At 38.4% G+C, this 105,266-nt stretch overlaps 4 protein-coding genes across 7 annotated transcripts; 3 read left to right on the top strand and 1 right to left on the bottom strand.

Annotated features, from left to right (window-relative positions):
• Positions 1–8,970: 8,970 nt before the first annotated feature.
• LOC103514161 (flavin-containing monooxygenase FMO GS-OX4-like) lies at positions 8,971–13,916 on the top strand. Of its 4 annotated transcripts, XM_026827206.1 has the most exons (4): positions 8,971–9,129; positions 9,852–10,018; positions 11,636–11,799; positions 13,131–13,916. In XM_026827206.1, the coding sequence occupies exons 3-4, from the start codon at positions 11,743–11,745 to the stop codon at positions 13,464–13,466; spliced, it is 393 nt and encodes a 130-aa protein (XP_026683007.1). In that variant the 5' UTR covers positions 8,971–9,129; positions 9,852–10,018; positions 11,636–11,742; the 3' UTR covers positions 13,467–13,916. The 4 variants fall into 4 exon arrangements, with proteins under 4 accessions (XP_026683007.1, XP_026683006.1, XP_026683004.1 ...); XM_026827205.1 differs by lacking the exon at positions 9,852–10,018; XM_026827203.1 differs by lacking the exon at positions 11,636–11,799.
• A 25,251-nt stretch (positions 13,917–39,167) lies between these two features.
• Positions 39,168–71,040, top strand: LOC103514160 (senecionine N-oxygenase-like). Its single transcript, XM_026827208.1, has 11 exons — positions 39,168–39,592; positions 43,808–43,873; positions 48,622–48,697; positions 49,347–49,468; positions 50,111–50,351; positions 50,768–50,775; positions 52,013–52,081; positions 52,454–52,631; positions 53,523–53,673; positions 53,959–54,122; positions 70,644–71,040. The coding sequence occupies exons 1-11, from the start codon at positions 39,372–39,374 to the stop codon at positions 70,965–70,967; spliced, it is 1,620 nt and encodes a 539-aa protein (XP_026683009.1). The 5' UTR covers positions 39,168–39,371; the 3' UTR covers positions 70,968–71,040.
• LOC113469466 (flavin-containing monooxygenase FMO GS-OX1-like) lies at positions 41,920–42,852 on the top strand. Its single transcript, XM_026827207.1, has 2 exons — positions 41,920–42,171; positions 42,547–42,852. Exons 1-2 carry the CDS (start codon positions 42,165–42,167, stop codon positions 42,723–42,725), a joined length of 186 nt encoding a protein of 61 aa, XP_026683008.1. The 5' UTR covers positions 41,920–42,164; the 3' UTR covers positions 42,726–42,852.
• Positions 71,041–73,166: 2,126 nt separating the features above from the next.
• On the bottom strand, positions 73,167–78,683 carry LOC103514159 (receptor-type tyrosine-protein phosphatase H-like; the record flags this gene model as incomplete). The annotated part of the gene is made up of 6 exons (XM_008479026.3): positions 73,167–73,550; positions 73,909–73,981; positions 74,747–74,882; positions 75,851–75,996; positions 76,420–76,470; positions 78,610–78,683. Coding segments are annotated over 6 exons (596 nt in total), but the record flags the coding sequence as incomplete, so codon positions are not given.
• Between the last annotated feature and the right edge of the window lie 26,583 nt (positions 78,684–105,266).

The following is a 105,266-nucleotide window of genomic DNA, read 5'->3' as shown; positions in this document are numbered from 1 at the left end:
ATTGTTTCCAACGTTCTCGGAAATCCACTCTCAAAATTTCTAAAGGTGCCTCCACACTACAGTCGACATCGCCTGAAAGCCTGAAACCCATATAAAGTAGGTAAAATGGAAGGGTTTTGGTGGAACGAAAAGACAGTTTATACTGTGGGCGTAGCCTCTGATCAACAACTTATCTTAACATAAACTTAACAGATCATCTCCTAGTACTAAAGTACTAAACTGTTTTAAGCCGACCGTACAAATCTCTAAATAAAGCACTACCCTTATACTTATCTCCTCTTCATCATCTCCTAGTCCCCTAGTACTAAACTGTTTTAGGCCGACCGTACAAATCTCTAAATAAAGCACTACCCTTATACTTATCTCCTCTTCACTTCCCCAGGTCCAATACTACATCAAAGTTTTGCTCGGCGAAATCTCCCTGCCGGACCGAGGGGCCATGATGGACGAACTCGAAGCCGAACTGAAAGACAAACAGACGCGCGGACTGAAGAGGAAACACTATCACGTCCTAGGCGAAAACATGGAGAAGTATATTAACGATCTGACCGCCCTCTGTGGCGGCACGGTCAGGATACCTCGGGCGGTGATTGATATTTATCATCACTCGGGACGGGAGAGGAAGAAGTTTAACTTCAAGAGATACAGGAACTTTGTGTATACGATCCTGGATGATGATCACTTTGAAGTGTACGAACGGGAAGAGTCGCAACTTTGAGGGGAAAGTTGCAACTTGAAAGACAAGTGTATACGATCCTGGATGATGATCACTTTGAAGTGTACGAACGGGAAGAGTCGCAACTTTGAGGGGAAAGTTGCAACTTGAAAGACAACTTTGAAACTTTAAAGTGTAGTCATACTCTACGATTAAGTACTTAGTACTTACCTTTTATTTCTGAACAAAAATAAAACACTGCGGCCAGTGACGTAGGTACCTACCTATAGGTTCTCGTATAAACTTGATGAAACTTGAAAGACAAGTTTGAAAATTTAAAGTATAGTCATAATCTACAATTAAGTACTTACCTCTTATTTCTGAACAAAAATAAAACACTGCGGCCAGTGACGTACCTATAGGTACTCGTTTAAACTTGATGAAACTTGAAAGGCAAGTTGAAACTTTGGTGTGTAGTCATCGATTATGTACTTACCTTTTATTTTCCTCGTAATTGAATACGACATTTCGCCATAGCCTGTGACTAGGTACTTGATTTTTTAAGAACTTCTGTACTTAGTACTTACACACTTTTAAACTTGTTTTCCGACAAATCTGATATTTTGGCTGTGCATACTTTCCTCAAGATAGTGACTCAATACTTAGGTAATATGGTTAATCCAGATGGATTCAGAAACCATGATTTCTGCCTCAAATGGTGCTTTCAAAATTGCTTTACAAAGTACCTGGACTAATTTGAATACATACCTCCTACCTAAACTAAGTGGATGATTTTATACCCAAGTAGATGATAGTAATTTATTTTGTTAAGGTGCTACTTATCTTTCTAGATGTACTTATAAGTTTACTTGTAGGTAATTTAACAATCTTAACCTGTAACGCTGTGAAACCGTTTAGAGATTTGTATCAAAAGTTCGCGTAGAGAGAAAACAGGTACAATATTATTTCCTAAATGTTCGCTAAATAATTAAATATTAATATTTAATTTAATATTTATTAATTTATTATGCTGTTAAAATACAAAGATTAATATATTATTTTCCTATTTTTGCTATTAAATACTTGTTTTATTCACAATCCACCTATTGTATTTCCATACCTCGGCTGGGATTGAACCCACGCCCTCCTGTTTACCAGGCGAGCGCCTTGACCACTATACCACCGAGGTAGTGTTTACCAGGCGAGCGCCTTGACCACTATACCACCGAGGTAGTAGCTAAAGTAGGTTCTTAGGTAATATGGTTAATCCAGATGGATTCAGAAACCATGATTTCTGCCTCAAATGGTGCTTTCAAAATTGCTTTACAAAGTACCTGGACTAATTTGAATACATACCTCCTACCTAAACTAAGTGGATGATTTTATACCCAAGTAGATGATAGTAATTTATTTTGTTAAGGTGCTACTTATCTTTCTAGATGTACTTAAGTTTACATGTAGGTAATTGTAACAATCTTAACCTGTAAAGCTGTGAAACCGTTTAGAGATTTGTATCAAGAGTTCGCGCGTAGAGAGAAAACAGGTACAATATTATTTCCTAAATGTTCGCTAAATAATTAAATATTAATATTTAATTTAATATTTATTAATTTATTATGCTGTTAAAATACAAAGATTAATATATTATTTTCCTATTTTTGCTATTAAATACTTGTTTTATTCACAATCCACCTATTGTATTACCTACATACATAATGTACCTATATAATTATAAAGGCCGGACCATATTTACGGGGACTCTCGGCCCCCCTCGACAAAATCTTGGCTACAGACCTGATGGCTAAAGGGGACCGATTACTATTAGCTGAAGTATATTGAGTTGACAAGGCTATGTCTTTTAGACCTCTAATTGACCTAACGTGTTTTTTTTTTTTTTTTTTTTAATAAACTTTTTGAGCACTTACTCTCGGGTTCTGCCTCGCGTGATTCAATCTTCTGACCAGCCAGCCTAGTTAGCTTAGTTGGTAGTGCGTCTGCCTTGTAAGCGCTAGGCCGCGGGTTCGATTCCCGCACGGGGCGGATTTTATCCTGATGGGATAATGTTCGTTCTCAGAACGGCTGGCTTTCTTCTATCCTGTCTTCCTTCTCTCTTCGATTTCGGGACGATAAGACCATAGCAGTTACAGTTCCCTCTGTCAAATCTCTTAAAAAAAAAAAAAAAAAAAAAATCTTCTGACCTTTTCTAGGTCTCTCTATTCACATCTATTCACATCTCGTGACTAAATTTGCAATAAAACACATGTTAGGGGAAAAATCACCGGGAGAAATCATCGCAACGGGGGAAAAATCATCCAATTATTTGTACCTACTTTTTTTTTACAATTACCTATAATCCCTTAGTTAAGCCGTCCATCCAAGTTTTGAACGATAAAGCTTGGCTCACATTGGCTAGGCCTGTTCGACCTATAGGGCGGGCGATTCAATATCAGGTAGACCTGATAGTGTATGACAGTGAATGGCCGGCCTAGGTCTATCAGACCACCGAAACGTATGTGGTGGAAAAAGCTTCCGACTTTTAGGTCTCTCAGACAGTCTGAATCTACTTAGGTAGATAGGGTAAGAGTACCATTTATTCGCCCACCTAAAAAATGTACCAGTTATTGGCCCACCTGCCCACATTTATTTTTCTAATTTTTGTTTTTATGACTACAATTTTTGAATAGCACTGGTTCGATAGCATCTTTAAGCCCTTTCTTTTGATGAAATTGGATCTTGAAAAAGTTCGTCCAGTTCAGACTTATGTGGCGTATGGTAGGTACAGTTGGGCCAATACCTAAATGGTACGTTTTTTAGGTGGGCGAATAAATGGTACACTTACCCTAGATAGGTAGGTATAAGTAATTTTATTTTAAGAATGGCCTTTCTTCTCTGATAAATCAATCGATGAAATGCGTCGTTTTTTTATTCCAAATGAACCCACACATCATGGCAAATCAAAGTCCGATTCCGATTTGTTAGAAATTCTAGATTCATCCCTAGGTACTGATAAAGGTTACGATTCGGTAAATTGTATTGTAGTTTTTGATCTCTAAAGGCACGCGTAAAACATTCGATCATTATGATGTAATAATCATGATCGTATCAGGCATTTGATAATGTGATTCGGCAATTATAGATCAACTTACATCATAGTCATATACTATGTAGAAATACATATCTACCTATAGTAAAAAGGATTGTTCTCGAATTTTTAATCGCATCACACACTAGATTATACTAGAATTGTACCTAGCTACATAAAACATGAACCTAGGTTATTTACTTGAGAATTGTAAACAAAGGGATGAGGTATAAAGTTTTTATCAAGGTCTATTTACTTCGGAAAACATAAAATTTAATAATGTAGTCATAAATAGGTACCTACCGATTTGTAATATTGACAGTGGAGAAAAGTGTAGAAATAGGTAGGTATCTAGGTGCTAATGTAGGGTAACAATACGTAATAATGTAGGGTAACTATTCATGTTGTTCATTAATAGGCTCTTGACCTGGTAAACAATAGATACATAGGTAGGTATTACAGTATTCTTATGAAATAATTATTGTGTATATACCTCTATACCTACATATATTATGTTTTATGACCTTAAAATTTCTGGACAAATCTTTTATTTTTGTTCGTTAAATTATGTTAGTCAATCTTGTATATTCCTCAACCCCAAAGAGGCCGTTTACCACCATAACGTCAAAGCGCCTGTCTGCGATTCGAATCCCAGCAATGGCAAGTAAACGTCCCTTCACTCTACGTGCTCTCGGCTCCACTCTGTTTTAATCCTCAGAGCCCACTTGTCCTTCGGAAAAAAATCGTGTCGTGTGTAGTGGGAACACCCTCATTTAAATTACATACATTGCCTACAGGACATGCGAAAAATATCGTGTGAAACTCACAAAGGGTAACGGGGTCAAAATTGGGCATCACACCCTTAATTCCACTAAAATAGTTAGTTTGGGCTTTTTGATAACAACTTCTTCGAGTCAAGAGGTTACGAGTTACGCCGTAATAATTCGCTTTCCATCCCCTCCAGGTATTCCTAAGTCACCACTCGGAACGCGTCAAAACTCTGCGCTTTCCGCAAAACGCCGTCATGAAACCCGATATCGCCGAACTTACTCCGACCGGGGTTCGATTCCAGGACGGCAGCTATGAACAAGTTGACATCGCTTTCCATCCCCTCCAGGTATTCCTAAGTCACCACTCGGAACGCGTCAAAACTCTGCGCTTTCCGCAAAACGCCGTCATGAAACCCGACATCGCCGAACTTACTCCGACCGGGGTTCGATTCCAGGACGGTAGCTATGAACAAGTTGACATCATCCTGTACTGCACAGGTAGGTCGGAAATTTGGTCCTCGAATTCTGGCACGTTTGAATCTTGTCACACTAGTCACTGATTTACATATTTTTAGTCATTTTATGTGTCCAATGGTTGAGATTTCTAGGTATTTAGATTTACCAAAAGGTTAGTTAGCAGATAGACGTTCTAAAATAATATTGTTTCTAAGTGCATGATGAAAAGCCCTGTGTTGGCTGTGTGAAAAATGTGAATAGAACAGTTATAGTTGTTTAAAAGTAGTTAATAGCCAATAACAAAATAATCTTTACTAGAAAATTGTTAGGATTGGATATAACTTACGATATTGTATGGCCTAAGTTAGTACAAAGCATGCTCCTTTTGGAGATTTCCGTACTAAAACTAACTTACGATATTGTATGGCCTAAGTTAGTACAAAGCATGCTCCTTTTGGAGATTTCCGTACTAAAACTGAATCTGGATCATCCATTCATCCATTGTAGGGTTTGTGGAGTTTGCTGTTAATTCCTCTTTTGCTACAAAACGCATGAAATTTTTGAGAGACTGTGGTGAAAATAATAGTCCGTGTTGTGTTTTGTCCTTCTGATTCCAGCTGGTACTTCCATAGCCCTTTGTTGGCTCACACCTCATAGATGACTGAAGGCCCTGTGTTGGCTAGATCCTGTCTAAGTCCGTTTTTAAGTCGTTTTCACGTATAATTTTTCTTTCAAATCAGTTTTGACTGAAGAATTTTCAAAAAAGAGTTTTAAAGAGTTGTCTTAAGAGACAATAATGTGGACGGTTTAAAAAACTGTATTTCTTTGAAGTAAATTTAGTTTTGTAACTCGCCGGGATTCGAACCCCGAATCTGCGCAACAAGCGAGGACTTCTGCTGATAGAATATGCAAGGTAACCTTTGAGTTTTAAATTTAGTCGGACCTACAAGAAAAGATAAAACATTATTAGTATTGGGTTTTAGGATTTGACTGAAGGGAAAGAATCAAAGAATGAGCTATAGTATGTAAAAGAAGAATACTTATCCCTGTAAAAACATGGTAAAGAGTCCAGGAAACGAAGAGTTTTTGCTAGACAAAATGTATTCCGAGATTTTTTTTTTTATTTATTTATTTTCCAAAAAACATTACAAATCATAGATTTTCAATGTAAAAATACACGAGCGACGAAGCCAATCACGTATTTTTTTAAGGAGAAACTCACAACTGCTTCAGGATTTTGGAATATTGGAGGAATTTGAGGGACTTCTTAATTTCTGTATGTGAATCTTTGAGGATGGTACTTAAGTTGACTGTAGGAGACCCAAATGTTTTAATTCGTAGATCCTGGAGCAAGGTACATTCCGTGAAAATGTGTTTGATAGTGAGTGATGGTCCACAGGAAGACAGGAACATTCCTGTGGCTGCTGTCTTGTGATGAGATGTACACCGCGTGTCAGGTTTGTGTGACCAATTCTGACTCTGGCTAATGCTGTTTCCAGTATTCTCTTCTTATTGAAACCAGTTTTCCACTCTTGAGGGCAGGATTTGATTTGTAACAGTTTGTTTCCCGGTTCTTGACGCCATTCTTGAGCCCATTGTTCAATTACTTTCTTTTTTACTACCATTTGAATGTCAATAGTTTGAATGATGGAAGGAAAAACTCACAACTGCTTCAGGATTTTGGAATATTGGAGGAATTTGAGCGACTTCTTAATTTCTGTTTGGGAATCTTTGAGGATGGTACTTAAGTTGACTGTAGGAGACCCAAATGTTTTAATTCCTAGATGCTGGAGCAAGGTACATTCCGTGAAAATGTGTTTGATCGTGAGTGCTTGTCCACAGGAACATTCCGGTGGCTGCTGTCTTGTGATGAGATGTACGTGTGTCAGGTTTGTGTGAACAATTCAAACTCTGGCTAATGCTGTTTCCAGTATTCTCTTCTTATTGAAAGCAGTTTTCCACTCTTGAGGGCAGGATTTGATTTGTGACAGTTTGTTTCCCGGTTCTTGACGCCTTTCTTGAGCCCATTGTTCAATTACTTTCTTTTTTACTACCATTTGAATGCCAATAGTTTGAATGATGAGTAACACAGGAGCGCTTGAACTTTGAACAGTTTGTTTCGCTAGTAAGTCTACCTCTTCGTTACCAGCAATGCCGGAGTGTCCAGGGCACCAAAGAAACTCAACTAGTATTTCATATTGGGATTTTAAAATAAATATATCGTTCTGAATGTATGAGACTAACTGGTGCTTCATACATTTCGCAGCTATAGCCTGTATAGCGCTCTTGCAATCGAAGATTTAGTGTCCAGGGCACCAAAGAAACTCAACTAGTATTTCATATTGGGATTTTAAAATAAATATATCGTTCTGAATGTATGAGACTAACTGATGCTTCATACATTTCGCAGCTATAGCCTGTATAGCGCTCTTGCAGTCGGAGATTATTAGGATCTTATGAGTTCTTATACAGGGTGTTTCAATGATGTATTGTAAACCTCTTTGGATTGCAGCAAGCTCACAAGAGAAAATAGATGAAATATTGAGCATTTTGTATCCCACTCTGATATATTCTTATATGGAATGATAAAAAAAAAAAAAATCCCACCGAGGAAATTCCGATAGGGTATACCTAAAAAACTGATTACACAAAATTCAACTGATTGGCCATAAGGAGTGCGAAAATTAGCTGACTGACCATAAGGCAATATACATTATTAGGATCTTATGAGTTCTTATACAGGGTGTTTCAATGATGTATTGTAAACTTCTGTGGATTGCAGCAAGCTCACAAGAGAAGATAGATGAAATATTGAGCATTTTGTATCCCACTCTGATATTCTTACATAAAAAAAATTCCCACCGAAGAAATTTCGAGATTTTGGTATACATTAGATGTAGGATTCTAGGGGATAGTGTCTTGAACAAGTTTCAACGAATTTTTTTTTGCAGATAACGGCACCAGAAGTGCTTCCGATATTTTGGTATACATTAGATGTAGGATTCTAGGGGATAGTGTCTTGAACAAGTTTCAACGAATATTTTTGCAGATAACGGCACCAGAAGTGCGTAAGTCTCTTTTTCATTTTTTTCCCAAGTTTTTTGCAATTATCGCAAAAATCGGGAGAAAAAATAGAATAAAATAGTTCAGAACAAAATTCTGTACAAAGTTGTTCCTCTTATAGGTACATAATGTTTACTTTGAAATTTACCTAGCAACATACGTAATATTCACTTTTTTTACGAGGAATATGATGGTGTAACAGTTAAGGAGTTATGGGTTCGACACAAATTGATTGATTTGAAAAATTTCCATTACCTACTTCATATGTAATATGTTTATGTATATTATTAGGTATTATGATGTAATCGCCTAGGTAAATATTATTTATTTTCATCATCTCTAGTCCTCATCAAAAATGGAACAAAGAAATAGACACATTATTATTTTATTTGAAGGAGAAATTTTAATTTGGGGCGATAAGCTTTGATTGACTTCACCTCTTGTCTTAGGAGTGGAAAAGTTTTATCACGCTCAAAGGTGATAATGATAAGTGATAAATTATTCATATATCTAGGTTGGTACCATTGAAAAAATATGTATAAACAAAAAACTGATGTGAACATCACACGATTTTCCACTCTTTCTAGTACATTCTGAAACTGCAAGAAAAATCGAAAATTTTCGCACGGTACCGAACAGGGATAACTACATAAATATGTAACGTAGTGGGAGTTAGGTAAGTAGGGTAAGTGTACCATTTATTCGCCCACCTAAAAAACGTACCATTTATTGGCCCACCTGTACCATACGCCACGCCCACCTGTACCATACGCCACATAAGTCTGAGCTCGACGAACTTTTTCAAGATCCAATTTTATCAAAAGAAAGGGCTTTGTGACAAGCAAAAAAAAAAAAAAAAAAAAATGTGTTGTATATTCTGTAACTATGTATAACTTTTTACCACCAAATTAAAGCGGTCCCAACATACTCAAAATTCCTGATCCTTCCATAGGTTTTCCTAAGTCATCACATCAGTGTAGCGTTCAAACATCAAATAGGCGATTCCGTTGTTCAGAAACCTGATATCAAGCGACTCCTACAAGACAGTGTTGTATTTCAAGACGATACCTCGCACCCATTTGACTCCATTATTTACTGTACAGGTAAGTCACAACTGGCATTCCACCCGCAAAAAAGAAACATTATTTAACTTTCCCCAATAAACAAATGAAATAACCCCTTTCAAATAAAAATGAGACCCTTAAAAAGTAAAAAATCTATAGACGCGAAAAATCGAAGACCAGAACACTAACCACTAACTAAGAGGCACTAAGTTCGAATTATGGTCAGGAACGTAAATTTGTTTTACCAGGACCAACTAACTTGAAGTTACTTAATTTAGGTATTTACCTGCCTAAATTTCACCAAAAAAAATATTAATTAATGCACATGTTTGGCCTCATACCTAACTTTGATCATGTACCTAACTTACCTTTTTTCAAACTTATTAAAAAAAAAAAAAAAAAAAAAAAAAAAAATTAACGTCCTCCAAAAAGTAAATGAAAAAAAAAAACCCTCCAAATAAAAATGAGGTAAAAAGGATCTCTAAAAATACCATCTGTAGACTAGAAAAATTGAACACTGAAACACTAACCGTTGATCGAGAGTTCGAGTTTTAGTCAGGAATGTAAATTTGTTTTACCAGGACCAAATAACTGAAGTTACCTAATTTCGGTATTTACCTGCCTAAATTTCACCAAAAAAATATTAATTAATGCACATGTTTGGCCTCATACCTAACTTTGATCATGTAACTTACCTTTTTTCAAAATTATTAAAAAAAAAAAAACTCTTAAAAAATATTGGCTGTCACACTCGCTTTCAGGCTACCTCTTTGAATTTCCATTTTTAACTCCGTCCTGCGAGATCTCAATCGAGGAGCACCGATTTCTAACTCCACTTTACAAGCACACCATCAACATAGTTCACACCACGATGGCTTTCATAGGAATGCCCTACTTGGCGTTCACAATACCACTGTTTGACTTGCAAGTAAGTGGCGGCGTTGTGGCCCAGAAAACAGGTTCACACCACGATGGCTTTCATAGGAATGCCCTACTTGGCGTTCACAATACCACTGTTTGACTTGCAAGTAAGTGGCGGCGTTGTGGTTTAGAAAACAACTTGCACGGGAATGATTCACTAGCACGGTTTGCTTTAAAGGGTTATGCGGGTTTATACTAGCACGTTGTGCATCAAAGGGTTAAACGGGGTTTTTTGTTTCTGGAATGTTTGTAAATATTTTATTAAGCATTCAGTCAGCATTCAAAACATTTTACTGATTTGGTGCAAAGTCACCCGGGCAGGTGCAAAGTCACCTCAGATGACGGTACCTATTTTATTTTATTTACTTTATTTTATTTCTTCATTCTTCCCTATTTATTTTACCTGTTTATTTTATTTTTCATTTTCTTCTGGAATGTTGTTCATATTTTCTTGGGATTGTTGTAAATACCTATTTTTTCTGATTTCCAGACAAAATAATGTACCGAGGTAGGTACACGGTTATGTGTCTACGTAGATAGCTCAATGGACATGAATAATAATTTTATTTTTTCTGAATTTCAATAATATGCACCTGTAAGTTTAATTTTATGTTACCTATTACACTTTCTAACTTTGCATTTTTCTCCTTTTAAGTCTATTCACACAAAGGTATTATAATTATGAATACCCTCTGTGGTTTATTGGTTTATGGTAATAATGGTTACTCTTTTGCTATCTTTTCTTCTTTCAGATTTTTCTTCTTCTTTTTTTTCTTTCTTTTCTTTTTTTAATGTAGCTATGCGCCTTTTCCAGTAAATGTGGTAATTTACCCCTACACAGCGTCAATACTTTATGCATTTACCCAGACGTAGCGTAAACATCCTTCAATCAAACCTAGCGCACCCATACGCAGTGTAAGCAAGGTCTGGGTGCGGGTTTATACTAGCACGTTGTGCATCAAAGGGTTAAACGGGGTTTTTTGTTTCTGGAATGTTTGTAAATATTTTATTTAGGTACCTATTTTATTTTATTTACTTTATTTTATTTCTTCATTCTTCCCTATTTATTTTACCTGTTTATTTTATTTTTCATTTTCTTCTGGAATGTTGTTCATATTTTCTTGGGATTGTTGTAAATACCTATTTTTTCTGATTTCCAGACAAAATAATGTACCGAGGTAGGTACACGGTTATGTGTCTACGTAGATAGCTCAATGGACATGAATAATAATTTTATTTTTTCTGAATTTCAATAATATGCACCTGTAAGTTTAATTTTATGTTACCTATTACACTTTCTAACTTTGCATTTTTCTCCTTTTAAGTCTATTCACACAAAGGTATTATAATTATGAATACCCTCTGTGGTTTATTGGTTTATGGTAATAATGGTTACTCTTTTGCTATCTTTTCTTCTTTCAGATTTTTCTTCTTCTTTTTTTTCTTTCTTTTCTTTTTTTAATGTAGCTATGCGCCTTTTCCAGTAAATGTGGTAATTTACCCCTACACAGCGTCAATACTTTATGCATTTACCCAGACGTAGCGTAAACATCCTTCAATCAAACCTAGCGCACCCATACGCAGTGTAAGCAAGGTCTGGGGCCCCGCCCCTTGTGTGTTGCAGGGTATAATTACCACGTCGGGTTCCTAACGCCATCTTGCGAGTTGCATGTGGACGACGGTGTGGTGGGGCCGTTGTATAAAGACCTGGTCAATATTAACACTCCCTCCATGGCCGTCATAGGGGTTCCAACACAAACGATTATTTTCCGATTGTTTGATTTGGAGGTAGTACAATGTCCTCCTAGCTGAGAAATACATGAAAGAACTACAAGATCTTGACGAATATGTTGATAAAGTACACAATAAAATCAACGCAACTCATTTGAAATTCACTCAACTCTTTGATAAGCTCTCCTACAGCATGAGTAAGTTTAAAGGTTTAAAGTTTTACTTATTTGAGGCTTGTGCTTTTTTATACTGCTCGAGTAGCGCTAGATTCGTAGAAGCTCAACCCATATTTAGGACTGTTGCCCCTACACGTAAGCCTCAGAGTAGGCCTTTTGTGTTGGAGGTAATAGAGCTAGGTCGCGTCTTCAATTCCCGCCCGGGGCGAACATTATCCCATACAGATAAGGTGCGTTTTCGGAACGACTGGCTTTTTCCTATCCTGTCTTCCTCCTCTCTGATTTCGGGACAACACCTACATTGTTACAGTTCCCTCTATCAAACCTTTAATGGCCAATGCCAATCTTAGCACGGTGTCAAGAGTTAGCACGGTGTCAAGGGTTTTCTTTGACGAACCCATTTGATTTAAACAAGCCAGTATGTCTTGCACTCTGGATTAACTGAAAACTCTCTGCGCTAAGATCGAGCATTACATTACATGCCTCGGTGATGTAGTGGTTAAGGCGCTCGCCTGGTAAACAGGAGGGCGTGGGTTCAATCCCAGCCGAGGTATGGAATTTTATCCTCAATATAATTTGAGAATTTGACCACAATAATAGTAGTAGCCTACTGCTGGAGTAAAGGGACTTTTCAGTCCTATACGAGCAGTATAAATAAGCACTATTATTATTATTATCCGATCCTGTTTCTATCTTTGATTCCTGGATGATCAGAGAGTTCTCTCAGTCAAAACTCTTTGGTCATATGCCTCACTTCATTACTTAGAAAAGAGGAAAAGGAAAAAGCATGCTAAGTAGAACACTAAGGTCTAGTTAAGACTTATCAACACCTTGTAAGTTCTAGAATGTAGCAGTCCTTTTTTTTTAATTATCATTTTTTTAATTTTCTTTAACCTTTTTCTAAAATCAAGGATTTCCTAGAATTCAAATTGTTTCCAACGTTCTCGGAAATCCACTCTCAAAATTTCTAAAGGTGCCTCCACACTACAGTCGACATCGCCTGAAACCCATATAAAGTAGGTAAAATGGAAGGGTTTTGGTGGAACGAAAAGACAGTTTATAGTGTGGACGTAGCCTCTGATCAACAACTTATCTTAACATAAACTTAACAGATCATCTCCTAGTACTAAAGTACTAAACTGTTTTAAGCCGACCGTACAAATCTCTAAATAAAGCACTACCCTTATACTTATCTCCTCTTCATCTCCCCAGGTCCAATACTACATCAAAGTTTTGCTCGGCGAAATCTCCCTGCCGGACCGAGGGGCCATGATGGACGAACTCGAAGCCGAACTGAAAGACAAACAGACGCGCGGACTGAAGAGGAAACACTATCACGTCCTAGGCGAAAACATGGAGAAGTATATTAACGATCTGACCGCCCTCTGTGGCGGCACGGTCAGGATACCTCGGGCGGTGATTGATATTTATCATCACTCGGGACGGGAGAGGAAGAAGTTTAACTTCAAGAGATACAGGAACTTTGTGTATACGATCCTGGATGATGATCACTTTGAAGTGTACGAACGGGAAGAGTCGCAACTTTGAGGGGAAAGTTGCAACTTGAAAGACAAGTTTGAAACTTTAAAGTGTAGTCATACTCTACGATTAAGTACTTAGTACTTACCTTTTATTTCTGAACAAAAATAAAACACTGCGTAGGTACCTATAGGTTCTCGTATAAACTTGATGAAACTTGAAAGAGAAGTTTGAAAATTTAAAGAGTAGTCATAATCTACGATTAAGTACTTACCTCTTATTTCTGAACAAAAATAAAACACTGCGGCCAGTGACGTACCTATAGGTACTCGTATAAACTTGATGAAACTTGAAAGTCAAGTTGAAACTTTGGTGTGTAGTCATCGATTAAGTACTTAGGTACCTTTTATTTTCCTCGTAATTGAATACGACATTTCGCCATAGCCTGTGACTAGGTACTTGATTTTTTAAGTACTTCCGTACTTAGTACTTACACGCTTTTAAACTTGTTTTCCGACAAATCTGATATTTTGGCTGTGCATACTTTCCTTAGGCCCGGACCCCTAGGTGAAACGAATCAGCATTTTCCCGAAAAGGAAAATAAAATACGAGTGCCCAATTCAGCTAAAACTGACCTAACGCTCATGTTCCTTTCGGAATCTGATAAGATTTACCCTCTTCTGAAGACCAAATCCCATGTTTCAGAAAACATCATCTTGGATTTTCCACTCAAGCTCAAAACGTCTGAAAGACCCAGGTCTCCCAGACCGCGGTTTGGGAGACCGTCGTAACGTATGTGGCGGAAATTGCTTCAGACTCCAGTATGTCAGACTGTCTGAGCGTGAGTGGTGGGGATTACAGGCGCCACATATAGTGGTTGAACTAAATCCCGTATTTCCCTTTACAAGAGGGGAAATGGGCTTCAAGCAAGGGGAAATCGTGTCAGATTCCGAAAGGAAAATACGGCTCTAGTTTTCTTGTGCTGTAAAAAGTTGTTTCGAGGAGCCTATTCTTTGAGTCCCTATCTCCGGGTAGCCTGAGAACGACCCTGGACTAGGCCCATCATCTGTCACTTCTGTTGATAATTATCAGAGCGGAATCTTATAAATATGGGAGCCATCCCTCCGGGCTGCCATCAGTTTACAAAGAGACAGCACCTGAGCAACTACAAGTAAAAAGAGCAGAAAAGAAATAAATAAAGAGAAGAGAGACAGTTTAGAACTCCAAAAACTTGAAAATTCCTTGATTTGAATAACGAAGTGATACCTAAAATAATAAAAAGCTTCTGGTGTAATTTATTTTTGTTAAAAAATTTAGTGATCCAGTCAACTTTTGGTGGTGCACCTCCTCTATTTTTCATACCAGGTTTGTACTAAATTTTAATTACCTACAGGTTGGGTTTTAATACTTCACACTCGTCTTGTAATTTTTAAACCAGAGAAAACAAAATCCATTTCTCCTCTCGTAAAATTTTAAACGCGACACTACGCGACGAGATATTTCTCGTCGCGTTGCGCGTCGTGCATTTCTAGTCCAATAGATTCGAGTCAACGACGAGCAACGTCGTGACGTGCCTAAGTTGTGTGGAAAGGTCAAAACATAGTGGACGGCCTTGGATTTATATCGATTGACCACCGTCGACTGTGTGTGGAGTTGTGGACACACCTTTACGTATCCAATGGAGCTGAGTTCTAACGCGTCCTTTTTCTCTCCCTCAGACTCCTCCAGTTTTCTAGTCAACCTCAACAATGGTCCAGGACAAAACATCCCCCACCCTTCACATTGGCGTCATTGGCGGTGGTGCTGGCGGCTTAACCGCCACCAAACGACTGACAGAACCCGGTAGCGGCTTTACATGTACGACATTCGAACAGACCGACAATGTTGGCGGAACTTGGGTGTACACAGAACAAACAGGGCGAGATCAATACGGTCTGCCAGTACACAGCAGCATGTACAAGAGCTTGAAGTAAGTCTGTTTGGCGGTTTGCGGAACGGCTGATGTTTTTTTCTCTTGAATTTGTTGCAAGGCAGAAATTTAGCCACTGCGTCCAGTGCTTTTGATGCCAGTTGAATTCTAATACGGATTTACAGTTTCATCTTAAACGTTGAAAGATTAGGTGTATTTTGATATTTTCATTTCTGGAAAACTGACCAACTGATCACTGTTCCATTCTGTTTCTATTAGGGCAGAGGTCAAGTTTCCAGTGGTCAGTTTCCCGAAAGGAAACGCCGCCACTGCTCACTACATACCTATGTATAAAGAACAAGTATTGTCCTCTCAAGAAGGTTAGGTTAACCCCCATGAAATTTACTCTGTGTTTCTGCTCTGTAGTTAATTGTTTTGAGTTGAAATAACCAAATAAATGATGTCTATGCCAGCCTAGTTAGCTTAGTTGGTAGTGCGTCTGCCTTGTAAGCGCTAGGCCACGGGTTCGATTCCCGCCCGGGGAGGTTTTTATCCTGATGGGATAATGTTCGTTCTCGGCTTTCTCCTATCCTGTCTTCCTTCTCTCTTCGATTTCGGGACGATAAGACCATAGCAGTTACAGTTCCCTCTGTCAAACCTCTTTAAAAAAAAAAAAAAAAATGAGTGTTGTGTCCGGGTTATAATCCCGGGTCTCCATTTGACATAGGTCAATATAGTTCTCAAATGGTGATGCGTAATGTCCGCCACTCAAGCTCAGACAGTCTGACGGACCCAGGTCTCAAGCTTTTTCCGCCACGTTAAACGGTCTGATAGACCGCGCTCTGTGAGACCAGATCTGCCAGGCAGTCTGAACGCGAGTGGCGGGCATAACACACGGACAGTGTAAATTTTATTTATTTTTTTCTACATGCAGGTATTTCTTTAATAATATAGCTTCTTTATTAATACTGAGATTGATTGTTTCTAATTTTTTTTTTTTTTTTTTTTTTTTTTTTTTTTTTTTTTTTTTTTTTTCTTTTCTCTCTCTTGAATTTGTGGCAAGGCAGAAATGTAGCCACTGCGTCCAGTGATTTTGATGTCAGTTGAATTCTAATACGGATTTACAGTTTCATCTTAAACGTTGAAAGATTAGGTGTATTTTCATATTTTCATTTCTGGAAAACTGACCACTGATCACTGTTACATTCTGTTTCTATTAGGGCAGAGGTCAATTTTCCAGTGGTCAGTTTCCCGAAAGGAAACGCCGCCACTGCTCACTACATACCTATGTATAAAGAACAAGTATTGTTCTCTCAAGAAGGTTAGGTTAACCCCCATGAAATTTACTCTGTGTTTCTGCTCTGTAGTTTATTCTTTTGAGTTGAAAGAACCAAATAAATGATGTCTATGCCAGCCTAGTTAGCTTAGTTGGTAGTGCGCCTGCCTTGTAAGCGCTAGGCCGCGGGTTCGATTCTCGCCCGGGGATAGAGTTTTTGATCAAGAGATAGCTTTCGGAAAACATTTCAATACAATAGGTAGTAGATATTAGGATATTAGATATCTTTAAGTAGGTAAGGGTTTAGAAGTAGAGGTACATGTACAAATATGATACAGTGAAAAAAAAAAAAAAAAAAAAAAAAAAAAAAAAAAAAAAAAAAGGGCGCACACAAAAATTTTTTAAAAAAAAAAAAAAAAAAAAAAAAAAATGATGTCTATCCGAGACTGAGGGAAAGCAACGATTACCCAGGTGGCCAAGCGCAGTGTTGTGTCCGGGTTATAATCCCGGGTCTCCATTTGACATAGGTCAATATACCTAGTTCTCACATGGTGATGCGTAATCCCCGCCACTCGAGCTTAGACAGTCTGACGGACCCAGGTCTCAAGCTTTTTCCGCCACGTTAAACGGTCTGATAGACCGCGCTCTGTGACACCAGGTCTGCCAGGCAGTCTGAACGCGAGTGCCGGGCACAACACACGGACAGTGTAAATTTTATTTTTTATTTATTTTTCTCTACATGCAGGTATTTCTTTAATAATAGCTTCTTTATTAATATTGAGATTGTAATACTCATTTATTCATTCATTTCATTTAATCCCGCAGACTCAATTTCATTTATTCTTGGCATGAGGTTGAAATTTCCTGGCAGAGGTCGCAAATGTTGTGATGACAAATTATCACATTATTCTCTCCCATGATGTCAGCGAAATTAATATTGCCTCATCAATTTGATTGATTTGCAAATTAACTTTTACATTAGTATGTTTTATACCTACCTATCTAAAGGTAATATTAGGTAGGTACCTACCTATAATCTATTCTTTTTTATTATCTCTACTCCTTGTCAAAAAAGCAAAATTGAAGGAGAAAATTTAATTTGGGGTGATAAGGATTGATTTCACCTCGAGTGGTAGTCGTGAAAAAGCTTCATTATGATTTTTTTATCATGACATGTTCATAGGTGATAAAATTAGAGGATTAAAATCACACGACTTTCTGTTACCTACAACACATCACGGAACCACAAGAAAATATTAACGAAAAATTCGCAGTTTGGAAAAAATAACTATAATTTGTATGAATGCCTAAAAACTTCAAAATTATGCAATGTGCCAAGCACAAAATAAGCTTATCCAATGTCTAAACTTCATTCGAAGTAAATTAGTGAAGTTCTTTCCGGATTTTTTCCACGATTCAAAGTAGCTTATACCTAATTTATTATGAAAGTTATCTAACTACCTATTATGAAAGTTATCTAACTATGAAAGTTACCTGGGTATTTTTCTCTTTTCTAACATTTCATATTTTGCCTTTTTTCAGGACCAACTTGCCCAAGGAGATCATGGAACTTTCTGGCTATCATCACAAAGGTCATCCGGACAAATCCTACATTGCCGCCAACGATGTACTGGAATATTTGAATGACTTTGCCGACAATTTCAACCTGAGGAAGTACATAAAGGTAACTAAGCTCGTGTAGTCTGTGCCGTAGCATGCCCATCCCGTCGGGACGATAAGGCCATAGCAGTTACAGTTCCCTCTGTCAAACCTCTAAAAAAAAAAAAAAATCTGACCTTTTCTAGGTCTCTATTCACATCTCGTGACTAAATTTGCAATAAAACACATGTTAGGGGAAAAATCACCGGGGGAAAATCATCGCAACGGGGGAAAAATCATCCAATTACATATATAATCCCTTAGTTAAGCCGTCCATCCAAGTTTTGTACGATGAAGCTTGGCTCACATTGGCCCTATAATCCCTTAGTTAAGCCGTCCATCCAAGTTTTGAACGATAAAGCTTGGCTCACATTGGCTAGGCCTGTTCGACCTATAGGGCGGGCGATTCAATATCAGGTAGACCTGATAGTGTATGACAGTGAATGGCCGGCCTAGGTCTATCAGACCACCGAAACGTATGTGGTGGAAAAAGCTTCCGACTTTTAGGTCTCTGAGACAGTCTGAATCTACTTAGGTAAATAGGGTAAGTGTACCATTTATTCGCCCACCCAAAAAATGTACCAGTTATTGGCCCAAACCCCCAATATGTAAGTGTACCATTTATTCGCCCACCTAAAAAACGTACCATTTATTGGCCCACCTGCCCACATTTATTTTTCTAATTTTTGTTTTTATGACTACAATTTTTGAATAGCACTGGTTCGATAGCATCTTTAAGCCCTTTCTTTTGATGAAATTGGATCTTGAAAAAGTTCGTCCAGTTCAGACTTATGTGGCGTATGGTACAGGTGGGCCAATACCTAAAGGGTACGTTTTTTAGGTGGGCGAATAAATGGTACACTTACCCTAGATAGGTAGGTATAAGTAATTTTATTTGAGGAATGGCCTTTCTTCTCTGATAAATCAATCGATGAAATGCGTTGTTTTTTATTCCTAATGAACCCACACATCATGGCAACTCAAAGTCCGATTTGTTAGAAATTCTAGATTCATCCCTACTGATAAAGGTTACGATTCGGTAAATTGTATTGTAGTTTTTGATCTCTAAAGGCACGCGTAAAACATTCGAACATTATGATGTAATAATCATGATCGTATCAGGCATTTGATAATGTGATTCGGCAATATTATAGATCAACTTACATCATAGTCATATACTACGGATAAAATGCGTACTACTAACTTCTAGTCTATTGGTAAATGCTAAATTGTTTATTCAAATTAATTTGATCCCAAGGGCTAGGTAAACCTAGACCCTTGACAAATGGAGTGTGCCTGAAGGCATATTGATGTGTTCCAATCCGCTCCACCCCAAAATTTCGTCTGTTAAGGCTGGGTGAGATTAACGACGACCACTTAAACTATGATTGTCAGACAGTCCTTTAGTTCTGTCAGACCGCCGCTCCGCGCCGGAACGTGTGTGGCGGAAGGAGCCTCCGACTTCTATGTCTCCCAGGTGATCTTAAGACTGAAGTCGGAAGGTTTTTACGCCACACACGTTTCGTCACAACGGCGGTTTGACAGACAAATCTGTCTAAAAGTCGGAGCTTGAGTAGCTGACATTAGAACTTTAGTGAAACAAAAATCGCCAACTTTTAATTACCAATTTAAGTAAAAAAAAAAAAATCTGGTGTGAACATCACACGACTTTCCTTATCCTAATAAATGATGCTTATTATTTGGGTGTTCTTGTTCTTATACCCTAAAATTTTATAATATCTCTAACCGTTTAGTCGGTATAGCTGAAAACCGCCAAAAAAACGGTCGAAAACGGTCAAAATACCGCCAACCGCAGCACCTATCTCAACCAAATTTGTGTTGCATCCTTGTCACTTTTGTGAACTACATACCAAATTTCAAGTTTCTAGCTCATACCGTTCCCGAGATATTGTTAAATTACAACAAAAACCGCCAAAAAGCGATAAAATTCCGCCAACCGTTGCACCGATCCTAACCAAAAGTTTCGTGTCGCATCTTTTGTCACATTTGACATCTACATACCAAATTTCAAGTCTCTAGCTCTTACTGTTCTCGAGATATTTTGTTTACAGACAGACACACACACGGACCAAAATGGCTGAAACTTTGGATTTAGGCTCTAGGGACCTCAAAACGTGTTTTGGCACTAAAAACTGACCATTGAAAATTTGACCCGATTACATTACTTTCCTTCCTATAGAATAAGGAAAGTAAAAAGGATTGTTCTCGAATTTTTAATCGCATCACACACTAGATTATACTAGAATTGCTACATCATCATCATTGTACATATCTACATAAAACATGAACCTAGGTTATTTACTTAAGAATTGTAAACAAAGGGATGAGGTATAAAGTTTTTATCAAGGTCTATTTACTTCGGAAAACATAAATAATGTAGTCATAAATAGGTACCTACCGATTTGTAATACTGACAGCGGAGAAAAGTGTAGAAATACATATGTATCTAGGTGCTAATGTAGGGTAACAATACATATTACCTATTTATGTTGTTCATTAATAGGCTCTTGAACTGGTAAACAATAGATACATAGGTATTAGGTATTGCAATATTCTTATACCTAATATAAGATTATGTACCTACCTACCTCTATACCTACCTACATATAAAAAATTGCTTTACAAAGTACCTGGACTAATTTGAATACATACCTCCTACCTAAACTAAGTGGATGATTTTATACCCAAGTAGATGATAATAATTTATTTTGTTAAGGTGCTACTTATCTTTCTAGATGTACTTAAGTTTACATGTAGGTAATTGTAACAATCTTAACCTGTAAAGCTGTGAAACCGTTTAGAGATTTGTATCAAGAGTTCGCGCGTAGAGAGAAAACAGGTACAATAACCTTAAAATTTCTAGACAAATCTTTTATTTTTGTTCATTATGTTAGTCAATCTTGTATATTCCTCAACCCCAAAGAGGCCGTTTAACACCATAACGTCAAAGCGCCTGTATGCGGTTCGAATCCCAGCAACGGCATATAAACGTTCCTTCACTGTACGTGCTCTCGGCTCCACTCTGTTTTTATCCTCAGAGCCCACTTGTCGTTCGGAAAAAAATCGTGTCGTGTGTAGTGGGAACACTCTCATTTAAGTTACATACATTGCCTACAGGACATGCGAAAAAATCGTGTCGTGTGTAGTGGGAACACTCTCATTTAAGGTACATACATTGCCTACAGGACATGCGAAAAAATCGTGTGAAACTCACAAAGGGTAAACGGGGTCTTGATTGTCAAAATTAGGCATCACGCCCTTAATCCCATTAAATTAAAATAGTTATTTTGGGCTTTTTATAAAAACTTCTTCAAGTTAGAAGTTACGCCGTAATAATTCATCAATCACCATACATTCTAATCTTGCCGAAATACCTTACACCTTTCACACTACATTTTGCTGATAAATTCCAGTGAACCCAAACACTAATCATAAAATCAATACTGGTACGATCACAGCCGAACACAGGATTTATCCGGTGCCATCTACCTAGGCCCGGACCCCTAGGTGAAACGAATCAGCATTTTCCCGAAAAGGAAAATAAAATACGAGTGCCCAATTCAGCTAAAACTGACCTAACGCTCATGTTCCTTTCGGAATCTGATAAGATTTACCCTCTTCTGAAGACCAAATCCCATGTTTCAGAAAACATCATCTTGGATTTTCCACTCAAGCTCAAAACGTCTGAAAGACCCAGGTCTCCCAGACCGCGGTTTGGGAGACCGTCGTAACGTATGTGGCGGAAATTGCTTCAGACTCCAGTATGTCAGACTGTCTGAGCGTGAGTGGTGGGGATTACAGGCGCCACATATAGTGGTTGAACTAAATCCCGTATTTCCCTTTACAAGAGGGGAAATGGGCTTCAAGCAAGGGGAAATCGTGTCAGATTCCGAAAGGAAAATACGGCTCTAGTTTTCTTGTGCTGTAAAAAGTTGTTTCGAGGAGCCTATTCTTTGAGTCCCTATCTCCGGGTAGCCTGAGAACGACCCTGGACTAGGCCCATCATCTGTCACTTCTGTTGATAATTATCAGAGCGGAATCTTATAAATATGGGAGCCATCCCTCCGGGCTGCCATCAGTTTACAAAGAGACAGCACCTGAGCAACTACAAGTAAAAAGAGCAGAAACGAAATAGATAAAGAGAAAAGAGACAGTTTAGAATTCCGAAAACTTGAATATTCCTTGATTCGAATAACGAAGTGATACCTAAAATAATAAAAAGCTTCTGGTGTAATATTTATTTTTGTTAAAAAGTTTAGTGATCCAGTCAACTTTTGGTGGTGCACCTCCTCCATTTTTCATACCAGGTTTGTACTAAATTTTAATTACAGATTGGGTTTTCATCCTTCACACTCGTCTTGTAATTTTTAAACCAGAGAAAACAAAATCCATTTCTCCTCTCGTAAAATTTTAAACGCGACAGCGACACTACGCGACGAGATATTTCTCGCGTACGCGTCGTGCATTTCTAGTCCAATAGATTCGAGTCAACGACGAGCAACGTCGTGACGTGCCTAAGTTGTGTCGAAAGGTCAAAACATAGTGGACGGCCGTCAATTTATATCGATTGATGACCGTCGACTATGTGTGGAGTTGTGGACACACTTTTACGTATCCAATGGAGCTGAGTTCTAACGCGTCCTTTTTCTCTCCTCCAGACTCCTCCAGTTTTCTAGTCAACCTCAAGATTTCATACGTCCAATTTCGTGTGGAAAAGTCTTTGTCGAGCACATTTTTAGCCAAATATTGTGGAGATAACCACCAACCCGATTTAAAGGTACGAGTATCTAGCTCATTATGGGATCAAATACTTACCAAAACTCTGGTAAACTCTCTGGATCTTGACGTCTTCAAATTTCGATTCCAGGTTATACCTACCACTATCCTTTCCTTCACGAATCCTGCGGCATCAAAGTGGCAAGAATACTTATCCCTGTAAAAACATGGTAAAAAGCAACATTTGAGAGTGTACGAAATTGAAAAAAATATCTCCGAGGGCTATAACAAAAAGATGTTATTTTATAGGGGACTCAAAGGATGTGCGGATTTCATACGTCCAATTTCGTGTGGAAAAGTCTTTGTCAAGCACATTTTTAGCCAAATATTGTGGAGATAACCACCAACCCGAGATTTCATACGTCCAATTTCGTGTGGAAAAGTCTTTGTCGAGCACATTTTTAGCCAAATATTGTGGAGATAACCACCAACCCGATTTATAGGTACGAGTATCTAGCTAACTATGGGATCAAATACTTACCAAAACTCTGGTAAACTCTCTGGATAACCAACCCGATTTATAGGTACGAGTATCTAGCTAATTATGGGATCAAATACTTACCAAAACTCTGGTAAACTCTCTGGATCTTGACGTGTTCAATTTTCGATTCCAGGTTATACCTACCACTATCCTTTCCTTCACGAATCCTGCGGCATCAAAGTGGTTAACAAGAACGTACAACCCCTCTACAAACATTTGATCAATATTGAACATCCCTCCATGTGTATCATCGGTATCCCAAGGGACACTGTCGGGTTCTACTTGTTTGATTTACAGGTGAGTTACACCATCAGTGAATATGTTGCACTTGCACCATCGGTTAATCAGTTACACCATCACATTAACTAGTTATCGGGTTCTACTTGTTTGATTTACAGGTGAGTTACACCATCAGTGAATATGTTGCACTTGCACCATCGGTTAATGAGTTACACCATCATTGAACGAGTTACACCATCACATTAACTAGTGGTTTCAACAGTAAACTGTAGTGAACCTTTCGTAAAAAGAACTAATAGGAGGCCCTGGTTCTACTTGTTTGATTTACAGGTGAGTTACACCATCAGTGAATATGTTGCACTTGCACCATCGGTTAATGAGTTACACCATCACATTAACTAGTGGTTTCAACAGTAAACTGTAGTGAACCTTTCATAAAAAGAACTAATAGGAGGCCCCATTGTAACTGAGTGGTTCTACTTGTTTGATTTACAGGTGAGTTACACCATCAGTGAATATGTTGCACTTGCACCATCGGTTAATGAGTTACACCATCACATAACTAGTGGTTTCAACAGTAAACTATAGTGAACCTTTCATAAAAAGAACTAATAGGAGGACCCATTGTAACTGAGCAAAGAGTACGTGCCCTCTAGATATTATCTGCCAAATTTGATGAGGATAAGATACACTGTTCTAGAGTTATGGCGAAATAAACAGATAAACTGAATGAAAAAATGTTGAGATGAAACTTACACTCAGTTGGTTCAACAACTTACGGAACCTTCCGCAAGATCCGAGAAGTCCTCAACTTATCCTCGGTCAATTATCACATTATTCTCTCCCATGATGTCAGCGAAATTAATATTGCCTCATCAATTTGATTGATTTGCAAATTAACTTTTACATTAGCATGTTTTATACCTACCTATCTATCAAGTCAATATTAGGTACCTACCTATAATCTATTCTTTTTTATTATCTCTATTCCTTGTCAAAAAAGCAAAATTGAAGGAGAAATTTTAATTTGGGGTGATAAGGATTGATTTCACCTCGTGTGGTAGTCGTGAAAAATCTTCATTATGATTTTATCATGACATGTTCATAGGTGGTAAAATTAGAGGATTAAAATCACACGACTTTCTGTTACCTACAACACATCACAAAACTACAAGAAAATATTAACGAAAGTTTGGAAAGAATAACTATAATTTGTATGAATGCCTGAAAACTTTAAGATTATGCAATGTGCCAAGCACAAAATAAGCTTATCCATAATATCCATTATCTAAACATTCTAAACTTCATTCGAAGTAAATTACCTAGTAAAGTTCTTTCCGGACACGATTCAAAGTAGGTAGGTAGCTTATAATTTATTATAAAAGTTATCTATCTAACTACCTATTATTTTCTGGGTATTTTTCTCTTTTCTATCATTTCATCTTTTGCCTTTTTCCAGGACCAACTAATAATAATAATAATAATAATAATAATAATAATAATAATAATAAAGAAGCTATACAGATTCTAGCTTCACTTTTATGGTGTCATGACCTTTACGGTTCATATAACGACCTGAACTGGCAATCCGAAAGGTGTTTATTTTCCACACGCCAGTACCCATTGTTCCCCAAATAACTCTCCTTTCAAGGTCCCCCAATATTTTCTCAGAATTCTGCCTCAACATTATCTCGCGTCCAATCACCATACATTCTAATCTTGCCGAAATACCTTACACCTTTCACACTACATTTTGCTGATAAATTCCAGTGAACCCAAACACTAAAATCATAAAATCAATACTGGTACGATCACAGCCGAACACAGGATTTATCCGGTGCCATCTAGTCATCCGGACAAATCCTACATTGCCGCCAACGATGTACTGGAATATTTGAATGACTTTGCCGACAATTTCAACCTGAGGAAGTACATTAAGGTAACTAAGCTCGTGTAGTCTGTGCCGTAGCATGCCCATCCCATAATACCTATATCCCTCAACAGACGAGTAGATGAGTCAGAAGAGATACAATACTTCCCTTCGGTGCTGGGTCAAAACAAGAACACCTAAAAGTAACTGCTATATTGAACTCGTATGATGGGCTGTGTCATAGCATGCCCAACCGTAGTATGTCCCTCATCAAATGGGAAAGACGAGACACAATAATTCCCATAAAAATATTGGGTCAACAGGTCAACTGAACAACATTAGAAAGTAACCCTTTAAAATGTTTGCAATCGAAATACAAAACTTAGCTCCACCTTAGTCCATTTTAGGAAAATAAAATTTACGTTTGATTTCACAGTTCCGACATCATGTGAACTAGGTACGTCAAACCAATCAATGGCAACAAGTGGGAAGTTCAAGTTAGAGATCTCATCAACCAGAAAACAGTCACCTACATATTTGACGGCGTTATCATTTGCATTGGGTAAGATTTTTGTTTCAAAACTTTTCACAGGACTGCCACAATCCCTGTGACATGCGATAGAATAAAAAAATCCCTGATGCTACATCGATTAGAAAAAATCCCTGTCACAGAAAACAGTCACCTACATATTTGACGGCGTTATCATTTGCATTGGGTAAGATTTTGGTTTCAAAACTTTTCACAGGACTGCCACAATCACTGTGACATGCGATAGAAGAAAAAAATCCCTGCTACATCGGTTAGAAAAAATCCCTGTCACATGCGACAGTAGAAAGAAATCCCTGCCACATGCAACAGTAGAAAAAAAAATCCCTGCCACATGCAACAGTAGAAAAAAAAATCCCTGCCACATGCAACATTAGAAAAAAAATCCCTGCCACATGCAACATTAGAAAAAAAAATCCCTGCCACATACGACAGTAGAACTCTATCTCCATTATTCTGTTTTCTTAATATTTTCTTATCGTATACTAAAAATCCCTGCTACATCGGTTAGAAAAAATCCCTGTCACATGCGACAGTAGAAAGAAATCCCTGCCACATGCAACAGTAGAAAAAAAATCCTTGTCACATGAGACAGTAGAAAAAAAATGCCTGCCACATGCGACAGTAGAAAAAAATCCCTGCCACATGCAACAGTAGAAAAAATAAGGGTAATAGAAAGTAAAAAATCCCTGCCACATGAGACAGTAGAAAAAAAAAATGCCTGCCACATGCGACAGTAGAAAGAAATTCTGTTTTCTTAATATTTTCTTCTCGTATGTTGTTTGTAAAGAAGTATTGTTGCAAGGAGCGGCCCATTCTTTAAGCCCCTGTCCTCGGGTTTGCTTTGACCAGCCCTGGATGGGGCCCACCAGTCGTCATTCCTGTTGATAATACTAGAGCGGAATCTTATAAATATGGGAGCCATCCCTTCGTGCTTGCATTAGTTTACAAAGAGATCACGACTAAGCAACTACAAGTAAAAATAGTCTACAGTAATCCCGTGTATCCAGATTTCAAAGGCAAGGATGTGTGTCAGATCCCTATCATGCACAGTCACGACTATCGAACCCCCGAACCCTTTGCTGGAAAGCGAGCTGTGGTCGTCGGTAGCGGACCTTCCGGTCTGGACATTACCCATGATATCGCTACCAAAGCCACTACAGTAAGTATCTGAGACTTCTTTTTAAAGAGGTTTGACAGAGGGGACTATAACAACAGAGATTTTACTGTCCCAAAATCAAAAAGAGGAGGTCAGGATAAGAGAAAGCCAGCTATTCCGAGGACGAATCTTATGTTATAGCGCACTCCAGCTTCAGCAGACGCCCGTAAGTATCTGAGACTTCTTTTTAAAGAGGTTTGACAGAGGGGACTATAACAACAGAGATTTTACTGTCCCAAAATCAAAAAGAGGAGCTCAGGATAAGAGAAAGCCAGCTATTCCGAGGACGAACCTTATGTTATAGCGCACTCCAGCTTCAGCAGACGCCTTCAACCGGGTAATGATGGGCTTTTATGCCTCGCCTTTTCGTTGGAGTTTCAACCTCCTCAGTTATCCTGAAGATGCTGAGCGCACCCCGAAAAAAGCCTACGTCAAGACTTGTTGTCCCTGATTCCCGCCACTAAAGCTCCTGTCTGACAAATCCAGGTCTGACACAGAGTCTGAGTGTGAGTGATCTTTCAGACAGTCAGATAGACATAGATATGAAGCTTTTCCCCGCCACACACATTCTGACTGGGCCTGACAGCCACCCGTCCATGAAAACAGTCACCTACATATTTGACGGCGTTATCATTTGCATTGGGTAAGATTTTGGTTTCAAAACTTTTCACAGGACTGCCACAATCCCTGTGACATGCGATAGAAGAAAAAATCCCTGCTACATCGATTAGAAAAAATCCCTGTCACATGCGACAGTAGAAAGAAATCCCTGCCTCATGCAACAGTAGAAAAAAAAAATCCCTGCCACATGCGACAGTAGAAAAAAGTCCCTGCCACATACGACGGTAGAACTCTATTCTGTTTTCTTAATATTTTCTTCTCGTGTGTCTTTGCAGAAACTACAGTAAAGGCTCACACCTCATAGATGACTGAAGGCCCTGTGTTGGCTAGATCCTGTCTAAGTCCGTTTTTAAGTCGTTTTCACGTATAATTTTTCCTTCAAATCAGTTTTGACTGAAGAATTTTCAAAAAAGAGTTTTAAAGAGTTGTCTCAAGAGGCAATAATGTGGATGGTTTAAAAAAACTGAATTCTTTGAAGTAAATTTAGTTTTGTAACTCGCCGGGATTCGAACCCCGAATCTGCGCGACAAGCGAGGACTTCTGCTAATAGAATATGCAAGGTAACCTTTGAGTTTTAAATTTAGTCGTACCTACAAGAAAAGATAAAACATCATCATTTGACTGAAGGGAAAGAATCAGAGAATGAGCTATAGTATGTAGAAGAAGAATACTTCTTATCCCTGTAAAAACATGGTAAAAAGCAACATTTGAGAGTGTACGAAAGTGAAAAAATAGGTATCTCTGAGGGCTATAGCAAAAAGATGTTATTTTATAATGGGACTCAAAGGATGTGCGAATTTCATACGCAACAAGCGAGGACTTCTGCTGATAGAATATGCAAGGTAACCTTTGAGTTTTAAATTTAGTCGGACCTACAAGAAAAGATAAAACATCATTATTATTATTATTGGGTTTTAGGATTTGACTGGAGGGAAAGAATCAGAGAATGAGCTAAAGTATGTAGAAGAAGAATACTTATCCCTGAAAAACATGGTAAAAAGCTACATTTGAGAGTGTACGAAATTGACAAAATATCTCTGAGGGCTATAAAAAAAGATGTTATTTTATAGGGGACTCAAAGGATGTGCGGATTTCATACGTCCAATTTCGTGTGGAAAAGTCTTTGTCGAGCACATTTTTAGCCTAATATTGTGGAGATAACCACCAACCCGATTTATAGGTACGAGTATCTAGCATTTTAGCTAATTATGGGATCAAATACTTACCAAAACTCTGGTAAACTCTCTGGATCCGTTGGAGTTTCAACCTCCTCAGTTATCCTGAAGATGCTGAGCGCACCCCGAAAAAAGCCTACATCAAGACTTGTTGTCCCTGATTCCGGCCACTAAAGCTCCTGTCTGACAAATCCAGGTCTGACACAGAGTCTGAGTGTGAGTGAGTGAAAAATCTTGATACCTAGATCTTTCAGACAGTCGGACAGACATAAATATGAAGCTTTTCCCCGCCACACACATTCTGACTGGGCCTGACAGCCACCCGTCCACAAATACCAACCAAGGTAAACGTTATCCTAACTTTCCATCCCCTCCAGGTATTCCTAAGTCACCACTCCGAACGCGTCAAAACTCTGCGCTTTCCGCAAAACGCCGTTATGAAACCCGATATCGCCGAACTTACTCCGACCGGGGTTCGATTCCAGGACGGCAGCTATGAAGAAGTTGATATCGTTCTGTACTGCACAGGTAGGTCGGAAATTTGGTTCTCAAATTCTGGCACGTTTGAATCTTGTCACACTAGTCACTGCTTTACATGGATGAGTTCTAATAATTCCAGTGAACCCAAACACTAATCAATACTGACACGGTCAGAGCTGATCACAAAGTTTATCCGGTGCTTTTTGTCCAGGCCGGTAACATAGTCTACAGGGGGACTGGAATCAGCATTTTTCCAACAAAGAAAATAAAATAAATTCTTGAATTATGAAAATTGAAATCTGGATTGAGAGGCTGACGAAAAGCGCCGACCCCGTCTGAATAAGGGAAAAAAGCAAGGAAAAAGAAGATTGAAATACATATTTAAATTAATCCGAAGGGAAGCACTTAGTAGGTACCACAAGAGTTCTGCTTTGCCACAAATAGGTAATTTATACTTTAATTTTGATTGAGGAAAATAAAATACCCACTTTTGCTCAAAAAGATCTAGAATATTCTTGTTTGTAAAGAAGTATTGTTGCAAGGAGCGGCCCATTCTTTAAGCCCCTGTCCTCGGGTTTGCTTTGACCATCCCTGGATGGGGCCCACCAGTCGTCATTCCTGTTGATAATACTAGAGCGGAATCTTATAAATATGGGAGCCATCCCTCCGGGCTGCCTCCGCAAGTTTGTTCAGAACAGTTTCTAAATTTTTCAACAAGTCATTCTCATCAGTACCAGATACAAAAATATCATTATAACTAGTTATTTCAACAGTAAACTGTAGTGAACCTTTCATAAAAAGAACTAATAGGAGGCCCCATTGTAACTGAGCAAAGAGTATGTGCCCTCTAGATATTATCTGCCAAATTAGATGAGGATAAGATACACTGTTCTAGAGTTATGGCGAAATAAACAGATAAACTAAATGAAAAAATGTTGAGATGAAACTTACAACTTACGGTACCTTCGCACGATCCGAGAAGTCCTCAACTTATCCTCCGTCTTCTCTATTTCAGGTCCGCTTCTTCCTCCAACTCATGCAAGGACATGTCACCCTGCCGTCCAAAGCGGAAATGTTGGCCGACACCGAGCAAGACGTCCGTGATCGCCTCAGTGAAGGTCAAAACCACAACGCCCATGAAACTGGCAACTCAGTTGGTTCAACAACTTACGGTACCTTCCGCAAGATCCGAGAAGTCCTCAACTTATCCTCCGTCCTCTCTGTTTCAGGTCCGCTTCTTCCTCCAACTCATGCAAGGACACGTCACCCTGCCGTCCAAAGCGGAAATGTTGGCCGACACCGAGCAAGACGTCCGTGGTCGCCTCAGGGAAGGTCAAAACCCCAACGCCTTCCACATCATGGGTCAACGGTCAGAGAAGTACTTGAACTCCCTGTGTTCTATGATGCGGGATGAGAGCCCTGTACCGCCCGTACTTCTGAAGATCTACTTCGAAAGTTTCGCCCGGTGTTCTGAGGACTTCACTGAGTTCAGAAAGGACAAATACAAGATTATCAACGAGAAGGCGTTTGTGAGGGATCCTGGTGCTGCCAAGTAAAGTGGGGAAGCGAGGGTGTCGAGTTTGGTGCTTTCGAGAAGCGCCTGAACCAGTGTTTCTTCCGTGAAGAACATTGTCTTCCGGGAAGAACATTGTAAAGGCGTTTGTGAGGGATCCTGGTGCTGCCAAGTAAAGTGGGGAAGCGAGGGTGTCGAGTCTGGTGCTTTCGAGAAGCGCCTGAACCAGTGTTTCTTCCGTGAAGAACATTGTCAGGACAAGTACAAGATTATCAACGAGAAGGCGTTTGTGAGGGATCCTGGTGCTGCCAAGTAAAGTGGGGAAGCGAGGGTGTCGAGTCTCGTGCTTTCGAGAAGCGCCTGAACCAGTGTTTCTTCCGTGAAGAACATTGTCTTCCGTGAAGAACATTGTATTCTGTGAAGAACATTGTCTTCCGTGAAGAACATTGTCTTCCGTGAAGAACATTGTCAATGCAACTAGGAGAGTGGTTTTTGAGCGTTGCACTGTTCGCAATGAGGTTGCTGAAACATTTCTTTACCACCATTCCTTTCCCATTGTATCCTGCGCGTTCAATTGACGCCCTTTTTCTTATCCACTATTTTCCTATATCAGGTAATTCAGGGGAGAGTGGTTTTTGAGCGTTGCACTGTTCGCAATGAGGTTGCTGAAACATTTCTTTACCACCATTCCTTTCCCATTGTATCCTGCGCACTCAATTGACGCCCTTTTTCTTATCCACTATTTTCCTATATCAGGTAATTCAGGTGTCAGGTGATGTGTTTGTCTCGTACAGTTACATTTTACAATGCAATTAATTTAGACATGTACATTGTACATACTTGGCAAAAGAAAAAAAAATCAACATTATTTAGGTACCTACCAATGTTATTTATTTAGTACCAACCTATAAAATATGAGAAAAAAAAAAAAAAAAAAAAAAAAAAAAAAATCAACATTATTTAGGTGCCTACCAATGTTATTTATTTTAGTACCAACCTATAAAATAAGAGTTAGGACTTCCATTGTAAATGTTGTAAATATTTTGTTAATAAATATTCCCAAAATACAGAAAAATAAATTACTACCTACATATAAACGAAGTTTTTTCTTTGTTATTTTCAGTAATCCTAGGTAGGTTTACGTAAAACATGAGTGACGTTAATTGGGCTCCCATATTTCTAAATTCGGTCTAATGAATGATCATGGATTATTTTTTGTGGTGAAGTAATAGCCTCTTACATCTTTGTGGGTATCACAGTATTACAAGTCATTTACTTCATAATCATATTTATCATCGCCCGTTTCTTTGCCTAATAGGTCATGCCGCCACTGGTCGCTACTCGATAAAGTAGCTACTCAATTGTCTCACGAGGCCGAGGGCACCCCGAGTTTCAAACACAGAGCCGAAAAAACTTCGAACCCGGGACCTCCCTATGATGCGGGATGAGAGCCCTGTACCGCCCGTACTTCTGAAGATCTACTTCGAAAGTTTCGCCCGGTGTTCTGAGGACTTCACTGAATTCAGAAAGGACAAGTACAAGATTATCAACGAGAGGGCGTTTGTGAGGGATCCTGGTGCTGCCAAGTAAAGTGGGGAAGCGAGGGTGTCGAGTCTGGTGCTTCTGGTGCTTTCGAGAAGCGCCTGAACCAATGTCTTCCGGGAAGAACGTTGTCTTCCGGGAAGAACATTGTATTCCGTGAAGAACATTGTCTTCCGTGAAGAACATTGTCAATGCAACTAGGAGAGTGGTTTTGAGCGTTGCACTGTCCGCAATGAGGTTGCTGAAACATTTCTTTACCACCATTCCTTTCCCATTGTATCCTGCGCATTCAATTGACGCCCATTTTCTTATCCACTATTTTCCTATATCAGGTAATTCAGATGTCAGGTGATGTGTTTGTCTGGTACAGTTACATTTTACAATGCAATTAATTTAGACATGTACATACTTGGCAAAAAAAAAAAATCAACAATATTTAGGTGCCTACCAATGTTATTTATTTTAGTACCAACCTATAAAATATGAGTTAGGACTTCAATTGTAAAAATGTTGTAAATATTTTGTTAATAAATATTTCCAAAATATAGAAAAATAAATTATTACCTACATATAAACGAAGTTTTTCTTTGTTATTTTCAGTAATCCTAGGTAGGTTTACATAAAACATGAGTGACGTTAATTGGGCTCCCATGTTTGTTAATAAATATTTCCAAAATATAGAAAAATAAATTATTACCTACATATAAACGAAGTTTTTCTTTGTTATTTTCAGTAATCCTATAGGTAGGTTTACGTAAAACATGAGTGACGTTAATTGGGCTCCCATATTTCTAAGTTCGGTCTAATGAATGATCATGGATTATTTGTGGTGAAGTAATAGCCTCTTACATCTTTGTGGGTATCACAGTATTTCAAGTCATTTACTTCATCATTATAATTATCATCGCCCGTTTCTTTGCCTAATAGGTCATGCCGCCACTGTTCATACTCGATAAAGTAGCTACTCAATTGTCTCACGAGACCGAGGGCACCCCGAGCTTCAAACACGGAGCCGAAAAAACTTCGAACCCGGGACCACCGGAGTGCAAGCCTAGTGTGATACTCACTCGGGCACGGAGGCTTACTAAGTTTGATGAATACTTAGGTAGGTACTAGGTATAGTTACCTGAAAGGAAGGGCCATAGAATGGCGAGCCGTCCGGTGTTCGTGAGAGCAGTTCGCTTGTGTATGGTGTGGCCGAGTGTGATACCCACTCGGCCACTTAGCTTGCAGGTCGGTCTAATGTCTAAAGCGTCAAATCGACTGAAACCGTACACTTGCCTAGACAACATAAATTCACCTCGATCGATCGACCGTCGATCCCGATTTATCAGTAATATACATTTTGCTGATGAGTTCTAATAATTCCAGTGAACCCAAACACTAATCAATACTGACACGGTCAGAGCTGATCACAAAGTTTATCCGGTGCTTGTCCAGGCCGGTAACATAGTCTACAGGGGGACTGTGGAATCAGCATTTTTCCAACAAAGAAAATAAAATAAATTCTTGAATTATGGAAATCTAAATCTGGATTGAGAGGCTGACGAAAAGCGCCGACCCCGTCCTAAAGCGTCAAATCGACTGAAACCGTACACTTGCCTAGACAACATAAATTCACCTCGATCGATCGACCGTCGATCCCGATTTATCAGCAATACATTTTGCTGATGAGTTCTAATAATTCCAGTGAACCCAAACACTAATCAATACTGACACGGTCAGAGCTGATCACAAAGTTTATCCGGTGCTTTTTGCCCAGGCCGGTAACATAGTCTACAGGGGGACTGGAATCAGCATTTTTCCAACAAAGAAAATAAAATAAATTCTTGAAGTATGAAAATTGAAATCTGGATTGAGAGGCTGACGAAAAGCGCCGACCCCGTTTGAAAAAGGGAAAAAAGCAAGGAAGAAGAAGATTGAAATACCTACCTACATATTTAAATTAATCCGAAGGGAAGCACTTAGTAGGTACCACAAGAGTTCTGCTTTGCCACAAATAATTTATACACTAATTTTGATTGAGGAAAATAAAATACCCACTTTTGCTCAAAAAGATCTAGAATATTCTTGTTTGTAAAGAAGTATTGTTGCAAGGAGCGGCCCATTCTTTAAGCCCCTGTCCTCGGGTTTGCTTTGACCAGCCCTGGATGGGGCCAACCAGTCGTCATTCCTGTTGATAATACTAGAGCGGAATCTTATAAATATGGGAGCCATCCCTTCGGGGTTGCATTAGTTTACAAAGAGATCACGACTAAGCAACTACAAGTAAAAATAGTTAAAAAGAGCAACTACGACAAATTAAAAAGAGTTTATCTACATTAAATTTGTAAAAAACACAGATTTTTCTGGAATAGAGAATTCGGAAATAAATAAAATAAAGAAAAAAGAGACAGTTTAAAATTCGAGAAATTTAGAAATCCCTTTATTGAAAAGACCTGAAATAAAAAGTGTATCGCTTTAAATATGAACTGTAACTTTTAATTTGAACTGTAACCTTTAATTATAGCGAGCTGTGGTCGTCGGTAGTGGACCTTCGGGTCTGGACATTACCCATGATATATCAACCGAAGCTACCACAGTAAGTGCCCATCTCAGATTTTATAATAAAACGATAGCAAAAAGGAAGAAGTTTGACAAAGGTACCTAATTGTAACAATGGAGGCCTTATCATTCCGAAAACCAAAAGAAAAGGTTATATAGCAGGATATCCTTAACCTGTGTCCACACCAACGTCGATCGATGTCAACTAAACCGTCCACACTGTCTCGACAACATAGTTTCACTTCGTCGATCGACGGACGTTGACCATGTGTGGACACACCTCTAGAACACAGCCGTTCCGAGAACGAACTTTATATTATAGCGTACCCCAGCTCCAGTATAGTAGATTTCCTTTAAGGGGTCATTGTGGTCGTCGGTAGTGGACCTTCGGGTCTGGACATTACCCATGATATCTCAACCGAAGCTACCACAGTAAGTGCCTATCTCAGATTTTATAATAAAACGATAACAAAAAGGAAGAAGTTTGACAAAGGTAATTGTAACAATGGAGCCCTTATCATCTCGAATTCCAAAAGAACTTTATATTATTATAGCGTACCACAGCTCCAGTATAGTAGATGTCCTTTAAGGGGTCATGATTAACTTTTATGCCTCGCCTTTTAGTAGGAATTTCAACCAACTTCTCAGCTGTCCTCACGAGGCGGAGAGCAAACTGAAAAAGCCAGCAGTGCCTAGCGCCTACTTTACCAAAAGGTTAGTTAGCAGATAGACGTTCTAAAATAATATTGTTTCTAAGTGCATGATGAAAAGCCCTGTGTTGGCTGTGTGAAAAGTGTGAATAGAACAGTTTTAGTTGTTAAAAAGTAGTTAATAGCCAATAACAAAATAATATTTCAAGGTTATACCATTGGTGAGTATCTCAAGAACCGTTTATATTAGCGTAAAATCAACCATCCCGAATAAAATAGGTATTGTTTAGCACAAAATTCTCTACAGAAATAATTCTATGCTTTTCTCATAGAAGCTTCCATTACCCCGAAAAATGCGTACGATGTGTATACGAAATTTTTAAACTTTAAATTTTTCCTATGCTTTTTTACGATGAATATTATGGTGTAACTTCGAACTCCATCCGACTGACAGTTAAGGAATTACGGGTTCGACACAAATTTATTGATTGATTTGAAAAATTTCCATTACCTACTACATAATTATGTATGTACTCGTAGGTACCTATATTATTAGGTATTACCTATGATTCAATCGCCTAGGTAAGTGTTATTAAATTTATTTCCATCATCTAGAATTCTAGATCTACTCCTCATCAGGAGTGGAACAAAGAAATAGGACACATTGTTTTTGTTTAAATTTCGAAGGAGAAATTTTAATTTGGGGCGATAAGCTCTGATTGATTTCACCTCGTGTCTTAGTAGTGGAAAAGTTTTATCACGCTCATACCTAGGTGATAAGCGATAATGATTATTTAGGTAGGTAGGTACCATTAAAGAAATAAGTATATAAACAAAAAATCTGGTGTGAACATCACATGACTTCCTACTCTTTCTAGTACATTCTGGAACCGCAAGAAAAAAAATTAAAATTTTCGCTTGATCTTGAAATTTGTTGCGACGACAAATTTCAAGATCAAGCAAGAAAGTTTTAGATAACACTTCAGTCGATAATTTAAGACCGTTTTTAGCGTCTCCTGTGTTAAGCTACGCCGAGAAAGGCCAATAAATGGATGGGTGACTTAAACATTATATTGGAAATAAAGGGAAAACGGGCTCTAGTCTTGATTTTAAATCATTACCTGAAAGTAAAGTCAACAAATCAAATCAAGAATAATAATAAACTGAATATTAAACTAATTAGGTAGGTACATAAGTACTGATTTTCCCTAATCACGATCGAATAAACTACGGGCTGAAAAATTCCCGGAGGGACGGGCCCAGCTTGTTTGGAATTTAGGGACCGTTCCAGGGAAAGTTACATGCATTTCCCGATATTCAAAATGTGAACTCAATCCAAAACATTCTTTCTCATTTCCTACCTACCTACAATGTAGGTAGGTAGGAAATGAGTAGGTAACTACATTGTAGGTAGGTATATTAGATTCTCTTTACGTAATATAATAGATAGAAGAAAGAAAAAATAGCACACTCTGAACCCGACATTTATGCATGCATGACTAGGTATTTATCATGTACCTAGGTTACATTTTCTGATGTAACCTCGTGTAACGCTCAGGGTAACATGATAAGAAACTTACTACCTACCTAGGTACGAGTATATACATGAAAAGGAAGAAACTCAATAGGAAAAGATTAGGTAGAAACTTAATATTATGAAAAGATTAGACATCACTTAACACTTAACCTAAATGTTCCGTTGGGTACCTACTACAAACATGGATAAAATTGTAAACATGGATAAAATTATTAGGTATTGTTGTCATGACAAAGGTAGGTCTTATTTGTATGAATGCCTGAAAACTTAAAGATTATGCAATGTGCCAAGCACAAAACATAAGCTTCTAGCTTCATTGGAACCTCCTAGTGAAATTAGACAGCGTCATGGATGGTTCTTTTCTGCTTAATGCTGTTCAATTATTTCGAGGCATCGAAGTAGCTTAGGAAGGTTATCCTACCTATTATTTTCTAGATGTATTTTTCTTTTTTCTATTATTTCTTTTTACCTTTTCCTAGGACCAACTTACCCAAGGAGATCATGGAACTTTCCGGCTATCATCACAAATGTAATCCGGACAAATTCGAGAGTTTCGCCCGGCGTTGTGAGGACTTTACCGCGTTCAGGAAGGACAAGTACACGATTATCAATGAGAAGGTGTTTGTAAGGGTGCCCGGTGCTGCCAAGTATCCAAGTAAATGAAGCATCTGATGTCCATCTTTCATATGATGTCCATCCTTTCCCCATCCGTGGCACAAGCTCTGCTTATACGGATGGGTATAGGTACCTACCATTTATAAAAATTCAGTATGTTCTGAGTGTTATATTGAAAAATAATAAATAGAAACTTAATATTATTTCAAATTGAAGTTTTCTCACTTGAGTGGCAGAGATTACTTTATTTCTGGATGTACCTCCATTGGACTCGAAACTTGCAGCAGTGTCATTTGCAACTTTTTAGGGGTTACCTACCTTAGTTTATACCTATGATTATTTATTTGTTTTAGTATTTAACATTTAAGTTAAGATCTCAATTGTAAATGTTGTAAATATTTTGTTCAGTAATACTTAAATAATAATAATGTTAAAATTATGACCTATATAAAGTGTTTCTCCTTCTATTTTCAGTAGGATGCATACACCAAGGTAAACGTTATCCTAACTTTCCATCCCCTCCAGGTATTCCTAAGTCACCACTCGGAACGCGTCAAAACTCTGCGCTTTCCGCGAAACGCCGTCATGAAACCCGATATCGCCGAACTTACTCCGACCGGGGTTCGATTCCAGGACGGTAGTTATGAACAAGTTGACATCATCCTGTACTGCACAGGTAGGTCGGAAATTTGGTCCTCGAATTCTGGCACGTTTGAATCTTGTCACACTAGTCACTGATTTACATATTTTTAGTCATTTTATGTGTCCAATGGTTGAGATTTCTAGGTATTTAGATTTACCAAAAGGTTAGTTAGCAGATAGACGTTCTAAAATAATATTGTTTCTAAGTGCATGATTAAAAGCCCTGTGTTGGCTGTGTAAAAAGTGTGAATAGAACAGTTATAGTTGTTAAAAAGTAGTTAATAGCCAATAGCAAAATAATCTTTACTAGAAAATTGTTAGGATTGGATATAACTTACGATATTGTATGGCCTAAGTTAGTAGAAAGCATGCTCCTTTTGGAGATTTCCGTACTATAACTGAATCTGGATCATCCATTCATCCATTGTAGGGTTTGTGGAGTTTGCTATTAATTCCTCTTTTGCTACAAAACGCATGAAATTTTTGAGAGACTAGAGACAGTTTAAAATTCGAGAAATTTAGAAATCCCTTTAGTGAAAAGACCTGAAATAAAAAGTGTTTCGCTTTAAATATGAACTGTAACTTTTAATTTGAACTGTAACCTTTAATTATTAAAATTTAAACTCCAATTTGTTATTTTTTGTACATTTAAAATTTTTGGTTTTAAAATCAAATTTTGGTACTGCACCTCCACCAGTTTTCTAGTCATCCTCAAAAATGGTCCAGGACAAATCATCCCCCATCCTTCACATTGGTGTCATAGGCGGTGGTCCTGGCGGCTTAACCGCCACCAAACGACTGACAGAACCCGGTAGCGGGTTCACATGTACGACATTTGAACAGTCAGACAATGTGGGCGGAACTTGGGTGTACACAGAAAACACGGGGCGAGATCAATTTGGTCTGCCAGTACACAGCAGCATGTACAAGAACTTGAGGTAAGTAAGATGTTTTTGGCGATGTGCAGAACGACCTAGAGTTTAATCCCTGGATCTACGTACACTTTACAGTAGTCTAAGAAGCAAAGCGTTTTTGCCAGACAAAAATAATGGCGTAGTCTGATATTTTGGTACAGACCAAGGGGATAGTGTCCTGAATAAGGGGTTATAAAGTTTCAACTAATATCTTTGCCTTGGGTGTACACAGAAAACACGGGGCGAGATCAATTTGGTCTGCCAGTACACAGCAGCATGTACAAGAACTTGAGGTAAGTAAGATGATTTTGGCGGTGCGCAGAACAACAGATACTTTTTACCTAGAGCTAATAACCCCTGAATCTTTTCAGTAGTCCAGGAAACGAAGAGTTTTTGCTAGACGAAATGTATTCCGAGATTTTTTACTTATTTATTTATTTATTTTCCAAAAAACATTACAAATCATAAGATTTTCAAAGTAAAAATACACGAGCGGCGAAGCCAATTACGTATTTTTTTAAGGAGAAACTCACAACTGCTTCAGGATTTTGGAATATTGGAGGGTCTTCTTAATTTCTGTTTGGGAATCTTTGAGGATGGTACTTAAATTGACTGTAGGAGACCCAAATGTTTTAATTCGTACCTAGATGCTGGAGCAAGGCACATTCCGTGAAAATGTGTTTGATAGTGAGTGCTTGTCCACAGGAAGACAGGAACATTCCGGTGGCTGCTGTCTTGTGATGAGATGTAGGTACGTGTGTCAGGTTTGTGTGAACAATTCAGACTCTGGCTAATGCTGTTTCCAGTATTCTCTTCTTATTGAAAGCAGTTTTCCACTCTTGAGGGCAGGATTTGATTTGTAACAGTTTGTTTCACGGTTCTTCCGTACCCCAGCTCCAGTATAGTAGATGTCCTTTAAGGGGTCATGATTAACTTTTATGCCTCGCCTTTTAGTAGGAATTTCAACCAACTCCTCAGCTGTCCTCACGAGGCGGAGAGCAAACTGAAAAAGCCAGCAGTGCCTAGTGCCTACTTGTTGTTCAGACGGTCACAGTTCTTCAGTGATCTATCAAGAAATGATGTATTCAACTAGCGATACTACCGCAGTTGGTTATCGAAATGAAGTTCTAGTAGGTTAGTGATAATACTATGTACCTTGTACCTATATGAATTTATTTTCGATTTGTATTTTTCTCCGCGCCTACTTGTTGTTCAGAAGGTCACAGTACTTCAGTGATCTATCAAGAAATGATGTATTCAACTAGCGATACTACCGCAGCTGGTTGTCGAACTGAACTTATCAGTAGTTTACATAATATTATGTTCCTTGTACTTATACGAATTTATTTTCGATTTATATTTTTCTCCTTTTTTTCCAGGTATTTGCGCCTACTTGTTGTTCAGAAGGTCACAGTACTTCAGTGATCTATCAAGAAATGATGTATTCAACTAGCGATACTACCGCAGCTGGTTATCGAAATGAAGTTCTAAGTAGGTTAGATAAAATACTATGTACCTTGTACCTAGGTATATGACTTTATTTTCGATTTATATTTTTCTCCTTTTTTTCCAGGTATTCCTCAGTCACCACTCAGAACACGTCAAAAAGCTCCGCTTTCCAAACAACGTCGTCAAGAAGCCAGATATCGCCGAACTTACTCCGACCGGGGTTCGATTCCAGGACGGTAGTTATGAACAAGTTGATATCATTCTGTACTGCACAGGTAGGTCGGAAATTTAGTAATCAAAAAGTTCTAGAATGTTTGAATCTTGTCACTTTGATTTTAGTAGCTTTATTTTCTTTATTATGTTTGATTGAAAACTCGATAACAGATATCGCCGAACTTACTCCGACCGGGGTTCGATTCCAGGACGGTAGTTATGAACAAGTTGACATCATCCTGTACTGCACAGGTAGGTTGGAAATTTAGTAATCAAAAAGTTCTAGAATGTTTGAATCTTGTCACTTTGATTTTACTAGTAGCTTCATTTTCTGTATTATGTTTGATTGAAAACTCGATAACCAACTATTAGTAGTTAGGTGATGAAAAGTCCTGTGTTGACTGAGTAAATACAGGGTAAAAATAGAAGAAAAAGAAGTTTTATCCAAATTTGAAATTGGAAATTGAATTGGTAAGATTAGATGCAAGATTGGATGATCCATAAGTTAGTACAAAGCATGGCTCCTTTTGGAGATTTTCGTACTCACTGTAACGAGATCATCCATTCATTCGAGGTTTTTTTTGAATTTGCTTTTCATTCCTCTTTTGCTATAAAAGTCCGTGTTATGTTTTGTCCTTCTGATTACAGCTGGTACTTCCATAGCCCTTTGTTGGCTCACACCTCATAGATGACTGATGGCCCTGTGTTGGCTAGATCCTGTCTAAGTCCGTTTTTAAGTCGCTTTCGCTTAAAATCAAATTTTCGCTCAAATCAGTTTTGACTGAAGAAATTTTTGAAAATGGTTTCAAAGAGTTGTCCCACATGGACAGTTTGAAAAATTGTTTTTCTATGAGACAGAAATTTTAGTTTTGCTAATCGCCGGGATTCGAACCCCGAATCTGCGCTACGAGCTTACCCATCAGCTGAATAGAATATGCAAGGTAACCATTGAGATTTAAATTTAGTTGGCCTGACTGAAAAAGATTTTTTTATTTATAGTTATTAGACTGAAAAAGATTAATCTGGGTTTTGGATTTGACTGAAAGGGAAAAAATCGGAGAACAACCTATGTACTTATATGGAAGATTGTATGTATGTACGAACACATACATACAAAAGTAACCAAAATAGGATTCTACCCGGGTAGAAACCGTATAAAAGAGACATTTATTATTAAGTAGATGGCGCAAAAGTCGTAAAACCCATCTATCTATTCGGTTTATAGCTATCTAGCCCCAGGGGGGTCAAATACCTACTTACCAAAGCTAACCATGGGTAAGCTCTCTGGATCTCAGTATCTTCATTTTCGGTTTCAGGCTACACCTATCGCTATCCATTCCTTCATGAATCCTGTGGCATCAAAGTAGTCAACAAGAACGTACAACCCCTCTACAAACATTTGATCAACATTGAACATCCCTCCATGTGTATCATCGGTATCCCTGGAGACACTGTTGTATTCTACATGTTTGATTTACAGGTGAGTTCTACATGACTTTGTTGCACCATTAGTTGAATTCAATAGTGGTTTCAGTGAGCTGTAGTGAATCATTCATAAAAATCTGGTGTTAACATCACAAGACTCTGTATTGTATCAATCAATGCCCTTCTGCTACCAAATCTAATTACGGTATTCCTGGAGACACTGTTGTATTCTACATGTTTGATTTACAGGTGAGTTCTACATGACTTAGTTGCACCATTAGTGAATTCAATCGTGGTTTCAGTGAGCTGTATTGAACAATTCATAAAAATCTGGTGTTAACATCTCAAGACTTTGTATTGCATCAATCAATGCCCTTCTGCTACCAAATTTAATTGAAATCGGACCAACCTTTCGGGAGTTATGGGAACTCCAAAGACCCGATTGTGTCCGAAAATTCATCAGTTTTTTCCCTTATGGGTAAAACTTTTCGCCACAGTTCATCAAAAGTGGACGAACCGTTCGAGAGTTGGAGTGAAACACACAGGCGAAAAAAATCGTAAAGCAACTTACCCATTTCGTTCGTTCAGCAATTTTGGTATCTTCCGTGCAGTGGAGAGAATCCTGCGTTGTTTTTTCCCTTATGGGTAAAACTTTTCGCCACAGTTCATCAAAAGTGGACGAACCGTTCGAGAGTTGGAGTGAAACACACAGGCGAAAGAAATCGTAAAGCAACTTACCCATTTCGTTCGTGCAATTATGGGTAAAACTTTTCGCCACAGTTCATCAAAAGTGGACGAACCGTTCGAGAGTTGGAGTGAAACACACAGGCGAAAAAAATCGTACAGCAACTTACCCATTTCGTTCGTTCAGTGGAGAGAATCCTGCGCTCCAGATGTTCTGTTCCGTTGTCAGTTATCATGAATAAAAATTGTCATGATCATGACAAAGATAGGACTCTTAATTGTATGAATGCCTGAAAACTTAAAGATTATGCAATGTGCCAAGCACAAAACAAAAGTTAGGAGGTAGGTAGATGTAAGTCATTGTAGGTATCTTGAATATTCTTGAATCATCATGGATGGCTCTTTATATTTTCTAGGTGTATTTTCTTTCTATTATTAATTCATTATTCATCTTTTACCTTATTTCAGAACCAACTTACCCAAGGAGATCATGGAACTTTCCGGCTATCATCACAAATGTAATCCGGACAAGACAAAAATTAGAAAAATAAATGTGGGCAGGTGGGCCAATAAATGGTACGTTTTTTAGGTGGGCGAATAAATGGTACACTTACCCTTGTAGAAATTTCGGAAATAATTATGCTTAAATAGGTACATACATAAATATATTGTATCCACTGTGGGTTAATGCTCACTCTTTTTTCAACACTCCTTACCCACCTTTTTGGACATTAGGGACCGTTCCAAGGATGGTTCCATCCATTTCCAGATTTCCAAAATGTGAACCTATTCCAAAATAATATAGGTAGGTACTTATGTACTTTCTCCTACCTACATTGTAGGTAAAGGTTCTCTATAAGTAATGTAATAGAAAGTAATGAAAAAAATAGCACACTCTAAACCCGACATTTATGCATGCATGACTATTTATCATGTTTCATGTACCTACATACCTAGGTTACATTTTCTGACGTAACCTCGTGTCAGGGTAACATGATAAGAACCTTACTACCTAGGTACCTACATGAAAAGGAAGAAACTCAATAGGAAAAGATTAGGAATAGGAAGAAACTTGTTATAATATGAAAAGATTAGACATCACTTACGCAGATGTTCTGTTCCGTTGTCATGAATAAATAATTTTATTGTCATGATCATGACAAAGATGGGACTCTTATTTGTATGAATGCCTGAAAACTTAAAGATTATGCAATGTGCCAAGCACAAAACAAAAAGTTAGCAGGTATACGTTGTAAGTCATTGTAGGTAGGTTTCTTGAATCATCATGGATGGCTCTTTCTGTTAAATGCTGTTCAATTATTTCCAGGCAGTGAAGTAGCTTCGAGACATTATCCTATCTATTATTATTTTCTAGGTGTATTTTCTTTCTATCATTGGTAATGAAAAAAATAGCACACTCTAAACCCGACATTTATGCATGCATGACTATTTATCATGTTTCATGTACCTATACGTACATACCTACGTACATAGGTACCTAGATCATGTGTGACATGAAGCCTACCACAAATCGCTTTTCGGAGGTTTCATGTCTCACATGAATCCTACCGTATTTGAAAAAAATGTTTTGATCCGACTGTAACAACAACGCTTAAGGTTCATGTAGGACATGAATCCTACCGTTAGAGCGATTCTGATGAAATTGATTCTGTACGCAAAAGGTTTTAATTAGAGGACGCAAAAGTCGTAAAACCCATCTTATCTATTCCGTTTATAGCTATCTAGCCCCAGGGGGGTCAAATACCTACTTACCAAAGCCAACCATGGGTAAGCTCTCTGGATCTCAGTATCTTGATTTTCGGTTTCAGGCTACACTTATCGCTATCCTTTCCTTCATGAATCCTGTGGTATCAAAGTGGTCAACAAAAACGTACAACCCCTCTACAAACATTTGATCAACATTGAACATCCCTCCATGTGTATCATCGGTATCCCTGGTGACACTGTTGTATTCTACATGTTTGATTTACAGGTGAGTTCTACATGACTTAGTTGAATCCTGTGGTATCAAAGTGGTCAACAAAAACGTACAACCCCTCTACAAACATTTGATCAACATTGATCATCCCTCCATGTGTATCATCGGTATTCCTGGAGACACTGTTGTATTCTACATGTTTGATTTACAGGTGAGTTATAAATAGGTACATGGACTTGTATACCATTGGTGAATTAACTAATGGTTTCAGTGAGCTGTACTGAACGGTTTATAAAAATCTGGTGTAAACATCACAAGACTTCGTATTGCATCAATCCTACATTACCGCCAACGATGTGCTGGGATATTTGAATGACTTTGCCGACAATTTCAACCTGAGGAAGTACATAAAGGTATGTAACCTACAGATAGGTACCTAAAATCCAAATAGGTTGAACGTGATGTGACGTAACGTGCTGGTAGTGTGGCTGTCCTGAACGAAATTACCTCCAATCTTTATGGGAAAACTTTGACTTCCCGTGACGTGACGTGACATACCGTGACAGTAGAGTGTTTCTACATTAATGGTCAATTTTATTCTAATTCGTAGTAATGCAACAATAAATTGCTACATAAAGCTGTGTCCTGCCAGCCTAGTTAGCTTAGTTGGTAGTGCGTCTGCCTTGTAAGCGCTAGGCCGCGGGTTCGATTCCCGCCCGGGGCGGGTTTTATCCTGATGGGATGATGTTCGTTCTCGGAACGGCTGGCTTTCTCCTATCCTGTCTTCCTTCTCTCTTCGATTTTGGGACCATAAGACCATAGCAGTTACAGTTCCCTCTGTCAAACCCTCTAAAAAAAAAAACTTTTAGTAAATTTTAACATAGGTATTTTCAAAATTTCAAATACAACACATTTTGATTTTTGACCCACGCCTCCCTGGCTATCGTTTCTAGCGAGGCAATACCCATTCATTTCAGTTCAAGTATCCCCCACACTATCCTTATCCTTTCCAATCCTTACACATCCTTCGTCTTATCCTTAATCCTTATGGTTTGTTTACACGTGTAAATTTTCCTTAATGGTCTCCTGGTTCTCCTTGGTGGGCGCTTTAATCTGTTATCAGCGCATGAAAAGAAAATGGAACGCGACCTCACCGACCCCAGTGGAGACCTTAATCCTTATGGTTTGTTTACACGTGTAAATTTTCCTTAATGGTCTCCTGGTTCTCCTTGGTGGGCGCTTTCATCTGTTATCAGCGCATGAAAAGAAAATGGAATGCGACCTCACCGACCCCAGTGGATGGTAATGTACATAGTTACTAGAAATAGAAGAAGGAGTAGAAAAAAGAGGAGAAGAAAAGGAGGATGTGGAGTAGAGTAAGAAGACAGAGAAGTAAAAGAAAGAGAAGGAGATGGAGAAGGAGGAGGAGGAGAAGAAGAAGGAGAAGAAGGATATGATGAAGGAGAAGAAGATTTGGAAAAACTGTGCACCTCTTGAAATATTCATGTCAAAAGTCAAAAGTCGAAAGAAATCTTGAAGTTGGAAGAAAAGTCATATATAGAAATATTCATGTCAAAAGTCAAAAGTCGAAAGAAATCTTGAAGTTGGAAGAAAAGTCATATATATGTACATCATATACTTTGTTACTTTGACTACAATTTGTGTACAAAAGAATGTATGGTATTTTACCTACTGTGGGTCGTAGACTTTTATAATAAACCAATTTGCTGGTTCCTGTATTTGTAACTTAGCTTGTAGGTAATAGGTATTATCTACAAAACTGGAATATGTACCATAAAACCTTTAGTATCTCTTAAAATGTCTAGGGAAATGAGTTAGTCAAAAGGGTCAATCCTGTACTCTTACTACACCAAACTTAGCTACCAAGATATACCATACCATTTCATGGTAAAGATGTAAAGAAGGAACACCCTGTATATAAAATCTTAATGAACTTTGATTTCATTATACAGCTCACATGAGAAGTTTGCTTCACTGATCCATACATTATGTACGAGGATATAATATATATGTAGGTACATACATATGTACGAGATCCATACCTACATAATATACGGAAATTTTCTCAGGTAAAAACTCTTCCATAAATCTCAACATTATACACAAGTCATTTAAAATGTACATAAATTAGAAAAACTCGTCTTTTCTTTGCTCTGAAAATAACAAAAGAACTTTATCTTGACAGAAGAACAGCACACATGTAGGTAGATAGTTCAGGGTGAAATACCGTGAGGTATAGGTACTTTGATAATTCTTTAATTTTTGTTTCTCTTATAATTATTATGTGTTTTGAGGGAATTTTATGGGGGTAGATTATGTGAAAGTCCCACAAAGGGACTACAATTCTTATTCCGACAGTCCAAAAAAAGAGCAAAACATACTATGCCTACCATAATTACATTCATATAAAATCCCGAAAAAGCCAAACAAATTAGGTAGGTACATAGGTACTGATTTTCTCTAATCACTACGGGCTAAAAAAATTCCCGGAGGGACGGACCCTGCTTGTTGTTTATTTTCGCAGCAATAAAACAACTGGTTAGCAGGCTAGTTTTCTATGTTGTAGCATGTCTAGTATAGTAGGTATGTCCATCATCAGATGGGCAAGAAGAGGCAGTAGAAGACACTGTACGGATCGAATTCCAGACTCCTACCCTAACTGCGGGAATGCTGGACACGATGTCCACCATGTTTTCAAATGTCCCTCGGATCAAACTCAACTCGACCCGACATCACTGTGGACAGACCCCGTCAGTGCGGTAGCCTTCCTGGGTAAGAAAATGGAATGCGACCTCACCGACCCCAGTGGATGGTAATATACATAGTTACTAGAAATAGAAGAAGGAGTAGAAAAAAGAGGAGGAGAAGAAGGAGGATGTGGAGTAGAGTAAGAAGGCAGAGAAGTAAAAGAAAGAGAAGGAGATGAAGGAGGAGGAGGAGGAGAAGAAGAAGAAGAAAAAGAAGAAGGATATGATGAAGGAGAAGAAGATTTGGAAAAACTGTGCACTTCTTGAAATATTCATGTCAAAAGTCGAAAGAAATCTTGAAGTTGCAAGAAAAGTCATATATGTATATGTACCTACATCATATACTTTGTTACTTTGACTACAGTTTGTGTACCAAAGAATGTATGGTATTTTACCTACTGGGTCGTAGACTTTTGTAATAAACCAATTTGCTGGTTCCTATATTTGTAACTTAGCTTATAGGTAATAGGTAGGTATCTACAAAACTGGAATATGTACCATAAAACTTTTAGTATCTCGTATCTCTTAAAATGTCTAGGAAAATAAGTTAGTCAATAGGGTCAATCCTGTACTCTTTACATTACCGCCAACGATGTGCTGGAATATTTGAATGACTTTGCCGACAATTTCAACCTGAGGAAGTACATAAAGGTATGTAACCTCTGCAGATACGACTTCCCGTGACGTGACGTGACATACCGTGACAGTAGAGTGTTTCTACATTAATGGTCAATTTTATTCTAATTCGTAGTAATGCAACAATAAAATTGCTACATAAAGCTGTGTCCAAACTCTATGTTGTCGAGGTAGTGTACCTACGGTTTCGGTCGACGTTGCGTTGATCAACGGGGTCGACTATGTGTGGACACATCTATGGACACCTATGGACTATGTCAGATGGAGAAGAGACACAATATTTCGCACTTAAAATAATGTGCTGAATCAAGGAGTATTCATACAAAGGAGTAATCAAGGAGTATTCATACCAAGGAGTAATCAAGGAGTATACATATCAAGGAGTACACATCATTTCCGTTTGATTTCAAAACCTCTTTTTTTTTTTTTTTTTTTTTTAAAAAAAAAGCTGTGTCCAAACTCTGTCTTGTCGAGGTAGTGAAGGTACCTACGGTTTCGGTCGACGTTGCGTTGATCAACGGGGTCGACTATGTGTGGACACATCTATGGACACCTAAGGACTGTGTCAGATGAAGAAGAGACACAATATTTCGCACTTAAAATAATGTGCTGTATCAAGGAGTATTCATACCAAGGAGTATACATCATTTCCGTTTGATTTCAGTTCCGCCATTACGTAAACTATGTCAAACCAATCGACAACAACAAGTGGAAAGTTCAAGTTAGAGATCTCATTCACCAGAAAACAGTCAACTATATTTTCGACGGTGTTATGATTTGCATCGGGTAAGATTTTGCTTAAAGCTGATTGAGAGGCCGACGACAAACGCCGACCCCATCTGAACATGGGAAAAGGCGAAGAAGAAGATTTTGCTTTCAATACTTTTTAAACTTTTGAACAGGTTTGACAGAGGGAACTATAACTGTTAAGGTCTTATCGTAATCGAAGAGAGAAGGAAGACAGGATAGGCAGTAGAGTGTTTCTACATTAATGGTCAATTTTATTCTAATTCGTAGTAATGCAACAATTGCTACATAAAGCTGTGTCCAAACTCTGTCTTGTCGAGGTAGTGTACCTACGGTTTCACTCGAAATCGCGTCGATCAACGGGGTCGACTATAATATGTGGACAGTGTGGACACATCTATGGACACCTAAGGACTGTGTCAGATGGAGAAGAGAGAAGAGACACAATATTTCGCACTTAAAATAATGTGCTGTATCAAGGAGTATTCATACCAAGGAGTAATCAAGGAGTATACATATCAAGGAGGAAGACAGGATAGGAGAAAGCCAGCCGTTCCGAGAACGAACATTATCCGATCAGGATAAAATCCGCCCCGGGCGGGGAAACCCGCGGCCTAGCGCTTGCGAGGCAGACGCACTACCAACCAATCTAACTAGGCTTACCTATATTATATCTTCCAGAAACTACAGTAATCCCGTATATCCAGATTTCAAAGGCAAGGATGTGTGTCAGATCCCTATCATGCACAGTCACGAGTATCGAACCCCCGAACCTTTTGCTGGAAAGCGAGCTGTGGTCGTCGGTAGTGGACCTTCGGGTCTGGACATTACCCATGATATCTCAACCGAAGCTACCACAGTAAGTGCCTATCTCAGATTTGATAATAAAACGATAACAAAAAGGAAGAAGTTTGACAAAGGTAGGTAATTGTAACAATGGAGGCCTTATCATCTCGAAATCCAAAAGAAAAGGCTAGCTGTATATTCTTAACCTGTGTCCACACCAACGTCGATCGTTGTCAACTAAACCGTCCACACTGTCTCGACAACATAGTTTCACCTCGTCGATCGACGGCCGTTGACTATGTGTGGACACACCTCTAGAACACAGCGGTTCCGAGAACGAACTTTATATTATAGCGTACCCTGTTAAGGTCTTATCGTCCCGAAATCTAAGAGAGAAGCAAGACAGGATAGGAGAAAGCCAGCCGTTTCGAGAACGAACATTATCCGATCAGGATAAAATCAGCCCCAGGCGGGAAAACCCGCGGCCTAGCGCTTGCGAGGCAGACGCACTACCAACCAATCTAAACTAGGCTTACCTATATTATCTTCCAGAAACTACAGTAATCCCGTGTCCTTCTGATTACAGCTGGTACTTCCATAGCCCTTTGTTGGCTCACACCTCATAGATGACTGATGGCCCTGTGTTGGCTAGATCCTGTCTAAGTCCGTTTTTAAGTCGCTTTCGCTTAAAATCAAATTTTCGCTCAAATCAGTTTTGACTGAAGAAATTTTTGAAAATGGTTTCAAAGAGTTGTCCCACATGGACAGTTTGAAAAATTGTTTTTCTATGAGACAGAAATTTTAGTTTTGTTAATCGCCGGGATTCGAACCCCGAATCTGCGCTACGAGCTTACCCATCAGCTGAATAGAATATGCAAGGTAACCATTGAGATTTAAATTTAGTTGGCCTGACTGAAAAAGATTTTTTTTATTTATACTTATTAGACTGAAAAAGAATAATCTGGGTTTTGGATTTGACTGAAGGGGAAAAAATCGGAGAACAACCTATGTAGGTAGGTACTTATGGAAGATTGTACTTATGTATCTACGAACACATACATACAAAAGTAACCAAAATAGGATTACCTATACCCAGGTAGAAACCGTATAAGAGGGACGTTATTAACCTTTTGCGGACAGATTCATGTGTCACATGAAATCATGGTTCCGCCATTATGGTAGGAGAAATATAATTTAAATCTGGCGATACGGTAGGATTCATGTCCAGCATGAAGCTACAGATTTACTCGATACGGTCGGCTTGATTTTTACAGATAGGAGGCGTTACGGTAGGACGTGCTTAGGAACTTGTGTATCTGTTGTTGAAAAGTCCTGTGTTGACTGAGTAAATACAGGGTAAAAATAGAAGAAAAAGAAGTTTTATCCAAATTTGAAATTGGAAATTGAATTGGTAAGATTAGATGCAAGATTGGATGATCCATAAGTTAGTACAAAGCATGCTCCTTTTGGAGATTTTCGTACTCACTGTAACGAGATCATCCATTCATTCGAGGTTTTTTTTGAATTTGCTTTTCATTCCTCTTTTGCTATAAAAGTCCGTGTTATGTTTTGTCCTTCTGATTACAGCTGGTACTTCCATAGCCCTTTGTTGGCTCACACCTCATAGATGACTGATGGCCCTGTGTTGGCTAGATCCTGTCTAAGTCCGTTTTTAAGTCGCTTTCGCTTATAATCAAATTTTCGCTCAAATCAGTTTTGACTGAAGAAATTTTTGAAAATGGTTTCAAAGAGTTGTCCCACACGGACAGTTTGAAAAATTGTTTTTCTATGAGACAGAAATTTTAGTTTTGTCATCAAACAGAGAACGGACACGTATATTTTCGACGGCATACTGATATGCACAGGGTAAGAACATAGAAGTTGTATGTTTAGGTAGGTAGGTACTCATTATACTACCTGACCACAGCACAGGATTCAAACCTGGTACCTTGAGGTACTTTGGACCGCTTTCGGGGGGACAGTCTCGTTTGGAGCCGCTGCAGCTGGTTTTGCTATCACAGATTAATGTTGAAAGGTACTTTAGATTTCACCTGTAAAGATGCAGATGCATGAAAAATGTCCAAACCCTGTACATACCAAACATGCCTACATAGTAGGTACATATTATTTACTGCTTTAAAAAAATATAGACCTGACCATTCAAACCAGTAAAGACATAATTGGACCAAGTTCCAACTCGAACATAAATCAAACAAATAAATCTTATTTATCTTTCAGGAACTACAATCATCCCATCTATCCAGAATTCAAAGGCAAGGATATGTGTCAGATCCCTATCCTGCACAGTCGTGACTATCGAACCCCCGAACCTTTCGCTGGGAAGCAAGCTGTGGTCGTCGGTAGTGGTCAATCAGGATTGGACATAACGTTGGATATCGCGACTAGAGCCTCTACGGTAAGTATTAATAATATTGAAGTTTATTCTTATATCACATTAACAATAAAATGTTCTTTTGGAATAAATCCCTTTAAGTACTAGAGTACTTTTAGGGAATTCTTCTTAATTATTTTTCTTCTTAAATTTTCTTCATCTTCTTTATTAGTTCATTCTTAAGTTTCATTTATATTTCATTGTTTCTTGATAGATAGAATTCTTTTATTTTTAATTTCATTTTCTTTTCATTTCCAATTTCTTTAAGTTCGTCTGGTAATTCGTTTAATAATTTAGGTATTTGATGTTCGAAAGTTGATGCTCCATAATTGTTTCTAATGTTGGGCATGATGTATTAATTGCCTCGGTAGCGCCATGGGCCAAAGGGTTTGCCCAAGAGTCTAGGTGGGCAAGGCTTTGTCTAGGTATTCTGAAAGTACTCCACCATGCGCCAGTTGAAAATCCCTTCATTGTGAAGTTAAGCAACTATGCGCGTTCATAGTACCTGGGGAATCGCGTTCTGCTGTGTTCTCAGCTCCACTCAGGCTGGGTGAGGTTAAATTGAGGAGGCGGGTAGCTTGTTGCCGAATGGCGGGTAAAACCCTCGTCACGAGGCTAAATCCCTCCCCTGTAGGTACTTTCGTTTACATGCAGTTTGTACCTTGTAGCTACAAAACCATTACTTTCAGGTTGGACCAATGGTAAGCAAGAAGGAGCAAATTCAAATCCCAATTGACTTTGAAACGGATATTTTTTATGTCCATTCATAAGAAATTTGCTAATGTTCAGATAGGGAGGTAGGACTTTATTGTTAAAACTCCTACAATTGTGTAAATAAATATGTATCTTTAAAAAAAAAAATAAAAATAAGAAATTTGTCCTCACAGACGGTATAGGTACTTTATTTTCTTCCAGGTATTTCTAAGTCATCATTCGGAACGCGTCACAAGTCTCTGCCTTCCAAACAACGTCGTCTTGAAGCCAGATGTCGCCGAACTTACTCCGACCGGGGTTCGATTCCAGGACGGTAGCTATGAACAAGTTGATATCATTCTGTGCTGCACAGGTAGGCCCAAACATTACCTATCTTTACTGATGGCAATTTGTAATGGAAAAATAAGTTGAATCAGCCCTAAAGGGAATTTAGCTAAAAATTACTTCGCAGATTGCCAGGAGCTGTTGAGACCTCGGAACTCCAGTGTAGTGTAAATCCTGATACTTCACTGCCAACATAGATTTATCTCGTCGATCGACGGCCGGTCGACTGTGTTTGGACACTCTTAACTGTTGATGTTTCTTTGAAGAGCCCCTATTGGCCATGCTGGTCAACCGTCTTTATTTTCTGTTTTAGGTTACACCAACCACTATCCTTTCCTTCACGAATCCTGTGGGATAAAAGTGGTCAACAAGAACGTCCAACCCCTCTACAAACATACCATCAACATTGAGCATCCTACTATGTTCATCCTTGGCGTCCCTAGACATACACTGCTGTTTAACTTATTTGATTTACAGGTAAGTTTCACCATCGAAGAATTCATTAAGGTGTGTCCAAACATAGTCGACCGGCAGTTGATCGATGTCGATCGACCATCGATTCACAATAAATTCACATCGATCGACGGCCGTCGACTATGTGGACACACCTTTAGAAATTACTCATTCAATATGAGTTCAATTATCAGGAGTCTTTCAGGGTGCTTGTATTCTGGGTTACACTCACCTGAGTGAGAGTGAAGACAGAAGAATCAGGAGTAATCAGTCGAACAATCGAGGGCTGAGTGCAAAATTTTAACTGCCCAGGGTGAATAGTAAAAAAGTTAAAAGGGTGACCTGGGACTTTATGAACACCGTGTATGTTCCACATTGGTTCAGTGGTAACGGGGGCACGGTTGGTTCGACAAAAATTTGTACTCGTTTTTCGATTGCAAATATTTCAACGGGTTACTTTCTGGTGTTCTCGTGTTGACCCAGCACCTAAATGGGAAGTATTGTGTCTCTTCTCGCCCATCTGTTGAGAGGCATACTACGGGATGGGCATACGCATGCTACGACACAGGCCACAAGCGTCTAATGTAGCAGTTGTTCCATTGCTACGAAATAAAAAACGGCGGTGGAACACTCATCTTAAAAAAAAGGCGTATAGAAGCCCGGCCCTGTGGCTGAGTAATAATGAGCACTGGTTGGGGTTTTACATTAATACTTACTCCATTTACATACTCGTAGTGCTTGTATTCTAGGTCTCTAGGACACACCCATACACAAAAAAGCCCATTCTGAGGCTTAGTTGTAGGGGCAAATAGACCCAAAAGATGGGATAAGCTTACAATAATTTACTTTATTTACTCCATTTCCGTGATACAAATCTCCAACCTTGAAACGAACCCTGAAACCGTACACTGCCTCCACAACATAGACTCACCTCTTCACCTCGTTGATAGACCATCGATCCATGGCGCGGCGTCGCCTATGAGTGCACACAACTTTAGGGTACGTCCACACTATATCAATCGACATCGATGGGAAATCTCTATGAAGTATATTTGGGTACAACCAAAGGCCTTTGGTGAGTGGGTGATATCGATGGCGATAAACTATAGTGTGGTGTTTTAAAGGAGCAATAAGACTAGGAAGTCTCTATAGTAGGGATCATTCTTTACATTTCGGGTAGACTATTGGTCCTTGGAATGTGGATTTTGAATGTAAACTGACCCATGTCACTGTATATTCACTTCATTATACAATCCTACTGTCACAAAGGGAGCAACTACTACCATTGTAATGAAGCGTGGTAATCGAGTGACCATATGCTTAAAATCTGCGTACATTTCGTCTTCTCAAGCGAAATTCGGTATCTGTAAAATTTCAAACAATCACTAACTGATTTCGATAGTGCGCTTTAAACATATAAATAGGGGAGCCGAGACCGAGATGTCAGTCAGATAACCGATTTCAATTTGGCACCAATAGGTGCTTAAATTAATTTGAAAGATTCCTCCACAACATAGACTCACCTCTTCACCTCGTTGATAGACCATCGATCCATGGCGCGGCGTCGCCTATGTGTGGACACAACTTTAGGATACGTCCACAATATATCAATCGACATCGATGGGAAATCTCTAGGAAGTATATTTGGGTACAACCAAAGGCCTTTGGTGAGTGGGTGATATCGATGGCGATTGACCATAGTGTGGTTTTTTAAAGGAGAAATGAGACTAGGAAGTCTCTAGTAGGGATCATTCTTTACATTTCGGGTAGACTATTGGGCCTTGGAATGTGCATTTTGGATGTAAACTGACCCATGTCACTGTATATTCACTTCATTATACAATTCCTACTGTCACAAAGGGAGCAACTACTACCATTGTAATGAAGCGTGGTAATCGAGTGACCATATGCTTAAAATTTGCGTACATTTCGTCTTCTCAAGCGAAATTCGGTATCTGTAAAATTTCAAACAATCATTAACTGATTTCGATAGTGCGCTTTAAACATATAAATAGGGGAGCCGGGACCGAGATGTCAGTCGGATAACCGATTTCAATTTGGCACCAATAGGTGCTTAAATAATTTTGAAAGATCTTCTAATCCTTGAAGATCAAAAAAGGAAGAAAAGATTAGTAGGTACAATTAACTAAAATTAGTTATTATTTTTTGTGTCTTTTTTGGTGTTTAATATATACCTAGTACCTACGTACATAGGAGAATTGTAGAGAAATCCGTGCACATTAATATTTTCAAAACGTAATGTAAGTCTTCTAATGTCATCGTTAGTATGCCTTCTTATCCTTGAGCAATTTTAATCGCCTTTTTTCGTTCGCCCTTCTCCGGCCTGCACCAATCAAAAAACGGCCGCCAAATTGTAGAGAAATCCGTGCACTTTCATATTTTCAAACGTAATGTAAGTCTTCTAATGTCATCGTTAGTATGCCTTCTTATCCTTGAGTAATTTTAATCGCGTTCGCCCTTCGCCGGCCTGCACCAATCAAAAAAGGGCCTCCGCAATCCTCCAGGCCCAACATAACATGGTTCAAAACGGGACATCCTCCACCCTTCACATTGGTGTTATAGGCAGCGGCCCTGGCGGCCTAACCGCCACCAAACGACTGACGGAGGCCGGTAACGGTTTCACATGTACGACATTTGAACAGGCGGATAACATCGGCGGCACTTGGCTTTACACAGAACACATTGGGTGTGATCAATATGGTCTGCCAGTACACAGCAGCATGTACAAGAGCTTGAAGTAAGTGATGTTTGGCGGTGTGCAGAACGTCAGATTATTTTGGATAGAGATAGTAAAATCTGAAATGTGTTACTAAGGGGTGTGAATATTACACAACAAGCCCACCCTGAAGCTTAAGTGTAGGGTGTTTGGCGGTGTGCAGAACGTCAGATTATTTTGGATAGAGATAGTAAAATCTGAAATGTGTTACTAAGGGGTGTGAATATTACACAAAAAGCCCACCCTGAGGCTTAGGTGTAGGGGCAAACAGCCCTAAAGGATGGGTTAAGCTTCTACGAATCTAGGGGTGTAAAGAACTTGCACGCTCGAAATTGAATGCATTTGGGTTGTTTTCTGTACTGCTTTAACTTCAAATGAATGGGAAAAAGGTCGAAGTAAGCAAAAGCAATAGGTAAGTGATGTTTGGCGGTGTGCAGAACGTCAGATTATTTTGGATAGAGATAGTAAAATCTGAAATGTGTTACTAAGGGGTGTGAATATACACAAAAATCCCACCCTGAGACTTAGGTGTAGGGGCAGACAGCCCTAAAGGATGGGTTAAGCTTCTACGAATCCAAATCCAGGGCTGTAAAGAACTTGCATGCTCGAAATTAAATGCATTTGGGTTGTTTTCTGTACTGCTTTAACTTCAAATGAATGGGAAAAAGGTCGAAGTAAGCAAGCAATAGACAAGTGAAATACAAAAGTTACCTTCGGGTCAACCTTAAAACGTGTGTGACGCTCCTTAGGCCAGCCACTTACTATCAGGTAGACCTAACAGGCGAACCTGATCAGGCGTAACTGTCAGTGAGTGGCCGGCCTTAAGAAAGTACCGAGTTAGATAGGTAACCCGCGAAAGTCGATGTATATTACTTTCTTTTTTTTTGTATTTTTCTCCTCCAGAACCAACTTACCCAAAGACTTGATGGAGCTGTGCGGCTATGGTCACAAAGGAAACGCCGACAAATCCTACATAGGAGCCAAAGATGTTCTCGAGTATTTGAATGACTTTGCCGACAATTTTGGTCTCAGGAATTATATTAAAGTAAGTGCCCTCCTATATTATATTCAAGTAGGTAAGTGACCTTACTTACGTGTGCCAAAACTTACGACAGTGGGGATATACAGATGACGACACCTACGAATGCGGAGATATTCAAATCCAAGCCAACCTTCTCGCCTGTGATCTTCTCGAACATGCATGCACCCGAGATGATTTGGCCTAAGCTAACTAGAGAGCGGTCCACTTAGCTTTGTTCTGGAAGAATGAGGTTTGATTATGGTGACACTGTTTTGGACACGGGAAGTAAGAAATAAGTTTTTTTTTTTTTTTGAGTTAGGTATACTTAGGAGCACGATAATTCTTTGTTTGTAGATACTTATACCTACTTAATATTATTATACCCTAACTACTGTGGTAATTTTCAACTTTCTGGTATCCACACCAACTTGAATAAGATCGCCATAGGAGGGAAATTCCATAATACTTCTAAAAAGAATATGCTATCCTAGAAAAAGGTAGACAATACCTAATCAATTCCGATATTAAATAGGTAACTAATAAGTTTATCAGTCTATTAAAACAGAAGTATCTACTGTGCATGTGCCTAAATTTACTTACTAGGTAGGAGGTACTTACTACCTACATAGGTGATTTGAAATTAAAACTTACAAACAAAAATATGGGCATTTGGCGATTTTCTTCTTCCCTCGAAAATCTTCATCATAAAAAGTTAAGACATTCACGTCTTATTAGGAACTTATGCATAAATTAATGACACACTCTTAAAATTAGAAAGAGTCCAATTTTTATGGACATGTGGAGTTGCGGACGTATACCTACTTTTCAGACCAAAACCCACAGGTTCCCCATGGAAATTAAGCGCCCCACCAAGTCAAAATAGAGATACTATACGCCACAGAGAAAGTAGCCGTTTTTAAGGATATACCATCAAATTGTGCTGGTATCTCGAGGAAATTTCGAGGATTTCTTAAACGCTACTCATGCATCAGCTCTATGATAGTGGTCATCTATGACAGCGATTCCTGAATGTAGCTCATTTTCGAAGATCATTTGAAAAAAAAAATCCTAAAGTTCACTTGAGATAAATTTTATTATTGAAGTTCCTTTGGATAAAATCTTGAAGATCATTTGGGAGTAATTTTTGAAGGTAACTTGATGCTTTCAAGGTCATCTATCTCTTTCTGAAAGTCATTTGAGGCTTTCAAGGTCACATATCTCTTTTTGAAGGTCACTTGATGCTGTCAAGGTCACCACTCTGAAGGTCATTTGAGAGGTCAATGTCCCCAGGTCTATCGTGACGTCACCATACTGTCCATGTCACTGGGGGTGTTGTTGTTGAATTCGGCAGTTCTGTCTTGAAATGGAGGAGTGTCTTCCTTGCTAGGAGTGCTGGGTGAGGAGTCACCTGAAAACGAACGGAATTCGAAGTTAGGTCTGTTGTTGGTGGAACAAGATCAATATTGTGAAATTTGCGATTAAATCTTCATTTATGAATTTCAAATCTTCAAACATCACTCTATTTTTATTACCTATGTGAGTAAAATATACCTCAGCAGTTGCTGAATTGGGGTCTTGGCCTTGAGCTTTGGCATATAGGTATTTCAAATGGGAAGAACTTAAACATACTTCATGTATAATGGTTATATTCATAGGTAGGTGTTCTTTGTATGTTTTATCTGATATGCACAGGGTAAGAACATAGAAGTTGTATGTTTAGGTAGGTACTCATTATACTACCTGACCACAGCACAGGATTCAAACCTGTTACCTTGAGGTACTTTGGCCCGCTTTCGGGGGGACAGTCTCGTTTGGAGCCGCTGCAGCTGGTTTTGCTGGTTAGATTAATGTTGGAAGGTACTTTAGATTTCACCTGTACAAGGTACTTTGGACCGCTTTCGGGGGGACAGTCTCGTTTGGAGCCGCTGCAGCTGGTTTTGCTATCACAGATTAATGTTGAAAGGTACTCTGGATTTCACCTGTACGGATGCAGATGCATGAAAAATGTCCAAAACCGTGTACATACCAACATGCCTACATATTATTTACCGCTTTAAAAAAATATAGAGCTGACCCTTCAAACCAGTAAAGACATAATTGGACCAAGTTCCAACTCGAACATAAATCAAACAAATGCTTTAAAAAAATATAGACCTGACCCTTCAAACCAGTAAAGACATAATTGGACCAAGTTCCAACTCGAACATAAATCAAACAAATAAAAATCTTATTTATCTTTCAGGAACTACAATCATCCCATCTATCCAGAATTCAAAGGCAAGGATATGTGTCAGATCCCTATCCTGCACAGTCGTGACTATCGAACCCCCGAACCTTTCGCTGGGAAGCAAGCTGTGGTCGTCGGTAGTGGTCAATCAGGATTGGACATAACGTTGGATATCGCGACTACTGGGAAGCAAGCTGTGGTCGTCGGTAGTGGTCAATCAGGATTGGACATAACGTTGGATATCGCGACTAGAGCCTCTACGGTAAGTATTAATAATATTGAAGTTTATTTTATATCACATTAACAATAAAATGTTCTTTTGGAATAAATCCCTTTAAGTACCTACTAGAGTACTTTTAGGGAATTCTTCTTAATTATTTTTCTTCTTAAATTTTCTTCATCTTCTTTATTAGTTCATTCTTAAGTTTCATTTATATTTCATTGTTTCTTGATAGATAGAATTCTTTTATTTTTAATTTCATTTTCTTTTCATTTCCAATTTCTTTAAGTTCGTCTGGTAATTCGTTTAATAATTTAGGTATTTGATGTTCGAAAGTTGATGCTCCATAATTGTTTCTAATGTTGGGCATGATGTATTAATTGCCTCGGTAGCGCCATGGGCCAAAGGGTTTGCCCAAGAGTCTAGGTGGGCAAGGCTTTGTCTAGGTATTCTGAAAGTACTCCACCATGCGCCAGTTGAAAATCCCTTCATTGTGAAGTTAAGCAACTATGCGCGTTCATAGTACCTGGGGAATCGCGTTCTGCTGTGTTCTCAGCTCCACTCAGGCTGGGTGAGGTTAAATTGAGGAGGCGGGTAGCTTGTTGCCGAATGGCGGGTAAAACCCTCGTCACGAGGCTAAATCCCTCCCCTGTAGGTACTTTCGTTTACATGCAGTTTGTACCTTGTAGCTACAAAACCATTACTTTCAGGTTGGACCAATGGTAAGCAAGAAGGAGCAAATTCAAATCCCAATTGACTTTGAAACGGATATTTTTTATGTCCATTCATAAGAAATTTGCTAATGTTCAGATAGGGAGGTAGGACTTTATTGTTAAAACTCCTACAATTGTGTAAATAAATATGTATCTTTAAAAAAAAAAATAAAAATAAGAAATTTGTCCTCACAGACGGTATAGGTACTTTATTTTCTTCCAGGTATTTCTAAGTCATCATTCGGAACGCGTCACAAGTCTCTGCCTTCCAAACAACGTCGTCTTGAAGCCAGATGTCGCCGAACTTACTCCGACCGGGGTTCGATTCCAGGACGGTAGCTATGAACAAGTTGATATCATTCTGTGCTGCACAGGTAGGCCCAAACATTACCTATCTTTACTGATGGCAATTTGTAATGGAAAAATAAGTTGAATCAGCCCTAAAGGGAATTTAGCTAAAAATTGCTTCGCAGATTGCCAGGAGCTGTTAAGACCTCGGAACTCCAGTGTAGTGTAAATCCTGATACCTGTTTCTCCCCTTCAACGATTGATCGCACGTTCTAGTTAGAAAGCAGGAAAATAGCCTCTAATATATGCGTGCTCTTAAGGTGTGTCACACATAGTCGACTGGCCGTCGATCGATGTCGACTGAACCGTCCACACTGCCTCGACAACATAGATTCACCTCGTCGATCGACGGCCGGTCGACTGTGTTTGGACACACCTTGACCGTTGATGTTTCTTTGAAGAGCCCCTATTGGCCACATCCATGCTGGTTAACCGTGTTTAGGTATTTTCTGTTTCAGGTTACAGCAACCACTATCCTTTCCTTCACGAATCCTGTGGGATAAAAGTGGTCAACAAGAACGTCCAGCCCCTCTACAAACATACGATCAACATTGAACATCCTACTATGTTCATCCTTGGCGTCCCTAGACATACACTACTCTTCAACTTATTTGATTTACAGGTAAGTTTCACCATCGAAGAATTCATTGGTGTGTCCAAACATAGTCGACCGGCAGTTGATCGGTGTCGATCGACCATCGATTCAGAATAAATTCACATCGATCGACGGCCGCCGACTATGTGTGGACACACCTTGTGGACCATGCAAAATTCAGTATGTTCTGAGTGTTATATTGAAAAATAATAAATAGAAACTTAATATTATTTCAAATTGAAGTTTTCTCACTTGAGTGGCATAGATTACTTTATTTCTGGATGTACAACCCGGTGATTACCTCCATTGGACTCGAAACTTGCAGCAGTGTCGTTTGCAACTTTTTAGGGGTTACCAACCTTAGTTGTTATGAATATTTGTTTTAGTATTTAACATTTAAGTTAAGATCTCCATTGTATATGTTGTAAATATTTTGTTCAGTAATAAATAAAAATAATTTTAAAACCATGACCTATAAAAAGTGTTTCTCCTTCTATTTTCAGTAGGATGCATACATCTTAGACATTAGTCATTCAATAAGGGTTCAATTATCAGCCGTTTTTCAGTTTGCTTGTATTCTGGGTTACACTCACCTGAGTGTGTGTGAGAGAGAGAGAGAGAAAGAGAGAGAGAAGACAGAAGAGTCAGGAGTAATCAGCAGAAGGCTTAGAAGCCCGGCCCTGCGACCGAGTGACAATGAGCACTGATCCACGTTTTATATTCATACTTACTCCATTCCCATAGTGCTTGTATTCTGGGATACACCCATACGCAAAAAGCCCACTCTGAGGCTTAGGTGTAAGGGCAAATAGCCCCAAAAGATGCGTTGAGCTTGCAAGAATCTACTTCATTTCCATGATACGATTCTGGGATACACCCATACACAAAAAGTCCACTTTGAGGCTTAGGTGTAGGGGCAAATAGACCCAAAAGATGGGATAAGCTTACAAGAATTCACTCCGTTTCCGTGATACAAATTTCCAACCTTAAAACGAACTGTAGCTAGATATCAGGTCATTAAAGAAAATACTTGTAGTCAATCACACAATGCACGTCATTTTTTATGCAGTCTGTAGATTAGCTGTACTCACTCGTACCTAATATTTCTGTTAAGATGTTAAGTTGTGTTCAGACAGTCGACGCTGTCGATTGACGTAAACTGAAACCGTACACTGCCTCCACAACATAGACTCACCTCTTCACCTCGTTGATAGACCATCGATCCATGGCGCGGCGTCGCCTATGTGTGGACACAACTTTAGGGTACGTCCACACTATATCAATCGACATCGATGGGAAATCTCTAAGAAGTATATTTGGGTACAACCAAAGGCCTTTGGTGAGTGGGTGATATCGATGGCGATTGACCATAGTGTAGTTTTTTAAAGGAGCAATAAGACTAGGACGTCTCTAGTAGTATCGCGACTAGAGCCTCTACGGTAAGTACTAATTGCCTCGGTAGCGCCATGGGCCAAAGGGTTTGCCCAAGAGTCTAGGTGGGCAAGACTTTGTCTAGGTATTCTGAAAGTGCTCCACCATGCGCCAGTTGAAAATCCCTTCATTGTGAAGTTAAGCAACTATATGCGCGTTCATAGTACCTGGGGAATCGCGTTCTGCTGGGTTCTCAGCTCCACTCAGGCTGGGTGAGGTTAAATTGAGGAGGCGGGTAGCTTGTTGCCGAATGGCGGGTAAAACCTCCGTCACGAGACTCACGAGACTAAATCCCTGCCCTGTAGGTACTTTCGTTTACATGCAGTTTGTACCTTGTAACTACAAAACCAGGTTTCAGGTTAAGCAAGAAGGAGCAAATTCAAATCCCAATTCACTTTGAAACGGATATTTTTTATGTTTATTCATAAGAAATTTACTAATGTTCAAATAGGGAGGTAGGACTTTATTGTTAAAACTCCTTCAATTGTGTAAATAAATGTCTTAAAAAATAAATGAAAATAAGAAATTTGTCCTCACAGACGGTAGGTACTTTATAGGGTGCCCTCTCACATTATACTGGGCCAGCCACTCACTATCAGGTAGACCTGACAGGTACGACTGAAAAGGTCCGCATGTCAGGTCTACCTGATAGTGATACTAGTGAGTGGCCTTAGGGTGCCCCCTCACACTGGACTCACCTGCAGTGCACCACGGAGAGTTGAGAGGTGGGCGTAGAGTTTCTGACTAGATGACAAAAGTTGACCAGGACATCAGGACCTCCGGGGATGCTGAAATCCTGCCAGTCGTGCAGATGAAAGTGCTTCACCTCTAGAACTTCACTATCCTGGAAATTAACAACAGGAAATTTCACGTCACAAATCTTTGAACTTTTTCATTTAGAACGACAGGAAAAGATTGAATTTTCTACCGTTTTAAGTTACTTTTTCGGAGTTTTGACCTCAGATTTGGATTTTTCACAACCTTCTACGCAGGAATCGACCTTTTATTTATAATTTTTACCCAAATGCAACTGCTCCCCGCTCCATTGGTTTCTCTTTCCCATTCCAACTTACCCTGGTTATCCTCAGGTGGGTACAAGTATGATGGGAGCCCACCTCCTGCTCTGTGCATCCCACTCGGATATTGTTGAACACAAAATACTCATTGACGCGGTCCGGAAAGTATTTCTCGCATTTGACTCGTCCCTTCTCCACGAACGAACAGAGCATGACGATTTTAACCACCTGGTGCTGCAAGACCATGGTCCAGAAATCGGCCACGGTGTCAGCTTTGGGCCCCTGGGCTGCGATGTACTCGGCCTCGTTTGAGAACCCCTGGCGAGAGAAGAAGAATGAAATTAGACGGCTGACCACTTGTTTTTTTTTATGTTGAATTCAGAAAATGTGAAATTCTCCTAAAAGGAAAAAACACGTATGTATAGGTAAGTTCTTTCAAGGAAGCTAGGGACAGACCGCTTCCGTTCTTCAAAAAGAGTAACACAGGATTTCACGGGATAACATGAGAAAGCTTTGAGTACCAAAAGAACTTCTTTAGTCCTTTTTCTAATATCCCACTAGCAGATATCCGGAGCGAAGAGACGGATTTCGGCTAATATCCTATCGGTAAGAAAGTACTTTTGGTGATGTTAGAAGCAGTTATTCATCTTTCTTCACGTGGCTGAGATAAAAGGCTGACCATGGTCCAGAAATCGGCCACGGTGTCAGCTTTGGGCCCCTGGGCCGCGATGTACTCGGCCTCGTTTGAGAACCCCTGGCGAGAGAAGAAGAATGAAATTAGATGGCTGACCACTTGTTTTTTTTATGTTGGATTCGGAAAATGTGAAATTCTCCTAAAAGGAAAAAACACGTATGTACAAGTTCTTTCAAGGAAGCTAGGGAAAGACCGCTTCCGTTCTTCAAAAAGGGTAGCACAGGATTTCACGGGATAACATGAGAAAGCTTTGAGTACCAAAAGAACTTCTTTAGTCCTATTTCTAATATCCCACTAGCAGATATCCGGAGCGAAGAGACGGATTTCGGCTAGTATCCTATAGGTAAGAAAGTCCGTGTGGTGATGCTAGAAGCAGTTATTCATCTTTCTTCACGCGGCTGAGATAAAAGGCTGAAAAAATTCGACTTAGTCAGGAATTAAAATCCGAACCTCCAGCTTTCAGGCCTAGATACACTCTGAGGAGGTTACTTGCCTACAAAAATTACATAATGTTGTACCTACCCCATTATTAATTGAATTTTGTCATGGTGTGTAACTGAAACCAGAGTCAATGTGGGACTTTATGAATCATGTGAATTTCATGGATCACATTATATTATTCAGTATTAAGTAAGGATTTAGTACCTGATGATTTCACTTGAAATGAATGCAAGGAGCTCATTTCCGTTTCAAGATGAACTTGGTTTTGATCAGGGGTGTGGGGGGTATTGACTGAGAAAGGTTTTTATTTATAGCAAAGCTATAATACTTTTGAGTCGTTTTTTCGTAATCAAAAATGGGATTTTTCAATTGTTTACAATGAGCCTATTTTATACTAAAGACCAGGAATTAAAATCCGAACCTCCAGCTTTCAGGCCTAGATACACTCTGAGGAGGTTACTTGCCTACAAAAATTACATAATGTTGTACCCATTGTGAATTGAAGTACGCCATGGTGTGTAATTGAAACCAGAGTCAATGTGGGACTTCATGAATCATGGATCACATTATTCAGTATTAAGTAAGGATTTAGTACCTGGTGATTTCACTTGAAATGAATGCAAGGAGCTCATTTCCGTTTCAAGATGAACTTGGTTTTGATCAGGGGTGTGGGGGGGTATTGACTGAGAAAGGTGTTTATAGCAAAGCTATAATACTTTTGAGTCGTATTGTTTACAATGAGCATATTTTATACTAAAGACAAAAAAAATATGACCTACACGTTTCTTTCATAATTTTATGACAAAGTACCTACACCTAAAGAAGATCAGTATTGAAGTATTCACGGATGACAAGAAATTTCAATAAAGAAGATTTTATGAAATGTGATTCTTTTGATTTTCATGCTATGTATATAAGGAATCAGCTTGAGCATGACAGTCTTATTTTCTTAGAAATTAATAAAATTAAGTAAAAGGACTTTATCTATCTCTTTGGGTTAATTCCACTTCCCAGTTGATGAGTAGGTATTAGTCTCCCTATTACAAAGAATATGGTACCAGTATGGTAGACATGAAGTACCCAGGTAGCAATCGCGATTCTTTGAGTCGAATATTTGAAAAGAATCGAGTCGTGGTATTCGAATATTCAAAAAGAGTCGAATATCCCATCCCTAACTTTCTGGTAAAAGACCCTATAGTTCATCCAGATCAATGTGACAGCAATGAGTCATCAACCCAAAATTAAGGAACCAAGATTGCAGGAAATCCTTACATTGTTGCAATTCAGGTAAAGGTCTATTTTTGATAAACTCTCTCTTCTAAAATTCAGAGGTAGCTCTAAGTTCAGAGGTTTGATTCCAGAGCAGGCAAGGTGGATATCGCCCAGCCTGACTTTGTTTCACTGTCGGAGGAAGCACTGTGCAATATACCTTCCCCTTTTAAAGATTCTCTACCATTGCACATGTGACATGTTTGGCAACAATGTCTGTTTTTTGCTGTCACACTGATCTGGACACACTGTAGTCTCCCTATTACAAAGAATATGGTACCAGTATGGTAGACATGAAGTACCCAGGTACCTAGGTACGCCAGGGATTTTAATCTTATCAAGCGGTATTGGATTACCTAGTATTAATTTTAATAGAACGGTTCCCTCTGCTCTATTTACGGGTATGAACTCATAAGTCATCACTCGTAGTATTAATAGATCTATTAACGCTTGATATTATTGAAATGGGAACTGTAGAGGGAACTGTTTCATTGGTTCTTTATGTTGGAGTAAAAAAATGGTGTGTTGGAGTAAAAAAACTGGTGTGAACATCACACGACTTTCATTGTCTCATCGGATTTTTTGCAATATCTAGAACTGTGCCAGAAAAAGTTAAAAAGAATCTGATATGAACATCACACGACATTTATTGTTCTACATAAGTTGTACATTTATGTAGTTGTAGGTATTGGATTTTTTGCAATCTCGAATTGTGTCAGAAAAAGTGGTCGAAATACCGCCAACTGCCAAAATGCGGTCAATATGACAATTGAATTCCGAAGAATAATTATTTATCATCATACTGTAGGCAAATAGGCTTACCTATCTAGCTTGGAATTTAATTTATTATGACAAAGCATAGTGAAGATCGTTGGAAATAAGGAATTGAGAAATAAACACATCATCTTTGTTCTTATCTCATCAAATTATTCATCTTCGAGATAATTTTGATGATTAAGATTTCGGAAAAAAAAAAAAAAAAATGGGACAAAGATTCCTATCGATTGAGAAAGATATTTTTATGGGATGCCTCATTTTTCGAGAAATATTTTTATGAGATGGCTCACTTTTGTACTTTTTCTTAGGAAAAACGATTGACATAAATCTCAGGATTAGGAAGATACGTTTTACCCATCTATGGGTATCCGCCTTAGTTCCTCTAATGCTGACGAGTTTTGATAAATTTCTAATGACTCACAAGAAGTAGTCAGGCAGGAGTTGCGTAAATGTGAGTAAAGACTCTAAAGAGTGAACACTGAACAAACTGAACATTATCTTGGGGAAGTTTTCCCTAAGGGCCTGTTAATCTATTTAACGGACTGTTAGAGATCCGCGATTAATGTTAATCAGCTGGATACTCGTATATTGCTAGTTGCCTTTATTCGCTTCCTTCTAAGAACTCACTATGGACTATAGAGTGGGTACCTAGTACTAGTCGTCTCCGTGGCCTAGTGGGTAGCAGCTAGGCTTGTTCCTCTAATGCTGACGAGTTTTGATAAATTTCTAATGACTCACAAGAAGTAGTCAGGCAGGAGTTGCGTAAATGTGAGTAAAGACTGAAAGACTCTGAAGAGTGAACACTGAACAAACTGAACATTATCTTGGGGAAGTTTTCCCTAAGGGCCTGTTAATCTATTTAACGGACTGTTAGAGATCCGCGATGTTAATCAGCTGATACTCGTATATTGCTGGTTGTCTTTATTTGCTTCCTTCTAAGAACTCACTATGGTAGCTAATACTAGTCACCTCCTTGGCATAAGTAGTGGGTATCACCAAGGCTTGCACGCCGGAAGCCCCGGGTTCGATTCCCGGCGAGGTCGAAGTGTTTTAGGCTCTGTGCTTGGAGTTCAGGATGCACTTAGCCTCGTGATAACAATCGAGTAGCATTTTAGTGGCGGCATTACCATCAGCGTAAAAAGATTATTGAAATATGGTAATTGATTGGAAAGGAGGCACTTAGTAATACTGTGATATCTACAAAAGTTGTGAAAAGGCCCCAAATGTTTCATGTTTCATGATTGTTTCATGGTATCTAGGTAGGTATAAGGTACATAGGTACATACATAGGTACCCACTTGTTTTTCTCCAATTTCAATTGGAATATTCCATAAAGATACCCTCTATTAAAGCTATTAAAAAAAAAATAAAAAAGTACAAAGGCACGCTTGACCGCTGGAGGTCCCGGGTTCGATTCCCGGCGAGGTCGAAGTGTTTTAGGCTCTGTGCTTGGAGTTCAGGGTGCACTCAGCCTCGTAATTACAATATTGGGTAGCTTCTTCGATCGAGTAGCGAGTAGTAGCGACATTAACATTGTAAAAAGATTATTGAAATGTGGAAATTGATTGGAAAGGAGGCACTTAGTAATACTGTGATATCTACAAAAGTTGTGAAAAGGCCCCAAATGTTTCATGTTTCATGGTATCTTGGTAGGTACATAGGTATAGGTACCTACTTGTTTTTCTTCAATTTCAATTGGAATATTCCATAAAGATACCCTCTATTAAAGCTATTAAAAAAATAAAAAAGTACAAAGGCAGGGCCTGTGTCGTAGCATGCCCATCCCGTAGTATGCCTCAGACCATTTAGTTTATGCATAGGTGTAAATGGGTTTTTTACTGTGGTAATTTTAGAAGGTTTTTTTTTGTGGTGAGGGGGAAATCTTCAAAAAGACGCCCAGTGGGATTGATATCCGGATACCGGGACATTCAGACCCACTAAAACCCAACCTCTCCCTCATCCCATTAGGGCCCTGGAACCAGATATATTGGACATTACTTCAGGGCTTTAGATCGATTTTAGAAGTGGCGTATAAAGGTATGTCCATACATAGTCGTCCATCGATGTCGACTGAACCGTCCAAACCGCCTCGACAACATACGTGTAGATTACCTAGATTCCATCGATCGATGTCGATCCTCGGCCGATCGACTATGTTTGGACACACCTTAATGCTCCAAAATTTTCGGAGTCTGGCCCACAGTGCAAGTGGAAAATGTGTGCACAGTGACTTTGCCGACAATTTTGGTCTCAGGAATTATATTAAAGTAAGTGCCCTCCTATATTATATTCAAGTAGGTAAGTGACCTTACTTACGCGTGTGCCAATACACCAATACTCTAACTTACGACAGTAAGGATATACAGATGACGACACCTACGAATGCGGAGATATTCAAATCCAAGACCACCTTCTCACCTGTGATCTTCTCGAACATGCATGCGCCCGAGATGATCTGGCCTAAGCTAACTAGAGAGCGGTCCACGTAGCTTGGTTCTGGAAGATTGAGATTTGATTATGGTGACACTGTTTCGGACACGGGAAGTAAGAAGTAAGTATGTAAGTGTCCTATCCGTGGACAATTTTGGTCTCAGGAATTATATTAAAGTAAGTGCCCTCCTATATTATATTCAAGTAGGTAAGTGACCTTACTTACGTGTGCCAATACACCAATACTCTAACTTACGACAGTGGGGATATACAGATGACGACACCTAAGAATCCGGAGATATTCAAATCCAAGCCCACCTTCTCGCCTGTGATCTTCTCGAACATGCATGCACCCGAGATGATTTGGCCTAAGCTAACTAGGGAGCGGTCCACTTAGCTTTGTTCTGGAAGAATGAGATTTGATTATGGTGACACTGTTTCGGACACGGGAAGTAAGAAGTAAGTATGTAAGTGTCATGTCCGTTTCCGCCTCTTCCAACAACTCATGCAAGGGCACATCACTCTGCCGTCCAAAGAGGAAATGCTGGCCGACACCAAACAAGAAGTCCTAGCTCACCTCAACGAAGGCCAAAACCCCGAACCCTCATCCCTTCTGTGTCTCTCAGGTCCGCCTCTTCCAACAACTCATGCAAGGGCACATCACTCTGCCGTCCAAAGAGGAAATGTTGGCCGACACCAAACAAGAAGTCCTAGCGCACCTCAACGAAGGCCAAAACCCGAACACCTTCCACATCATAGGTCACCGATCTGAGAATTTTCTGAACTCCATAATTTCCATGATGCGGGACGAAAGCCCGTTACCACCTGTCCTGCTGAAGGTGTACTTCGACAGCTATGGGCAACTTACTGAGGACTTCATTGGGTTTAGGAACAACAAGTACCAGATTTTCAACGACCAGGCGTACGTTAGGACTGGTCCTGTGACTTAAAGCTTTTTTTTCTACACTACTGAGGTTGGTTGTCCACGTCTGCCTGCCTTACAAGCGCTAGGCCGCGGGCTCGATTCCCGCCCGGGGCGGATTTGGAGGACTTCATTGGGTTTAGGAACAACAAGTACCAGATTTTCAACGACCAGGCGTACGTTAGGACTGGTCCTGTGACTTAAAGCTTTTTTCTACACTACTGAGGTTGGTTGTCCACGTCTGCCTGCCATACAAGCGCTAGGCCGCGGGCTCGATTCCCGCCCGGGGCGGATTTGGACAACCAATCACAGTAGTTTTTTTTCTATTTATTTATTTAAAAAAGATGTTTGGTAGAGAGAACTGTAACGGTAAGGTCTTGTCGTCCCGAAGAGAGAGGGGAGACAGGATAGGAGAAAGCCAGCCTTTCCGAGAACGAACATTATCCTGGTAGAGAGAACTGTAACGGTAAGGTCTTGTCGTCCCGAAGAGAGAGGGGAGACAGGATAGGAGAAAGCCAGCCTTTCCGAGAACGAAAATTATCCTTCAGGATAAAATCCGCCCCGGGCGGGAATCGAACCCGCGGTCTAGCGCTTACAAGGCAGACGCGCTACCGACCAAGCTGGCTCATCATTCGTATAAGATGTATGTAATCGGTACCTTGATACTTACATAACTTAAGTAGATCAGAATTAAAATGGGTAATAGAAAATTATGTACATAAGTAGATGTATAGAGGAGAAAGCCAGCCTTTCCGAGAACGAACATTATCCTTCAGGATAAAATCCGCCCCGGGCGGGAATCGAACTTGCGGTCTAGCGCTTACAAGGCAGACGCGCTACCAACCAAGCTGGCTCATCATTCGTAAAAGATGTATGTAAAGGGTACCTTGATACTTACTTAACTTAAGTAGATCAGAATTAAAATGGGTAATAGAAAATTATGTACATAAGTAGATGTATAGGTCTATTAAAAACACAATAAAATTAAAAATATTTTAATTTTAATTAATTATACACACATAAATAAATACATACCCTACTTATAAGATAAAATACCTGTAGAAATTTGAAGAATAAGGGTTATTTTTTTCTTTTTAGTTAGGTATACTTAGGAGCACGATAATTCTTTGTTTGTAGATACTTATACCTACTTAATATTATTATACCCTAAGTACTGTGGTAATTTTCAACTTTCTGGTATCCACACCAACTTGAATAAGATCGCAATAGGAGGGAAATTCCATAATACTTCTAAAAAGAATATGCTATCCTAGAAATAGGTAGACAGTACCTAATCAATTCCGATATTAAATAGGTAACTAATAAGTTTATCAGTCTATTAAAACAGAAGTAGGTATCTAATGTGCATTTGCCTAAATTTACTTACTAGGTAGGAGGTACTTACTACCTACATGGGTGATTTGAAATTAAAACTTACAAACAAAAATATAGGCATTTGGCGATTTTCTTCTTCCCTCGAAAATCTTCATCATAAAAAGTTAAGACATTCACGTCTTATTAGGAACTTATGCATAAATTAATGACACACTCTTAAAATTAGTAAGAGTCCAATTTTTATGGACATGTGGAGTTGCAGGCGTATACTTTTCAGACCAAAACCCACAGGTTCCCCATGGAAATTAAGCGCCCCACCAAGTCAAAATAGAGATACTATACGCCACAGAGAAAGTAGCCGTTTTTAAGGATATACCATCAAATTGTGCTGGTATCTCGAGGAAATTTCGAGGATTTCTTAAACGCTACTCATGCATCAGCTCTATGATAATGGTCATCTATGACAGCGATTCCTGAATGTAGCTCATTTTCGAAGATCATTTGAAAAAAAAAATCCTAAAGTTCACTTGAGATAAATTTTATTATTGAAGTTCCTTTGGATTAATTCTTGAAGATCATTTGGGAGTAATTTTTGAGCTACTCATGCATCAGCTCTATGATAATGGTCATCTATGACAGCGATTCCTGAATGTAGCTCATTTTCGAAGATCATTTGAAAAAAAAATCCTAAAGTTCACTTGAGATAAATTTTATTATTGAAGTTCCTTTGGAGATAAATTTTATTATTGAAGTTCTTGAAGATCATTTGGGAGTAATTTTTGAATTTTAAGGATATACCATCAAATTGTGCTGGTATCTCGAGGAAATTTCGAGGATTTCTTAAACGCTACTCATGCATCAGCTCTATGATAGTGGTCATCTATGACAGCGATTCCTGAATGTAGCTCATTTTCGAAGATCATTTGAAAAAAAATCCTAAAGTTCACTTGAGATAAATTTTATTATTGAAGTTCCTTTGAATAAAATCTTGAAGATCATTTGGGAGTAATTTTTGAAGGTAACTTGATGCTTTCAAGGTCATCTATCTCTTTCTGAAGGTCATCTGAAGCTATCAAGGTCACATATCTCTTTTTGAAGGTCACTTGATGCTGTCATGGTCACCACTTTGAAGGTCATTTGAGAGGTCAATGTCCCCAGGTCTATCGTGACGTCACCATACTGTCCATGTCACTGGGGGTGTTGTTGTTGAATTCGGCAGTTCTGTTTTGAAATGGAGGAGTGTCGTCCTTGCTAGGAGTGCTGGGTGAGGAGTCACCTGAAAACGAACGGAATTCGAAGTTAGGTCTGTTGTTGGTAGAACAAGATCAATATTGTGAAATTTGCGATTAAATCTTCATTTATGAATTTCAAATCTTCAAAAATCACTTTATTTTTATTACCTATGTGAGTAAAAATATTCCCGATCTTTTTTTTTTTATCTTCTTATTTAGTTCTCCCACTTCGACACTCCACCTTTATATCCGAGGAGACTCTCTCCTGATGTGAATCTTTGATGAGCTCCTCGGATACACATGCTGTCTGCTCACATGATAGCTATCGTCACTCTTGCCCGAGACCAGCCCACGCTATGGTCGGGCCCAGAGGAGTTTTGATAACACTCTCTTTCGACTTACCACTTTTGAGTTTCAATGTGTCCGAGCTTTCCAAAGCACTGGCTATGCTTTGATACAGATACACGTATTGAGCCTGTGAATGAGAAAAGCAAAACGAAAATTAGTGAAATTAAAAGAAAATTGAACTTCGGAATCACAATGCGGAGTGCACAATGCGGACCTGTTTTGACAATTAAAAACTCCTTTTCAGGTCATTCAAAATTCTCCCATTAATTAAAATTTAATCAAGTCATTGGTGATTAAGTCTCATTAAGTCATTGGTGAAAGACGTATTGAGCCTGTGAATGAGAAAAGCAAAACGAAAATTAGTGAAATTAAAAGAAAATTGAACTTCGGAATCACAATGCGGAGTGCAAAGCTGCCGCCCTGATTAGCGCTAGGTTGCGGGTTCGAGTTTCGCCAGGGGCGAACTTATCCTAGACAGACAAAGTTCGTTCTCGGAATCGCTGACTTTCTCCTATCCTGTCTTCCTCTCCTCTTTTCGGGCTTTCGGGTTTAGGTGCGATAAGACCGCCTCCATTGTTCAAATGTCCTTCATCAAACCTCTTAAAATCGAAAGTGAAGCATGTAGGTAAAGTTTCTTTGAGGAACAGGCCCAGAGATTTTTTAAAGCTTAATTTTTAACTTAACATTTTATCAAATTCATGGTGAATTTCACCTATGACTTAATGAGAGATTTTACTAATGGGAGAATTTTTGATAATCCAAAATGAGTTTTAAATTATATTAAAAAAAACTCCTGTTTTGACAATTAAAAACTCCTTTTCGGGTCATTCAAAATTCTCCCATTAATTAAATCCCTCATTAAGTCATTGGTGAAATCCACCAACAATCTTACCTCTGATTGGACCATATGGGCGCGCTGTTCTCGCAAATCCAGCACTGTGCGGAAGATGTTGAGCTTTCTGTTATGCTGAAGACACTGGAGTAGGAGATCACAGGCGATGTACGTTCCCGTTCTCCCAACTCCGGCACTGAAATCAGATTGAAAATAATATTATAATACAACGGACATTTTATCGTCAAGAAATTGAAAATAATACATAATAGCGCTTATTTATACAGCTCCAATGGAACTAAAAGAGAAAAGTACCTTTACCCTAGAAGTTTACTACTACATTATTGTGTTCAAACTTCAAATTCTCAAATTAAAATGATAAAATTCCATACGTCTGTTGGGATTGAACCAACGCTAACACACCTACCTGTTCCAGGCGAGAGTCTTGACCACTACACCACCAAGACAGGTTTATGTTTAAATATCTGTGTTTTTCCAATTTTCCGTTTCAACAATCGCTGAGAAAATTAGTTGGATTTGGAAACTTGATATGAAAATGAGTTAAATGACAAGCGGGGTGCCCTCACATTATACTGGGCCAGCCACTCACTATCAGGTAGACCTGACAGGTACGACTGAAAAGGTCCGCATGTCAGGTCTAGGGCAAATCCAGCACTGTGCGGAAGATGTTGAGCTTTCTGTTGTGCTGAAGACACTGGAGTAGGAGATCACAGGCGATGTACGTTCCCGTCCTCCCAACTCCGGCACTGAAATCAGATTGAAAATAAGATTATAATACAACGGACATTTTATCGTCAAGAAATTGAAAATAATACATAATAGCGCTTATTTATACTGCTCCAATGGAACTAAGAGAGAAACCCTAGAAGTTTACTACTACATTGTGTTCAAACTTCAAATTATGTTTAAATATCTGTGTTTTTCCAATTTTCCGTTTCAACAATCGCTGAGAAAATTAGTTGGATTTGGAAACATGATATGAAAATGAGTTAAATGACAAGCGGGGTGCCCTCACATTATACTGGGCCAGCCACTCACTATCAGGTAGACCTGACAGGTACGACTGAAAAGGTCCGCATGTCAGGTCTACCTGATAGTGATACTAGTGAGTGGCCTTAGGGTGCCCCCTCACACTGGACTCACCTGCAGTGCACCACGGAGAGTTGAGAGGTGGGCGTAGAGTTTCTGACTAGATGACAAAAGTTGACCAGGACATCAGGACCTCCGGGGATGCTGAAATCCTGCCAGTCGTGCAGATGAAAGTGCTTCACCTCTAGAACTTCACTATCCTGGAAATTAACAACAGGAAATTTCACGTCACAAATCTTTGAACTTTTTCATTTAGAACGACAGGAAAAGATTGAATTTTCTACCGTTTTAAGTTACTTTTTCGGAGTTTTGACCTCAGATTTGGATTTTTCACAACCTTCTACGCAGGAAGCGACCTTTTATTTATAATTTTTACCCAAGAATTTTTTTTTTTTAAAATATTCAAACAAGGTTTTTTTTATTTACATATGTTTAAAACTGTTAACTAACACCTATGAATTATATAGACTCTTCTTTATATCCAGTAAAGCGACTTTTGGCTCTCGTCCATATTCTGCAGATGATAAACAAGGGGGTGTATATGGTCCTCATTCTATACTGAATTGAAAACTGCTCCATGACTCATTCCAATCTGTGTTCTCTCTGCCGAATTCCAACTTTACCCTGGTTATCCTCAGGTGGTACAAGGTTATGATGGGAGCCCACCTCCTGCTCTGTGCCATCCCACCCGGATAATTGTTTGAAGCACAAAATACTCAATTGACGCGGTTGCGGAAAAGTATTTCTCGCATTTGACTCGTCGTCCCTTCTCCACGAACGAACAGAGCATGGACGATTTTAAGCACCTGGTTGCTGCAAGACCCATGGTCGCAGAAATCGGGCCACGGGTGTCAGCTTTGGGGCCCTGGGCGGCGCGATGTACCTCGGCGGCCCTCATTTTGAGAAACCCCTGGGCGAGAGAAGAAGAATGAAATTAGATGGCTGACCACTTGTTTTTTTTTATGTTGGATTCAGAAAATGTGAAATTCTCCTAAAAGGAAAAAAACACGTATGTATAAGTTCTTTCAAGGAAGCTAGGGAAAGACCGCTTCCGTTCTTCAAAAAGGGTAGCACAGGATTTTACGGGATAACATGAGAAAGCTTTGAGTACCAGAAGAACTTCTTTAGTCCTTTTTCCTTTCAAGGAAGCTAGGGAAAGACCGCTTCCGTTCTTCAAAAAGGGTAGCACAGGATTTTACGGGATAACATGAGAAAGCTTTGAGTACTAGAAGAACTTCTTTAGTCCTTTTTCTAATATCCCACTAGCAGATATCCGGAGCGAAGAGACGGATTTCGGCTAGTATCCTATAGGTAAGAAAGTACTTGTGGTGATGCTAGAAGCAGTTATTCATCTTTCTTTACGGGGCTGAGATAAAAGGCTGAAAAAATTCGACTTAGTCAGGAATTAAAATCCGAACCTCCAGCTTTCAGGCCTAGAGTGATACACTCTGAGGAGGTTACTTGCCTACAAAAATTACATAATGTTGTACCCATTATGAATTGAAGTACGCCATGGTGTGTAATTGAAACCAGAGTCAATGTGGGACTTCATGAATCATGTGAATTTCATGGATCACATTATTCAGTATTAAGTAAGGATTTAGTATCTGGTGATTTCACTTGAAATGAATGCAAGGAGCTCATTTCCGTTTCAAGATGAACTTGGTTTTAATCAGGGGTGTGGGGGGGGTATTGACTGAGAAAGGTGTTTATTTAAAGCAAAGCTATAATACTTTTGAGTCGTTTTTTCGTAATCAAAAATAGGATTTTTCAATTGTTTACAATGAGCATATTTTATACTAAAGACAAAAAAATATGACCTACACATTTCTTTCGTAATTTTATGACAAAGTACACCTAAAGAAGATCAGTATTGAAGTATTCACGGATGACAAGAAATTTCAATAACGACTATTTTATGAAATGTGATTCTTTTGATTTTCATGCTATGTAAGCAATCAGCTTGAGAATGACAGTCCTATTTTCTTAGAAATTAATAAAATAAAGTAAAAGGACTTTAACTATCTCTTTGGGTTAATTCCACTTCCTAGTTGATGAGTAGGTATTATAGTTCATCCAGATCTATTCGATGAACTATGTAGGTAGTAGGTAGTATGAAAAAAAAGCAAAATAGCCAGGTACTAGTAGTTTATAGTTCATCCAGATCAATGTGACAGCAATGAGTCATCAACCCAAAATGAAGGAACCAATCAGATTGCAGGAAATCCTTACATTGTTGCAATTCAGGTAAAGGTCTATTTTTGATAAACTATCTCTTCTAAAATGCAGAGGTAGCTCTAAGTTCAGAGGTTGGATTCCAGAACAGGTTTAGGTGTAGGTAAGTACATAGGTAGATTAGACCAGGTATAGGTACTTTTCCGCGCCAAATGTTAAACATGGCACTATGAGTTCCTGTACTGTTCGTTTCCTCCCTACAGCGGAAAAATCCTACAGTGTAAGAACAGGTAAGGTGCATATCGCCTTACCTGACTTTGTTTCACTGTCGGAGGAAGCACTGTGCAATTTAGCTTCCCCTTTTAGAGATTCTCAACCATTGCACAGGTGACATGTTTGGCAACAATGCCTATGATTCCAGAACAGGTAAGGTGGATATCGCCTTACCTGACTTTGTTTCACCGTCGGAGGAAGCACTGTGCAATATAGCTTCCCCTTTTAGAGATTCTCTACCATTGCACATGTGACATGTTCGGCAACAATGCCTAATTTTTTGCTGTCACATTGATATAATAACACAAAGAAACTGCATTTACATTACAATACCAACTTGTAAATGGTGGAAATTTTGATCTTACCTTGATGAAGGAAGCGTTGATATAGTCCGAGTCAGATGAGTTATCCCTGAGCAACGGAACCCTGGTTGTGTCATCTGAAATGAAGGGAAAAAAAAACATATTTTTACTGGACTAAGTTCACCGTTTGTTTCACCATTTGAAAAGTTTTGTCCGATTTCGATGAAATTTTGACCTAATTAGGTCATTAGGGCCCATAGGGTCCCGTTTGCTGTGTGAGTCCAGAGGTTTAATAGACGGAACTGTAAGGTCCTGTCTTCCCGAAATGGAAGAGACTTAAAGAGGACAGGCTAAAAGAAAGCCATCTACTCCGAGAACGAACCTTACCTGTTTAGGATAGGATTCAGAGGTTGGATTCCAGAACAGGTAAGGTGCATATCGCCTTACCTGACTTTGTTTCACTGTCGGAGGAAGCACTGTGCAATTTAGCCCTTTTAGAGATTCTCAACCATTGCACAGGTGACATGTTTGGCAACAATGCCTATTTTTTGCTGCCACATTGATCTGGACACACTATAGGTACTTTTGCATAGGTACTTATAAATAGTTTTACAGTGATAATACCCAGAGTTATTGGGTAGGTTTGTTCCCATAGAGGTTAAGAATATCACCTTATACCTACCTGTGAGACTGTCATTATCATTATTCTGTTGTTGTGATATTGGGGGTGTGGTATTGAGCTTTTTCAAGATCAAGATCAGATCTTATTTGGTTCCTGCTTCTGGATAGGTATCACACGTACCTCTTAGGTGCTCATAAATCATCAACGACATTTATTTTGTTGTCATCATCATTTTCATTGTCATTACCAGTAGAGTTTTTGTTATTATTATTGTTGTTGGTGGTGTTATTGCTGTTATTATTATTATTCATCAATTCCATGTCTTTTCCAGCATAATGTAGGTAATAGGTATCACCTACAAGAAAGGAAATAGACCATTAATGATGTAAAAAGAATGAATAAAACAATGCAAGTCAACGCAGACAAAAGCTATACAAAGAGCAGACAGGTTTTTTTTTCCGAGAAATACCTTGTTCATCGTGTCCCGTTTTTTTTGTCACATTTTTTTTTTTTTTTTTTTTTTTTTTTGGTGAGAGAGAGAGAAAGTCAGCCATTTCTTTAACGAACATTGTCCATTTTGGTTAAAATTCGCCCCGGGCGGGAATTGAACCAGCGACCTAGAGCTTATACAAACTAGAGCAGAGGTTCTCAAAGTGAGGGGCGTGGAGACAAATCAGGGAGGGCGCGAGCTTTTCCTATAAACCTCCAGTTCTGAAATTCCTCCCGCGCTAACTGCTTGAGCCACTGAGGTTGGTTCGTTTTGTTATTTCATAAAACCTATAAATAGGTAACCTACTTACTTTAAAAAAAAAATCTCAAAGTTTCAAATTCTCGTTTTGTTATTGGTTCGTTTTGTTATCCCAAAAAACCCCAAGGTAAAAATAATATACCGGGGGTTTGGAGGTAGGGGGGGGGGGGGGCGTGAAAAAATGAGAATATGCCCAAAGGGGGCGCCAGGCAAAAAAAATTTGAGAACCACTGAACTAGAGCTTACCAATATTGGTGACAAAAAGAAATAATGAATTACCTACCGAATACTAGAAGTCCAAAACCATTTGGGGAAAAAGAGAGAGAGAAAAAAAATAACAATATTACAAAAATGGTCATATATTCTCTCTCTCTCTCTCTCTCTCTCTCTCTCTCTCTCTCTCTCTGAGCCAATATTTAGGTATGTAGAGTATTGTAGAGCTGCAATTTCACCAATAAGGGAATATGCCTAATTAAATAAATTAAATTTCTGCTGAACCTAAATACATGTATCTATTCTATATAGGCACTCATCTGGTGGCTGCATACAGACACGTACGTCCTCTGCAAGTTATATAGGTGCATACGCAAGTTACATATGCAAGTTAGATATACTCGTACAGTCGACTCTCGATAATTCGAAATTGGGAGATGTTCGAATTAGCGAGAGAAAAAAAAAAATGAAAACTTCGAATTATCAAGAGATTTGAAAAGAATGAAAAGTGTTCATAATATGAATTTGTATTTACCTATGTATGTTAGTTATTGTAAAAAAATCATGAGAATCACCAATTATAAGCATATCTACCTGTTTATTTTTATTTATTTATTTATTTTTTTTTTTTTAAGAAATCTGTTATGTACTTAGATTTGCCTGAAGCATCATGGATATTGGACAAAGTTAATATAGGTGCCTGTGCCTAACCAGCCGGTACCTATGCAACTTATGCTCACAAAACACATAAAAACAAATACCTACGATATGCACAATAGAGAAAGCGAATCAATGAGATGTTTTACTTCCATTCACTTTGAGAGCCGCAGTTAAAAGTATTTTGCCGGCTTCGAATACCGCAGCTCAAGTGAAGTTCGGTGAGACTATACTGCTGCTTTTTGCCACTTTTCGAAGAAACGGAGAGATCGAATTGCCGCTTTTTGCCACTTTTCAACTTTCTTCTTAACTTTCGGGACGGTAAGACCCTAGCAGTTACAGTTCCCTTTGTCAAACTTCTTAATAAAATAAATAGTAATCATGTGCATACCTAACTAGTAACTACCTACCTATATAGGTACTTTTAACTTGTCGAAGAACTGCCCCGCCTACTTTTATGTTTCAGCTTGAGTAGTCTAGTCCACAATTTGTAGATGTGATAGTTTGATCTCGTTTTTTTCATCTCTCAAATACATACCTAGATTAAAAAATAAATAAAAAAAGTAGAATCATAAATGATTTTTTTTAATAGGTTTAACAGAGGGAACTGTAACTGCTATATGGCGAAATCGAAGAGAGAAGGAAGACAGGATAGGAGAAAGCCAGCCGTTCCGAGAACGAACATTATCCCATCAGGATAAAAGAAGAGAGAAGGAAGACAGGATAGGAGAAAGCCAGCCGTTCCGAGAACGAACATTATCCCATCAGGATAAAATCCGCCTCGGGCGGGAATTGAACCCGCGGCCTAGCGCTTACAAGGCAGACGCACTATCAACTAAGCTAACTAGGCTGGCATCATAAATGAAAGAGCATGCACCATATCACTAGACACCTGTGCACACACAACTCTACACCAATGCAGTTCAAACCATCAGAAAGTATTCCTTGTTATTCACATCTAGTGTGTACTTTAGCTGGTTGAGAGCTAAAACTACTGAGTGCAATAAAAAAGTAGGTACCTACATACCTAATAATAAAATAATATACTTATAATAAAAATAAGTAGCAGACATAAGTATATCAAATCTCAGTCGACAAAACAAGTGTCAACCTAAATTCCGGAATACTTATCTAAAGTCATAATAATTATAATTATATTTTAAGATAAATCTAAGATTGTACCTAAGTGTAAAAAAAGTGTTGCTATGTACTATGTATCAGATTTAAAGTTCAACCTCGCAATTCATTCATTCAGATTAGAACCCGAAGGTGTGAAATGATAAAATCTAGACATTAACAGTAATTCAGTGAGGTTTGTCCGACCAGGAATATCAAATAAAATTTGCTTAAAGTTAAGGGAAAGTGGGAGAAAAGTTGAGGTGAAAATGCCGAAAAACGCTGAAATTCTGTTTCGTGTTAATATAGGCCGGGCGGTGCTGCGAACTCTTGACGTTCGCGCGCCTCCCGGCGCGCTTGATGTATGTAGCTTAGATATCACCAAAATTCCAGTCTCTATTATGTCTGCACAGTTTAATCTAGACAAATTGTCCTCAAATTCTTCTAAGTTTACTACCTACCTTTTTTTAGTAGAGATATCTACTACTAACTTCTTTTTTGTAGTGAGATACCTACCTATCTAATTCGTTAACATTTTTAGCAAGGTAGCTCAGATCTCAATTTACAACCTACCTTTATAATATTATAATCATCGAGATATCTACCTACCTAATTCGTTAACATTTTTAGCAAGGTAGCTCAGATCTCAAGTTACAACCTACCTTTATAATATTATAATCATCTATATGTCTGCACAGTTTAATCTAGACAAATTGTCCTCAAATTCTTCTAAGTTTACTACCTACCTTTTTTAACCCGTCCTTCCTTTATTATTACAACAGTAATAAAAAGGTATACCTAAAGGACGGACTATTGTATTCGCTTCGGTGTCGTCTGTCTGTCCTCATCTAACTACCTTTATTATCTAACTTTGGTCAAAGTGTGGTGCTAAAATCGACCATACAGCGAGTGATTCTCTTAAAGTTGTTAACAGTCGAGCAAAAAAAATTGCACGCGAAATTATTTGCACGAGACCTGACGAGCAGAAAAACAGGTTTTGGGATCTCGTTTTTTTTTTTATTATTATTATTTTTTAAACGAAGATGAATTGAGAACCGCATAACTTTAGGGTTTATTTTTTTGCTCTTGGTAAAAAAGACCTATATATCAAATTAAAGGTCTTTTTACCAGGAACACGAAAGTGGTGGTGCAAATTTTGTCCAGAAAATTTTGCTCTTGGTAAAAAAGTAACCAAGAAACCTGCAACCTGTTGCACATAAAAGTAAAAATAGATATTGGTATTAAAAGAAGACAAAAAACAATCACTGTCTGTTGAATTCAACGAGCAGAAAAACAGGTTTTGGGATCTCGTTTTTCTTTTTTTTTTACGAAGATGAATTGAGAACCGCCCAACTTTGGGGTTTATTTTTTGCTCATGGTGAAAAAAGAAACCAAGAAATCTGCAACCTGTTGCAAATAAACGTAAAAATAGAATATAGATATTGGTAGGTATTAAATTGAAGGCAAAACACAATCACTTTCTGATTAGCAGTTGAATTCGCCCTTTGAGAAAAGAAAGTAGGTAGCTAAAAGCTTTTTATAAATATAGGTATTAAAAGCTTTTTATACCTACTTCAATTTTGCTCTTGGTAAAAAAGTAACCAAGAAACCTGCAACCTGTTGCACATAAAAGTAAAAATAGATATTGGTATTAAAAGAAGACAAATAAAAACAATCACTGTCTGTTGAATTCGCCCTTTGAGAAAGGAAAGTAGCTAAAAGCTTTTTATACCTACCTTGTAACCCAAGGACTAAATTTTATTGATTTATCGGTACAAATTACCTATACCTACCATTATACCAATAAAAGAAGTGAAAACGGTAGAAAAAAGTCACTTTTGCTTGAGATTTACCAGTTTAAACCTCAAATTTACTGGGGCTAAGACGAAAAGACATCTTAGCTAATATATCAAATGATTTCAGTAATCCAGTAGAAATTGAGAGCATCTTGAATAAAATTCCTCTACTGAAAGACATCAAGTTCTGCTGAAGTAATCTAGTTTAAGATTCGTGACGTTTAGCAAACTGGTTTCAACCTCGCCAATGTCTGATTCATTGCTTCTTCCAAGACATTCGATTCGTTGCAAACTTTTAATATACGAGTATGTCTTACAAAGAAACAAATTTATAATGAAAACATTGAAAACGATTCCATCTATACCTAAATATGTATTTTCGAACTTATACAGAAATATTTCCAAAAAAATACCAAGTTGAATCCTCGAAATATTCTTGAAGAAACGAAATTTGGGTAGGTACAGAAACAGAAAACAAAAAAAACCTGCCTCGGTGGTGTAGTGGTCAAGGCGTTCGCTTGGTAAACAGGAGTCGCCTCAATAAAGAACTTTTTCTTTGGTTGAATCTTCCAAATCTGAATGATGTAATCTAAAACCTCAACCCGTAGACTAGTAGACATACATAAGATTAATTGCAGCTTGGAATTCACACACCTAGAACCTAAAACTTGTAATTTTTTCGTACATTCCTTTAGACTTTAGATTTAGGGTTACTGGTCAAAGTAACTTCACATGCAGATACCAAATCTCTTGAATGTCAAGAAGTTTTTTTTTCTTTATTTTGCGGTTCCTTATGAATTTTGTTCGATCTTCATTGCAATAGGTACTAATGGCAAATCTCCTATGTCTGGAACTGTCCCATCCGAATTTTAGCCTCAACCTGTCTTGAGTGAAAGAAGTCAAACAGTTTGGCAATACCAAATCTCTAGCAAAATACCATGACTACATACTAGTAGTATACTTAGTAATGCATTACCGGTCCGAACTTTAAACATTACAGCGAAATTTGAGAGAAATTGGTTTCAAATCCAAGATTATGTCACTACCTAATGAGTTTATTGGTTTATCCGTAGGAGACTAGATGTCTAGTGTAGGAAGTTTGAATACTTGTTTGTTTGTCTGTCTGGTTAGTGTTGGTAGAGATTTAAAGCAAATACATAATAGGAATACATAGGTAAACATAACTATAAATAAAAAAAAAATGATAATCAATCAAGTATGTACTTTGAAACATGAGAAGTATTGTAGAGCTGCAATTTCACCAATAAGGGAATATGCCTAATTAAATAAATTAAATTTCTGCTGAACCTAAATACATGTATCTATATATAGGCACTCATCTGGTGGCTGCATACAGACACGTACGTCCTCTGCAAGTTATATAGGTGCATACGCAAGTTACTAAGTTAGATACTTAGATTTGCCTGAAGCCTCATGGATATTGGACAAAGTTAATATAGGTGCCTGTGCCTAATCAGCAGATACCTATGCAAGTATGCTCACAAAACACATAAAAACAAATACGATATGCACAATAGAGAAAGCGAATCAATGAGATGTTTTACTTCCATTCACTTTGAGAGCCGCAGTCAAAAGTATTTTGCCGGCTTCAAATACCGCAGCTCATGTGAAGTTCGGTGAGACTACTGCCTATTAGGTCGAACTGCTGCTTTTTGCCACTTTTCAACTTTCTTCTTAACTTTCGGGACGGTAAGTCCCTAGCAGTTACAGTTCCCTTTATCAAACTTCTTAATAAAATAAATAGTTATCATGTGCATACCTAACTAGTTAACTATATAGGTACTTTTAACTTGTCGAAGAACTGCCTCGCCTACTTTTGTACTTTTATGTTTCAGCTTGAGTAGTCTAGTCCACAATTTGTAGGTTTAATACATAGTTTGATCTCGTTTTTTTCATCTCTCAAATACCTACCTAGATTAAAAAATAAATTAAAAAAAAAAGTTAAATCATAAATGAAAGAGCACCATATCACTAGACACCTGTGCATCACACACAACTCTATACCAATTTACCAATGTAGGTAGTTCAAACCATCAGAAAGTATTCCTTGTTATTCACATCTAGTGTGTACCTATACTTACCTGGTTAAGAGCTAAAACTACTGAGTGCAATAAAAAAGTAGATACCTACATATACCTACCTAATAATAAAATAATATACTTATAATAAAAATAAGTAGCAGACAGATTAAATAAATCAAGATTAATTGAAATCAAATTCCCACACTGTATGTTTGTTGAATAAAATCCGCTTTTTTTCCTTTAACTCTGGCGTTCAGACTACGGATAGTAGGTCGTTCGCGTCTTAAAATTTGCTTGAAATACGTTCAAAGAGCGTTCCTTTGTTCACACATTCATCAGAGTTGTAGATTTCCAAAGAGTCTGCTAAAAGAAAAAGCACAAAATCAGCTTCTCGGAAACAAAACCCATACACCTTGGATAAAAGAATCAAAGTCAATGCGCCTGCGCCGCCTTGGAAAACCTACAAAGAATTTTCCTTGTGTTTTCAAGGTGAATTTTCCAGTGTATCGAATTGGATGAACGCATAATTTAGGTGATTTTTGGAAACTGTCCATCCATTATTCAGTACACAACCAACGTATAGGTGATCGAGCAAAGTTGATCAACATATCAACAAGTTTAAGAAGAATGTAGAAAATTGTAGAGGAATTCACTGACAGGTCTTAAGTCAAGTTACAGCTTTGGAAGAACTAGTACCTATAGGTAGGTATACTATAGTAAAATTTATTGTTCTGTCTGATTTTGTAAAAACTATAACTAAATTATCGGAGAAAAAAATAAGAACTTTTTAGATACCAAAAATAGTAATCACACGACTGTGCTGAATAAACCTAATACTACCCTTTATGGAGGACACGGAAGCAAAGAAGACTGGAAACAATGCTTTGGTGCCAGCTAGAACAATGTTCCATCTATCCTCAACACATCTTTTGGTTTAACAGGTTTGAGGCTCCACAAGAGCTTTAAATAAATAATAGACTCTTTAATGTACCTGCGGTGTCATTTGTTCACGACTTTTGGTTTAGCTTGTGGAATGGTTTAGCTTTAATTTCTAAATAATAGAGTCTTGAAAGAAGGTGCCATCCGTGCCATGTGGTCATGAGGGGGCTGCATTCTTGAAAGCAACTTTGGAAATACATACATACCTAAATACCTATTTCGTATCTTTGTCACATAAATAAATCAACCTGTCTGGCTAGGGGACCAAACATGGAGTAGACCCAACTTCTTGTTTGGAGACTTTAAACAGAGAGCATACCAGCCTAAATTTTCCTTGCTAAAGAAATAGCAAAGGTCGAGTACGAAGGGCATCCACTCGTAAAATTTTTGTAGTCAAAACCGAATGTCAGCCCAATAGCGATAACCCTGATTGGGCTGATTGAAAGGCTGACGAAAAACGCCGACCCGTTTGAACACGGGAAAAGGCGATGAAGAAGAATACATAAATCAATAAACCAAAGGAATCCAGTGAAGGTAAAGAAAATATCAATTCGATATCCAATAAAGGATAAATTCCATCACTCCAAGAACATCTCTGAGCAGGAAATGATAGCAAGAAGTCTGTTCTAAATATAACACGATTTATAGGTACTAACTTTATACCTAGGTATTTATATTTACTATAAATATAACATAAAAACGTGTTTTGGCATCAAAAACTGACCATCGAAAATTTGACCCGATTACATTACTTTCCTTCCTATAGGATAAGGAAAGTAAAAAGTACCGGGAGATTTGGCAAGAGAGAAAGGAAATTTTGAATATCTCTGGGCCTGGCAGTCGGATTGAGCTCAATCTTGTACCCTAGTATACTACGTTTTTTAGGGCCTTTGATATCATGTTAGATGATGTATCAAAAGTTGGGCATTCCTATGATTTTAAAGTTGGCTTCCCACAAAATTCCAAGTTTCTAAATTCACCCGATCAAAAATGAAGGTGGGGGGACTTTATGAACACACACTGTACCTCTATGTAGTTAGAAAATTATCAAGTTGAAATTTCAACCTACATATGTAAAACTCCCATCGTTCGGTCAAATAGCAAACGGATGACATCAGCTTGTACTTTATTCACTAAGTGGATCATTTACCAAGAATAAAGATAATCATTGAAGATCACAGGAGAAGATTTCAATGCTTTAATCTTTTAGGTGATCTTCATCTTCAATAAACACAGAGTGCTACAGACCTAATACCAATTATGTACATACTTTTTTTTTATTTAGATTTATTATAGTGTGCTGTACATACTTGAATGGTCTTGAAATAGGAATCTTCAATGGTCCGGTCTTCACTAGTATCTACCTATTGGCCTAATCGCCAATAGTATTGGCTTGTTCATCAATGGGTATTGGCCTGCACCCAAAGGCCATCTGGCTAATCAGTCGATTAGTAAGTCAAATACTTACCGCCTCTAACAATCTACACCTCATCTGAAAGATGTTTAGGCACTCAGCACATTTGAAATTTATGTTACCTTTTACTTACCTAAGTACCTGGTTTTTTTCGTATTCAATAAACAAACAAGCAAATCTTCATTTGTACACAGATATTATGTATTTTTGTAATGACTATCGTCGGCAAAGTCTAGATTGCTATGATGCTTGCCAAGATTTGACATGCATGGATCCTATCCACCAACCCACCTTGAAATAGAAAAAGAACTAAATATCTATATAGGTACCTACATACAAGGTGACTATACTTTATCTCCAGGTAGTTTTCGGCCTAGCTTCACATCATGCTTTCTGTTGGAAATCGCCAACGAACAGATCGTGTGTAAGCACCTTGGACGGGCTCATAGGAGCCTCTTTGGATTTTGAAATGTTTTAGTTTGGTTAGTACAATGTAAACATAGTATAACATAAGAATCTTCTTCTCTTATCAAGGACATTCGACCAATACTCCAAAGTTTCGAGTGAAGACTGCTGGCAGCTGTCTGCAATGTAGACTCTCCATGGTTAATGTTGATGCCTCAAATGTCACATCACCTAGCTATAATACCAAGCACATCACCAATGTATAATATCACATCACCAATGTATAATATGTGAGAATAAGGAAGAACCTTAGCAGCTTGAGATAAACAGTGCTTTAACCAGAACTTATAACAATTTGACTTCAAAGTTAAAACAGACCTAAAAAACACGGGTTTTGAAGCAAAATCATGGTTTTAACATAGATGATAAAAGTACGGAAAACAGAAAAGAACATGGTGCTAAAGAAAAAGCTAAGACAATGTGTCTTTGTGTTAATGACATAAATTCTATTGTCAAATTTTTGATAACATAAAAGCGAATTTCATGTTCATCGGCTTGGTAAAAGTGGCTCAACATGTTGTTGATAGGTGCATACCTATAACAGCCTAGTTAGGTGTCCTAGCCTGTCTTGTATAAGCGCTAGGTCGCGGGTTCGATTCCCGCCTGGGCCGGATGTTATCCTAAACAAATGAGGTTCGTTCTCGGAACGGCTGGCTTTCTCCTATCCTGTCCTTCTTTTCTCTTCGATTTCGGGACGATAAGACTTCAGTAATCAGTACGACTCAGTAGTCACAGTTCCCTCTATAAAACAAGCATTTCTGATGTTTAACACACTTGAAATTCCTTTTTAATTCAATTCTCCATTTCATTCAAAGTATCCAAAGATTCCAAAGTCTTCTATGTATGTATATTCAAAACTTTACAAGTCAGCCACCACCATCAGTACAGTTCTGTCTTAAGGTCTTCGCCTGCAAGAATCTTGAAGTTTTTCGAGAAAGTGGTTTAGCATGGCCACCAATATACGTCAGCTAGGTATCTCATCTGGTTGACCATATACACTATAGTTCATTTTGTCAAAGAAGTCAGTCGGGGGAAAAATGCGCTGTTGCCAAATATGATGTAGTACAGTTCTGTCTTAAGGTCTTCGCCTGCAAGAATCTTGAAGTTTTTCGAGAAAGTGGTTTAGCATGGCCACCAATATACGTCAGCTATCTCATCTGGTTGGGTTGACCATATACTCGTACATTATAGTTCATTTTGTCAAAGAAGTCAGTCGGGGGAAAAATGCGCTGTTGCCAAATATGATGTACCTAAAAGGGTATAAGAACAAGAACACCCAAATAATAAGCATCATTCATTAGGATAAGGAAAGTCGTGTGATGTTCACACCAGATTTTTTTCAAAGGTTTTTCTTCTGCCATTGCCTCATAAGTCTCACAACTTTTGCCAAGTCCAAAATACAAACTGCCAAGTTGTTTATGAAACGCAGACCAGGGGGTCTATTCATTCCAACACTCCTCAACTTCTGACACTCTTAGCAGGAGTATCTACCATGGTACCTACCTAGCAACATATATGTACATATTATGTATCTATGTACTTAGCAACATGTATCTCCTAGCAGAGACCTTGTCAAGGTCGTCATCACTCTAAGTGTTACAAGTCCTTTATACTCTTGCTTCTTGCTCCTGAGGTTTTGATGATACCATAAATCATTAATATCATCATTATTATGATCATTGAAAATCATCATTATTATCTTTATCATTATTATGAACAGTTTTCAGTGGTGTGTCGTGAGCTTTTCAAAAGGGGGAACTAATCCAAGACCACCATAAGATCGGGATAGTGTATAAAATGGCCGGGGTGGCCACTAACCTTACCTTCGGGAGCCGCAATCCTATAAGGCCGATTCGGGGCGAGTCACGCCGCATGTGAAATAAAATTTTGATCTATACAATCTTCAGAATTCAATCTCATGGAAGTTCTGATCTTCAGGGAATTTTTCAACAAGTATGAAAAAATTTTAGAGACAAGAGGGCCGCACAAGAGCTACGAGCCACGTTATGGCTAACCCTAGTATAGGGTAAAGTGTACCATTTATTCGCCCACCTAAAAAACGTACCATTTATTGGCCCACCTGTGGGTCTACGCCACATAAGTCTGAAGTGGACGAAAATTTTCAAGATCCAATTTTCATCAAAAGAAAGGGCTTAAAGACTGCTATCGAAACAGTGGTATTTCAAAATTGTAGTCATAAAAACAAAAATTAGAAAAATAAATGTGGGCAGGTGGGCCAACAAAGTGTACGTTTTTTAGGTGGGCGAATAAATGGTACACTTACCCTATGTGGGTTTAAAGTATGCCGGTGGTGTTCAAATCCAGGTTGACCATTTTTTTTTTTCAATGTACATACCTACCTATAATCAAGCAGAGTTGCGGGTGAGAAAAGAAATCCGTAGAAAGGAAGGAAAGCAGTGCTTCCATAGATTCCATCATGCAAAATACGTCACTGGCTATTGAATTAATCATTATCATTCCCCTATAATACTCCTTATCTTTCATCTCCCGAGATAGAATTATGAAATACCATTCAAACTATGCAGCTCATCATTCATAAGTAGTAGGTATACAGGGTGACCTATACAAAGTACCAAACTTATAAACAGGTGATTCTTCAGATTAAAATGAGACAGGTCAAGTCAAGTCTCAAATTATTTGTGGTAAAGCGGAACTTTTTCACGACTTTTGTGGATATCACAGCATTACTAAGTGCTTCCTTTGCAATCACTTTCCATAGTTCAATAATTTTACACTGGGAATGTCGCCACTGGTCGCTACTCCATTGAAGTAGCTACTCAATTGTCCTCACAAGGCTGAGTGCACCCCGAACTCTAAGTACAGAGCCGAAAAAAACTTCGACCCCGCCGGGAATCGAACCCGGGACCTCCGGTGTGTAAGCCTAGTGTGATACCCACTCGGCCACGGAGGTTGCTAGGCTACGGAGGTTGATAAATGAGATAGGTTTATTTGGCATAGGTCCTTGGTCTGTAAGACAGTCTGAGTCTGAGCGGCCGAAAATTCTAGAGACCTGGGTGTCCATCTCAGACGGTCTGACCGTGAGGGGCTGGCCCCATTAATAAATAACCTCTGGTATGTCTATTGTGGTTTGTGGGACACCCTGTATGCCTAGTTCCTATTTAGAGATCAAGGTGAAGATAGATTGAAAGTTCTATTGTTAATTCTTCTTCTACTGGTCTTATTTCATACTTCTTGGCAATCTAAAGGAATTTTGGCATCCACCAACCTAGATAAAGGAATTTCTAGTGGATGGTAGGTATAAGTAGGAGATATACATATGTAGATAGTAGATAGGTAGGTACCTATTTGTGATTGTCATTGCATTAATTACTTACCTAAAGTAGGTACCTACCCAGGTGCATATTTATCACTACATACCTAGTAGATCAATTACCTATTATTAATTACCTACTTATTAAATTGTATATAATGTGTATTAACAATACAATAACCGAAAACCGCCAAAAAGCGGTAAAATGCCGCCAACCGTTGCACCGGTCTTAACCAAGTTTCGTGTCGCATCCTTGTCACATTTGACATCTACATACCAAATTTCAAGTCTCTAGCCCTTACCGTTCTCGAGATATTTTGTTTACAGACAGACACACACACGGACCAATGGCTGAAACTTTGGATTTAGGCTCTAGGGACCTCAAAACGTGTTTTGGCACTAAAAACTGACCATCGAAAATTTGACCCGATTACATTACTTTCCTTCCTATAGGATAAGGAAAGTAAAAAGCCCACTCTGAGGCTTAGGTGTAGGAAAGGAAAGAAAAACAAGTCTTCAATGCGAAGGGCATCCAATCATAACATTTTGTGGCCAAAACCAGAGGTCAGGACCAAGCAATCACCCCCTAAGGCTGATTGAGAGGCTGACGAAAAATGTTAACCCCGTCTGAACACGGGAAAAGGTGAAGGGAAAGAAGACATATTGGTGGTTTTTACCTTCCCCCCTTGATTTGTTTAAGAGGTTTGACAGAGGGAACTGTTACGGCAAAGATCTTATCGTCCCGAAATCAAAGAGAGGAGGAAGACAGGACAGGATATTAGGAGAAAGCCAGCCGCTCCGAGAACGAACATTATCCATTCAGGATAAAATCCACCCCGGGCAAAAAGTTAACTAGGGTGGCTTCCCCCTTTGGAAATCTCATGCTACGCCACTCTGTTATCAAAGATCTGATCCAGAATCAAGGACAAATACTTGTGCAGATCTTGTGATCATTGAGGGTAGATGAGAGACACTCTCCTTTATGTCATCTTCTGGCACTCCACCTACTGCTTTGAGATGTTCTGCACCTACTGTTCTGTTTTGAGATTCATTAACATTATAGTATTTACTAGTATTACATAGTTACCTATGTATTCTGCTTTGAAGACTTTGAAGTTCTATTTTGCTTGAAAGTTTCATTAACACTTTGAGTATTACATCATCACAGGTACCACATACCGAGTAGGTAGGTAGTTACCTAAAGTTAGGTAAAAAGTAGGTACAAAGGCATCGCTATCTATACATAATACTTGTACTTACTTACCTACCTAACACCCAGAAGTACCTACATATTTTGAAACATGAGAATTCCAGATGGGACATACATAGTTACCTGTTACCTGAAGTTAGGTAAACAATAGATAGGTAAGCAGGTAATTGAGTGCAAACCAATCCCTCTCTACATAATAGTAATAGATACCAGATACATAATAATATCAGACACATAATAAAGGCAATATGAGTACCTATCTACTAGCTATATATGTAAATAGCAGCTACTATTTACATTTACTATTGTCTAGCTCAGGGGTTCCCAATAAGCCTTGTTTTTTTTTTTTTTTTTTTTTTTTTTTTTTTTTTTTTTCGGATAAGGCGTTTTAACACAGGAATACCCTGGTCGTTCACGCCGGTTTTTACTTTCTATTACTAAATCTTATTTATTTTATTTATTATTATTGCTTTAAGAAGAATAATGTAAACTTTGCAATTAGCTTTCAATCATTTCTTAGTTGATTAATTGGAAAATTGTGGTGTAGAATGATTATTGCAGTAGGTGGTTAGCGCTGTGAATCCAGTGATTCATTGTGTGGTGGTTAGCGCACACTTGCAGAGGTTGACCTGCCGGTCTCACAAACCACAGGTTGTGGTTTCGATGAGCGGCAGGTCATGGGGTAACAAAAATATCAAACACTTCAATTCCAACCCTATACATAATATGTATTGTGTACTTACCTACCGTACGTGGTAGATACAGGGTACTGAAGGTAGATTCCTATATTCACCAGGCTGATGGTCTCGTGTCTGCACTCTGGACCCATGTATTAGGAAGGTTCTTGTATTGCATCAGACACCCTATTATTAAGTATCAGACAAATTTTATGATGTCCGAATGGGGGGAAAAAACTTAAAGAAAAAGAAAAGAAACCTCTCATCCAACATGAAAATATCTTACCTACCCACCAAGTTAATATTATGTAGATAGTAGATAGGTGTAGGTATGAAAATCGATCAACAAGAAAAACCAGTTTGGTGTCAATGATCTAAATCTAAACATTCTAAAACACTCTCATCTCAATTTCAAGTGTTTTTCCTCATGTGACCTGAGCGCCACGCGTTATACTTACGAGTAGGAGTGTCTGTTATAGCCAAATCAGTATCATCTCTAAATGTTGACTTTATGTTGGGTGCAAGAAACAACGCTGTAAACCGTGTGTTGAGCAAAAACCAATTTAAAAGCAGATTTCAACATGAAATCGTAGGAAAAACGTCCAAAACAGACTGAGTACCTAACCAGATAATATTCCACGCGTCTTTTGATCAAGGAATCAAGGAGTATTTTTATTAAAGTATCATATCTACAAAGATTAATTAAAGAAGTATAGACCAATCAGACTCTAACTTCTTCTTCTTCTTTCTTCTTGCGGGGTCGGTGTTACGAGTCAGCCTTTTCCAGTCCGCTCGGTTTTGAGTTTGTTCTCTCTAATTAAGTACAGACCAATCAGACTAATTAAGTAAAAATACCTAGGTACCTGTTGTAATACCTAGTTCATTTTGGGGTGATGAGTCTGATGAGATACCATCTGATATTTAATGTACCATGGTTGTATTTCATCAATATGACTTCACTCCTCACCAAACTAACATCCCATCTAATAGGTAGGTACCTGTGTTTTAATGGGAATCGGCCCTTATTATTTCATTGGTCAAGTACACTATAATAATTCTAATCTTTGAGTTGCATAGCAGTACTATTTATTAAGTCCTTGACACATACTCACACACAGGACCAGCATATGTGCATTTAATTATATATTTAGGTACATAATTATCTAGGTACAATGTGTACATCTATGTAAGTACATCAGTTACATTAGTATTTATCAGCAAGATTCAAATTACCTGTGGATCATTTATTTGAGGGTCCGCATCATTTATTTGAGGGTCTACAGTCTCTTCTTGCAGTGTTCTTTCTCAAAGAAAGATGTGATATAGGAAAAGCTCGCGCCCCCCTTGATTTGTCTCCACGCCCCCCAGTTTGAGAACCTCTGGTGTAGAGTGTAGAGCGCTGTGCTAAGAATGGAGAGTTTTGGCATCTCCACCAGTGTTATTTCAACCTTGATTCCCGTTTGCTCAGAGATATTTGGACATTGTTCGTAAATAAATATTGAATGAATGTAGATCAATGTCACTGTGGTGCCGAGTTCTCCTACATTTGCTACTTGGTTTTTGGTTTCCAAAAGGAATTACTAGGTACCTACCTGAAACCTAATACTTTTACCTACATATTTAATAAATTAAAATTGTATTTACAGGATGAAATTTCGAAACTTCTTTTATCAGAAATCTATCAAAGCTCACGGTCAAATTGATCTCCGTAGGTGTAGTAAGTAACTCCTACAATACGTATATACATTATAGGTACCTATGGAATTATGGGGTAGACTGTAGAATCATGGTCACTTGGTCACTTTTGCCATACACTTCAGAGAGAGAGAGAGAGAGAGAGAGAGAAAGAGAAAAAAAGATACCTACCTATCATAGGAAATCTTCTCAGTTTGTTTGAAGTTTATAGCTCCTCCGGGTGTCCAACAAAAACCGATACCCTCTAGGTATCAATTTGTAATTTTGTAGGTAGGTACAAATTTTTGACTAATTAGGCACTTAGAGTTCTGTGGGACTAGTCAGTCCTCTTTGGCTATCTAGTCTTTCTTTTCCGCCCAAAGCTCCAAAGCTAATATTAGACAAGTATCATTATTATTAATAGGTATAATAATAATATTGGATATCATTATCAGAAATATTGAACTATGTTAAACCAATTCACCCATACATCGGCATCGGTCATTAGCATGATTGTATAACACATCCTGTCTAGTCAGTGGTGTAGAGCTAATGGGTAACAGGTGATGTAGAGCCCTGTGCCCAGAGCTTATGGGTACACCCTATAATGCCTAAAAAAAATCTGGTGTTAACATCACACGACTTTCCTTATCCTATATTGAATGATGCTTATTTGAGTATTATTTTACCCTAATAACTTTTACCATATCTCTAACCGTTTAGTCGGTATAGCTACATACCAAATTTCAAGTCGCTAGCTCTTACCGTTCTCGAGATATTTTGTTTACAGACAGACACACACACGGACCGATGGCTGAAACTTTGGATTTAGGCTCTGGGAACCTCAAAACGTGTTTTGGCACTAAAATCTGACCATCGAAAATTTGACCCGATTACACTACTTTCCTTCCTATAGGATAAGGAAAGTAAAAAGTACCGGGAGATTTGGCAAGAGAGAAAGGAAAAATTGAATAACTCTGGGCCTGGCAGTCGGATCGAGCTCAATCTTGTACCTTATATAGTACTACGTTTTTTAAGGCCTTTGATATCATGTAAATTTAATGATGTATCAAAAGTTGGGGATTCCTATATGATTTTAAAGTTGGCTTCCCACAAAATTCCAAGTTTCTAAATTCACCCGTTCAAAAATGAAGGTGGGGGGACTTTATGAACACACACTGTACCTCTATGTACCTAGGTAGGTAGAAAATCATCAAGTTGAAATTTCAACCTATGTAAAACTCCCATCGTTCGGTCAAATAGCAAACGGATGACATCAGCTTGTACTTTATGCACTAAGTGGATCATTTACTTCAGTTCATTTGGTAATGAATTTATCAAGTTCGGTACTTGATATTTTATTGTAGTTTTGCCATAGTTATTTCTTGTATTAGGTGTTATTAAATTTGTCATTAGTGAAGATAAACCTCTTGATATTATGCTATCATGTGTACGAGTATGCTTTTTACTTTCCTTATCCTATAGGAAGGAAAGTAATGTAATCGGGTCAAATTTTCGATGGTCAGTTTTTTAGTGTCAATACACGTTTTGAGGTCCCTAGAGCCTAAATCCAGTTTCAGCCATTGGTCCGTGTATGTGTGTCTGTCAACAAAATATCTCGAGAACCGTAAGAGCTAGAGACTTGAAATTTGGTATGTAGATTGTAGCTGTCAAATGTGACAAGGATGCGACACAAAACGTTTGGTTGAGATGGTTGCTGTGGTTGGCGGTATTTTGACCGCTTTTTGGCGGTTTTCAGACAGCGACAAAACGGTTAGAGATATTGTAAAAGTTAGGGTAAAAGAACACTCAAATAAGCATCATTCAATAGGATAAGGAAAGTCGTGTGATGTTCACACCAGATTTTTATATCTATGGTTCATCCATTTGAATATGGCAGCAAGGATTCATCTAAAAAGTAGGCTACGTTGCCAAACGTGTCAAAGGCCTTGTTCAGGGTCGGCCCCTGGGGGTCAACTCTGAAATCTTAAATCATATCGAAGGCTAAAAAACGTATTATTTGGGTCTGAATTTCAATACGTATGAATCATTAGCATTAGTGTTACCCATTTGAAGCACAAATACTTATGGTTCATCCATTTGAATATGGCAGCAAGGATTCATCTAAAAAGTAGGCTACGTTGCCAAACGTGTCAAAGGTTCAACGGTAGAATATCTTTAAAGGAGGAAGGTACATTGCACAGTGCTTCCTCCCACAATGATACTTTTTTTTTTATGCCGATGGTATTCAGTATTCGTAATGATTTATGTATTCCTATAAAAAGTAACGAAAAGATGATTTCTTACTAGAATTGAATAATAATAAATTGTTTATTATTATTTTATTTCATTTTTTGAACAAAGACTTTGTTTGGACTGCTCAAGTAAAGGGAAAGGGACTTTTCAGTCTCATTTTGGCAGTATATTGCTCTAAATAAAATAATTAATTGATAACATTGCTCTAAATAAAATAATTAATTACTAAAAAACTGAAATTAGAACAACACGATGTCTACTAAATCCAGATAGGTAATGATAATGAATGATCACAAACATACCAAATTGCATAATAAGTACCCGATGCGAGTATTAAAAATAGATACCATCTTTACCTGTTCTAGAATTCAACCTCTTGGACTTGACCCTCAAAAAAAAGGTTACAGATCGAAGCTACCTCTGCTTTTTAAAAGAGAGAGTTTATAAAAATAGACCTTTACCTTAATTGCAACAATGCAAGGAGTTCTCGCATTCTGATTGGTTCTTTCATTTTGGGTCGATGACTCCTTGCTGCCATATTCATCTGGATGAATCATAGTAGTGAGTATAGTGTTAATAGATAGCTAATGCGAATATTATAGGATAGAGTGTAGAGTTGTAGATAAGTACTTAACTATGGGTTTATTATTATATTTTCGTGTCCAGATCAATGGGTAAATAGATACATATACATATGCCTAATTTTCTACCTATGACCTATAGGTATGTATAAAATAATAAATAACCTAAACTAATCCCGCTTAATCCTGATCTCTTAATAAATAGATAAATGGACCTAATATACTTATAATGTGTAATTTATATAGGTAAGGTCATTTTGTATATGTACAGTCACAGTCTAATAATGATGTATATAGGTATTATTATCAACTTATTGATCGATGTAAGTAGATAGACACCTATTTATTCATCAAATAACATCAAAGTACTCTACACACCTAATCCAACAAATTCTGAGCTAGGTAGGTATAATAAAGAAATAAATCTGGAATAATATACCTAATTTATATTTTAGGCCTCTAAAATAATGACGTAGGTAGGTCTTGATCTTTTATTTATTACCTACTTACCTACCTAAAATAAACCTACAGTGGTATACCTAATTATGGGTACAGTGATAGATAGGTACTTGTATAGGTACTTACCGATATTTATTTTACACCTGTCATCCTAATTTTTCATTGCTCGGTTCATTATCTGTATCATTTGACCGTAAAACACCACACTTTATTGAGATAAATCTACCTAACCTCATGAAATAACATAATAATCAGATAGTTATCTATATCTATTTGTTGGTCCTTAACCGCCAGAGTGGTCACCTGTGTGAAAAATACGATTTTCTACAAAAGCTATTCATATATGAATCTCGTACATAAAGAATCCCACTTTGAGGCTTATGCCTCTGTGGCTGTTCGGGGACCCACTCAGCCTCTTGAGGAAAATAAGTGGTAGTTATCTGTATATGCGCATAGCGGCCGGTGCCAGTATGGTAGGTAAACATTGAGTGTTAGGAGTAGGAATGTTGAGATATTTGGAAAATCCTACAATGCTGCAGAGAGCACCAAAAATTGTGACGAAATTGTATTCATTTATTTTGCTGACATACCTATCTAAGTTAGAGGCATGTTAAACCTTAGTAGTCTGTGGTATGTTAAACATTAGCAGTCTGTGGTATTCACGGATGTGGTCAGAACAAGTGATTCTAAATGTCACTTTACTCCATTCTGAATATCATCCTGACGTAATTTCTATATATCTATACCTGGGTACTGATAAAGATAGTCACCTAACTGCTGATGACCTTATAATGTGACAACCAAATCTAATAGAGATTCACTGATCTAGGTAGTGGTATTCACGGATGTGGTCAGAACAAGTGATTCTAAATGTCACTTTACTCCATTCTGAATATCATCCTGACGTAATTTCTATATATGTATACCTGGGTACTGATAAAGATAGTCACCTATAACTGCTGATGACCTTATAATGTGACAACCAAATCTAATAGTGATTCACTGATCTAGGTAATGAGTGTAATGACACAAATTATCTTTCTTTCCTCCTTCCTCTTCTTCTTCTTGTGTTTATTTCCTAGTGAAAATTACTATAGGTACTGTGAAAAAAACCTAGCTCAGATTAGGTACCTATTTAAGATTTTTTTTTTCCTTCAAGACACTTTGTTTAGTCTGTTTCGGCACAATGGCAGACCTGGCCCAAAAAAATTGAACGGAGACATTCTACTGTTTCCACATTAAATATTGTTTTCCCCAAAAAAGCTAAAATATGACGTTTTAGTATGATATCATGACATTATGACGTTTGAAGGACTCTGGTAATGAGTAATGTAATGATAATGACACATCAATAAATTCTTTTTCTTTCCTCCTTCCTCTTCTTCTTTCTTGTGTTTATTTCCTAGTGAAAATTATTATAGGTATGATTTTTTTTTTTTCCTTCAAGACACTTTGTTTAGTCTGTTTCGGCACAATGGCAGACCTGGCCCAAAAAAATTGCACGGAGACATTCTACTGTTTCCACATTTAATGACCTCAATGAGTCGCCTACTGCAAATTTCATAAGATGCGTTCACACAAATTCTTACATTGTATGCACCTCTACCTACTAACGTACACTTGCAACTTGCATGCAAATTCTCACTACAGATCAAACCAAAGCAGTAGCGTAGGATGAGATTCGCAAAAGGGGAACCTAAGAAACCCATAAACAGTATGCCGAATTGCCGATGCCGATCTGCTGGTGTTCTTAAAATTCAGGTTGAACAACCACCAATTTCGGTGAGTGGTATAGTGCAGGTTAACACGGCGATTGAATCTGGAGGTTAGTGGTTCGAGTTCAAGTCTACTAGACCTGACGTTCGATACCAGCGGATACGGATACATAGATACGTTGAAGTGCAAGTCAGTCTCCATCAATCAGATAGGGTAAGTGTACCATTTATTCGCCCACCTAAAAAACGTACCATTTATTGGCCCACCTGTACCATACGCCACATAAGTCTGAACTGGACGAACTTTTTCAAGATCCAATTTCATCAAAAGAAAGGGCTTAAAGACTGCTACCGAACCAGTGATATTCAAAAATTGTGCACCTCTACCTACTAACGTACACTTGCAACTTGCATGCAAATTCTCACTACAGATCAAACCAAAGCAGTAGCGTAGGATGAGATTCGCAAAAGGGGAACCTAAGAAACCCATAAACAGTATGCCGAATTGCCGATGCCGATCTGCTGGTGTTCTTAAAATTCAGGTTGAACAACCACCAATTTCGGTGAGTGGTATAGTGCAGGTTAACACGGCGATTGAATCTGGAGGTTAGTGGTTCGAGTTCAAGTCTACTAGTGTATTTAGCGGGGAACGACATTTGTGCCAAGCAGTTATGCTTAACAATCTTAACATATAGTTAAAATTCCTTTTATTTATTATGATTGCCTATTGTTTTCGATGAGTGATACATAAGGGAGTGGTTCCCCAGGTTCCATTTGAAGACACTCCACTGGTGCGTATAAAACCTGCAGATTCACACAAATCAGAGAAATAATCACTTGATTTAACTGTTACATCCTTGATGGAATCCAGTCGTGTAGGTCAGAGGTCATGATGGTCACCCCTCGAGGGAGAACAAGAACCTGGGACGACCCAAACCAGTGGGGGCGGGGACGAAGGGATCTTTGATAATTATTGAGCAAATTTAAAAATGTTTTTTTCAAGGGGTTCAACGCCATTGTAGTGTCACAACAGATCTATAAAGGGTCTGGCTGGGGGACATTAAACAGGGAGTAGACCAGCTTAGTTTGTCTGTCTGTCAGGGAGGAGACCACAGCCTGTATTTCCCTTGCTAAAGAAATAGTAAAGGTTGAGTGAAAAGAGCTTCTAGAGATTTATGCTAGAGATTCGTGCAAGCTCCAACCTAACCTGCCTCGGTGCTCTGTTAGTCCCTTAGCCAGATTAAACAGGTCTACACTCTCTGTTCAAATTCCCCCAGCCAGACTAAGCCTCGGTGGTTGTGGTCAAGGCGCTCGCCTGGTAAACAGGAGGGCGTGGGTTCAATCCCAGCCGAGGTATGGAATTTTATCCTCATAATTTGAGAATTTGACCACAATAATAGTAGTAGCCTACTGCTGGAGTAAAGGGACTTTTCAGTCCTATGCGAGCAGTATAAATAAGCACTATTATTATTATTAATTATTATCCTTTAGGGCTGTTTGTCCCTACCACCTGAGGCTCTGAGTAGGCTTTTTGTGTACGACTTTTATGCTAAGAAGGGACAATGAAGTTTTATCTTTGGACTCTTTGGAGTTTATACCTAGGTAGAATCTTTTTGTTCCTTATGTTCCTAGATAGAAATTTGGATACATAGGTACTTCCCGAATCCTTTCCGTTACCACACCACTTCTGCTGGTTCTCATCTCATGTCAGGTAGAACATTTATTCTGGACGCCCTTAAAACCTGCCAAAACATTCCATATATATACCTACGTACCCTTAAAACCTGCCCAGCATTCCATATACATAGGTGCCCTTAAACTGACCTTCTTATAGGCGTTATGCCTTCTTGCTGTTAGGCGCCTTTACTAAGTTGGTCTGGCAATCCCGCCAAGTCCTGACAAATCCTCTTCTGCCTCTAGGGCATTTCTATTCTAGTCTTGTTCTTCTTGGCATTCCTATTAATTCTATTCAGGTTTTAGGAATAGAATTATTTATTATTGGAAAGGTTTGTGAAAATTGAAACTGCAGGTATGTTGGTACCTACTAGAAGTTCATTTACTAATGTTCAATAAGCTTAAGCAGATACATACGGGAGGGCAGCGCGCTTTGTAAGCGCTATTTCGCGGGTTTTGTTCCCATACCCACATAAAGTTCGTTCTTGGAACAACTGGCTTTCTCCTATACTGTCTTCCCTTTCTCTTTGATTTCGGAACGATGAGACCTCCATTTTCATGTAGGTAGTCACTTTTGAGAATCATACCCGCATTATTTCTTCACGGTGCCCTATACCAAGAGGTCGGGAACTGGCCTTTCCATCTGCTTACCCCTAACAATCCTACATTACACATCCCTACAACTAATTGACCCCTACTTAGCTACACTGCTAGTTAATCATCACATGATCTGTGTAGATATCTACTTTACATCGATAAGTATCCCCTTACCGATAGATAAAGTAATAATAAGTAGACAAGTTCTTGTAAGTTGTACATATACTATGTTCTTGTAATAACCCAAAATAAAACCCCCTATGATATGTAATTTTATTTATCATTTGATATTATTGTGTCTGAAATTCTGAAGACAACCCAGACATAGTCGGACATTATGATAGACATTACTTAACCTCTTCCAATCAGAGGTTAACCTACCGGTCTCACAAACCACAGATTGTGGTTTCGATGACCGGCAGATCATGTGGTAATCAAATACCAAACACTTAAAACACCAATCTCAGTGGTGCAGTGGTCAGCGCCGGTAGACTTCTTATTTGGAGATTGGTGGTTCGAGTCCAAGTGAAAATTTCTATATAGGTTCTAGCGTTCTAGTTCAAGTCAACAAGGTAATCGGAGAAAAAACACTGATATTTTCTTTCACCAGAAAGCCACCTCTCTTGAATCTGAGATCCACTGCACAGTCAAGTCCAGGTTTATCTAAATATGCTACCGGGCTTTGAACCCGCGACCTCTGAGTTAAGCGGCATTCGACCATGGAGATGGAGGTCTTAAGGATAAGCTGGATGGTTATTAAGATATTAGATAGATGATAAATTACATACCTAATAATAATAAGGTTTATTCGGTTTCTTCACAAATTTCATCGTGTTCCTATATAAGTACATAATGTTTGTACTTTTCAGGAACATTTTAGTTTCTTATCATATCATGATTTGTTCATTTTCTTCTTCTTCCTCTACTTCTTGATTATGTCAAATTTCATTATTCGTTTCTAAAAGGTGTTTTTGTATCTCCAATTTCATTTTGTTTTTACTCTCTATATTTCTCAGTTCATTTGGTAATGAATTTATCAAGTTCGGTACTTGGGGGGGGCTTGGGGGGCTTAAGCCCCCCCAAAGTTATCAGGGCCTCTTACACTAGATAAAATTGGATTTCAGAATAATAATCCAAAACACCATTTTTTACTTTTATCCTATAGGAAGGAAAGTAATGTAATCGGGTCAAATTTTCGATGGTCAGTTTTTAGTGCCAAAACACGTTTTGAGGTCCCTAGAGCTTAAATCCAAAGTTTCAGCCATTGGTCCGTGTCTGTGTCTGTGTGTCCGTGTGTCTGTAAACAAAATATCTCGAGAACGGTAAGAGGTAGAGACTTGAAATTTGGTATGTAGCTGTCAAATGTGACAAGGATGCGACACGAAACTTTTGGTTAGGATCGGTGCAACGGTTGGCGGCATTTTACCGCTTTTTGGCGGTTTTTGGTGTAATTTAACAATATCTCGGGAACGGTATAAGCTAGAAACTTGAAATTTGGTATGTGGTTCACTAATGTGACAAGGATGCAACACAAAACGTTTGTTTGAGATGGTTGCTGCGCTTGGCGGTATTTTTACCGCTTTTGGACAGATTTCGACCGTTTTTTGGCGGTTTTCAGCTATAGCGACAAAACGGTTAGAGATATTGTAAAAGTTAGGGTAAAAGAACACTCAAATAAGCATCATTCAATAGGATAAGGAAAGTCGTGTGATGTTCACACCAGATTTTTATATCTAGTAGTGAGTATAGTGTTAATAGATAGCTAATGCGAATATTATAGGATAGAGTGTAGAGTTGTAGATAGGTACTTAACTATGGGTTTATTATTATATTTTCGTGTCCAGATCAATGGGTAAATAGATACCTATACATACTCGTATGCCTAATTTTCCACCTATAACCTATAGGTATGTATAAAGTAATAAATAACCTAAACTAATCCCGCTTAATCCTGATCTCATAATAAATAGATAAATGGACCTAATATACTTATAATGTGTAATTTATAGGTAAGGTCATTATGTATATGTACAGTCACAGCCTAATAATGATGTAGGTATTATTGTCAACTTATTGGTCGATGTAAGTAGATAGACACCTATTTATTCATCAAATAACATCAAAGTACTCTACACACCTAATCCAACAAATTCTGAGCTAGGTAGGTATAATAAAGAAATAAATCTGGAATAATATACCTAATTTATATTTTAGGCCTCTAAAATAATGACGTAGGTAGGTATTGATCTTTTATTTATTACCTATACTTACCTACCTAAAATAAACCTACAGTGGTACTTATACCTAATTATGGGTAGGGTACAGTGATAGATAGGTACTTGTATAGGTAGGTACTTACCGATATTTATTTTACTCCTGTCATCCTAATTTTTCATTGCTTTATTGAGATAAATCTACCTAACCTCATGAAATAACATAATAATCAGATAGTTATCTATATCTGTTTGTTGCTCCTTAACCGCCAGAGTGGTCACCTGTGTGAAAAATACGATTTTCTACAAAAGCTATTCATATGAATCTCGTACATAAAGAATCCCACTTTGAGGCTTATG

The sequence above is a fragment of the Diaphorina citri genome, unplaced genomic scaffold (genome assembly GCF_000475195.1).
Source record: "Diaphorina citri unplaced genomic scaffold, Diaci psyllid genome assembly version 1.1 scaffold1094, whole genome shotgun sequence".
NCBI lineage: Eukaryota > Metazoa > Arthropoda > Insecta > Hemiptera > Psyllidae > Diaphorina > Diaphorina citri.
Note: the sequence above shows the minus strand (reverse complement) of the source record. Positions and strands in the feature narration are given on the sequence as shown.

Excerpts from the sequence above, each read along its gene's own strand:
- LOC103514161 (XM_026827205.1), top strand. The coding sequence starts at position 11,743 with ATGGCCGTCATAGGGGTTCCAACACAAACGATTATTTTCCGATTGTTT. Across the intron at positions 11,800-13,130 it reads TCCGATTGTTTGATTTGGAG|GTCCAATACTACATCAAAGT; the intron begins GTAGTACAATGT and ends TCATCTCCCCAG.
- LOC103514160 (XM_026827208.1), top strand. The coding sequence starts at position 39,372 with ATGGTCCAGGACAAATCATCCCCCATCCTTCACATTGGTGTCATAGGC. Across the intron at positions 52,082-52,453 it reads GGCATACTGATATGCACAGG|GAACTACAATCATCCCATCT; the intron begins GTAAGAACATAG and ends TTTATCTTTCAG. Across the intron at positions 52,632-53,522 it reads TCGCGACTAGAGCCTCTACG|GTATTTCTAAGTCATCATTC; the intron begins GTAAGTATTAAT and ends ATTTTCTTCCAG.